Raw genomic sequence first — 114,769 nt, forward strand, 5'->3', positions numbered from 1 at the left:
ATATATATATATATATATATATATATATATATATATTTATATATATTGAAAAGCATGATTATAAAGTGTATGCCATGTACTTTAATGTAAATATCAACTGGATATTAATAGATCTTTATTTTGTAAAACGTGAACTTTGGCAAAATGTAGGCATTCCATAGAAGCTCCTTCCCTTTCCTTATCCCTGTACCCTCTATTCTTAGCTATGTTTGGGGGACAAAGGACTAAATATGCTTCTGCAAAGTGCTGCTGTTTGCTGTGCACAGGAACCTATAACATTCATTCATTCATTCATTCATTTGTTTATCAAATAGTCATTGGGTGCTCATCATAGCTAGTGTTAAGAGGGTTAGAGACAGGATGCCATAACTAATGAAAAAAGCTGGAAAAGTTGGGTTGGGAGTAAGTGGCTGCATATCTTGAGGCTAGGAGAAAGATGAAAAAGAGGACCGCAGGGAAGGTCTTTAGCTGGGTCATATAGAATATTGTCATTGAAAGCAGAAGCAGCAGAAATCCAAGGTATGCCATTTATGTTCATAACTCCTTTCCTTCTGCCTTGGAATAAAAATATCATAGCAAATTATTCTGTAAATGTGACCATTATGTTTTACTTCTGCTGATATTGAAGTTCCTTCTTATTCCCCGAGGAAACCGGTGAAGGTGGAAGGGAGGCAGTGGTCTGGGTAGGTTGGAGATGCCCGCCTGGAATTTAACATTTTCTGTAGGCAGTCTCTTCAACTGTGATTGAAATGGGGCTCTTTGAAATGCTAGTGAGCTAATAATTTTCTTATGAATTAAAAATTGGCATATGCCTTTCCTTTCTTCTTTATAAAGCAGCCATTTAAACATCTTCCAGTGGTGGAAGTATTTCTAGCTTAAATACCTCAGAACTTTGAAAATTAAGAGGTTTAGTGTTTAGGGCAAAGAGCTCCTGTCCTGTTTCACATGATCAGGGTGGAACCTTTACCATCCTGACATTTCCTGACACAGGGACCGGTGCCATGTTTTACAGCCACAAGGGAGTGAGGTCATCACTAGCAATAGAGGCATTGACGTCTTTCTCTAAGTTATTCACAACCTTCAGGCCCACACGTGCTCATTCCTATCTGACAACTCTTTCCACATTCAATTGCTCTTGTTAATTTCATCGATTTAAAAAGAGCAGTTCTGCTTTCTGCTTGTCTTTAAGGTAGGCACAAAGATTTATGTGTTTCCTTCACTTCCACTCCCTGAAGTTGATGACATTTTCAATAAGTAATCTTATTTTTTGTTCCTCTATATTGCATTATAAATGTGTTTGAATGTACAGGCATAGGTACCTGGCTGTACTCATGGTATAATATACCTGTGTGTATAAAACACATCTATGCATATAGATACACACACAAAATTCAATGTGCATATACATATGTGTCTTCAATATCATAGTCAGAGGAATATTGCTGATGCATACTCAAATTTACATGTACATATGTGAATGTTTTATGTATATGTTTTTACACAAAAGCCATATTTGATGGATTTTTTGATCAGGACTAATTTCAGTCCATGTCTTAGCACTTAAAATCTGGGTAACTTGGTCAAGTAACTTAACTTCCCTAATCTGCAGACTCTTCAGCAATAATAAAACCTTATCTTATATCATTCCCAGGAAATATTTGTGAAAATTAAATGAGATCAAGACCACAGTGCTTACCTTGCTGTGAGCTTGGAATACAGAAAAAGATAAACGCTACCTTCTACTGGTTGATATGATTTTGGATGGGTATGCATAGCCATTCTCTAATTAACAGCAATTGGTTCCCCTTTTATCTATAATTTCTAGTTAAATAATGGTTAACCTAAGCTTATTTTTATATTTAATTCTTGTTAAAAACCTTCCCAGACCAATGGACTCCACAGGTCATCTAACCCCAACCCTAAGCCTTAATAGGGAGGAATGGGCCACTTCTATAGGCTCAGTAGTTTCAAAGAAATATGGAGTTTCAACATTTTTTATTGTATCAACCAATTTATCTCCACCCATGTTTTGGATCCCATTCTTTTCCAAACAAGTCCCTGACCTTTGCAAAAACGTTAACCTTTCATGGGCCTCAGATATTCTTACAAATAAATTAGATTTAACCTTTGATTGTTAATACTTTCAGAGTTTTGTTAATCCCCCCCCCCCCAGAGTGATAGTGTTTAGCAATGGTCCTTCAATTCCATTTTCATTGTAATTGCTATTATTCCTACATGTTTCAGATATCTGGTACATGGTACCAGCTATGCATTTGCTTCAACCAGTACAGCCGTCCTAGTTCACTACTGCCGAGAATTTTAACAATTGCTTTGTCATCTTGTGCCCACTGTCAGCCAGGCTGCAAATAATTCAGCACCAAAATATCATTCCAGTGTCTGCTTTCTTGGGCCCCTCCTAGCACCAGCGGGTCCAAGTTGGGTTCTCAAAGAAGTAGATTCTGAGACAGAGATTAAAGTGTAGGAGGTTTATCAGAATGTGCTCTTGGTATCCAGGGAAGTGAAGGGGTAGGGAAGAAGCAGGACTGGATAGAAGGAGAAGATGAGTTGTGATCCAGTGGAGGCCTAAGCCAACCCAACAGGGAGATTGACACTATAGTGACTTTTCAGAGTTGTGCCAAGTTGTCCTCTCATTGATCGCTCATTGAATACAGTCCAAGTTGGGAGAGGTGGCTGTCTTCAGGCTGGAAGTTCACCACTTTCTGTGGGCGGCACTTCCAGCACCTGGAAAAGTAAAGCCTTCATTCCTGAAGGGGGATCTTGGCTGTGCAATATAGAGTCCACAACCACAGAATTACATCTGTAAATTATAACTGTGGCAAAATGAAGACAGCTTTCAAGCCTGAACATTTTCCATCTTATTTACTGTTATTCTGACGTCTTCCAATTTAAGAGAACTCTTTGTGGTTATAAATTTTCCTGGGTTGGTTTCTTTCATATCCATAAGCATCAACTGTAATTTTTTTTGAATGGCTCTCTTTCCAGTATAAGAAGTTGTATGAAAGCATGATTTATCCTTTTAAAAACAATCATTCTGCCAGCACATACCAAGGGCTCCCTAATGTTTATGAAATGGCTGTTGTCTGGGTGACACCATAATGTTTATTTGTCAGGCTTTCTATAGATCGGTTTACTTCCTACAAAAATGTATTATATTAAATGATAAAGACAATATTGTAGATATCCCAATATTATTATTTTCTCCCTATTATTTCATTTGCATACAAATACCTAAAGTTTTAAAATTCATCATAACAATTCAGGGGGAAAACTCACAGTAAACGGATCTTTTTAGGTAGCTTAAGTAGCCTTTCCGAGGGACTCCACGGAAGGTGAGATTAAATTACTTTTAGATTATGCTTATCCAAAACTATTTTTTGTGTTCTATTCGAGTTAGTTTCCGGGTGGTTGAGACTCTGCACTCTTCAGCACCTCTCATAGGTTCTTACTTAGAATCTGAGTATCATGTTCCTGGCCCATTTGTGATCTGTGATCTCCACGTCAATCCAATTTTTCTAAAATAAGATTTCACATTACCCTTAATACCTGTATATTTCAAAACTTTTACATTAGATTGCCTTTGGTTCTTAATAACATTTCCAGAGAGAGAGGGGGAAAAAAAGTATTGCACTTCTCTTTCATTTCAACATCTGTGATTGTCTTTCTATAAGCTCATTTTCTTAGCAATGGGAAAACTTTTCTACTCAATTGGATAGTAGCCAGTCGTTTAGGAACTATCAAAACACAGCAGAAAAAGTACTCTTTTTCTATCTTCCAGTTCTTTAAAAAATTAATGTGCCCTTAGAAATTACTCTAGAGATGTTTATAGAAAATTGTTAGTTTGCGTGGAAAGATGCCAGGTGCACATTACCACTAGAAAACTGGTGGCAGGTTTGCATTCTGCAGTTTCATTGCACTATGGGAAAACCATTGTCTCCATCTAAAGAAGGTACTGCCCAAAGCCCCAAATCTGCAGCAGGGATTGATTGTGTGAAAGCTGTAAAAGACAATTCAGCACTATTTTCTGGGGAATAGAACATTTTTGTAAGATTCATTGGAAGTCCTAGTCATGAATAAATAATGCAAAACTCCTTATGTGCCAAGCTCTGCCATTACACAGCCTCCTCTGGTAAAGCATATGATCTACCATAGGCTTATCTTGATTCTTTTGAAACAGAATTTTGTTCCTGGAAATATTAGTGTTTATAGCATAACTAGAGGCCCAATGCACAAAATTTGTGCACAGGTAGGGTCCCTAGGCTTGGCCAGCTATCAGGGCCAATCGGGGCCTTCCATCTGCCGGCCGGGGCCTTCCTTCCCCAGCTACCAGCTGCTGGCCGGGGCCTTCCTTCATTTAGCACCGCCCCCTGATGGTCAGCACACGTCATAGCAATCAATCAAACTCCTAACCTCCCGGTCAAACTCCTGTAGGGACACTTTGCATATTATATATACAGATTCTATATGTATAGAATCTATATATGACATAGTTCTGTGATATAAATCCAAAGTGAAAAATGATTGGAAAGTTGTTTTATAATATTAATAAACATGTATTTTAAACCACACCTAAAGGTAAAATGTGATTACTACTGCTTAAGGGGCTAAATTGTGTCCACCTAAAATTGATATATTCAAGTCCTAACCTTTTAGTGTCTCAGAACATGACTATATTTGGAGATAGTTAATAAAGGGTTAATTAAGGTAAAATGAGGTCATTAAAGTGGGCCCTAATCTAATCTGACTGGTGTCATTATAAGAGGAAGAAACCTAGACACAGGCCATGTGAAAGGAAGACCATGTACAGAGAGAAGATGGCCATCTACCAGCCGAGTAGAAATGCCTCAGAAGAAGAAACTAACTTGTCAACTTGATCACAGAGTTCTAGGCTCCAGAATTGTGAAAAAATAAATTGATGTTTCTTTAAGCCATTCAGTCTGTGGTACTTTGTTATGGCAGCCTTAGCTAACTGTCTGCAACAATAAGAAAATTTACTTAGTTTTTGATTTGTGTATTTAGCTATACTTTAGTTCCTAAAAAATGCTATTTATTTTGCTGGAAAATTTGTCATAATTAGGGTGAAGCAATACCCATTACTAAATAAAACAGTATTGAATTTCTTAAGCATATTTGAGTTTTCTTAAACTCCTATATGTCATCCCAGGAAAGTGATGCATCTAGCCTGACAGGGCATATTGTATGGTTTGTATATTTGTCTATTGCATATAGTAAGTAATAAAATGTGCAATGTGCATAATTTATTTAAATAAAGTCTGAAACCTTTTCAGTTCAGTTAATTTCTGAGTACAGACTCTACATTATTCTAGAGGAACACTGATATTTTTCATTAAATGCTTATAGACATGTTCCATGATAACTTAACATAGGCAATTATTTAAAGAACTATGATAATCCTTCTGTTTTTAAAATGAGAAGGAAAATGAGAAAGAAAATTTTATGTTTTCTAATAATACTGTGGCTTTGGTTCAGTATTTTATTTTTTCCAGGATTATGTGTGTGTGTGTGTGTGTGTGTGTACATGTGCATGTGTGTATTAAATACATGCCACCAGACAAATACTTCCTAAATCACGGAAAATGTATATACTTAGAATGACAACATATATGGAAAAAAGTAACAGAAGAGGTTTTGTTTGCAGCTCAGGTAATTTAATTTTATTTCAGCAGAAATTATAAAGACAGTATAAGTATTATAATAAATATCAGCAGTATAGAATCACACCAATGATGTTATCTGGCATGTTCAAAAACAGAGCGATATGCTTAAGTGCCATTTGACAGGAAAACGTAGCCATAGTGTTTCACCTCTTCATTCTATTCAGAATAAAAGTAGATTCAAACCGATTATGGAATACAGTATATAATGTCATACAATGAATATCCCATTGTGGTAGATACGAGATTTCTGAACATTACATTTACAAGTTCAACAAAAGGTTATCCAAATCCCAAAAGTCTTATTTCAGGACAAGGCTATGTCTCAGTGCCTGAGTGTGGACCGAAAGTGGCCAGAGTTGTTCTACTCAGTGTCGCTGTAGCACCTATTCCTTTTAATTTGCTCTTCCACGCTGAGCTGTTCAGACTGGATCTCCACTTTGGGAAACATAGGCTGAGCTGCACATCCCCTTCTCAGAGCATGGAAACTTGGGTTTCCACTGATGTGGCTTGCGCCCATTGTGTCGTCATGCTGCCAATGTTTGATGTCCTTCTCAAATTCTCTTAGGTACAAACATGGCATATTTTTTATTTGATCTACAGAATCTATTAAATCAGGCTCAAAAATGTTCTCATTCTTCTTGGAAAAAGCAGCAATTTTCACAGTGTTAGAAAAGAAGAAGTGTAGGCTTTTGTTATTTGAGCGGTTTCCTTTGATGTTTAAAATGTTTGTGTCAGAAGAGGCTATTGAACTTTCTGCCTCTACTATTAACCCACCACTGAGGCCCGATTTGGGGCCAGACTGCACAGTGGCTTTGGCTGCCTGTTTATTGAGAGCCAGAGCTAGTACATTCCTCGAGTAAGTCTTTTTGGATTCAAATATACCAAGTAACTCTGAGATTCTAGATGCATTTTCTAAATTTTCAACTTGGTCTTCACTTGCAGTGCAGTTTGCTTCACCTGACCGTGGTAATAGATTAGGAAATGCTAAAGTAGCTGTCTTCTGCCTGCAATTATTCAGAGACGAGACTGCTACATAATTGTTATTATTATTCTTATTCAAATTCTCTTTGTGATTTTGTGGCACCACCTCACCACCAGTGTTAGTAACCTGGAAAAATTCTGCACCCTCAGGTTCATTAGTTTTTTCATTTTTCTCCCTCTCAGCACTCTGCACAACCACATTACTGTTGGCATTAAGATCCATCTCACTTTTCCTCTGGTTCTTTGTCTCTTCAGCCTCATTCAGCTTATCTTGCACATTCTTATTTCCATCCTTCTCATCTTTTCTTGCTTTGTACATTTCCTTGTCTTTGATTCCTAGAACAGCCTCTTTCTGACACATATGGATGGACTGCAGATAGGACTGCAGGAAAGAAATGTTATCCTGCTCTTGCCCTTTATTTTCCAGAGCTTTCATGTGCTCCATCAGTGATTCGCTTTTCCATTCAGTGGGTGTAGGGGTTGTCATTTCAGGAGGCCATTTAGCTTTACTCATTTTGAGTTCCTCCTCAAGGGGGAAGGTTTTCTTAGGCATCTCTCTAGAAGGGGGCCAAATAATTTTTAATTTTCCCCTTTCCCTGAATTTTCTCAAATCATCCCTTTGCCTTTCATTGTTATCCGCATCTAAATGTTTAAGATCTCCAAGTATGGGGGGGTGTGCTCCACTGTTTTTATAAATATTTGATTCTTCGCTAGGAATAAAGTCCATTGAGCTGCTTTGATTTTTGCAATTCCATCGATCTTTATGCTGTTTGTGTCCAAAACCTTCATCATAATTTCCCTTAGCTTTGAAAAGTTGTTTAAAGTGAGGTTTACAATATATTTGTCCATGAAGTGATGCATAATTTCCCAAACTGCCAAAAAGAACAAAAGAAAAAATTTAGTATTCCATATATACCCGGCAAATTCATAGGGAATTTGGAAATTATTTATTTCAAGAATGAGTCAGAGAGTCAGTCCAATTACCTTACTGGCAATAGAAATGTGCTTATTAATTGAGCATTCCTGTTAGATAATAGTTACCACTAATACTCTACATGATGCATGTCTAGTAGTATTTAGAATGTCATGCTGTATGTTAGGTATTGGCATAATAGGTATTATAGTGCAATGCATATGTAGTTATAGCTGGTGTAAAACGATAGGACTAATCTTTGCGAACTCAGTGATTTATGTGAGGAGTTGCAATTTTCAATAAATCCTAAACCGCACACACAAACTTCAACTATTTGAATTTCCTTGGTAATTGGATTTTGAATGAATTAGAAAGCTTGCCTATGCATTCATTTATCTGGCCTTTTGGGGGAGATCAACAGAGTACCTGTTAAAATTAAAATCAAATTTAATCCGAAGCATCAGCATAATTTTTTAATATTTCTGAATCTCCATATAAAAATAGGTAAATCAACTAGATAGTAAAACTCAAAACCCCTGGATAAAATTTGTAACAAAACTAAGTGACAAGATATCTTCACCAGCCCCCAAATGCAAGGAATCAAGGACGAAGCAACAGCAACTATGAGACTAGCATGATAATTGCATCTGTATAGGTAATAGCAGAGGGAACAAGGAAGGTGTCAGATGGACCAGAAAATATAAGACCACAAAAGAGCCAGGCAGTATTTCCTGGAAAGTATCACATGCCAATCAGAGCACAGCAGCTGAAACCAGGAGGGGTTTTGCTCTCTCCAATAGCCAGTGAGTACAGGGTCTGTGCTAGAAAAGACAGAAGAGGCGGCAGAAGTCAAACACTAAGAAATAACACATAGAATATCCTTTTAAAACAAGACTCCACAATGAAGGAAAAAAAGATATGGAATCAAAATTGAGTTGGATAATGATGACGGAATTTAAAAAAGAAGTTCCTGACTAACATGGAGGAGAGGAACCAAGGCAGGAAATCCCAGAAGTCAAGCCATCACAGAATATGAATACCAGAAGAGCCAGCTTTGTGAAGCTGGGAAAACCATCCAGGATTTGCCTCCTTATAAGATTTAGGAAAACTAATTCCACATAAAAATGAGCAACAGAAAAGCATCAAAGCCAAATATTACACAGAGTTGTTATAAGAAATAAAAGAGTAGGAGCATTATAATATCCCCGCTAAAAAACATGTTCTCAAAGTGTGAAAATTGTAACTATTTCAAAATGAGCTTGAAGACATTGAGAAAATGATAAAAGACCTGAAAGAATATAAGAATTGTAATTAGAAAAAGTCTTAAGTGAGGTGTCAGGAATAAGAAGAAATAAAAGAGAAAAATGTCAGCAATAAAAAGTAAACTAAAAGAACCATTAGAGCCCTCGCTGGTTTGATTCAGTGGCTAGCATCAGCCCGCGGATTGAAGGGTCCCAGGTTCGATTCCAGCCAAGGGCATGTGCCTGGGTTGCAGGCTTTATCCCCAGTGGGGGATGTGCAGGAGGCAGCCAGTCAATGATTTCCATCATTGATGTTTCTATCTCTCTTTCCCTCTCCCTTCCTCTCTGAAATCAATAAAGATATATTTTTTTAAAAACAGAACCATAAGAGCAAATAAACACAATAGAAAGTGTTTTAAGTGAAATAAGAGAAAAAAAGATAAAAAATTTACAATCAGAAATGAAAAAAACAGTTAAGGATTTGAAAGACAAATATAAAGATAGGCACAAAATATCCATGTGCAGATAATAGGAGTTCCAAAAGAAGAAAATAAAGCAACCAAACAGGCTAAATACTAAAAAGCTATAATTTAAGGAAACTTCCCTGATATAAAAATGTATGAAACTACAAACTGAACATGCACACTAGATAATAGACACTATTGACCCAGAGTGACCAAAGTTAAGAACTTTTCTAATAAAAATACCAGCCTTTTAAATAAAAATGAAAAACCTTTTGTATATCTAAAAAGAAAAAAAAAGAGCATTGACTTACAAAGGAGATAAGTTAGAGGATTATTAGATGCTAGAGGCCTGGTGCAAGAAATTTGTGCACGGGTAGGGTCCCTAGGTCTGGCTGGTGATCAGGGCAGATCTGTGGGGTGACCAGCAGGGCGACCCCTGCTGGCACCTGCCTTGGCCGACCTGGGGTCACCCCTTGCTGGCCCCGACCCTGCTGCCACTTCAGGTTGCCTTCCTCTGCCGCCACTAGTCGCTTTCCTCTGCGGGGCGACTGGCAGGAAGAATGGGGAGCCCCCACTGGCACATGGCTTAGCTGGCCTGGGGCCTGTGGGCTGGGGGCAGCTCTTGTGTTGAGCATCTGCCCCCTGGTGATCAGTGCGTGTCATAGTGACCGGTTGGTCCACTGGTCATTCTGTCATTCAGTTGACTTGCATATTAGGCTTTTATTATATAGGATTTACAACATATTATACCAGAAGAAAATAGAATAATGCATTTAAAATACTCAATGAAACGAAGTGTAAACCAAGTATTTTACTTTCAGCAAAACTGACTTTCCCTTGTATAGATCACAGATAAATTGTTATTAGGATATAAAAACTTGTAAATAAGCCACAGGAATGTAATGTACAGCATAGGGAATACAGTCAATAATATTGAAGTAACTTTATATGGTTACTAGACTTCTTGCGGTGACCACTTTTTAAGGTCCATAAATGTCAATTCACTATGTTGTACACCAGAAACAAATATAATATTGTATGTCCACTATACTTTAATTTAAAAAAGCCTTACATTCGAGAAATAAAAAATAACTCAAGGAATATTGTTTCCACGAGCTGTTTCTGAGGAATCTACAAAAAATAAGCTTGAACAACCAGAATGACTACAGAAACATCAACATAAGGACTGATAGGTAGTAAGATGTATTATATTGTTACCAATAAACTAAGAAGAAATGAAGGAAATAATATGATATGGAATGGATGTATAATATGACACTGAAGATATAATACATCAATTTTTTTTTAAAATGAGGTGTTACTGGAGAGCAAATGCAATTTTTAATGTTTCAATAATCATATTAGTGGTGCTGATAGTTTTGCTATTCCAAACTATTGTCCACATGAATATGGGATATTCTAATTCTGTTATCTCCTTGTCTTTGAGAAACAGAAGTAATGAAGTGGAAGAGGTATAGATTCATAAAGAAGCTAAGCAAAAGCAGTATAGTTTTGAATTCAATTTAGAAACATCACTAAAAAATCATGATACACTAGAGGTCTAGTGCACAGACTCGTGCACATTAAAAGGAAATTAATTAGAAGATGGCTAGTGGGGAAGACTGGGCGAGATGGGCCAGATATGCCCTAGAACCAACCTCCTGCAGTCCCTCCCCAGCCGGCCGCACCTGTGCTCTAAGTGCATCTGAGGAGTGAGTGGGATCCCTCCAGTAGGTGGTGTCCCTCAGCCTGGCCTATGGGGTTTGGGTTGAAACCTGAAGTCCGACATCCCCCCAGGGGTCCCAGAGTGCAAGAGGGCACTCTGCAAAGCTGCTGTTGCTCGGCAGCTCCTGTGTTGAGCGTCTGCCTTCTGGTGGTCAGTGAGCGTCATAGCTACCAGCCCGTTGGCCAGTCTGCTGGTCACTTAGGCTTTTATATAGATATAGATATAGATGTTTTATTTATAGTACTAGCTCATCAATTTTCAATCTTTTTCATCTCATGATACACATAAACTAATTACTAAAATTCTGCAGAACACCAAAAAATATATTTTTGCTGATCTGACAAAAAATTGGTATAATTTTGATTGGTTTACAAAAACAATAGTAATATCAATTACTACCTTTTTTGCTTCAAATGACTTTTTAAAAAATCAGGTGCCTATCTATAATAATAAAAGTATAATGTACTAATTGGACTGGACTAAGCTGCAGCTGCCATGGCTGTGAGGGAGGGATCCAGGCAGCTGCCCACGACTGCAAAGGCCTACTCTTGCATGAATTTCATGCATTGGGCCTCTAGTATTTGTATATAAGGATTTCTGTCAAATGCAACCTTATTATGCTATGTGACCAAAAAGAGGAAACTCTGTTGTATGACCTATATATTAATGGTTTAAGACAAGGCATTCACACCAGACAGTTATTATTGTGTTGGCTGTTGTCATTTTTCATTTGACAATCTAAGGGAAAAGAGATCAGGGTCCCTGACTAGTCAGGTTTTATATGTTTTAAAATTTTTTGCAGCACACTGGTTGGAAACCATTGTATTAGCTCTAAACACTAAAAAAGTTTAGAAATAGTGGCCAACCCAGTAGAAAGAGCATTGAAATTATTGTCTTGATATGCCATTTCTCACTGAAAGAAACCAGGGCTTGGAGAAATGACTGATTCCAGGCCTGGGGCAGTAGATGAGCATGGAACTAGTCCTATCAGATAACAGGGAAACTAGCAAAGACTACTAAGGTTTTGTCAAAAAGACTGAGAATAGAACTTGAAGGGACATCCACTCTCCAGGGATAGGATAATTTGAGCATCGTAATAATAATAATTGCATCTGATTGAACCTGATCAAATATATGTAAATGTGAGTTTATAAAGATATTAAAAACATTTTAAAATTGGTTACTTCTAGAGGAGGATAAGGGACCATTTCATTATATTGTTGACTAAATAATTGATACATTGGCAAAACTAGTAAGTAAAAGAAAAATTTATACATTTTTTTCTGCCTTTCCTCCACGAACTCTACCACCAAGTAACCAAATAATAGATGAGGGGAAGCATCTCCTATACAAATATTCTAATTAGTAATGAAAAAGAAGGAACAAAAATAGAATATCAACATTTTGCAAACATCAATTTAATGAATATAGCTTCAAATATCTGCTATGATCACAAAACAAGAGACAAACAGACATATGTGATTACTGTACTCTTGCCAACACTTCCTATATTCTTGTGAAAGGCATCAAACCTTACTTTACAAAAACCAAAATCTAGATTCAGGTGACAATTTGTCAGAAATACAGAGGAGAAAGGAGCATGTGGAAAACTACAGGTCAAATGTCCTGGATTCTTGACAGATTAATTATAAGGCATGAAGGGAATAGATGGAAAACCTATAGCTTAAAAAAAAATTAAAAGCCATATAATCAAAGTTTTTAAACATGGAATAAACTAAAGTATAGTATCTAGGAAAGGACATCTGGGTAAAAAACTATAAAAATGCAAGGATACTGAAAAGGATACCATTTACTCACAGGAGAGAAAGAGTGAATTATGTTTGGGTGGGGAACATGGAAGGACCTTTTGCAATGTCTTTTAATGTTGTATTTCTTGACCTTAGTAGTGGCTAAAAAATGTTCACTATATAATAATTTTTTAAAGTTTTTTTTAATCTTTATTTTTTTATGGAGGGGGAGAAAGGGGGAGAGAGAGAGGGAGAGGGAGAGAGAGAGAGAGAGAGAGAGAGAGAGAGAGAGAGAGAGAGAGAGAGAGAATGTTCCACTTATTTATGCATTCATTGGTTGATTTTTGTATGTGCCCAACTGGGGATCAAACCCACAACCTTGGCATATCAGGACAACACTTTAACTGACTGAGCAACTGGCCAGGGCCACATTATAATAATTATTGAGCCATATACTTGCTTTGATTGGCTTTCTGCATTTGTGGTTCTTTGTACAATGATTTTTATAAATATCAGTTATTGAATAAATTTTTGAACTCTTATTATATGTCAGCCTTTACTAGATGTTGGAAAGACAAACATTAACACATTCCCTACATTGGGGACAATTATATTAGACTGTGTTAAGGATGGAGCAAGCACAGAGGAAGGATACCTGCTTCATATATGGGGGTCAAAGCAGGCTTTGTCAAAGACATGCAGTCTCAGTTGAAATATAAAGAATTACTGGGTATTAGCCTGGTGGAGAGCTGGAGGGGAGGCATTTGAAAACCCCTACAAGGAGTGGAAATGATATTTGGAACCAGATAGATATGAGAGAGTAAAGTAATCATTTTGTGGAACTAAAAAAAATTCAGTCTCACGAAAAGTAACATGCAATGGTAGGAAGAGGTGCTGGGAGATCAGCAGGGGCATTGTGGGGAGCTGATATAGGGTTAAGCCTCGGACTGACCTGTGGGCAAAGTCACAAACAATTCCCAGTTTAGAGGGCACAGTCCTCTTAGCATAATTAGGCTTGACCTTATGAGGCTCTCTAGATCTTATCTGGGAAGCTAATGGGCTGAGGGAAGTGCAGGAAGTGTAACTATGGTCAAAACAAGTGAAACTCACAAGAACTGTGTAACTATAGAAACCACTACCTTGTTTACCTCTCGCTATAAAATAAAGGCTCAGCTTGCCTTGGGATCTTTCTCTGTGGAGTGGAAATGATATTTGGAACCAGATAGATATGAGAGAGTAAAATAATCATTTTGTGGAACTAAAAAACTTTCTTCGCCGACTCCGTCCACACCTTTGGGAACCCCTGCAGGGGCATGATCCTTAAGTGCCTTTTAATTCACATTAAGATGTTAAATTTTTGATAGAGGAGCCATTTTATGTTTTAAATAGGGAACTTCATAAAAATGACCTCAGGTTTACATTTTAGAACGATCATTTGCATTATGCCATGGAGCATGGCATTGTGTAGGTTGTTGTTGGTGGTGATGGTAGTGAGATATTATGGAGGCAGGGTGACAGACTTGCTAGAAAGGCTGTTACATTAGTACAGGTGAGAGATGATACTTGCTTGAAAGATACCTGGTCCGGGGAGATGGAGCAAAGTGTATAGAGCTCAAGAAGGACAGAAATTATAGGACTTGGTCATTGCTTGGGTGTAGGGAATGAAGGAGAGAAAGTAGTCAAATGTAACTTCATTTTTCAGCATTGAGTTAATATTAATGCTATTTATTGAGAGAGTAGCATACAGACCATGAAGTCAAGGAAACAATTTTGGTAGAGAGAAGATAATGGGGCATATTAAATTTGCTATACTTATGAGAAATCTAATTGGAGCAATATACTAGTTATTTAGATATAAATGTCTGATACACAGAAGAGAGTGCTAAGCTAGTGGCACAGATTTCAGAGTTATTGCCACATGGATGATGATTTAAGTTATAAATGTGGATGTGATAAACAAGAAAGAATATAAATAGTGAAAAAGAATAAATGCCCAGAACAGAATTCTAAGAAACTCTAACATCTGGAGAATGGACAGAAAAACAATCACCCACATAGGATTCGGAGAAGGAACACTCAAAGGTAAGAGGAAAACCATTATACTCTGGTGTCATGGAAACAAAGGGGAAAAATGTTCCACAGAGGAGTATTTGGCATTGTTGATTAAAGTCAGCAAAGATATAGTCTGAAAGATGCACATTGTATTGAGCAAACAATTACATTTCAGTATTTCAGACTATAGCCACACCAAATGCCACATTCATTGCAATGCACTTACTTCAAGAGTTTTGGAAAATGAGTGCATTTATAACTGTGTTGGTAAGGTCTTCTGTTTCACCAGAGAATATACAGAGTATTTATCTGACTTTACATTGATATTATTCTAAATTATTTTCTTTCTACTTCCATGGAATAGCCCAGGCATAGGTAAACTCCAGCTCCCACCACCTGTTTCAGTATATGAAGTTCTATTGGAATACAGCGAGGCCCACTAGTTTATAGACACACCTGTTTGTTTAGTCATCTGTGGCTGCTTTCCAACTCCATTGGAAGTCGACTAACAACATAAACAGCATGACCTGCACAGTTGAAAATATCTGCTATCTGGCCCTTTACAGGAAAAATTTGCTGATTCCTGATGTAGCGTCCAGACTTTAGACTGAAGTAGTAACTTAAAAGTCCCGATTTGCACAGTAACTCTTAATTTTCCTTCTCTATAGTATCTCCACATCCACACAAAAGAACACTTCTTTATTTGGCTGGGAAAGCAAAATTTCAAAAAGGAAGATGGTCACAGCCAACCTGAGCAAAGCATAAAGGAACATGACACATCCCTTTTGCGGCTGTGTGATAACTAATGGCAGCAAGATCTGGAACAAATTTACATTTTCCTAGGGACGTGATGTTATAAGTACACCGCAGGCTGCTGGATATCTGTACCACAGACCACACAACATTTACCTCAGTTTACTGTTGCAGTGGTGGCAGCGGAAGCAGGACTTATGAAAACTCTGCTTGTCTGCTGTGAGGCACTCCATTGGATAAACTGTCTTTTGACAAAGTATACATGTTTCCTTGTCTGGGAGTAGCAGTTTCTGAAAATAAAAATTTACAAAAGCTTATTTAGTGCTATTGTCAATCACATCGTAAGAACAAAACAAACAGCAGCAGCATACCAACTGGCCATGCGGTTAAAGTAGAAAGCTCTAAGACTATTGTCCTGATATTGCCTCTCTGGACATAAGCCCATCTAACATTGGGTCTGAGACTCGGTTACAACCTTACTCTAGTGTCTCTACTATTTTATACATTGTACAAGTTGACTTTTATTATTTAAGGATGTATACATGAGCAAAACATGTTCACTAACTGTAATACATTAAAAAGAATATATAGTCAACTCAGCCATGGGAAGTCCCGAGAGCACTTATCCTTCTAGATAACTAAACTTTCCACATATATAAAGGTTTACCTCTCACTTGGTTCAAAGCTTTATTTTTTAAAGAGTTCTGCAGAGATTTTTCAAAAATATGTACTTATCCTTTTTTTTTAAGCTGAGGGCATTGTTTTTGTTTAAATATTTTCTTGATGGCTTAGTGTTGACTCTATCGCAGCAATTCTTAACTTTAATCCAATGAGATTCCTGATTACATTGAAATGTTTAAGGCCATTTGTACTCAAGCTAAATGGCTTTATATTTTAGGCCTTTTTGGATTTGCATGGTTGCCTTTTATAGTCTCCCTACCTCTTCCCTTGCTTGGAAGTATCTATAGTCCCATGCTGCTGCTCTCATGTGATTGCTAGCGCCTATGAATAATAGTAGTTATATTACTAACCAGTGTTTGCCTAGTGGTTCAAAACTGACACAGAACTCTCACCTTGGCATTGCTTTGATCCTCACAATGATCCAGTGAGAATAACTAAGCTTTCATATTAGTCATATGTAAAAGCACATATGCTTAAGTTTTTTTAATGCAAATAAATACACAGGGTGTCCCCCAAAATTACACCCTTTGGATAATTATAAAGGAAGTGCTTATTAAAATACACTTCATTTTCATTGAACAGCTGTCAGCTGTTAACATGTGTGTACATTTTTGGGGGATACCCTATATATACTTAATGGCTTTGAGGCTCAATTTGGGCTACTGAAAGTTCTCATTTGCTTATTCGGTTGCAGTAGGGGGACACAATTCTATATTTAATATCATTTTTTGTGTGTGTGCATTTTCTATGTTTTTACCTTCCTAATAAACAGAGAATTTGAAATTGATTGCTTAATTATGCCAGAAGCAAGCACATTACACAATCATATTAACCTGATACACTAGACACATATGTTGCAAATAAGATAGAGGCATAATTATTAGTTTCAGCAATTTTTATTTTTAAGCTTGCTATTTCTTTCAATCTGTCTAAAAGAATGGGCTACACTAACGATGCACATTAATTATGTCAAATCCTTTTCTTGTGAAGCCTCATTAATTGTAAAATATAGGGAAATATGAATAAATGAGCTGTTCTCTGATGTTAAAAAATGTACTAAGTTCTGCCCTGTCCAGGTGGCTCACTTGATTGGAGAATCACCACATACACCAAAAGGTTGTAGTTTGATTCCTATCAGGGCACATACCAGGGTTGTGGGTTCTGATCACCAGTCGGGATGTGTGCGGAGGCAACCTATTGGTATTTCTCACATTGATTTCTCTCTCTCTTCCTTTTTTTCTAAAATCAATTTTTTTAAAAAATGTACTAAGTTCTTATGTTTTAAATCTTCTTCCTTCCAAATATAATCAAATTTTAAAAATGTATTGTCCAGGCCCATTTGCGAGTGAGGCCAACTGAGCTATCATTTGGGGTTTACAAAAGGTGGAAAAAATACGGTATAGGTTAAAAAACACATACCCAGTGGTATTAGAGAAAGTTAACTCCTTTCAACTCAATAACAGTGATTAAATATATAAAAGTTCTAATTCCATACCTACACTTTTTTTTAAAAATACCAATCAATAAAATCCTTAAAGCGCATATGATGAGTATAAAGTGTTTCTTGGATTATTACCAGGCTGTATTGAATTCAAACGCAAACACCACTTAAAGTCTGGCAGTTAAAAATACATCAATAGTAGGTCAAGGGATATTACCTACTATTGTCTTAAATAAGTGGATAAAATAATAACTTTTAATAAGGAATATTAACAATGTCACATGGGTGAACAATTATTAATGAGTATATAGTTATATATAATCATTTATACTATCACAATTACAATGATTATATCTGCTGCTTTATCCAAACCCTTATTTACCTTGACAAATATAAGTCTCAATAATCTATATAGGTAATAGTATTTGTTATTTTCACACAGTGCAGACGATTCATAGTAGACGCTTTTGTAAGGAGAAAGTAGTAAAGCAAGCATTGTAAAGAGAAGGACAATTGCGACAAGGGAGAGCTGTTAGTCTTAGGTTATATAGTTTGGTTACTTCCACGCATTCTTTTAGCTGCAAATCACTTTAGCTCTGGGGCACGTGCCTTTAAACGGGTTAATCTTACTTCACGTTCTGCAAGCTCATTTACCACTTAGGAAGGCAGAGTCCTCTTGGAAGGCGGTTCTCATCTCAGCATCCGAGGTCGCATATCCCACGCTTTCAAAGACTCTTTCACTCTCCTGCCACGTCTGTTGGAAATTCCGCCTTAAATCGGTAGGCGAATCAGAAATGTCCAAAATATGGCCAGCGATGACATCTTCATAGGTGGGCGGGGCGTGCTTGAAGCCAAAGCCCGACTTGCCAGCTTCGGAGGTGAGCGATGGAGACACTGTCCTCTTGGACCCCACAACTCGACTCTCGAAGGCTTCCACCCCGGAGAAGAGCTCCCCTGGAGGCCCCGCTTCAGCGTGGGCCCTGGGCTGCCCCCCGGGAATGGAAAAGCCTGTGAAACTCGAGTTTTCTAAAGATGTCAATCCAAATTCTTCCTTCCGAAAGGTACGGCTTTCTTGCTTTTCATTACGGTTTGCTTCTCCATTGACATAAACTCTGGTATTTGACTTTGCCTCGAAGACTGGGCCATCCTCCAATCCCCGGAACCATCTGCTGATGTCACTGTCGGGGTCATGCACAAACGGCCCAGCGCTTTGCACCGTCCGGTTGGCCGCCTCGTACCGCTGCGTGTGCTCCGACAGGCGAGGCCGGTCCACCCTGCGGATGATTTCCACCGAGTCAAAACTCTCCGTGTCGGGCACCACGCCTTGGGCGGCATTCACTCCCTCTTGGAGAAGGTAAGTCGCCCTTTCCTCTACTTTCCGCACTTCCTCTTGCGCTTCTCGGAAGGAGCCCCTCTCCACGGGATTCACACTGATCGGTATGGTTATCGTGGGAGAGTCCCTCCCACGAGTTTCTATCTTAATCTGCCGGCGAAGGGTTGCAGGCGAGGGGATGACCTCGGACCTCTTCTCTACAATCGGAACCGGGGTTCCTGGGGAGCAGGCGAGGGGCCCCCTGGCTAACTTGGCAGTGGTGTCTTTGAGTTTGACAAGTTGTTCGGAGCGACTCCTGGGTGGAGAAGGGGAGGTAGTCGCACTGTGAATGCTAGATGTGTGTGACACAGGCGTTCTTGGTGATGGTTCAGCAAAACTCTCCTTTTCAGGGGCCTGAGAAAGCTCATCCTTAGTAGAGGTTTCTGTTCGCCGGGCGGTGGACTCGATTGTGATAAAAGTTGGAGATGGTGCGCGTGTTTTTAAGGAGGGAGGGGGAATCTTGCTATCCTCCAATTTAATTTTCTGATGGGTCTTCATATGATTATGAGTAGTTGCTGCAGAATGGGTTTCTATTTGGTGGTGCTGTGTTTTTTCGACAATGGCATTTTCTTCCTGCTCAGTGTTTTTATTAGAGTTGACATTAACATGAGGCACTTTGGATAATGTTTCATTAAGCTCAGTGGGTTTATTTCTCTGCTTTCCTGCTTTAGAGGATGTCATGGCTGTTTGAATTACATTTTCGCAAGACACAAGCATGTCCTCTGCTTGAGTTTTAATATGCGTTATTTCTTCTTTGATTTTCTCTATGTTATCCTCCACAGTAATGCGAGCTCCGTACTCTCTTTTTTCTTCACTTAATAGCCATACTGGAATAATATTTAACAGTGTCTGAAATGTTTTAAGGCCATTTGTATCTGGTTCTGCTTCAAACTGTTTTATCCTAGACAAAATCTGTTGTAGTTCTTCACGTTTTCTCAAAAATTCCAATATATTTATAGCACATTTTCCATTATCCTTCTGGGATTCTTTCCCAGAGGAAAATAAAGATTTGTTTTGTGTAATCTCTCGCTTTGAATCTTTCGTATTAGAAAAGACTTGTTTCTGTTGTATGCCCTTGACTCCAAGCCATTTTTCTTCCTGAAGATTACTGTAGGGCTGGGGCAATTTTTTATGTTCAACTTGACTTTCAGAGCTCTGTATTTGTGTTTGCTGAAAATTCTCAGTCTGTGAATCAATATGTGCCTCTGTAACCTTTTGCTTGACTACCTTCTGTGCTGACTTATTTAAATGTTCTTGTTTGCTTTCAACTATTAGTCTCTCTTCTTTTGGACTAATGGCTGGTGGGCCCTGAATGGTTCCTTCACTTTCTAGAAGTGTTCCCCTCTCAGATTCTCTAAAATCTCTTTGCTTCTCATGAACTATGGTGCGCTTACTTTCACGGCTTTTCCCTGAGAGTTCTGCAGGCAATTGTATTGTTACTCTTTTTTCCTTCTTAGGCAAATGATGATATTTTTCAGCCACGGATTGCTTATTACTGTATTCAGTGCTTGCTTCTGTTTCCTCGGTTTCCTGATGCTGTTGTTTGGTAATGGTTTGCACATCAACTTCAGAATGCTTTTTATGGCTTTCGTAGCTGTGGTCTGTCTCATGTAATTTCTGATCTAGAGTTGGGAGCTTGATGGTTCTAACTTTGAAACTTGGGGAAGCTGGTTTGCTTTGGGGCAAGTGCAACTGCCCCAGATACTTCTGCTGTGTTTGCTGTGTACTACGTTCTTGGCGACTCTGTTGAATGTCACAAGCTGACTTAGATAGTCTCATGTCCCCGGAGCTCTGTAAAACCTCCTTTCTCATGGCACCTTTGTCTTCGGAGGCTGCTAGAACATGTTGGGGCCTATCGGCGGCAGCTGGTCCTGCTGGTGTGGGAAGCCTGTTATCAGTACACACTCCTCGTACTTGAGAGTCGGGGTGGGGTTGGGCCACGGTGACCCCCGAATCCATTCCGGGGAGGGGAACTGCCTCATGCGGTTTTTGTAACAGCACTTGCTTTTCCAACTCTGATATGTTTTGGCTTGGGCATTCTGGTTTGACTATGTTGTAGCAAAAACTCTCCTGTTTCTGTTTTTCAAGCTCTTCTCTTTGTTGTCTATATTTTTCTTCAGCAATCATTAAAGGTGTCTTAAATTTTCTCATATAAGGTTTTGGACTTTGTTGTCCTGAACCCGCAGGAAATGAATGAGATTTGACGAGAGGTGTTTTTCCTTGTTTTTCCTTGGGTGGTAAAGTTTCTGAAATTGTCTGTGAGAGAGACCTTGTAGAGTCCATAGATAATTGTTTTCTTTCAGAAAGACTTTTCCTAGATATGTTCTGCTTCGTCTCTGTTTGTTCATTGCTAGTCACTGTTATTACTCTTTTCTGATCCTTTGAGGGAGTGATTTTACATTCCATATCTGTCAGGGAATTCTTCAGTTCAGTTCTTGGGGAACCATGAAACCTTTTGTCTTCTAAGTGCTTGGGGAGTTTGGGTTTTGGTAATGTGGGAGGTGGCAGACGTTTTCCTGATTTTCCTGTTGTGATTTTAGCTTGAGAATGAGTTTGCTGAGCGCTTGAGGCTTCTTCTTGGGAATATTGTACGAATGCGCCGCTGTGCTCTCCTTGAACAGAGGAGGAAAGGAGATGTGCTGGGTTTAGAGATGGAGCTGGAAGAGGGGGAGGTGGTAGAAACATTGACTGATATTCTCTTTCAGCTTTCTCATCTTCTGGTGGTGGAGGAAGAGGGAGGCCTGGGAAATGTTCAAATTCAGCCTTTAACTTCTCTGTGGACAGTGAGGGAGGAAACCCATTTTTTTCAGGCAACATCATTAAAGGCGGTGGAGGAGGAAGAGGAAATTCTATTTCAGATGATGCATTGGAAGGTGGAGGAGGAGGTGGAGAAGGAGGTGGAAGAGGGCACTCACTTTCTTTTACATTATTTTCAGGGTTCAAGTTGATTTGATTAAAGGACATTTCCATTGCCTTTTTTAAGTCTGTGGAAGTATTTGTCTTCATTAGAAAGTCCTGGCTGTTCAGATAAACATCAGTCTTCTGCTCTTTGTCAGTTGCCTTAAATTTATTGTGGCTTTTTGGGAAGACTTTGACTTCTGTTATATTTGATATGTCTTGATCTACAGGCAAAGTCTGCCACATTGGCTGAGGGTTCCCATTCTTTTTCTTTATATCTTTATTACAATATTTCATCTCTTGACTTAACAAGGTTTGCTTCTGAAAGTCCCCTGAAACTTCACCAGTTTCTCCAACCATCTTGTTGACTGGACCCGGGGTTGGACTACGAGTAGAGCTTTGTGTATTTATAGATATTTTACTGTTTTCTATATGTTTAGAGCTCTTTACAGGGAAAGACTCAGTCTTCTGGTGCTCATTCCTCAGTTTGCAAGTTTGAGTCTGTTGCTTTCCAACTGCTTCAGCAATAGATTGGGTAGAGTTAAAGACAGCATCCTTCTTCTGCTTGTTCACTGTCTCTGATTCCTTAGTTTTTAGATTTTCCTTAACTGACACAGTTGAAGTCAATTGTCTGCTTATATGTTCATCTCTAAGATGCTGCTCTGTTGTCGTATCAGTCCATCTACCCATTTTGTCGCCTGATTCCAACACATTTTGAATAGCCTTGTGGTGTGAATTAGATAGTTTTCTAAGGCTTTTCTCAAGAGCATCATTGTTTTGTTCACGATCTACGACAATCTTTACAGTGCCTTTAGGGGCTTTTGGAAGATCAACCTCAGTTCTTTCTTCTATTAAATTCCCGTGACAAGATTTACCTGTAGTTTGGCTGAGAGTGTCTGTACCCCCTCGCCACCTGGCTACTGGCTCCAATGGTCCTGGTCTCGGCTGAAGCAGACATTTTCTGTCTGTCTGGACAGCCATCTGATGCATCTCTGTGTTCTGCTCTTGTGAGGATTCTACCATCGCAGCTTGCACACCTTCTTTGATTGCACCTTTTTTATTTACCTCTTTGAAAGCTCTTTGTGCTTCTTTCAGATTTCTTAATGAGCTTTCAAGGTCATCTCGGAGAAGCTCCTTTTTCAGGATTTCTGTCCTTGTGTTTGCAGTCTTTTCAAGGCATTCCATAGCTTTCTCAAAATCATCAGGGATGGCATTGGCCTGTTTAGATTCCTTATATGGTTGGCTTAATTCCTTAAGTGACTTGAGTGTGGCCAGCATGTCGCCTTTTATAATCTCTTCGGTTTTAGCCACTGTTTTCTGATTTATGGCCTGGCTGAGGGAACTTAGGGTTGATTTCAAATCACCTTTTACAATTTCTTCTTTGGGTACTTTACAAGCTGTACTTGGAGGCTCTGTCATGAAAACTTTCACTGTATTATGCACATCTCCTGGAATGATATCAGTTTCATTAACAGTACGTTCAACCTGAGACTGCCTTTTATTTAGTAACAGTTTAGTGCCCTCTACATCACCACCAATTATTTCTTCCTCTGTCTCTTGTGTCCCAGCTGTTACTGTTTCATCTGACCCTAGCTGGAGTTGTTTGAGATAATCCAAAGCACCAGTTTCTATGCATGTTGTGAAAAACTGAACATTTCCCCTCTCAGAGGCATCGATTTTCGCCCTTTCAGATGTTTTATAGTTTGATATGGAAGATAGCAAATTATGAATGGTACGTTTTACATCACCCCCTATTACCTCTTCACGCTCAATTGTATCACCAGCATTTTCATGAAGAAGACAATAGATGGTCATATTAATATCTCCTCTTTCATCCTCCTGAATTAAAATGCCTTTCTTTACAGATCTTTCCTCAGAGAATAGGTTTTTTATTGCTTGTTGCACATCACCACTCACTATCTCTTCTTTTTCAGCATGACATTCTGTTGACCTGTTTAATAACTGAGTTTTGGTCAAATTAACATTTCCCTTCTCTTCCTCACTAACCACAATCTCTCTTTGCGTATAGTCTCTTTTGGAAAGTAGGCCCAGCATTATTTTTCTAAGATCAACCCTGATAACTTCTTCTTTCTGTATCTCAGGAGATGTTTGATTCATCAGCTTATATTTCGCCATTCGAACATCCCCTACTTCATCAGCTTCAATGATGATTCCAGGAGCCTCTATAACTTTTTGAGAATAGAGTTCTTCTAAGGTTTCTTTAATGCTTTTGCCAATAATTTCCACCTTTTGTACTCCATTTTCGTTAAATTCATGAAGGGGTGTAGTTTCAAACAGCCATGTAGTTGTCTTGACATCAGAAGGAGGGATTTCTTCCTTGGTGATTTTTGTGACACTTTCATCTGTTTCCTTAATAGAATCCAAAGTCTGGTTCTCAAAAAGCCACACTGCCTGCTTAACATCACCTCTCTGCACGTCTTGCTGAGTGACTGTTTTGATATTTTCATATTCTGACCCTTCTCCTCTCAGCTCATCTATAGTGTGGGTTTCAAATAGCCAAGTAGATGTTTTAACATTGCCCTTTTGTATTTCATTGACACTTACTGTTCTTATATAAGCATTCTTATTAAAATTTTCAGACTCAAAAAATTGTTTACTTGTCTTTACATCCCCACCTTGAATATGGTCTACAGTGGGCACAATATCATGTGGTTCTTCTGAAATCTGATCTAGTGGCTGCGTTTCAAATCTATATCTGACAGAACTAACCTCTCCTTTCTGAATATCTTCTTGTGTGACAGATTTAATAAGATACACAGTCTCTGATTCATTAATTGAGTCTAATGGTTTTGTTTCAAAAAGCCACCTTGTCCCTCGTACATCTCCGTGGATTACCTCTTCCTTTTTAACTGTTGTCACTTCATGATAATGCCCTTCCCGGTCTTGAATTGCATAGAGTGGCTGGGTTTCAAAGAGCATTCTGTAGCTTTTTACATCACCTTTTATTACTTCTTCAGTAATTGATTCTTTGGTGCTGATAGAGTCAGATTCTTCTTTAATCTCATCTAAAGAAAAAGTCTCAAAGATAAAGCACCCCTTTCTTACATCCCCACCTTGTATGTCTGTCACTGTCTTAACTAATTCATCATCTTCTTGGCCTTCTTTGATCCTATCAATGGGTTGGTTTTCAAAAAGCCACCTACAATTTAAAACATTGCCTTTCTGAATATCTTCAGTCTTTAGCATTTTGATCTTTTTCAAAACTTCCTCTGAACTGGAACTTATAGAATCTAAGGACTGATTTTCAAATTTATGCCGCATGCTGGAGACATCCCCAGCTTGGATGTCCATTTGCACAGCCTTGATTTCCTTTCCTTCTTCTCCTTGTATGCTGTCCAAATTTTCTGTCTCAAAAAGAAAACGTGCTGTATGAACATCCCCACCTTGGATCTCCTCCTGTTTTATAGTTTGCAATTTGACTGTTGCTTCAGAGTCATCTTTTATGGTATCAAGCGGCTGGGTTTCAAAGAGCCAAGTGCAGGCCTTGACATCTCCCTTAAGAATTTCTTCACTGCCAGTCATTAATGAAACTTTTTCATAAAGAGACTCCATTGGCTGGGTTTCAAAAAGCCATTTACAGGTTTTGACATCCCCTTTAACAATATCTGTAGCTTGCTCAGTTTTACTTTCTAATTCTTCCATATTACTAAAATATTTAATTGAATCAAGAGGTTGGGTTTCAAACAGCCATTTAGCAGATTTCACATTTCCATTTTGTATTTCTTGAGCAGATATTCCTCTAATTATCTGAAATTTGTGAATGCTTTCATCAAATTGGTCAATGGGCCGTGTTTCAAAAAGCCACCTGCAGCTTCTTACATCACCTCTTAGGATTTCTTCTTGCTGGACTGTCTTTACCTGATGATATTTGCCAAGGTGATCTTGAATGGCGTAAAGTGGTGTTGTTTCAAAGAGTGATTTATTTAACTCTACAGCACCTCTTGTGACTCCCTCCACCTCTATTTTATGGGATGCATCAAATTTAATTAAATTGTTTGATTCAAAGATATGTGTGTAGTTTCTTACATCTCCTCTTTCAACTTCTTCAAGTTTCACTGTTTGTATGTATTCTTTTTTATCTTCTCTAATTTCTTCCAGAGGTTGGGTTTCAAAAATCCATTTTTGGTGTCTAACATCCCCCTTTTCTTCTTCAGAGGCAGTGATTTTTTGAAGTTTCCCTACATCAGGGCTATCTTTTAAAGCCTCTATTGGAAGTGTTTCAAATAGGTGCTTAGTAGTTTGTACATCACCCCCTATTTTCTCTTCAGATCTTAGAGGACCTGCATCAGGAACTTCATTTAAAATGTCTAATGGCTGTGTTTCAAACATCCAACACTTTCTGGAGACATCTGCACCTATTATTGTTTCCTTTTCAGCGATGACCTCTTCTGACTCTTCTTTGATTTTCTCCAAAGGTTGAGTCTCAAATAACCACTTTGCCCTACTCACCCCACCTTTGACGTTTTCCTCCATGGATATTCCTCTGACGACTTTAATTTCAGTGATATCCTTGTTAATTGTGTCCAAGGGCTGTGTTTCAAACATCCAACGTGCTGTTCTCACATCACCCTTTTCAACATCTTCTCTGTGAACAGTTTTAATTTCTAGCATTTGACCTAAACCATCTCTAATAACATATAATGGTTGAGTTTCAAAACATTTTATACTTCTCTTAACATTGCCCTTAATTTCTTTGAGCTCAGACCTGAGTTGCAGGAGGTGAACCTCATCCATTGAATGAAGCTGCCCAAGTTGATCCAGATGCTGAGTTTCAAACATGTATCTCACAGTCTTGACATCTCCCCCAGTTATGTCTGTTACGGCAGTCATCACTGATTCCTCTGGACTTTGATGCATTTTATTCATTGAGTCTAACGGCTTTGTTTCAAACATCCACCGGGCTGTGCGGACGTCTCCTCTGGCTAGCTCGGGAATTTTTTCAGCATCTTCTTCAATGCTAGAAGAATGATCCCCCAGTGTATCTATGGGTTGGGTTTCAAACATCCATGTGGTATATTTCACATCACCACCAGCAATGATTTCTTGATCAGCAATGCCCTTGGAGACGTTATCTTCATCTGGAGAGCCAGTGTTGATAGAGTCTAACGGCTGATTCTCAAAGACCCATCTTATGGACTGCACCTCTCCTTTCAGAATTTCATCCCACTCCACCTGTTCTCTTTCTGAGTTAAGAGTGTTTTGAGAACTGTCATTTGTATTTTCAAAAACATACCGGGCTTGTTGTACATCCGCTGAAACTGAGCTCCCTGTGTTCACTTGACTAGAAACAATTTCAGAAACTTCACTGATATAATCTTTTTCTAAGTTTTTTCTTAACTCAGGATGGATGTGTTTATATAAACGGTTTAATTCGTACAAATTTCTTTGCTTGGAATATAATTCTTTGGGGACTGGTGGTATTTTAGGAGGACTGGGCAATTCAGGGGACTGGGAAAATGCTGTCACCTCTAATGGTGTTTGAAGTATATCAGGTGGGGGAGGAGGAAATTCTTCTGTCTTTCCCGAAGGACTGGCATGAACTTGTGCCAGAGTTGAGGAAGTGGCACTGTGGTCACTATATCTTGTGGTTAATGTTTCCTTCCTCTGGCTGGTTGAAGTGCAAAAAGTGGAAGAGGTACCCACAGTTGATGATGGCTTTAAAATCTCTTCATATTCACTTTCAATCTTTAAGGGAGAGAAAATCAAATCTTATAAATATGGGAAGAATGGGGGAGACTGCCTAGGCACTGCTCTTCACCTATCCATCTGCTTTGAAACTTCCATTGGGAACAACAGGGGACACACTCCATTTAGAAACCTACTTAGGAGCAATATTCAGTATTCATTACTGCCTTTCCTATAATCTATTTGCACATTTGAATTATATTTCCCATTTGATACATCAATGACTCAGTTTAACATATACATACAATCTTGGTTATTTTTCCTCCTTTACTTAATGTGCTATGCAGAGTAATCTAGAAGAAAACAATAAAAGTCTTAAAGTACTTTTTTGTTGGTTGTTTTCTTTTTTTAGGCATCTGGCATTTAAACGTGACTTTATTATTTTATCTAATATTAGTTATTAAAGTTTAGAGCATACACGATTTCTTCCCCTATTTTCTCTAGTGAGAAAAGTTCTAACTCTACTGCTTTCCTCAAGTAGTAGAATAATATCCTTCTATGGGACAGAATAAGCAATGTTCAGAATATTTTTGTTGTTGAAAAACCATCTCAAACATTCAATAATTTGAAAATGCTATGCATTTATATCTAGTTTCATACTTAATATGTAGAAAAATTGTCTTACCTTAATTTGCTTGGCTGGGGTTGCTTCTTTGTCAGAACAAAGGACCTTTTCCTGGGCAGACTTTTCAAATTGCTCTTTTAAAAACTTAGTTGAAACCTTTGGAATTTCTTCATCCTCAGGTGTATCTATGACTACAAGTAGGAAAGAGCACCAAAGATATTATGTAACTATAAACATGATATTTGAGAAGAAATTATGGTTCTATGGGAAACTTCTCACAATATAAGTTAAGTAAAAAGATTCAAGGTACATAGGTCACAAAATAGACAAAAAAATAGTGGTGGTTATCTCTGAATGGGAAGTCACAAACTTCCCATTGTGATGAAACTGTTATTTATTTTAATTATATATATATATTTTTTTTTCTAAATTTTCTGCAAGCATGTTTTACTTTTATGTTCAAGAAAAAAATGTAAAAGTTATAAACCAAGAAAAGAGCAGGAGAAGAACACAAAAGGAAGACCGACTTCCTTAAGAAAAACCAAAATACAGATATAGTCAAGTAACATTTCAGTAACAGTTGGCTTAAATCTTCCCTTTTAGCTCTTCAGGACAACAAAACTTCTCATTCCTCTTATATAGGCAAGACAAACAGTACACATTTTATGCAAACTTGCACAGATTTGTCTTTAGTTTAATCTCATATCTGTAGGTTGGAGAAGTGGCCTTAAACATGCTTAAATCTGTTATTAAAAGTAATATAATCTAGATAACATAGCTGTTCTCAAGGAACTTGATGAACATCAAGTTTTATTGTAGTTCCTTGAGGCAAAAAGCAATTCAGAGTGGTTAGCTTATCACCTGGCTTTTAGGAGGAATACATCATAGGTTGATGAGCAATGAACTATTTTAGAAGCTTATTGCATCTATCACCACAGGTAGAACGTAATTATACACAGAAATACTACCCTGTTCCCTTTGGGATGATGAGTCACAGTTGTCAACTTTGCATAGTGAGAGGATTGTGCTTTGGAAGTCCTCCATTCAAACACAGACATATGAATAGAAGAAAGGAATAAATGGGTCAAATAATACCAGACTCTGACCTGTTTCTTGAACATATTGATGTAACTGGGAAGCTTGGTTTATTTCCTCAGTGTGCTTTTCAAGATGAGAGACCTGTGTTTAAAGCAAATTTTAAATAAATAATTATTTTAAAGAAGTCAATGATTTCAGTACTGCACATGTATTTATTATTTCACAGTGATTTTCATCCAAGACTTTAGTGCACATTGAGAGATGTTAAATGCTTTTACCTCATATTTTACTGCATGGTCTCATGCTATAACAGAACATATATGGATTGGCATGTAAAGTGGACTCATATATTTAGGGTGCTTGTTTCATTTTTTCAAAGATTGTCAACTCCAAAATGGGAAAGGAAACACTGATGTGAATTGATATTAAATACGTAAAGGACAAGTAAAGCAATTGCTTACAGCAAGGTAAAAATTTCCACACAGTTCTGAAAACTGTTTGGAAAGTGATGTCTTTCTAAGTAGTTACCGTTTCTGTTCCAAGAACATCCATTTTGTGTGCTTTGGAAGCTTCCTGTTCATTTCTTCCCATTTCCTGGCTGCTTCTTGAAGTGTCAAGCTGACTGCTGCGGATTACCTCCTGAAAATGAATGAATGAATGAATGAATGAATGGGTGAATGGATGCATAAACATACCTTAAGAAAAGTCTGAAAATTTTAACTTTTTTTATTAATGCAATTTCAGTGATAGAGGCATCTGAAAAAAATTAGTTTGCTTGACTGCTGTAGCAAATTACCACAAACATAGTGGCTTAAAATTACACAAACTTAGTATCTTACAGTTCTGCAGGTCAGAAGCCCTAAATGGGTCTCACTGGGTACTGGCAGATGTCAGAAGGTATGCATTCCTTTCTGTAGCTCTGGGGGAGAATCCTTTTGCAATTCAAGAGGGTACCCATTTTCCTTGGTTTATGGCCCTCCTCTCTATAAAGCTGAGAGTTTCTTACACTGCCATCTCTCTGATTCTCTCCTCTGAACTGCCCCCGCCCCCTTTCCACTTTAAGGACCTTGTAATAATTTGAATAATCCAGGATTATCTCCCTGTCAAAAAGTCAACTGATAGCAGCCCTAATTACACCTGAAATCTTAACTATTCTTTGTCATGTAATTTAACATTTCCACAAGTTCTGGGGATTAGGACATAGATCTTTGAGAGCCGCCCATAGTAGGAAAAAAAAATACTAATGAAGCATCTTGTACCCAATATGAGAAATATACACCTCAAAAAGAAAATGCAAATTCTTGTTGAAAAATAAATATATTTTGTTGTTTATAAGACAAATTTTCATGTTACAGAATGACATCTGGACTTCAAGTTGGCCATCTAGTTAGATGACACATCCGGAGTTCAATTGAAGAATGTAACCATTAAATATAAGCAGGATAAACAGACCACATTGTGCTAGTGTGTGTCTCTCCCTTTACACATAGGCATACTTTTGATTTTGGTTAGCACAGATGACCCTGGCTGAACTGGAAGCTTAAAGGTCCTGTTAATTTTGTTGATCCAGTCCTGCTGTTCCTACAGAATGTGGTCTGACACAAGTATACGACTGCTGATTGACTGATATGATGAAGCAGTTGACATACTGCTAAAAATCTTAGGACAGAAGACTCTCCAGGAACACATGTATATTAAGTCATTTGAAGTTGGGAGTTCACTTTTATCTTGACATCTACATGACTAACAAATACTGATTTTGAAAAATTTGACTCAATAGGGAATAATCAAGTGAGCAAAGGTGGATTACTACTACTCAAATAGGAACACTAACGTTTTGTTTATGTTTTACATGGAGTTGAATAGTTTTAAGCTATCAGATTAGAATCCTTTAAGCCAAGAATAAGTTTAAAATCAGATCATGAGATCTTGACTTATGGGTTGTTTTTTGTTTGTTTGTTTGTTTTTGTTTTTGCTAGTGGATTTGTAGTGGATGGCTCTCCCTCCCTCCCCAGAGTATTTGGTATAAGGGTTAAAGTTATGATTAACCAGCCAGCAGTCAGGCATTTACAGAAAGTGAAAGAGCCAAGGACAGTGGGAATCTGATCAACACCAAGATCATTGCTATTGAATCCTGCCTAGGGGACAAGCTCTGGCCCAGAGGCATGTTTATTTGGTCCACTCAAAGTTTTCAAAAAGTTTTGAATTAGTTAACACTGACAAAAATCAAGATTTCTGCCTGCTTTTGGAAATGTTATAGATCTGGCAATACTGGGTTCACATTCCAAACTGGTAGCCAACCTTTTTAGTTGGGGCATGTACTTCTCAGTTAGTCAGCATTCCCATCATTCACTCATATTTAGCACCAAGTTGACATTTTTAAAAGACTTGCCTGAAACCCACAGAAATTTTAGATTCTGATACTTGTTGCCAATAATCAGGCTGAAAGAATAAAGTCAGTATTGTAATCTGAGTGTTTAGAAAGACAAATGCAAAATGTTAGGAGTAAATAAATGTATCTTTGATACATTTTAAAAATTATCATTTTCCATGGCAAACATTTTATACTTAATACTTATACCTCTACAGATTCGTGCACTGGTGGGGTCCCTTGGCGTGTACCTGCGGGGATTGGGCCGAAATAGGCAGTTGAATGCTGTCTGCCACTCCTGCTCATCTCAGCCCCTTTTTTGTGCCTGCCATAGGCTCACGCTGCTGCAGCGATGCTCGCCAGCCATGAGCCCTGTGTCTGGGTACCCTTTGGGTCAGCTGAGTGGAGCTCCTGGCTGTGGGAGCCCACTGACCACCAGGAGGCAACTCCTGCATTGAGCATCTGCCCCCTGGTGGTCAGTGTGCATCACAGTGACCAGTCGTTCAGTTGTTCTGTTGTTTAGGCTTTTATATATATAGGTATATTTACTTGAGTAAAAACACTCCATCCTATCATCTTTAAATATATTTTCTTGTAAGAGATGACACATATACAGTACAAGTTTAAGAGTTATAAGTCTCTACTTTAGCACTTATATGCTATTGCTAAACAGAACTGTAATAGCTACATAAATTTGATATATTTGTTTCAATGCATCAATTTTACTGCCCTCTGGTTAATGTAACTTAAATAAAGTCTCTCTTAAAAATACTGCAAGATTTTGTTTCCATCATTTTGCAACTATTTTGTTTGGATTTTAAATCTGACTTTCATTCTTCCCAATTGCAGGTATCTCTAGAGCAGGGGTCCTCAAACTACAGCCCGCGGGCCACATGCAAATACAAATATTGTATTTGTTCCCATTTTGTTTTTTTACTTCAAAATAAGATATGTGCAGTGTGCATAGGAATTTGTTCATAGTTTTTTTTTAAACTATAGTCCGGCCCTCCAACGGTCTGAGGGACAGTAAACTGGCCCCCTTTTTAAAAAGTTTGAGGACCTCTGCTCTAGAGTATAGAATTAGGTAAAAGGATGAAACGTTTTAATGCTCAGGAAGAAATAAAATTAATCAAATAAAATATAATAAAGAATTCTGACCAGAATACCATATAAATTCACACAAAATAATTCATGAAATTGCTTCCTTAAATTAAATTCAAATGTAGACAAGGCTGCAAGAGACAAATTGCCATTTTTGTCACAGGTAAACTAACCAGGAGTTAGAAATGGGGGGTTAGTACTAACTCCCTCCTCCACGATGTATGTCCAACTCCTGGGTAAGTCACTAAATAACAGTTAAACTTGGTTTATTTACCCCATTCATCCATTAAATTAAAGAAAAACAGGTGTAATATGTACTCTAATTTTGGAACCTAAAGGAGAAAATGTGGCACAATTGCAAAACAATAGCATGATGTTCGCATAGCTCATACCCATCTGATATCAGCTCATGTATTAGCCAAGCACATTACAAAAATCTATACACTTCTTCTAAGGAGATTTCGACATACAGGAGAGAATTCACATTCTGCCTACCCATCTTGTCATTGTTATTATCATTGTAGAAAAAGACTTTGTACATTTCTACCTCCCAAAATTGCAAACTCATTCTAGTATAATGAACAAGGAAAGAGAAGGACAGACTTTTTTTTAAAAAATGGTGACTCACTATTATTTTGACTCCTAGAAGTAAAGCCAATAGAAAAAAAAATATGTGATGAAAGACTGGCAGAATAGTTAATGCTAACTGTCTCAATAGAGTGGAAAAACATTTTATATTCAATGCCAGTAATTAAGCAATTTTACCCATCACTAATCTCATTTTTAATAAAACTAGAGAGTTACGACATATTAATGTTATTCTCTTCTTTGTCAGACAGTAACAATAACAAAATGTGCTATTTATGTTAGCAAAAATGTCAATGGATTCAAAGTTTGAAGGAATAATCAGTTCTTTTATAAGTGATGAGCATAAAAATTTGTGATTGATATATTGTGTTTGTCTAGATTTTGATATATTCAAATTCCACCTTTTTTTCCCCTGAGTTTTCTCTATTTTTAAAAAATTTACTTTAAAAATTCACAGCATAACATTTTACATCCCTGGGGTTTGAGCTTAAGTTAAGGTTTTTCCACAATCACTTATACACTTTTAAAGTCTTGGCTCAAATATTATTTTTGCTTTGAAACCTTTCTTGACTTTTCTAGACAGACTTACCTATTTCAGCTTCTTTTAAAAAAAATTAATTTCAGAGAGGAAGGTGAGAGGGAGAGATAGAAACATCAATGATGACAGAAAATCATTGATTGGCTGCCTTCTGCACGCCCCCTACCCGGGATCAAGCCTGTAACCCAAGCTTGTGCTGTGACTAGGAATTGAACTGTGACCTCCTGGATCATAGGCTGACACTCAGCCACTGAGCCACACCAGCTGGGCCTCCTTTTCTTTTTGTATTTCTGTACTTTCAGTATACATCTCTATCACATTGCACGGTCATTATTTTCTAATAGGAAAATCTCCTTTAACTTTACTCATGGATCCTTAAATCCCAATGTTTAGCTTCCTGGTAGATAGTAGGATTAAATGCATGGGCAAATAGTCACATTTTTTTCCTAGGAGTAGGAAAATTTTATGATTTTATCAAAATCTAGTTTAAAAATTGAGATTCTAACATGTTTCCACACAATCCTAGGATTTTATTTTTTGGTATTTCAAGTGACAATCTTTGAACATTACATAATTGGTAGATGGTGTTACTGAAACTAATGGGTATAACAATAACATGACAATCACCTTACAAAGTGTAGTTAGAAAAAGGCCTCTTGATAAAATTGCAAGTAATCAGAGCATCTATGGAAAAATATGGGGAGTGCTGTGATGCTGTATAGAGGAGCTGGCATCACCAGAGGGAGGAGAAGCCTGGGAGCAAGAAACCAAAGTATACACAGGCAACAATCACATACACAAAGGTAAAGAACCTTTCAAAACAGGACAGCACATTTTCAAAACAATATTCGAGTGAATTGGGCAGAATTACTATTACGTAAAAAATTAAGTTGAGATATTTATGGTGACAATGAAAAACAATATTTAATCCTTATTTTCAATGTACACAAATAGGGACACTTAGATTGTTTCCATATCTTGGCTATTGTAAATAATGTTGCAATGAACATGTGGATGAATGATAGATATGTATTAATTGCCTTTTATTATTCATATTTTTTCTCTCTCCTCCTCCTCCTCCTCCTCCTCCTCCTCCTCCTCCTCCTCCTCCTCCTCCTCCTCCTCCTCCTCCTCATTCTTCTTCTTGAAGAAGACCCTTTAACATTTCTGTTAATAGTGGTTTGGTGATAATGAACTCCTTAAGCTTTATCTTGTCTGGGAAGTTCTTAATCTGTCCAATTCTAGATAGCTTTGCTGGGTAAAGTAATGTTGGTTGTAGGTTCTTGCTTTTCATTACTTTGAATATTTCATGCCAATCCCTTCTGGCCTGCAAAGTTATATATCTATCTATTACTTATCAGTCATTTGTTTATCTATCTCTATATCTGCACAAAATAGAAAAATATATACACATATATTTAAGAGAATAAAAAGGCTCAGTTAGCTGGAAATTTTCTTGAGACAATATTTATTATACCTATACAGTGGGGCCTTGACCTACAAGTTTAATTCTTTCCAAGACCGAGCTTGTTAAGGAGCTCATTAAGGAGCTCGTTAACTCAAATTACTCTATCAACTCAATGCAAAAAATTGGCCGAGAGACAGCTGGTATCTCAAAAACATCGTTAGTCGGGACACTCGTAAGTCAAGGCCCCACTGTAGATGCATGAATTATGTAGGTTATTATATCAATCTATGAGAAAAGTATCATTATTCAATTAATTTCAACTTTTTCTTCACTCAAAACAATTATTCTTTGGTCATATTTAACCATAAAAAGCAAAACCTATCATTTGAAAAATACTTAATTTAAAAGTAGAAATATTTGACTTTGAAAAAGAGGTTTCTGAATAAACAGCGCCAGCTTTAACCCCTAGAATTCTGAATGTCCTCTTCTTTCCAAAAAGTGTTATTTATAGAGCCACATTCTAGTGTCAAAAATGCTGAAGATTCATAACAAGAGTATGTAGAAGTTCACTCTCAAAGGGCCATCAAACATATTAGTTATATGAGTAATATTTATTTTACAAACTAAAAAACAGGATGTATAAAAACATTCAATTTGCAGTAAAGGATGCCTTCCAGAAGTTTTATGTTGATGTATGTTACACAATATTTCAATCCAATATAGACATAAAGCATCTTAAAACCAAAGAAGCACTAGGATATAAATAAACATAAAAGTACAATGAAAGAGGATAACACTTAAGAGTATCAAGAAGCAGTGAAACTGCATAGAAAAAGCTTGCAAAATGACTAAAAATACTCTCAAGAAAAAGCAGAGGTAACATGTATCTTAATAGAGAAACATAATTATTATACCCTTCACTATTAACTCTCCATCACCAACATTCAATTGATTTTCAAGCCTTGCAAATTTCTATCTTTAATTATCTCTTGAGTCTATGACCTCTTTACTCTAGACCTTCTGAACCATTTAAGTCCTCATAGATTTAATCTACTATTTCAGTAGTCTCCTAACATTTATTCTTCTGTCCAACCTTGACCCCCTTAATATCAATCCTATACAGCCATAAAAGTCTTTCTTACGTACATATCTATTCATATTATTCCCCTGTGTAATTTTCTTTAATGGTTCTTGATTGCCATAGAAAAAAGTAACAGTTCTTTAACATAGCATATAATATTCTCTATTAACTGGCCTTTGCCTACATCTCAAGCTTCATGCCTCAGTTACGCCTTGCCATATTCACAAATATATTATTCATAAATATAAAGGAACATATGTTGTTTCTTTAGCCTATAATGCAAATTCATGAAAATTATTTTCATTCTAAGCTGAAGAATTCTCTGCCCCCAGATGTCCTTTTTGACAATCCTTTATCTAAATTAAGTATATCACAACCTCTTGTGTTCCAACAAACTTCATTTATATTTTTCTCATCGAATCTCCTATATTGTAGTTGTGATTATTTGTTGTATGGCTGTCTCTGATAGAGTGAGCTCCTTGAGGGCAAATTAATATCATACTCATCATTACATATTTTGTCCTTGACATATGGTGGATGCTTAATGATTATCAGCTGAATAAAAAAACGAAGACACACACTCTGGAGTTAGTCTTCCTGGTTAGGATCACATTTGCTCATTTTCTTAGAATGTTACTCAGACCTTCCCTGAGCCCATTTCTTGTACAAAAAAAAAAAGTAATAATAATAGTACCTAGTTCAGAAGGTTATTGTGAGGAGGAAGTAAGTTAATATATGTGAAAATTTGTTTCAAGTGCTATTTTAATGTTTGCTTTCTTTACTTAACAAATATTCATTGCACACCTATTTTCCCAGTTACTCTGTATACATACTAAACAAGGCCAAAAAAAAAAAAGTGAATGAAAGTACATTGTCTGTGGCTATGTCAGTGAATTTAACCATGAATTTTTCATTATAGAATTAAACCCAGAAACTAAAAAAGAAGCAGGTTCCAATACATAAACATTTCCCCCCACTAGGGAATTAATGGATTTGGGGTATGTGTGTGTGTGTGTGTGTGTGTGTGTGTGTGTGTGTGTTATTCAGAGAGAAATAAGCAAAGGGGTGCCTGTGCATTTTATAACTCTTCCCAATCCTCTGGTTCCTGGGACATGGAAATGCTTTACATGGCTGAAGAGTGGCTTTATGATCACCTAATCCAGTTTTTCTATGGTTCATCTTTCATGAACTGATACCACACTTCACAGTGATTTAATCTACTGTTAGCTTTCAATTTCAAGCATCAGAGTCTGACTGATTTAAACAGGAAAGATAATTTTGTAAAAATATGTTGGTCTGCTTGGGTGGGGAGTATAAATCATGGACACAGACAACAGTATGATGGTTACCAGGGGGAAGTGAGGTGCAGGGAGGAGGAAGAGGGTCACAGGGGTCAAGTATATGGTGATGAAAAGACGCTAGACTTTGGGTGGTGAGCACATGATGAAATACACAGATGATGTATTATAAAATTGTACACCTGAAACTTATATAACCAATGTTTCCAATAAATTTAATTAAAAAATAAAATAGAGTAGGGACAAGAAAGAAGGAGAGCCATTATTCTTAAGTAACTCAATATTGCAAAGAACCGCACAGTTACAAAATGTCTTTAAAGAATCCAAAAATTAATACGCATGTGCAGAAGTTTTTACTATATATTAATTCTTAAAATATCACTGGATCTTTCATCATAATATCCTTTCACTATTATATCAGATAACTACACATTTTGCTTTCTTTTTTTAAGAGTTGGTGGTTCAGAGACACATCATTTCTAGAAATATAATATTGGTCATCAAGTGCAAAGATTCAACAAATAGAAAAATCAATCGCAGAATTTAAAGTGGTCTCAAAATTGCAAAGAGGTTCTTACAAAAAGGATGAAGAATTATTTGCTTTAAGTAGTTGCTTAAATATTTTACATAAAAATATACATCAGCAAGTAATAAAAATTGAGCCATTTAACTCCTATAGATTTATAGAAATAAATCAGATGAAATTTAAGGACATACTCTTTGACCTGTACTGGATTTTGTCCCAACTAAGCTTACCAATACTAGTGCATTGTAAAGGACAGAACACCTACACACTTGCTGGGAACACATGACTAGAGCCCCAGTTTGTTCTATCAGGATGGGTCAGAGCAGATGAGATTCAAAAAGGCTTCAAAGGAATGACAGGTTTTTAACACTTATTTCAAGCAGTGTGGTCTATGAAATACTAAAAGATAAATTTGATCACATATCTCAAAATTATAAAAATAGATATTATAATGAGCATAGGTGCCAAATACAGCACTCATGATCATTTTATTTAAGTAATTTAACCTGCATTTTGTGCAAAATACTATTGTCTGTTTCACCACTGTTTTTAGAGGAGGAAATCAACATATCTGAGTTTGATTTTGATACAGAAAAATTAATTTTATATAATTCTCTCATCCATACATTTTCACACTCCATACTTCCCACAAATTATTGATTTTTCCCCTCTATTTTCTGTACTCAGACTTGATGTTATACTTTCTCATTATTATAATATCTATGTTGTTATGAAAGGCCTAGAAAAAATAAAGACAGAAAGGAAAGGAGTTGAGGACAAAAGGAAAAGTTTTTTGATCCTCCAAAAGAAAAAAGCAACCAATAACACGGACAACGAAAATGCGATTTGGGGAAACTTTGCTGATATTTTTGGAATAGTGGTACAACTGTCTATGTTAGGCTCACAAACTGAACCCCAGCCTAAAGTGGACTTCATCAAAGTCTCTGAAAGCTCCCCCAAATATTTCTGAACACTGTGCAAATGATGATTTATAGTATTCAAATTATTATAATTTGTCCTCTGTACAAAAGAAATGAATTTAAAATGCCACAGTAGGATCATGTCTTTAGAAGGCTCTGGTATTTGCCCAAGGATGGGTTGAGTTGACTGAGGGGCATGGTCATCTCTGGGATAACAAATCTTGGCTCAGGTTTGAATTGTCATGTTCATTACTGCACATTAGAACCACCTGGAGAGCTATAAAATCCCCTGGTCTCTGATTACATGCCAGAACTAGTGAATCAGAATTACCTGGGCTTTCTGGGGAGTTCTGTGCATCACCAGAGTTAAGGCCCACCTCCCGAGGGCGTAGGTAACCAGAGCTCCCACTGATTCTATGTCCCAGCCTAACAGGGAGAGTGCTTTGATTCTGATTCCTTATCCAGTCAGGGGAGAGGTAGGAGGTGGTGTGTCAGGGACTCTGAAAGATGTCCTGGTTCAGATCCAGAGTGATATAGAAACCAGCAGACAGAGGCCTCATTGAAACCTACTACCACTACATTCCTGTACCCCAACCCAGGGGACCCTGGGGCAGTGGCACATAGTAGGGGCTTTTTAAAGATTGTGGATGCCTTTCTAGACAGACCAGACTCATGCAAGCCTTAATGGACACAGGGGAACAATTAGTGTTTCGTTGGGGCTTGTAGAGAAACCTCTCTTCCTTTCATCTTGAGAAGTACAAGTTGTCATGGAGTTTAGTTTGTGTTTTGCCTTTGTTTTTCTCATATTGGTACAAGCAGTACTACATGCAGTTAATTTATTTGACAACTTGAGCAACAAATTGTTCCCAAAATATAATTCTTTACTATTCGATTTCTGTACAAAGGAGGTACAGGATTCCACCCTGACCTACAGAACCACAGGAAGGTGGACATGGGTAAGAAGAGAGGAGACACAGATAGAAACAGCTGTAGGAGGTCACCAGCTGCAAAGTGGCCAGGAAGCAGTGGCTAGGACACAGGTGTGAAAAGCAGTAATAGAATGGGCAATGGTAAGCATAAAGTGATAGGTTTGAGTGCAAGAGCGGAGGCAAAATGAATCAATTTGTTAAATAGGCATCTAGAAACCCACAGCTGGATTAGAGTTTGTATTTCTAATTCTTATTGAATTTTAAAAAAAACACACCTGAGTTGCTAGTGTAAAGCATAGCTGGTCTGCTGTATGGCACTGTTAGGAACTGGGATGTTTTGGTTAATAGATATTACCAATCAACTGAATTCTGCTTGTGCAGCTATGGCCTCAGGTGGATCATAGACTTTAATTGGTAGAGGCCATTGTTTTATTATTTGATTTATTTAGAAAAGAGTTGGTCTTCTGATTCTGAGCCAGCATGCAAAAGTTGATTTTATGTTCTTTTCATCACCAAAAACCACTTAGAAACAGGCACTGAGAGAGTGGTAGAAGGTAAATTGCTTAACGGGTCTGGACTTGGAAGGGAAAAGAGGTAAAAGATTTGTTGTTAGAGTTTTTATTTTTTAAAATATATTTTTACTAGAGGCCCAGTGCACGAATTTGTGCATGGGTGGGGTCCCTCAGCCTGGCTGGTGATCAGGACCCATTGGGGGCCATCTCGCCCTGTCCGGGGGAGGGACCACTGGAGGTTGGCCAGCAGTGGGAGGTTGGCTGTGGGAGCACACTGACCACCAGGGGACAGCTCCTGTGTTGAGTGTCTGCCCCCTGGTGGTCAGTGCATGTCATAGCAACTGGTTGACCAGTCGCAACAGTTGCTTAGGCTTTTATATATATGGATTGATTTCATAGAGGAAGGGAGAGGGAGAGAGAGAGAGAGAAATATCAATGATGAGAGAGAATCATTGATCAGCTGGTTCCTGCATGCTCCACACAGAGGATTAAGCCCACAACCCAGGCATGTGCCCTGACCAGGAATCAAATCACGTACTCCTAGTTCATAGGTTGACTCTCAACTACTGAGCCACACTGATCAGGCAGAGTTTTAATTTTAAACAAAGTAAAACTATTATGTCTAATCTACCTATTAGCCTTACTTTGAGCCTCTCGAGGACAAGGCTTATGTCCTTTTGGTTTTGTGTTTCCTTGAGATCAAGGAAACATGCACAGGGAGCCTGCTCTGCTCACTCAGCCTGTATAAGGTTCATGTGTCTGCCAGTCCGTCTGGAAAAAGCTCAGGATGACACCCTGGCCCGTGCCCTAGGGAAAGAACAATTCCCCAGCAACCAGGGACCTTATTTCTTGGTATTTGTACATATTGACATTGCATGTTGACATATACTTGCTATATTTTATTAAGACAGTTGTAGGAATATATTTATCTTCATGGTTTCAACTGCACAAACCAGAAAATGCCATGAGGTAAATTTTATCCCTCACAATTACTTTTCCTTCCCTGCCATTCATCAGCTAAAACATGCTGAGAAACCACAACCTTTGTAGAAACGGGGAAAAAAATCAATACTCCCTCAACTCTTCCTCTTTTCCTCATTTATTCAAGCAGTGTAGTAGCCTTTTTTCTCCTGCCTGATTCAATCCATATATTAATTATATTATTTTCCTCTCAGTACATCTTGTCACAATACTGTGACTAAAGCAGTCTTCAAAGGAAAAACAATGTTATTCATTTGCTCCCACTTAAAAAACAAACTTCGATTCCTAATGGCATCCCAGGGCTGCAGCAAACCCGTGCATATTTTATGGCTATTCCTCTCTTCGGAGAGGTCCCCCTCATCTGGTCATTTCCTAGAGCGGAGGTTAAGCATTTTTTCCTCAAAAGAAGACCCGTTATGACAACTTTTAAACTATGTACTAAAGTTACTGATTCCTCCAGAGCAACACATGCCCAAAGCATATACAGGAGTGTTCATTTTAAACTAATCTTTAATTACCCAATGAGCTCTTGGGAAATGATTGTTTCCCAAGGCCAAAGAACTGAAAAGAAAGCTAAGGTGTGAGGCACAGAACAATATTATCCTTCCTTGCCTTTTTACATAAACATAACATGTTTATGAGTCATATTCTACCTTGAAAATAATTACCACTTGATAATGCTCTCCTGGCCATCATGCAATACTACCGATGAACATAGCTGGTGTTTATTGAACAAGTCATATATGCCAGGCATTACAGTAAGAGTTTTCCAGGGGCCATCTCGTTTTATTCTTAAAACATGCCTGTTATTTCTTCATCGTTTTACAGAAGGGACTAGGTGGCTAACTCAAGGATTTTAACTTGAGATGTCTGACTCTGGAGCCAGCAGGCCTCACCATTACTCCAAACTGCCTCATTTTGAGTTAGATTACTTTAAATGGTAATAATTATTTAAAATTGGTGCACACAATTAAAAGACAACACAAGGCATGCTTGTGGTCACAACCTTACGTGTTGATAGAGATCTAGGTTCAGGTTGAGGCTGTTCATAGCAATCTATGACCTTGAAAAATTATGCATTTGGCAGAAAGTTAAAGGCTGGTCTAAAGCACTTTTATGAGAAATGATTTGCAATGTGGACACTTAGCTGGTAAAAATATGTTTGCTAGAAAATAACCATGGGTCACCTTTTAAGAATCCAAAACACATAGATGTCAGATTATATCTGTCACAAGCTGTCAAAAATGATTTCTAGCAACCTAAAATTCTCTAGGGATTGTTCCAAATACAAATAATCTTACAGAGTGCTAATGTTGACATTAGGATTTTTGCGACACAGATGTATGTGGAAAGAAACGTACTGTCTTGCAGCTCCCCCCGGACCACATCAGACTTGGCAACAGGAAGTGAAGGTCAGGAATACTTCAGACTCTTGACATGGATTTGGTGCAACCATTTTCACATGAAAGCAATTACCTAAGCTCTGCATTGCACTGATTACTTCCAAAGATTTGGGGGCTCCATCTGTTCTTCTCTACTTAAGACACTTTAAAATAATAAAAAAGCAACTCCAGAAAAGAAGAGCCTTCTAGGACTTCACAATTCACAAGCAAAGAGCTGCTCAGTACTGCATAAATATGGGGAAAGAAAATGAAGACGAAATTCGCAGGAAAAGATGAGCATCAGACCGTATGTGTGAGACTGTGGCACAAGGGATGAACATCTCAGTCTGCTCAGGGGTCCATGGTTTATTCTGGGGGGAATGGGAATGTTTGAAAATTAGATTGTGGGGACACTGCAACTCTGTAAATATTCTAGTCATTGAATTGTAGGGTGAAATTGATGGTATGTAAAGCCTATCTCAATAAAGCTGTTAAAAAAAAAGAAAAAGAGGAGGAATGTCTTTTTAAAAAAAGAAACCCTAGAATGGGCAAGTGAAAATGAACTCAGAAAAAGACAATGGCTTTTCATGCCAATGACATCTATTCTAATCTGCTCCAGCATATTTTAAGACACCCTTTTAAGAAAGAGGGGATGGATTATTCAGAATGCTCTTCCAAATTTAGCCTGTTTTAATACATGGATTAAAAACATCCCTCTTAAGTGGTCCTTTCCATTCTAGCATTAAGGGTAACAAATATTTTCGCTGGCATGGAATGCTAAGAACTCCATCCTAAGGCAAGGCCAGAAACAATGCTGCTGAGATATTTCTAGCCTAAATATCAACTGGAGACAAACTGAGTGATTTATAACCCCTTAGCATGGTTGGGTTTCATTCATAGATATTGGAATCAGGAATGACTGTTTTGAAAAGCAGAATCTAAATGGGTGATGTTAAAAATGGTGGATATTATCCCAAGTTTGAAATGTCTGGCATAAATGAATGTTCCTCTATCTTGTACCACATTATTTTTTCTATTTCAGAACCCCTTTTCAATAGTTATAAAAGAGTCTAATCAATCAGCAAACAGAAGGGATCTTTCACCTCAAAAATAGTTTAATTTTCAAAACTTGTTTAGTGCCTGGAGGGCGTGTCTTAGTGGTTGAGCATAAACCTATGGAACCAAAAGGTCACGGTTCCATTAATGGTCAAGGGCACATGTCCAAGTTGCAGACTTGATCCCCAGTAGGGGGTGTGCAGGAAGCAGGCAATCAATGATTCTTTCTCATCACTGATGTTTCTATCTCTCTCTCTCTCTCCCTTCCTCTCTGAAATCAATGAAAATATATTTAAAAAAACAACAACAAAAAACTTGTTTAGCCCCATTGCTAATTTCCCACACAAACTGTTACCAAATCATCAGCTAATTATCCTGAAACATCTGACTTCAATACATTAGGAAGAAAAGCAGATTGGACTTAATTATTATACTTTATGAAATTATTACTAATGGTGACATTAAATATTGTCAGAAACCCAAAAGAAATGTTCTTTCTCTTAACTCTAATGAAACTTGATTTCCAAATTAATATTACTTTTATGTTGACAAAATAAAAATATATAAATTTTTGACCAAGGGCAGACTTAGTAGAGAGATAAATCTCAAGGGCATTTAACAAGAAAAAAGTCTGGAAATACCCTTAGAACCAACAACAGCTTAGGTAAGACAGAAATAACTGTCTGTCCTGACCAGCAAGCATCTTGTCCTCAATCTCTGCTGATAAAGTAATTTTTAGAATGCATTTGATAGCTTTAAAAGTTTAAGTTAATATCTAAGACAGAATTTTTCTACATTTTCCACTCTATTACTAAATTGAACATGTATTTCAAATTTCCAATAAGCATTATAAATTAAAGTTATTCATTTTCTAAAGTGCAGGTAACTTTTTTCTTTCTTTTTCCTACAGACTTTAGCATACAGTTCAATAAATTGTCTTTAATAGTTTGTTTTTACATATGTCCTCTTTATATTTTATTTATATTGCATTGCATTATGAATAGGTTTAGTCATTCCTCATGGAATTATTGGGTATTATTAGCATGTCTAAATGTAGATAATGAAATTGAGAGGTCACTACAGGCCCAGAGTCATGCAGATTTGACTTCTAGTGCTTGGTTGGTTTTTCCCTACTCCCACACACAGTATTTCAGATTCACAGAATAGTATCTACGTCTTTTCACAATAAACTACATTTGCAAGGAGCTTATTTTGAAAGTATATATAGTTTGTTGGTTGTCTTTGTTTTTACCTACTGTTCACTTATTCCTTATTGATAACTGTATATGCTGAAAATTTAGGTAAAAGGTACAGAGGCCTAAGTCAACCAGCATCTCTGGCTATAGCAATTAGTGCTAACAGGGCTTGTGTGTTTCATTTAGAGCCAGTTAGATGAGTAAGGCCTTTTCCTGGGACTTCTGAAAAAGGTTTCTGCAAAAATTTTTTTTACAACTATCTGGGGGCAACCTGGGTGAGAATGGGGGCAGTTCAGAGGAAGCGAGGCTGAGAGGTAGAAAAAAAGAAATACAATGAAGATAATACTTAACTTTTTTAAACAAACACTTGTGCGGTGCTTAAAATGGGCCGGGCACAATTTTAAGCACTTTACAAATATAACTAATCATCCTCTTAACAAACCTATTTCGGAAGTACTATTATAACCTTGACTTTGACTTTATAATTGAGGAAATTGAGACACAGAGAAATTAGGAACACCCCTAATGTCACACATCTAATAGTGATGGAGCAGGAATTTGGACCCAAGTGATCTGACTTCAGTTTCTGTGCTTAGCCACCATGCTAGGCACATGTTTTGAGCCCTTATATCAGCCGTGGGCAAACTACGGCCCGCGGGCCGGATCCGGCCCGTTTGAAATGAATAAAACTAAAAAAAAAAAAGACCGTACCCTTTTATGTAATGATGTTTACTTTGAATTTATATTAGTTCACACAAACACTCCATCCATGCTTTTGTTCCGGCCCTCCGGTCCAGTTTAAGAACCCATTGTGGCCCTCGAGTCAAAAAGTTTGCCCACCCCTGCCTTATATCAATGAAGATTCTTACATACTTAAAAATGGGTTCTAAAAAAAGGAAGGAAAGAAAGAAATCCTTGATTTGTTGCATTTGGCATTTTTCCTGATATAAACATTCTCACTATGGCTAATTTCAAGCTGTTAACATGACATCATCTGGCTAACAAGATTCCTAAAAATTAAATAATCAAAGAGTTGGCATAAGCCAGCTGCTCTGGTATACCACTGGAGTTTACAACAACCTCCCTTCCATAAGACTGCCTTCTGGTGAATCTATCAGTTGCTTTGGGTTTCAGCCACTCTGGGTTGGGTTTTCTGTCTTATAATATTAGAGTCCTCACTGAGTCCAAGTTTCATGGATAATGAAATACTTTCACAGAAATAGTCCTTTTGTTATTATATTAGAACTCTATAATAACCTCATGAATAAACAAATCACTCAACAGGTTTCACATCTTACTTATCAGAAACGGAGGCTTAAGTGGGTTATGAATTTGGTTTATGTGGTATCGGCCACAGAATTGCCAGACCCGGTGCAAAATGAAAGTATGGGGTCCCTTGTTAAGGAACCATTCAGAACTTCAAGAAGATGGAAGTAGAGCATTAAGCTAAATGCAGGGCTCTTCTAGGAATGGGGCTCTGTGCAAATGCCCAGCCATACACCCATGAAGGTACCCTGTGCCTGCCACTTAGCTGCTGACAGAGGTGGCCTGTGAACTCAGATCCACAAATCCCATAGCCCTTACACTCTACTGTAGTGCTTCCTGCAAAACAGAGGCTCTGCAAATGCATTGCCTACATTTCTATGTAGGAGTTGTTACTTAAATTATTAATGATATAGCTGTATTTTGTCTTGTTGACCAATTTCAAGTAAACACACACAATTGACTCACATGTTGCAACAGCTATATATTAGATTACAACTATATCCTTTCTTAATTTCTTATTTACATTATGTTTCCTTTGGTAAAATTAAAAGAAATCTAACATAAATGTATTAAGCTGTCTAGATTGCATGTTTTTTAGTTTTTAGACAATGCCAGAAAAAGAAAACAAATACTCCTTCATATATCAGATTTTTAATTATTCTATCTGATATACTCTCCCCCACCAAATATACCAATTGCCTTATTTTTAAAACTTAGGCAATTCTAAATATTGTAGAGATTAAAAAAACAAAAAACAAAAAACCCTTTTATCTCCTACTACAAAATTTCAGAAATACCCCGGTTACTTTCTTCCTCATGGAAAACACGGGCCTAAGTGCAGCTGTTTACAATGCAATTCCTTATTTTCAAAGTACCAAGTTTTATTACTTAGATTCTTACATTCAAATACCATTATACCCCATGATTATATTCAGTGATATATGATAATGAAAGAATGAAATGGGGAAATTCTTTTATATAAGGTATCATTATATAGTTTTACATAACATCTGGGTTCCACTGGCCAATTTTTGATGATTTTTAAAGAAAACAGAAAACTCACCGCAATAAAACAGCTAAATAATGCTTCAGATTTAATTTGTGCCAACAACAAGCAGATAGTTTACTAGGAATTATAACCTAGAAGAAGAGGCTCAATATAAAAACTGTACTCAATGTTTCTATTTACCTGCTGACTAACCTAAGCTATTTAATTTTCATTTATGTTTGAAACATTATATGCTGAGAGGAAAAATATTCCAGCATAGTTCCCAAGAAATGTGGCAAAATTCTCCAAGACAGTAAACTGGTACATTGATATGCTTTAAAAATGGTTTTCTAAAACATTTATGTTTTATCATTTTTGTTAATGAGGAATGAAAAGAAATGTACCACTAAAGGTGTGGGGTTAGTAGGGGCAGTGAAATGAGAGCATTTCAACCTTACTTGATTTATCCATGAACTATAGCAGTATTACCTGCTCCGATCTGGTCTGATGCTGGTACTGATGCTGAGAAAAGGTATTATAGGAAGAAGCAATTTTGTCCTTCTCAAATTGTTTCTTCACTCTGGCCAAACCACCAGGCACTGTGCACATGTCTGCTTCCTCCATCATCTAGGACCATTAAAAAAAATAAAGGAAAATTCAGCTTTATATTTTTCTCAGGGTAGGATTCTCAAGCTATTTAAAAAAATAGTTGACAATTATGGGTGGGTGATATATTAAAAAGGACATTAATATATGTAATTATTTCAGTATCCTCTTATAGAAGCCCTTAGTAAAAATAATCTCTCCATGTTATTTTCTCATTTATCTGCTTTTTGATATGTTAGAAGAATATTAAAAATATTAAGTTAATTCTCCTTTCAGATCTTGATGCCTGGAGATTAGAACTATTAGAATGTATTTCTCTAATAATACATAGACAAGTAGAAATTAAAATACTAGATTCAATTTTAACCCAATAATATTGTCATTAAAATCCAACATGTTATAGGCAACACATTAAGAATATTAAAAACATTTGACTCACTCCAAAATGGATTTAAATCATTAAGGATGAACAAAATAACCTCGGAGTATATCTGAGGCAAAAATATTAATGTCAGCAATAACAACTACTGAATACACAGTACACTGTGAGTTGCTGTGTACTTACAAATATCTTGTCATTTGGTGCTTCTCCATTTTCTTTGAAATACGGATACTTATTACCTTGATTTTTAAGTCAGGAAATTGAGGTTTGGAAAAGTAAGGCAGCTTGTAAATTCTCACAGCTCGGGTGTGAGTGTTGGAGCTGGAGTTGGAACTCACCTGGGGTCTGTCTTAATCACAGCTGTCTGTCTGAATCCTTGTTAGCCTTAAAGGACAGGCAGGAAAACAGCAGCTAACACCACCCCAGGACTCAGCTCCTAGTGTTGGTGTGTGAGGACAGGTGGGGGTGGGGTGGGGTGGGGGCTAAGATGATAAGGATTCTAGCTTGTCACTGGCATTGTACAGATGAGAGAATCCATTTCAACAGGCAATATTTGGAACAACTTGAAAAACACTGAGGAGTCTTGTCAGATTCTATGCCCCAGTGGGAAGTGCTATATAACTCAAGCACTCTCCCCAGCCCAGCAGGCACTCAAGCCCAGATGGGAAAGACAACTCTCAAGCAAACAGACCTCCTGCCAACCCCCCTCCTCCAGGTCTCCTTAGAACTGGAGCAGACTCAGCAACACTTCAAACCACAGCAGGTCTCCTGAGGTCTGGCTCAGCCCTGACATAACCTTGGAAGCTTTGAGACATGGAAGTAACTGGATGCCCTGGATGCCGCTGAGCTGAGGTTTGCATGCCATGGACTGTGGACTCCTGTGGACCTGGGATCATTACCCCAATACATATTCTCTCTCTCAAACAGATACCAAAAACACAACTACTGTCTTGGGGTTTCCCATATTCCAAAATATAGGAGACTAAATGGATAGTCAAGATTATCTGAATTCTAGCAAATATTCAAGTGGTCGCTTTATGAAGTTCACAACCTTTCCCCAGGTACACGGACTCTTAAATAGTTAAGAATATGCACTCTATGGGAAAAAAGGGATGATTGTACACTTATATGTACTAGACAGATATTCTATCAGATTCTGCAACAAATGTCAAATGTAAGTGCTGGTCAGTTACTGCCATTTGATACATGGTAAAGTCTGAGAAAGTATGGTGTCCCTTTTGAAATTTGAGATAATGAAGGGGAAGGGTGAATTAAGGCTACTGTCTTTTTTGTCTTTTTTTAACCCCTACCATTTAATTTACATAAGTGGCCTTTCTCAATTGAGCATCTATAGAAGATACAGGGTGGGGCAAAAGTAGGTTTACAGTTGTGAGTACAGGAAACACAGTTTATGGTTATATTGTTATGTATTAATTATTGTATTATTTATTTGTACTATAACTGTAAATCTACTTTTGCCATACCCTGTATATAAATATTAAATTATAGAAATTAAAGTAATTATTATTAAGAAAAACCTTACTCTTGCCGACAAATATAAACAATATCCAAATCATATGTAAATTAATCTGGTAAACCCCAGCAATTATCCTAATAAATGGATACTTTCCTAGTATGGACATTTTCTCAAAAATATCAATTCCTATACCGAACAGGTTGCCTGTCTTCTACCAAATAGATTAAAAAACAGATATAAAAAACAGATATGCCCATTCCTTTCCTCTAGCACTGTGCTTTGGAATAGAGCAAATTGTACATGCAAAATGCAGACAGTTGATTATTTTTACTAATACCATCGCGATCCCTAACATCCCTGGTCCTGCTGCACTACAGCTGCTGTTACCCACCCAAGTGGGACAAGTCCTTTAAGCTGTAGTTTAGCGGTGGTGATAAGCTTTCCTTGTTCAGCTCAGATTGTAAGTGAAGGTTTACATATGTAGATGGAGAACTTACTCAAGGGGCAGTCAGTAGCCTAAGCTGGCTCAGACTGAGATCCCCTCCCATGATTTTGCCTTGTTTAGCACCATGTACTAAACATCCCAACTAATCCATGTTCTTGTAAATGAGCACATAACTTAGATTGTTTTGAACCTTTTTATGTTTATCCTTCTTCTAGGTTTCTTATTCTTGGAGTAGGAAATAAGATTCAGCATCTAATGGATATGCCAATAGTAAAGTTATCTTAATATGTTAATTTAAATACCTAACACGGAACCTACCTAACACTGTTAGTTTAATAATAATTTAAATACCCTACACCTAAATCTAGGTACATATATTACATAATCACCAATTTCCTTTACCAGAACTGTCTTTGGGTTCTAGAGCAAATTAGAAATACCATAATTTGTGGAGTGATTCTAATCCCAGTTCTGACACTTAAAACCTTGGACCAGAGTTCCTGAACCTCAGTTTTATTTCCCATAAACTGGGAATAATAATACGTTTCTCAAAGTCTTAAAAAGGATAAAGGAAATAAAATTACAGATCACAGAATCTGGCACTTTAATTTATTTCTTGAAAAATGTTACTTCCCCCTTCTCTTCTGGAAGCTGCTGCAGCCTGATGCCTTTTCAAGAGCATGACTTTCATTTAGGTTCAACCAAATGCCATCTGGCTGAGGCTAGGACAATGAGCAACCCATCATTGTCAGCTATCGCAACGTGATTGAAATATAATGGGTACAGTTTGGGACTGAATCGGTGACTTTCAGATTTTGCACATTTAATATTTGGATTATTTGTGTAGACAGAAATATAGTCACAAGCAGTTCCCATTATTTAAAAAAAACTGAACACACATTTGATGCAGCATGAACAATAAGGCAGATTTTTTTGTTGTTGTATGCTTTTTTCCCCCCGTTTCTTTAGATATTTACCAGGATTTCTCTGAGATACCAGTAATGTGTTCTTTATTTCCTCTCAAAATATTTACTTAGGGCCAAACCAAATAATAGGACAGTTGTTGGGCCAAAACTGCTTTCATGTATGAGAGGAGGCATTTGAATGCAGTTGAAAGAGCACTGAAGTCAAGAAACTAGAGGTTTAGCATGCCTTTGCCACAAATTACATGATCTCCATAAATCACTTTCCCTCAGTTTTGTTTTCTTTTTTTGTAAATTGGCAGGAAAAGGAAGGATTATTTAATTTCTTATATGTAAATTATCTCCAGAATAGAATTACATTAAATTTTTTGTATTAAATTGTGATCATTTAGTTTCCTTATGTGTCCAATTTAAATATTCTTTTTTGCACATCATAAATACATATTATGCCCTACAGAAGTTTTTTATGGTTTTATGGTATATGATAAAAGATGGTTTACTAAATAGCCAGTCTTTAATTAGGTATTTTCAAAATCAGCTTGTTTCCCCAAGAATCATTTCTCCAATTTAGAATGCTAATTTGTAGTGAAGTTCCTTAATGATCCAGCAGGGGGTGCTATCTAAGAAGACTTTTGGGAAGTGCTAGAGTGATACTATTTGTTTTGGAAGTGATCTAGGGACTTATGTCATTTCTTTACATTCATTCAAAATCTATTCTGCATCTAAAATGGATTTTTAATGACTATGTAAAAACTTAAATGTCATCTAGAATTGCAACATTGTTAATGAGTTTGGCAGTCAGCCTTGTCTCTAAATAATTTGCAAAACAGAATGTTAAGAATAGCTATTTTAGAATACTACCCTTTTGGGCTATTCTCACTCTCTTTCTCTTTTGGTTAAATGAATAATTTTACTAATTTGGTGATTATAATTATAAAATAATGTTTTTATACTCCATTAAGCTATAAAGCTGCTACTCATAAAATGACTCATCAAATCCTGTGGATCAAAGGCCACAGAATAAGGAACACAAATTCTTTTGAATATAATTTTATATTCAAAGTTATATTTGCCTCTAAAAATTGGTGGTCTTACTGAATCCTGCTGTTTCCTATAATCATAATTGGTTTAGCAGAGTGCCTACATTGCTAATTCCCTCATTTCTATGTTGATTAACCTATACCTAATGGATTTAGTACATACAGAGAAATGAGAAATGCAAAAGAAATTATACTGCCAGTGATTTTAAATGAACTATACATGAGACCAAAGAGGGAGGCATGCAGGCCTACATTATTAAAATTTGAAATTAATTCCCAACTTTCCTGAGGAGAATAGCTATAGGTTAAATGATAATGATGGCAATAAGAACACATTTATACAGTGCCTTATGGCTTATACATAAGTTATCTCTTTGACTCCTCCCTAAGGCCCTCTGTGGTAGATGGTTATTCCCATTTTTCAGTTACGGAAACTGAAGCTCTGAGAGGAGTTAAGAGAGTAGCCCAAATCACACAGTTAACAAGTAGCAGAGCTGACGCTTCAATTTGGATCCTCTGAATTTGATTCGCACGATTTCTGTGCTTTTTCTACTTTATCCCTTTGTCCAATAGTATTCTTATATTGCAATAGAAGGAGGGTGTGTGAAGAGCAGACAACAAGCACATTGCCTAATACAAAACCAGCAGGAGCAGCTTACATTGGCGGAGAAGCTGTGGCGGTCACCCTTGGAAACAGCTGCTTGGTACCTCGCCATCCGTTCCTTCAATGGCACCACCTCCTGGAGGTCTGACACACCTTCAGTCCAGGCAGCGCTGTCTTCTGCAAATTCACGCGCAGGTTTATCAGGGCCAACAGTCACTGAAAGGAAATGCAGAATGTTCAGATACGTGTCAGGGTTTGCAAAGAAAATAGCATCACCTTCTGAACAGCGAAGGCATTTAAAATATCTGGTCATAAAACAGACTGCGACATTTCACAGTATTTTCGATGTTTCACTGTCACCTCTTTTCTTCAAGTGTCAAGCAAAGCTACAAGATGCCTGTATAGAAGCATATGCTTATACAAACATGAAAAGAAAATGCTGTTCCCGCTCCTCCTCCTGCAACTATTCTGATGAGAAATATTTATTAAGACATACATAATGTTAATTATAAACATTTCTGAAGTACTATGTGTTGGATTTATGCTAAATGTTTTAAGAGCATTATATCATTTACTTCTCTAACAACCTCATAAAGTGGGTGCTATTATTTTCTAAAATTCATAGGTAAGAACACAGAGACTCAAAATAAAAAAAAATACATGGCTATGATCACACAACTAACAAGTGGCAGATTTGACAGTTGACCGTACTCTTTAGCAAGTCTAAAAATTGTTCTTTCCTTCTCTCACCACCCCTCAACCCTCAGGAAGATAGATTTAGCTAAAACATGTGAATGCTTTGAGAATTATGGACTGTTTTTTCTTTTATTCATAGAGATGGCATATAAGAAACAACTAATAGTACTATTGGAAAAAGCTTGTTAGCCACCCATTTCAGAGAGACGATTTGCCCACTGAAGCCATCCGCCAGACAGAAATAGAGGGTAGTAGAAATCATGTACTTGGAAAAAGAGCAGGAGACTCATAGTTATTGGAAACAGACAGGTCTTAGAGGTCACACAGTCTCACCTGGTCTAACCAGCTCCTTTTACGCATAAGGAAATATGTCTCAGTGTCTAAAAGAAACACAAGGGCCCTGCATATGATTCTCCATGGTTATTTAGTTGTGTGTGCCAGAGCTGGTCTCAAAACTAGTTGTTCGTATATAATCTGGTGTTTTTTGTTATCACTGTGCTTGACAGTTTACTATTTATACTTAAAGAATATTGTAATTCTAAAATTATTTCAATCAGATCTTTGTGTGTGACCAATCAGTGTATAAAATGTATATGTATATTTATGTCTTTTCATCACTCATTCATGCCCTGCCTTTCACCTTAAGAATGACAGTTTCTGGGTCTTGTGGAGCAGAGCTCTTTGGTGTCCTTTGTTATTTGGATTGGTTTTATTTAATCACTAGAGGCCTGGTGCACAAAATTTGTGCACTGGGAGGAGGGGGTGTCCCTAAGCCCAGCCTGCACCCTCTCCAATCTGGGACATCCCTCTCACAATCCGGGACTGCTGGCTCCCAACCGCTCGCCTGACTGCTAGCTTGATCACCCCCTAACCACTCCCCTGCCAGCCTGATCGACACCTACTGCTCCCCTGCCGGCCCGATTGCCCCTAACTGTCCTCCCCTGCAGGCCTGGTCACCCCAAACTACCCTCCCCTGCCGGCCTGGTTGCCCCTAATTGCCCTCCCCTGCCAACCTGGTTGCCCCTAACTGCCCTCCCCTGCTGGCCCAGCCCCCCACAACTGCCCTCCCCTGCAGGCCTGGTCTTCCCTACCTGCCCTCCCCTGCTGGTTTGGTCACCCCTAACTGCCATTCCCTGCTGGCCTGGTCACCCCCAACTGCCCTCCCCTGCTGGCCTGGTCACCCCCAACTGCCCTCCCCTGCTGGCCTGGCCACCCCTAACTGCCCTCCCCTGCAGGCCATCTTGTGTCAACCATCTTTTGACCACATGGGGGCAGCCATCTGTGCAAGGGTGTGAGGGTCAATTTGCATATTACCTCTTTATTATATAGCATTGTGATGAAAGAACACAAGGTAACAGATAGCCAAGCTGTTTTCTCTACCTCCTCCTACAGTTTCCACATTAAACCATCTTATTTAATTGTTTGAATTTCTGTTAGTTTCTTTGAGCAGTTGAGAATGAATGTGACCCAGAAAAAATAAAAATCACTTCTGTTTTGACTTCTTGATTATTTGATTTTCCATAGGGACTTCTTATTAAAATACATATTTTCTGTATTTTAATTAAAATTGTAAATATATTTTAGTTACCATGCTTTCTAAAAGAAACAAAATATATAAAGGAATAAGGAGTTATATGAACCTTGTGATTGTACAAACTGATATGTTCACAAGTGTCAGTCATTTTTGAAGTTCACCTATCATCCAAAACCTCATTTCCATACAAAAATACACTCTTTGAATTGATTCTGATAAAAGAGACTCCTACAAACCACTGAAAGTTTTTCACATGCTGAAGAAATATATCTTCATTTCCCCCTGCATATTATCTGTCTGCACATATGAGTTTAGTTTGTACTCAACTGTACTCTTTTTACTTTGTTGTGAGTAATCACTCTATAGATTTTATTGAACAGGACTCCCTAAAGTTTTCCATGTTAAAATATAAATTTTATTTTGTATATTATTCATAAAAAGATGTCATTCTTTTATTAACCTTAATAAAAGAAGTTTGTAATTGCTAAAATGTACAGTTAGTATTTACTTTTAAAATACCAAATTCTTACCTTTTTTTATTTTACTGAGAAATGTCCAAGGTTAATTGTCAGAAATTCAGTAGCCTAAGTATTAAGAGATTTGGATTCCATGGCCTTGTGGCCTTTTCTTCTGATCACAGTAAAGACACCCATTTCTCTCTCTCTCTCTCTCTCTCTCTCTCTCTCTCTCTCTCTCTCTCCTTGTCTCTCTCTCCTTCTCTTTTTTCTATCTCTGACTTTCTTTTTCCACATTAGTAACTTTGCCTACTCAGAGTAGAAAACTTTTCTTGAGCTAACAATTTGTGTCCATATTGTTCCCTAACCTCTTAAGTGGATGTCTTATTGATTTCTTCATCTGAAAACCAGGGTGATGCTTCCTGCCCAGTGTACTGTAATGCAGTGCACCTATATGCTCCTACTTGATGCTGCTGACACATGATGTCATTTTTAAGATTGTTAAGACAGCCCCATTCTGAGGGATGTGTGGGGAAGAGATAGGAACATTGTTACCTGACCTCATAATGCACTATTTCAGAAGGCTTGAATGCAACTGAGATTGGAGAACAGTGTGAAATGAGTTCAGGCTATCTTCAGAGAAAGGAGATGTAGAAGAACAAATAAAGATGCTACTGTGATAAAATGTCTGGAAAAATAGGGAACGATGAACCTGTAATTATGCAAATCAGACAGTGGAGGAACATGCTATAAGGCTAAAGTGAAAAAGGGAAGGGGAAAATGAAATTTAAGATGACCATTTCTGTTAGAAAGCATTATAAATAGTAGTTTTACAAAATGATTGTACTATAAATTATTCGTCTCTGAAATTTAGAGGTAATTTATTTTGCAGATGAATAAATGAAAATCCAAAGAAGTTTGGGGAATTCTCCCAAGTCTCCAGAGCTAATGGCAAAGCTGGGCCTAGAATCCATTGCACCCTAAATAGTAAATGTTTTCTTTTACTTGACAATAAGAAAATTCCTAATCCATAGAAACTATTAATTCTTTGTATAATGGAATAAACCCTATTATGGACATAAAAAAGGGGGATCTACAGTAAGTAACCTCAATAGGGTGATCTGATCATGGATTCTTAACTGAGAAGGTTATGGTAAAACTTTTCATGTTCAAGGAAAAAGAAAAATTCTAAATTATGCTGACACATGAAAAAGTTCTGTGATAAAATTCAGACATCCATAGATCTTCTTTTTAAAATATGTTTTTATTGATTTTTTAGAGAGAGAGAAAGGGAGAGGGAAACATTGATTTGAGAGAGAAACATTGATTGGCTGCCTCCTGCACCCCTATTGCACCCCTACCAGGAATGGAACTCACAACCTGGGTATGTACCCTGAATTGAACTGGTAACCTTTGGGTGCACGGGATGATACTCAACCAACTGAGCCACACTGGCCAGGGCCATGTATCTTCTTTATAACACTGAAAACTAAAATTTATTAGAAAATTGGTTACTGGAATTTTAGTTTTGTGAACTAGACAAATAAAACTTTCATGAAAATAAACAGTAGTCAAACACAGTCTATGTAGCAAAAGGTAGCCAAAAAATAAAACAAAAGGCCTCAAAGTAAAATACCTAAAAGAGAAGGTAGAAATAAAATCAAATATAATCGTCACGAAAATAAACACAGGTCAAACTTCACACTGAAAGTCAAAGACAAATAAATCCAACTAAATGCTACCAGCAAGAAATAAACCTAAATAAACCAAACAATTTAAAGAGAAAATATTGGGCAAAAATATGTGAGTAAAAGTCATTATGACTATATTCCTTTCATGCAAAGTAGTATTAAAGACAAAGAGGGCTATTCAGTAGATAGAAAATACCATCCCACTATGAAGCTGTAACACTGTACACCACTGCATGTTGACTAGCCCAGTACAGAAACACATAAAGACCATTAGTAACCAAAAAAAAGGAGAACTTTAATAGGAATATAGTTGTTGTGGCTGACGCTAACATATCTCCCTCCATCTTTGTCCTAGAAAATTTCAAAAGTAAATGATTTGAATTGTATAATCAATAGGATTAATTTATTTTTTGTCATTAAATAAATATTGATTATCTAGAATAAGCATAAAGCCTGGCCACTATGCTCCAGAGATTTCAGTCTAGTTGGAAAGACAGAGAGGCAGTTATTACCCAAGAATTAATGGGTTTACACCACGTGAATTGGGAGCCTACAGAGAGGACATAACCACCTGGGTGTGTGAATGAGCAGGTGGCAGGGAAGGCTCCCTGAGAAGGGGAACATCTGCACTGAAACATGAAGGAGTTGGACGTGTGAATATGTGAAAGAAAGAAAGATGCAGAAAGGAGATGAGGCAGCAGCAATACCAACAAATCATTTTGGGAAAATGGGGCAATGTTTTTGAGGAAAACATTGAACTCTCACCATATTGCATATTACAGTGGAGTATTGGAGGGACTCAATGTATTTTTAAATGATAAAATAATCTTTAGAGAAATGTAAGTAATTCATCAAATGATTTCAGTTGGACTTTCTAAACACAAAAATAATTTAAAGTAAAAAATATCTTAATATTTATAAGACAAAAGGAAAACTGAGGAAGGACAATTATGATAAATAGGCTAAAGTGTTAATTTTCAATAAAGAACTGACAATAGGTCAGAAAAAAACTGCTAATGTTGAAAATGGATAAATGACTCAAAAGAATGATTCACATTAAAAAAAGATAGCAACTATGTATCAAGTGTTTTCTGTTGATCAGAGATCAACCATTGAATGCTCTCAACCATCCTATAAGGTGGAGACAGCTTTTATTTTTTATCTCCATTTTACCAATAAGGAAACAGAGGCACAGAAAGGTTATAAAACTTACTCAAGGTCAGGTGGCTGGTGAGCTTCAGAGCTCGACAGGGAAGCCAGGCTGTCTGGCTTCAAGTTCTGTGACTTTACAACAATTCTATGCTACTTCTCAAGTGTCCAAAAAGCCAACAAACCCAAACAATCACCTTTCCCCATAAATAAATGAAGGAAAATTCAAGCAACATAGGGATGGTCTTTTCTGTTGTGAATTGATTTATATTGCATATACAATAAAACATATAAAGTAGTCCCAGATAGCTCTCTAGTGTGATTATGTCTCAAGAAATTCTAAGGTTGAATAGTAATTTGAACTCCTGAGCAGAAAAACAAGAATTTTATGATTGTTTTCCTTTTGAAAATTTCTAAAATTAATTCAAGCAGCCTTTATTTAATCAGAACTAAGAGCAAAGCAGAGTGAGCCGGTGTGTCAAATGGAAGCACACAAAGCTGAGGTGAATATAGACACTTCAAGAATATTGGCTTCAAGAATGTAAGCTCACTTTCCGTGACACATCGATAGCCTCACTATGATATTCTGGATGCATTATGAAAAAGCCAATTGCTTCGTACTCGGGAAATTGATTTAGAACTAAATTGGGAGAGTGATGAACTAAATTCCATCAAATCTAAATCTATGAGCTAAAACCCAGCTCAGATTTGTGCACAGGATATCATTCCAAAGGACATATCTTAGGCTCAGAGCCATAAGCATGAATACATATCCTATAATTCTTTAATATTTGCATCCCTTAGCTAATAATAAAATTCATCCCTTTTAAGCATTAAAAATGCTGCTGCCAATTCAAATTTGTAATCAATTTGAGTTTTATATATTTTATCCTCATTTGAATACTATAAAACCAAGAAATGGATGGAGAATAAAATGAAAGAGCAAGTTGTATAGTGCAATCTTGTGCATTGATTTACAGTTCTTTTAAAAAAGCAAACATGGAGAGGAAGGGCAAAGAGTAAAATGAATGGAAGTATGTATGCCATGACAGCATAAAAACTATATTGTGGCATCCATCCAGCATATGAACACAGCGAATCATATTCCACTTACTAAGCTAGCTTTGCTATGGTCCTATTGTCCCCATATGCATTGTGTTATTGAGTGTATACTTGTCACCTTCCTAAAAATCCATCTCTTCATCTGATCACCATACTTTATACATTAATCAAAACAGACCTCTGAGGGTAATAAAAAAGATCAGTCTTGCTTCCTTAGTGACCCTTCCTTAACCAGGATTCTCCTAGTTAACTGGATACTAGAGGTGATCCTGCACATCTGGTTGTCTTTAAGAGGAAGAAGTCAAGATTCAGCATGTGGTAGACAAAATATTGGTTTTCCGATGTTTACATTCTTATCCCCAGTATCTGTAAACGTGTCAGTGTACATGGCAAATGTGATTAAGTTAAGGATATTGAGATGTGGAGGTGTCTTGGGTTATCCAGGTGGGTTCAATGTAGTCCCAAGGGTCCTCATAAGTGAATGAGAGAGGCAGGAGAGCCAGAGTCAGAAAGGAGGGGGGGGGGAGAGAGAGAGAGAGAGAGAGAGAGAGAGAGAGAGAGATATGCAGGTTCTACCTTGCTGGCTTTCAAGGAAAAGTCCTTCTAGAATAGTGGTTCTCAACCTTCTGACCCTTTAAATACAGTTCCTCATGTTGTGACCCAACCATACAATTATTTTTGTTGCTACTTCATAACTGTAATGTTGCTACTGTTATGAATCATAATGTAAATATCTGATATGCAGGATGGTCTTAGGCAACCCCTGTGAAAGGGTCGTTCGACCGCCAAAGGGGTCGTGACCCACAGGTGGAGAACTGCTGTCTAGAAGCTGAAAAAGACAAGACAACAGACCCCAGATCTCCCAACCCCCCAACTCCTGGAAGGATCTTAGCCCAGCCAACACCTTGATTTTGGCCCAATGAAACTAATTTTGGACTTTGGACCTCCAGGACTATAATAGATTTGTGCTGTTGTAGCTACTACTGTTTGTGGTAATTTATTACAGCAGCAATAGGAAACTAACACAGGCATCCACTGTACACATACCTACACCTGACTTGGGTCAGAAATCTCTATACAGTAAATTCTTTTTAAGACATATTTTAGTTCCAGCTCCCTCAAATCTCACAGATTTATACATACAAACTACTCAGTGATGGAAACATCTTTGAAGTTATTCTTCATGTCCCAAAAAGAAATGTCCACCTACCTATAAATAAGACACAATTTAAATGTCCATGGTTCTAATCAATCCGAGTAACAGAAATGCCATTTCTAATTGTAATAAGTCTTGTTATGTAAATGAACATAATTTAGTCAGAAATTATGTAATCATTAGCATGTTAACATGGCTAGTTTGGGCATTTGAAAATTTAATCATATTACTATTAAATATTTTTAAATTAATTGTTCAGTTTAAAGAATTGGCCAGTTAAAGAAATCAATAATTGAAAAAAAAATGACTTCAATTTCTTTGAAATGGTCAAATAAATTAGAACCATTAAATGCCTGTAGATGATGCATATTTTTACAGCATAAGTCTCTTGTTGGATATTTCCATAGTACAATCAGACTTAGAGTGCATTATAATAATGATAATTGTCTGCTAATGAATGTCAATTATGTGTTAATCATTTTACATGTATTATCCCACTAATTCTTATAACAACTTACTGATAGGTAGTGGTATTTCCATTTTACTGAAGAGGAAAGTAACATTTCAAAGAAAAAACTCATATAGTAAGTGGCTAAGCCTGGAATTGAGTTTAGGAATTTCTGAATACAAGACTCTTCAACTCTTCATAGTCACTTTATGTAAATATATTTTCATTAAAATATAACATTTTATTACAAAGTAAGTTTTTAAAGGTACCTTTTTTGCTTCATGGACATCTATACACAGATTCTTTCTAGATATTATTTATTTCAAATATCTAGGGACAAATCAAAGGGAAACTAATAAGCTGAATTTTTATGGCTCTAAGTGGCTCCTTTTTTGTCCTTAGAAACTTAAGTTTTGAATTAGAAATCAAAGCAAAATTTGTAGTTATATTTTTTTGGTCACTGTGGAGATCAAACTTGAAACAGAGTTAGGCCTTAATACAAATGACAGGCATGGGGATGAATTTCACTATACAGGACAGAAAATGCAAAACTGGGACCAGTGCTCTCATTTTCTATTGATCTCTTCTGCCCTAGGGCATGGGAGGTGGTGTCATGCTTCCATCAAAGTGTTCTATTGTTTAAATTTGCATTCCAGGTATACAGTGAAGGTTTTTGATAATCTTTATTCTAAAGCAGTGGTTCTCAACCTGTGGGTCGCGACCCCTTTGGCGGTCGACCCTTTCACAGGGGTCGCCTAAATACATCCTGCATATCAGATATTTACATTACGATTCATAACAGTAGCAACATTACAGTTATGAAGTAGCAACGAAAATAATTTTATGGTTGGGTCACAACATGAGGAACTGTATTTAAAGTGCTAGAAGTTTGAGAACCACTTTAGTAATACATTCAATAAACATCTACTGTCCATCCATCTACTATTGGCCAAGCAGAGTGCTCAGGCGTGAGGCACTCTGGGAGTGCTCTGCCTTCCCAAATTCTCTCAACTTCCACCAACATGCAAGCTCCTCCAATACTGGCCAGAAAGAAACTAATTTTGTAAACCTGCTTTACACTAGGTTCTGTCTTGGGCACTTTATCCTGGAGGAGGCAGACCCGCAGGGAGATTAACCATCACATCTGGACACAGAAGCTTCTATAAGCCTCCTTCTTATCCTATAAAATGAGAATGATAAGAGAACCTATGATTGCCTGTGAGGACTGAAGGAGATCTCACAAAAATAAAGAGTTTTACATAGTACCTTGCACAAAGGAAATAATAAATGCTCAGTTAGGTTATTATATACTGTAGGTATTATCATCCAGGTAATCTGAGATGATAAAAGTCTGAGAAGTAGAAAAGTTACAAGAATTTTCCAAAACTCAAAGTTACTAAGTAGCAAGGATAGGACATGACTCAGGTCTGTCTGGATCTAAAGCCTTTTGTAAGGACGTTCCATCCCTCTTTATAAGTCAAGTATATACCATGTTCTCTGAAACAAGGAGAACACAATAAATCATAAAAGAATGGATAATTACACACTGAGAATGGGGCAAAGAAAATGGCATAGTCCTACTCATACAGCCACCGGGATGGAGAAAATATATAAAAGAGAAGAAATTACTAACTCAATGTATATGACATTCAAAGAGTTGGTTTGTCTGTGTTTTGGACACTGTAGCAACATGGAAATGCTTTCAAAATATAAAATTCATTAAAAAATCACCCTAATGTATCATGCATTAGGGGCAGATCTGCTCTTCTGTCCCCCAAGCAGTTCCTGACATTTTCTCCTACTCTATATATTTTAGGTTAAATCATGAAACCATCACTCAAAGTTATTCACATTTTCCATTTCCCTGTGGGGTCTCTGAGCAGTGAGTTTGGCACAGTGAGTCCTGGCCTGGACCAGCCAGGTGGTGATGAGGAGGCCACTCCCCAGGTCTGCTGGCCTTGTAGCTGCCTACGGGAGGCAAAGAGAAGGGTCTTGGACTCAAAATTTTTGATCCATTCCACTGTTGCTGTACAAAACCACACTGTGAGGATGTGGTGCATATACATAATGGAATACTGCTCAGTCATAAGAAAAGATGAAATACTGCCATTTGCAACAACATGGATGGATATTGAGAATATCACGCTGAGTAAAATAGGTCAGACTGAAAAGGACAAAATTTATATGATTGCACTCATATATGGGATATAAAACTGAGAGCCACAAATGAACAAAAGAATAAACAAACAAAAAAACTCATTGATACAGACAACAGGATGGTAGTTACCAGAGGGGAATAAGGTGGGGGGAAGTAGAAGAAGGTAAAGGAAGTCAAATATATGATGATGGAAAGAAAGTAAACTTGGGGTGATGAGCACACAATGCAATATACAGATGATGTATTATAATACTGTACATGTGAATCTTATACAACCTCATTAACCCAATGTCACTTCAATAAATGTAATAAAACATTTAAAAAGTATGTTATGAGGAATACCATTAAATTAAGAGGTGTTTTTATATTTGATTAGTTTGAATATAGGTATACATTCAATTTAATTTGGTTATTTTGTTGAAATTGTCATTCCTTTCTTCCTAAAGTCTCTGTTCTAGAAAACCCCCAAATTTCATATCATTTTACATGATTCCTCCTCTCCCTGAGTTGCTACCTCTTCGATATAACTTCTTTTTCTCACCTATTATTTCCTACCATATTCCTTTTTTACTCCTACTGCTTCATTTCTGTGTTTCCTTTTTTCCCAACCTTCCCTGTGATTGCCACCTCTCCAAATCCTCCTTCGCATGTGGCCCAGTGATTTGTGGGAAGTGCATTTGTGAGGTAATATTATCCTCTTTCTGTTTTTCTAGGCTGGAACTGGAGAAACGGCAAGCAAATGTGCTCATTCCTTCAGCCAGAGAAAGTCCTCAAATGCAGTCTGTGATTGGCAGCAAATGGTCATGCCTCTGAAAGGCCTGGCAGGAACAGATGGGTTAAAACATCCATGAGCACCTCTAAAACCATCAGGGCCTCGGAAACACAGAAAGTGATTTCATTCTCGGGTCAGAGCAATTTGTTGAGAGATGGAGATGACTCATGCATAATAGCTCAGAATCTGTCTTTCCCTAAAATGATGCATTTCTGTCTCTCACCGGCTTTGTGAAACTCCATAGGAAGCTGGTTCAGGTTTACTGAACTGTTTTGTTTGGTTCCAAGTATGCCTTTGGCAATTAACAGATCAAAAATAAACAACAGTAATGTAATAATTTGCTTTAATAATGTGCGGCTTTGTGAAACATCTCCCTGGCATGCCCACCTTTACGTAGGCAGGGGTAAGGGAGTTAATGACCTACTGACTGTTACTTTAAATAAGTTTGTACTAGTTGCATTCTGGTTTTCAGGTCTGTTTTTTGGAATTCCTCAATTCTTCACCGTCTTTCCAGCGTTCACCTCTCTACCAAGGTTAGCCTCTGAAATGTATTCTGACAGATATTAAAGGAAAAGCCAAGTCATCAAATTCTGTGGCAGCTTTTCTTCTACTAATCATTCTTTTCCTTTGAATAATAAAATGTACTTCATTGAATCTGTCTTTTGTCTTAGAGAAATTCAGTCTCTGAATTTATACTTTTCAATGACCTTAAGTAAGTCTTTGTTTAAAATGCTTTTCTGCCTAAGTCCTCAAGCAGCGGCATACTGAGATGTTTTTCTTTTGAACTTAGTGGCTGATAAACTTGATCAAAGAAGGGAAACCACATTAATCCTACATATTTTCTTTACTGAACATTATTTGGAAAAGCTAAGCAATCAAGGAGTAAAGTGAAAATGCTTAAATAATGCAACATGTTGCCTGGTGAATACTGACTCCTCTGGGAGTCAAGTCACTTTCAGAACATGATGCACTTAGAAACATTCTACCTTAAGAACTGAATGCTTTCAAAACTTTGTGGTCTTTAATCATTTAATCTTGGGTAGAAATATAAAACTGCTAAGTTAAGCAAAAATGTTAAGAATTCACGTAAGATATACGGTGTTTTTGGGTGTTTTTTTTTGTAACCAAAGCTATAGGTTCTTCTAAAGTGCTCTAAAATGAAAGGTAATTGGCATCTTATTAAAATGTTTATTTTCACAACTGCTTTCTGATTTCTGTCCCTATAATTGTAGAGGACATGGTAATGCTGTATACATTTTGGAGTCTTTTAAATTTAGAACAGAATGTTTATAAATTAAAGCTATCATAATTTTAAAGGATCAAAACTCCAAATCAGGTCAGGTCCTGGCTTATTCTCCCTACCGCCATTAACATGCCCTAAATACCCTTTGCATCCAAAAGCAGCCTGTAATTTCAAAAGAAAGAGATGATGTCAGATTCCTAATGATACCAGGAACAGTCCAAAGAGTGGAAGTAATTTAATCGTCCCCTCTGCTTAAGAAACACATGGACTACATGGTTAGTCAGTTTCATCATCCCTTAATTTATTTATAGTTATTTATCTTTTAAAAATTTGGCATTGGCACTTGTTTCTTTTACTTCAGACTCAAAACCTAATCCTGTAAGTGCAGCCTAAGTGGAGACACTCAGTTCATGCTGCTTATCTCGCTCCTGTTTTTAAAGGGCGAAGTGGAAAAATCATCCTTGAAATGTTATTCAGATGGAAACTTGCTCTTTTCCTGGCACATTAAGATAGTAAATATGTGAACAACAAAGAATTTAATGAAAACTTGCAAACTACAGTTGTCCTAGACCAATTTTATTTAAACACAAGTATAGTAGAAGGTGAGAGGAGGGAAGTGGGGTGGTGAAACATAAAAAAACAATTACAAAATATATATACACAGGATGGGGCAAAAGTAGGTTATAGTTGTGAGTACACAAAACAGAGTTTATTCTTGTATTATTATTTATGAATCATTGTATTATTTTCCATACAAACAAATGTAAACCTACTTTTACCCCACCCTGTATATATATATACACACACATTGGGCTTCTTTGTAAATTCCATTTGAAGCTATGCTTTCACAGCTTTAAAATAGAATCACTTTGTTGGGCTGGTGTTGCTCAGTGGTTGAGCATCAACCTATGAACCAGGAGGTCATGGTTTGATTCCTGGTCAGGGCACATGCCCGGGTTGTGGGCTTGATCCCTGGTAGGGAGCATGCAGGAGGCAGCCTATTGATGATTCTCTCTTATCATTGATGTTTCTATCTCTCATTCTCCCTTCCTCTCTGAAATAAAATATATATATATAGTTAAAAAATAGAATCACTTCCTTAGACTATTCCTTGTAGGTACTAAAAACCTTGGATAGATGGAGAAATCACTTCAACTAAGTGTGACCTCCCACTGTATTAGGACAACTCACCCGAAAGAGAACTTGGACCCCAAAGTGAAGCATCTCCTCGTTTGTCTTTAAAGATTATCATTAAAATTTTGGACACTTAACTACAACTAGAATCTATCAACCACTAGCAAGGACTCAACCGCAGTTTTCATTTCTTAAGTCTTCCTGCATAATCATACTCTACCATGATTTCAGTCAAGTAATCTCTTAGCTTCATCAGTTTGCAAAATGGCAACACAGAGATTGTGAATATGGGAGGACAGCCACCACACAGTGTTCAGAAATGCTGTGTACAGGCCCTTACGTGGGGAGTGGGAACATACATTTACCTAAAGCATTTCTATGAATGATATGCATGCACTTTCTCTAACAACGAGAGGCAGAGCCTTTCTAACATCTTTGCAGAACTGGCTATTAAATTTTCATTATTACCTGGAACTGAAATTCCTAGATTGCCTGCCAAGGAGCACACTGACAGTTGAGATTAAAATGGCCAACTTCATAAGAATTTAAGATTTCACATCACGACTTATACACAGTACATGCCCATTAAGCATTTATTGAATGGATTTGTCTTGAAATAAAATTGCAAAACCCCAATGCCTATCTTTTTATGGTTCCTGCTGACATATATTGTTACCTTCTCTCTCCTACTTCTTTTTAAAGAGTAGAAAATAAGTTCCAAATTCTGCAACAGAAGTTACTTAAACAGTACAGAGAAGTTATGTGGGATTTGGTATCAGATCTTCTAGAAGGGAGCAAAAAATAAATTTCTTGCCTGTGAACCTGTGAGTCTCCCACAACGAATCCAGCTCATCACCAAAAATGCTCAGCAGGACATCACATGAGCAGGCGAAAATTAGAACTGAACAAAAATGTTTGCTTGCAAAGTGAAACCAGTCAACTTTGGGCTTTCCACCAAACTTAACTTCTGCCAGAAATTCTCCTGTTTCTACATATCTGCTATAAGCAATTAGAAAAGTGTTGTAGCTAAAAAAATAAAAAAATCCAAGTACATTCATGTCTCCATCACAGTTCAGTCCAAAAGAATAGCCTCTTTAGCTTAGTGGGCCAAGTCTAGGCATAACATCTAAACACCAACACACACACACACACACACACACACACACACACACACACACTCACAGGCACACACACTCTTCCATGGAGGACCATTTGTTTATAAGTAGTATCCTACTTGATTTGCAAGATCTAGGAGGAAGACCTCAGTAGGTTTTTAGGGTGTCCCAGTGCACTCTTGTGTTGGAAGCCTACCACAGAAAACAGGTGCGGCAAAAAGCCCCAGGTCCTATTCTCCAGCAGTACAGGGCCTGAGGAAAATGTCATAAACTTCACCAAGCCTGACACTAGCTATTACAGAAATATCTTAACAGGAGAAATTGAAAGTGCTGATGCTTTAAAGCACTTTCTGCATTGTTCTTTATAAAATCTCAAATTTGAGTGTGGAGTTGCTATGTGGCTTAGAACAGACACAAACACCACTCATCTGTCACGACCAGTCTCTTGAAACACACATGCACACACATGCAATGTCTAACACCCAACCATGTAAAGTCTCAAGGGCTCCATCCCTAGTCTTCTGTTTTTGTATTACCACACACAATCCATCAGCTCTTAGCTTCATCCATATTACATCCAAAATATATCTCAAGTAACTATTTAATCCCTAGTCTTAGATTGTCAAGCCTTTTACAATTCAACATGGCTTTTAATTCTTTAACATTATCCACAAACTTGTTTCCACTCTCAAAATTTTAAGTCATATATTAGAATAGAAAACACCTGAGCTTGTCAGGAATAATGGTAAATGGGATAAGGAGTTAATTAAAAGTGAATAAAAAGATTGTTGAGTATTAGCATATCTATCTATCATCTATCTATCATCTATCTATATCTATCTATCATCTATCTATCTATCTATCTATCTATCTATCTATCTATCTATCTATCTATCTATCTCTATCGCTATCTCTATGTAAATGGAGAGAGAGAGAGAGAGAGAGAGAGAGAGAGAGAGAGAGATGAATTTGTTGGTTGCTTCTTGTATGTGCCTTGACTAGGGATCCAAACCCACAACCTTGGCATATTGGGATGATGCCCTAACCAACTGAGCTGGCCGGCCAGGGCCTGAATTGGCTTTTGGTGAGGTGGATTTAGCTCAAGCATGTGGGAACAAATGAAACAGGGGGTCAATGGAAGTTTTATTGCAGCTGTTGCAGCTGACAATGAACCCAGACTGAGTGGCATTAGGTGTAGCCTGGTTCCTTTAAGCTTTTAGACCTATTCCTGAATCCTGGAGTCAGGAGCCCTTAAAACCAGGTCTCCAAAACTCCTAAATTGTTCTTGGCCTTAGTTTTGAAATACATGCCTAGTCCATCATAGGCTTCATCCTGTCTTGTCCCAAGTCCGCCTTACTTCTGATCTTTGTTTTATTTTCCTGCTCATAGCTGAGCTTCATAGCTCAAACTTGATGCACTGAACCATTTCACAGGCCCATGATCTTTTGCTTTCTCTTCAACTATTGGATTCTTTACTTTTGCTGATGTAGATTCCCTTGATAAACAGTCTGGTACCCAAAGCCCCATCTTTCAGTGCCTCACTTCTGAGTGAGAGCTCTCCTTCCATCTTTGCTCAGACATTGTGAATGGATCCAAGATACAGAGAGAGGAGGCAGATAAAGCAAAGGGGCTGATGTGCAGGATGTGTTGAGAATGGGGAGATTATGCTGAAGGTCAAGACCAGTTTTAGTTGAAAAGAAAGAAAACTATGCTCTGAGAGAACATTTTGAGAGTCCAAGAACTAAGTAAAAGTAATGACAAAGTCCAATATGTGGCTATGAGCAGCTCTATCAGTAAGGAGACAGTCATTAGGGTTGAGAGGGTTGAAGAATTCAGTTTCTTCAAGTAATATGATGTTGATATCACTAGGATAACACGAAGGTTATTAGTTTCAAGTGTTGAAATGATTATAATAGAAAGAGGGTACTTAATAGCTTTCTAACTCTAGAGAGGACAGAAATTTAATTTGAACTTGAGGTATCCTTTAACAACACAGAACAACCTATTAAATCAGGTCGACAATTTTCTCTCTTAACCATTTTTTTTAGTGCTGTTATTTTGAATGTTCAACATTTAGAATAATTTGGAGCTTTATATTATCTGGGATAGCTTTGTACTTTATATTATCTTCTTGCTCTCTGGAAAAGAGATCATGGTTATTATATTATTCTAGCCTCAAATGTTAAATAATAATAATGATGACAATAACAGCAAATGTTTATAAAGCACTTACTATATACCTGGCACCATTGTTTTCATCATTTTACAAATATGAATGTATTCAAACTCAAAACAACTCTATAGAATGGATACTATAAGTATATTCATTTTCAGGTGAGGAAATAAGCACAGTGATGTTGAGTAATTTGCCCAAGGTCAAATAGTATGTAAATGTTGTAGACAGAATTCAAACCCAGTCTGGTTCCAAAATGTATGTTCAACTAATTAGATTTACCTTCCAACACCAAAGTGTCACATGGGGTTCATTTGGAACTGATTCTGGCCCTAGGAGATGATGTTTTTGTGATTCTGGTCAACTGAGGCCACTTCATACATCTTAAGGATAGTTATAGTTCTGGGGTTAAGACATATATTCCAGAGTCTTTAATAGAAATGAGACTTAAAAAACGGGGGGGAGGGGAGGGAGAAAGGGAGAAAGAACAGCTCATCATTTGTGAAATCTTTCTAATTTTAAGAATTATTCAGATTAATCAAAATATAAAGAAATATAAAAATGGCATCAATAATGTAATTGTATATATCAACTCCTGGAACTCCTTTTATATATCTATCCATAGGAGAATAATTCTGTAGAAAATGTTGATCATTATTATTATTAGTAGTAATAGTAGTGTATATAGATGTAGTCTGACATTTTATCAATACAAATGTTCACAAAATTCTGTTAGGCTTTCTATACAACGTTACACAAGGGTAAAAAGAGCTGTATTTATAGATAATATTGTGGTTATTGGTTGTTGTTTGAGGACTACTAACCTTTCTTTGAATATCCAAGTGACTGAGAATATGAAGTAGAGAATAATATGGAGACACAGGTAAACCACAATTTACAGGAAAGAATATGTACATATACATATATACAGACACTATGCATATATATGTATACACATAAGCACAATGGAACATAATGGAAAGAAATGGTTCTACAACATAATGACATGGTCAAGAAGCTGAGGCCAGTTGGTTTGAATGAAGTAAATGAAAAGAGGAAAACTGAAGTCTGAGATCATTTATTGCTTCTGTTTAAAGGGTGGGGTATTAAAAACTATAAATATTGTTTTGAGTTGACAATTACAGTAGCTGGACTAGATTTTTTCAGGAAAAAAAGATTGTAACTTAAACACAAACACATGCCTTCTTTTCAACTTTCATTTCTCTGCTATTTGACAGTGTAAAAGTTGGGGCTGTTGTCCAGCTCCAGATGACAGATGGATGACGAATCCTGAAATTATTCCCATTCCAGAATGAGTCAGTAACCGAAGCAAGACATGCACTAATAGTTACATTCCTAAAAATAAATGCTTTTGAGTCTTTGGGGACTCAGGGGCACGCATACTTTCTGCTGAAGAAGTTAGACTGTAATGAGTTTCTGTTCCCACTCTGATTACCTGGGATGGCACTGCGGACAGAAGCGCGCCGCTGATTGCATCAGCTGCTCTGCCTTTGGCACCCCAGCTCTAGCCTGTGTTCCAACTGCAAACTGCCACAGGGCTTCACCCTCCTACTTCGCCAACACCCGCTTTCCACCTCACCCAGTACTCAGGAGGATGGCTCGGGCTCCACAGACATAGAGACGGTGAATTTTAACTAATGCTCCTAGCTGGGACTGATAGCCCTTTAATAACATCAAATAAACACACTCTATTCTTGTCCCTTCCCCAGAATATTCTGACTTGACAATATGACCCTTGTGTCCACAGTCAAAAATTCTAACTTACTGCCGAAACCGGTTTGGCTCAGTGGATAGAGCGTCGGCCTGCGGACTGAAAGGTCCCAGGTTCGATTCCGGTCAAGGGCATGTACCTGGGTTGCGGGCACATCCCCAGTGGGAGATGTGCAGGAGGCAGCTGATCGATGTTTCTCTCTCATCGATGTTTCTAACTCTCTATCTCTCTCCCTTCCTCTCTGTAAAAAATCAATGTCCACAGTCAAAAATTCTAACTTACAAAACAGACCAGTTAAAAAAGGTAATCTATACCTTTACAAAAAGATGTTTCACTGTTTCCCTGAAGCACTTACTAAAAAATACCTTTTAATTATTTGACAAAAAAGATTACTGGTTAGATAAAATAAAGCTGAGTTCTTATAAGGACAGTGGTCATTAAAAAAACAAAATAATCAACAAAAACAGAGATATTGATAAGTATCTCCCAAGTTATAATGCATTTCAATGGGGAAATGTGACTTTATTTATAAATATTTAATATATGTTGTTTTAAAAAAAGACAGCTACTTTCTAATATGAGGTCTATCTATATTTTATTTTAATGATATTAAGTTCCTATGAATTACAAAACAAAAGAATAATTGTTATTTGAACATTATTTTTCTTCAGTCTGCGTTTATTAAACTTTAAATCAACAACATTGAGAACATGTCTTATAGCCATTTAAAATGCTGGGTTTTGCTTTTAAAATTAATGGTGATGTGCACACCCCCCCAGCTTTCTTGTGTTAGTAACTACCGAGTTAACATATTTAAAAATACACATGCTGATATATTCATACTTTTGCTATTAAATCTTTGACTAACAGAGTAACTTCCCCAAATAAATTCTTTTAGTATTGTATTTATTTGAACTCGTGTATGCCTGGAGCAATTTGGCAATTATTTACTTTTGAACAGTCAAACATATCTAAAGCATTCAGTTCACCAGGCAACAAGGTATATCATGCATACAGTTAGAAAAAAAATGTGAAAGACAAAAACCTACTTGAAAGTTTGCCCAAAAGAAAAATGAAAAATGTGTCCAACACATAGTGGGATTTGGGAGAAGAGCTCATCTAACAGAGAAGATGAGCAACTTAAATACTTAGTAAAATTAACAAATAAACCAACCAACATTTTAAAAAGTTTTAACTGAATATGTGGATCAGGTCTCCTTTTCCACAATTTACCCTGATTTTAAGAAAAACATGAAATGGAAAATAAAAAGCAACAAAAGCTACCAATGAAAAACAAGCAGGTTTTATCAAGGCGTACTTCAAAATGTACCCCGTAATGGGGGTAAAGTGAGGTTGAGTTGATGTTATGGTACAAAGATTTGCAGAATAACATATACCACTCAAATACAAGTCAGCAGAGTTGGTTTCTAATTCTTTTTGCTTAAATATTATGAGCTACTATTTAATGTTTCCATGACTCAGTTTTCTTATCTAGAAATTAAATTGTTGAACCAAATCATCACTGAGTTTCTTTGGGTTATCTATGCAATACATTCCTTTTTGCCTTGGTGACAGTTTGAGAAGCCCAGCTACTCTTCCAGGAGTTTGGATTTCCAATTGTGCCGCTCACTGACAGACATTATTTAGGCTCATAAAGTCCCAAGATGTCATCAAATATAGCCTCATTGTCACTTGTGTCAAAACTGATACAAATGATGCGTTAAATTCACTGATTTTCAACTTTTTTTAAGAAAACAAAACTTTTGCTCTGTCCATTGCCTTTTGTCATTGTTCTCTGTGCTTTTACTGAACATATTGTATCAATGAAAAAATACTCAGGTAAGTTAAATTTGTAAGAGATGGATTCCAATGATTAGGAAAATGAATAGTATGAAATTTTTACTACGGAGTTTATAGGTAGCATTTAAAAGAAGGAAAAGAGACATTATGGACATATGTGGTATAAGAATAAATAAATATTTGGTATTTACCCCTGTTCCTGGCACAGAGCCCCTAAAACCCTTGGAATCTCCTAAGTGTTAGTGTCCTGAGATGCTAATGAATGACTCCTGGCCTCTTGTGGGAGCAGGTTGAGGAACAGAGATGGCTCCAGGATGAGCCCCTGTGGCCAGAAAAACCAATCAAATGATTAGAGGGTTAAAACATTCAACCCCATTTCCTACCTCTGAGAAGAGGACATGGCTAGCAACCGAATCCAGTCACCAAAGACCAATGATTTAGTCAACCTTCCTAGGTAATGAAATCTTGATTAAAAATCCAAAATGGTTTGGTGAACTTCCAGGTTGGTGAATGTATTGCTCAGAGAGGGTATGGAAGCTCTGGGCTTCCCCCGTCTCACCCCAAATTTGGCTGCTCCTGAGTTATACTCTAAATTGGAGGCTGAAGTGAGGGCATCTGTGGGGTCTGCTCTAACCATGGGACCTAGTGTGAGAATTGAATTGTTGTACACCTAGTTAGTGTCAGAGAATTGGAGAATTAGAAGTGATGTCAGGAAAAAGAACAGACATACCACATAGTTGTATAAAGACCAAGAACCTATATGGAATAAATCAGAGTTCTAAAAGACTCTTTTCTGAATCAGAAAAGTCTTAAGTTACCCACCATTCTGCAAGGGATAAACCTGTCATTTGAATGAGCAAGTGTTTGTTTCAGAGGCAGGAAAAACAAATTACAATTTAATTAAATTTCAAAGTGTAATTTGAATGCTTTCAAAAAAGAAGGGGGGAAGCAAATAAAAAGGACAATGTAATGTCAATTAAATTCTGTCCAATCAAAAATTTTGGAATTACACTGCCAGACATTTATTGTCTGCCCTGCTCTATAAATCGCTGAATTTAGACATGACCCCCAGCTATCAAACAGGTCTTACAAAATGGTCTCTTAATGCTCAGATGTGTATGTGTGTGTGTGTGTGTGTATGTGTGTGACACAGAGAGAGAGAGACACACACACACAGACAAATGACAGACAGACAGACAAAGAGAGAAGAGAGGAAATATCAGTTTCCAGTACCAAGGTTACCAGGGGAGTCCAACCCTAAATTGCCTCATCATAAGTAATATTTTACCAAACAAGTAAAAGGATTATTAATGTGCTGAAGCCTTTCCATTGTGGTAAATATAAGTGAGAGGAAGAATGCTGGAACTATTGAATAGCAGACAGCTCTCGATGGTAAACACCAGTAAATGATCCATGAACTCTCCGGGCCTTTTACCCCCCTCTCTTCCTCTGTAATCACGGGAGACTTAAGCCCATGCTGGTATGTTCACATGGCCACTTTCTGAAGTAAAACTCTCCATGAGCATTAAGAAATGTCTGCTTTTATTTTCCAGGTGGTTGAGGGAAGCTGTATCTTAAAGATGCCCAACACTGGGTGAAAGCAGAAACATTTACTCCAAACTCCAAACTACACTTTCCCCAAGCAGCTGGCACTTTGGCATCTTGCAGACATCTGCAGTGCTGCCTGACTTTAAAAAATGCCTTTAGTTGTTCATTTACATGTTCACAGTAAGAAGGTAAAATATCTGTATGTTAGCAGACGTGTAGAGAAATATTTAAGGGTAGGAGGCGAGGCTTTCTCATTTCTCACCCAATATTTCTTTCCAGTCAATGGTCATATTTTTAAAACTCAAAACAGGTGCTCCTTCATGTGAAAATTCATGGCTCTCAATGTAGCAGAGGTAAATATTTTACTCGTCCTTTGGCACCCTGCACATAAAATTTTAAAATAATTCAAACAACCTACAGTTCATCAGTGACCAAAAAGAGCTCTGGTAAAAATAAAATATCTTTTTGTTCAGCACCAGCTGGCTAAATTTAAACCCTGGATTATGTAATCTTAAAGTGTCCTTGCTTTTAGTTGGTGTGTTAAGAGATTCTGTTATAGTGTCTCTCCCAAATCACTTCAGTCTCTACCATCTAAACACTTACAGCACAAGACCAAATTAAGGTGTTCACAGGCAATCGAAGACAGAAAAAATCCATTTGAAATAGTATGTAGGTCATGATACCTTTAAAGTAAAATCTCAGCCTCCTCTCTTTAAGTTTGTAGTTACTATAATTAGGGCTGGCAGATCCAACTGGCAGTGCTTTTCTTAATTCCGCAAAACATGTAAGAACCTGATTCTTTAATCCTTACTCCAGGAGACTCCCAGAGGAGATGAGACTGTGGCTGTAGCAATAAGTACAAAACTGAACCACAGCTGGTGAAGGAATAATTTTCATACATTGCTCTGAGCCAGATGCAACAGTTGAAAATATTTAAAACTCTTCCGTTCCCTCACCAAATTCTAAGAAATACAGTTTATATTTTTAAATATATTCATTGCATATATTATCAATTTATGCTCAGAAAAGAGAAACTCTTCTTTTCAGTTTTCCCCTTTAGCTGAAAGTTGAAGTATAATTTTCACTCATGACTATTTATCAAGTTTGGCTTATTGTTCCTCAATACTAAATATGAAATATGCTAATTTTGCAAAGAGATGAACATATGAAGACCTACATTCAATAATACAGAGTAATGCTAAATATTGCAATAGAAACAAAACCCAAACTGAATATTTCCTTTTATAGCAAGTACAACTGGACCCATGATTTTCATTGATCTTAAGCAATCAGCAAGAACATTTTACAACCCTGGAAGGAGACACATATCTGACTATATTACACATACCTTTGGTAATATTTAGACTTCACCAAGTTCGTGGAAATTATATATACAGTTCTTCACAGACTAGTTTCCTCCCTTGTTTCCTGTAAAGCAAATTTCCCAGTCCCCTGAAAGCAATCGGTGAGTGGAGGCCTGCTCCACTGAAGGGTCTGACACGCAAGTAGATGGGGAGTAGATGGGACGCTGAATTTATTTTCGCCCTGTGTCTAAAGGATGCAAGTTGGCACCTATTTTTAGGAACTGAGCTGAGTATAGGTGGGGCCTGAGTCAACCACTCTTTTCAGAAGTGAGTCTTGGAGGGAACTCTGCCTCATAGTGTCCTCGGTGTGCAGTAAGCATGGCTCTAACACATGTGCCGTCAATCAAACTCTCTTCACATCCTCAGCCATCAAGCCAGCTCTCAACTTCCGAACAAAGCCCCCAAAATAACTAGCACTGATGAGGAAAGGGAAGGATTACAGCACTCGAATTGCTTGCATTTGTTTTAAGAATTCCAATCTCCTAAGAGTCAAAATATGAAAATAAAATATGTAGAAAAAGTTCCAATTGAAGTTGGTGGAATTTGGGTTCTCCAAAACATAGTTTTCATTTACAGCATGTTCTTAGGCATGGAAAACATTAGTTTGCTTTTTGAGGCTTCCCATAGAAAGCAAAAACACTATTGTAGTGTTTACTGAGTCAAAAAATTGCTCTTTGGTTTAAAAAGTGAGGGAAGAAAGGGTGAGAAGGAACTCTAGAGAGAAAAGAGGGCACACTTGGCCTGTGATGTAATTAACATTGTTTAAAACAGGTGGCATGAGGAAGAGCAGGCAGGGGAAGGAGTCACCTCACATGCTCCTGAGAGTCATATTAAATGTCCTTTGCTGCGATGCTGCCACTTTACTTACTCAGCACACCCTGCCCACCTGACTTGGAAGGAAAAGAAGGGATTTACCTGGAATTGCCATTTAGCTCCATCATACCGACATCTAACTCATGCTAAAGAAATATAAAACAGGCAGCTTCCCCATCTTTCCTCTCTTCTATTATTTTCCTAGTTTGGTGTTGTGTGCCTCCAAATGGTCTCACAACAAATCCAAATAAAGAGGAAATTGCCCTCTGATTTAAGGAAAGCACTGGCTTATATACTATTTATTTCATAGAAAATGCTTACAAATGAGCTATTTACCATATTATTTATCAATAAGAATACATTGCATTCTTTTCCATGTATGATATTGATTTCTATCTAGGAGTGATATTCCATTTGATAAAGAAAAAGTTTCTCAAATGGTGTTCCTTATGCTCACTACACAAGATTTTTAGGACCAGGAGATAGTAGAGTTAATTATTTTAGAGTTGTGCTATCCAGTGGCAGCTACTAGACACAAATGACTATGTAAATTTTAATTGATTAAAATTAAATAAAATTAAAAATCCAGTTAATCAGTTGCACTAATCAGTCTCCACGTGTGGCTCGTAGCTATGTATTAGACAGTGCAGACATAGAACACATCCATTGTTGCAGAAAATTGTACAAGAAAATGATGATTTATAGCACAGGATTTCAGCACAGCTTTAACACTAAGTAAAATCTGTGACCTAGAAAATTTCACAGGTTGTCTATCACTTTACTCTTCTGTGACTAAACAGGACTAAGGTTATCTATTTTAAGTGGTTGTTGTGAAGATTTACATTATATATATATATATATATATATATATATATATATATATATATCATACTAATTATAGTCTAAATGTAAAAAAAAATATTTGTTTAAACATGATTACTTTACCTCAATATATACTTAAGAAAATGGCACTAGATCTAAAATAGTAATAGTTCAATTTAAGTTATGAGGAGATTGACTCTACAAAGTAAATGCAGTCATTTTACTCTTGTATTTGCATATAGATGTTAATGATGTTCATAGTGGTTAAATATTGTTAATTACTCAAAGATCTGACTTCTACCTTATTCATTTTTCTCTCCTTTAATCAAAACTACCTGATTCTCATTTCATTGTAGTGATAGATTTCTTCACATGTTTTTTTTTAAATATAGTTTTATTAATTTCGGAGAGGAAGGGAGAAGGAGAGAGACATAGAAACATCAATGATGAGAGATAATCATTGATTGGCTGCCTCCTGCAAGTCCCACACTGGGGATCAAGCCCATAACCCGGGCATGTACCCTGACTAGGAATTGAACTGTGACCTCCTGGTTCATAGGTCAATGCTCAACCATTGAGCCATGCTGTCTGGGCTCACATGCTTTTTTTTTTTAAGTTTAGCTCAAGAGAACCTTATTTCAATTTTTAAATTATTTCCATTGCAGGAAAAAAATAGATTTGATTTAAATAAGTATACATAAATTGTTTTTTCATATTTTTCACATTATCAATTTTCTCATGTTTATAATAGTCTCAAGACTCAATGATTATACATAGTTAAAAGAAAAATAATTGAAAGAAAAAGAAAACTTGGTAGAACATTATAAAATAGTTGATAAGAGCAACAAGTGTTAGATCTATTGTGACATGCATAAATTGACTAATATAAGATCAAATAAAATATTTCAGTTGTAGAATAATTAGTCATTACACAAAGTAATTTATCTAAATCATGAAGACAATAAAAACATTGGCACCTAGATTCTTACCATTCATTATTTCAGTTGTTTCAGACACTGATTTTTATTCTTCATTTAATAGCAATATAATACATTACTATGAAATTACTATGAAAGCAATGGATGGATCAATGAACAGGTAGATGGATATTAGATAGTTAGATAGACAGATAGATCCACAAGATAAAAAATCAGAAAGTTTCAATGAAAAATTTTGCTCCCTATCCAACCCATAAACATACTTTAAATCAGGGGTCCTCAAATTTTTTAAACTGGGGGCCAGTTCACTGTCCCTCAGACTGTTGGAGGGCCTGACTATAGTTTAAAAAAAAACTATGAACAAATTCCTATGCACACTGCACATATCTTATTTTGAAGTAAAAAACAAAACGGGAACAAATACAATATTTGTATTTGCATGTGGCCCGCGGAACGTAGTTTGAGGACCCCTGCTTTAAATTATTTTCACAGCGCCAAGATACCTCTACATGTTAAAACCTATGCCATACTCAATGAAACTTACATAAGATTGTTGCTTCTAAAGGTGAGATGGGGTAATCAGCATCAGACCAAAGCTCCCACTCAGAACATTTAGAAAAGTTGGATTGATTGCAGAAATAATATATGTAAGGCATCAGAGATCAGCCAAATAATAAGGACCAAAGGGAGTGTAACTTAAGAAAGGCATGACGCTTTCAAATGTGAGCTGAGGCCTTAAGGCTGTCCCTGCAGGTTTCCTGTCAATTCTGGATGCAGCAGGGCGGAGAATATGCTGCTGGGGGACAGAAAGACAGCGACATGGGACAGGAGTGACAGAGCTGGAGAGTGGCAGGACCTCAAATTTCCTCCTTTTAATATTTGCTAAGTTCCCAAATTTCACAGGAGTGCAGGCGACAATCATGAGCCCAAACAGGGAAAAGCCCCAATTTTTCATGATACATAACAGACAAGGATCCACGAGGAAGACAGGTAACAGTTAATAGTCCTCAAAGGAAAGGAGAATTGACTGGAACATAATTTGCAACAACTTCCTTGTGCTGGAAGGGCTTGAGAGTAGAGAGCTGGCTGGAGGCTGAATACGGCTCCTGCAATGGCCTCTGGAAGACGGGAGACAGAGGAACCAGCAGAGATTCTGGCACTTAATCCAGCCCAGGGTGATAACATCGGTGACTTTAAGGGTACTCAAACACAGCCTGTCTCCCCTCAAGCTATTTGCTAAATTCTGAAGCTTCACAGGGTATAAGGCTAAATATCCAATCTGAAGGCCTCTGTAAAGTAGAGCAGAAATTCTTATAGTCTCAGTGCTGAGGAGAAAAGGTTTGAGAGATTCTGAGTAAAAACCGAAATAAAGGTGGTCGGCCACTTTGCTTCCTCCACTGTCTGCCTCACAGAGAAAAGCCGGAACCTCTCTGATGAAAGTAATATCATCTGGAGCTTTTCCACCTTTGTTTTCAAAAACACAATGTTTGACTTCCAATGAAAAATTACTAAGCATGCAAAGAGACAGAACATTTTCACTGACAACCAAGAGGAAAAAACAGAAAAGCAGCAGATGTTGTAAATATTTTAAATACAATCAATAAATTTAAAGTAATTAAAACTGATATATTTATGAAAGTATAGGAAGTAACTAAGTATATAAAATATGGGTATGTTCACAAGGAAATTAAAATTGCAAAGTAAGAACTAAATGGACATTCCAAAATTGAAAAATACAATATCAGAAATTAAGAACTCAATGGAAGGTGTAACAATAGATTGGAGACAGCAAAAGACAGGTGGATAAGAAGTAGAAAGCTTTGGTTTAGATATTTTAAATTAAATATAAAAAAGTCCTCACTGGATTTTCTGCAGCAATATGACACTCTTAAATCTAATAGCTACTAGTATAGAACAATGGTAGGCAAACTGAGGCCCCTTGAGTGCGCTTTCCCACAAAACACCACGTGCGGGCGCGCATGTACAGTGTGATTGAAACTTCGTGGCCACACTGAAGGGGCCAAAGAGCCGCATGTGGCTCGCGAGCCGCGGTTTGCTGACCACGGGTATAGAACATTAAAACTTGTGTTTTTTGCAGATGCAACTGACAAGCCATGCCTACATTCTCCTACATTTGTTCAGTTTATGCTTAAGTGGATGGCATGGTTCCACCCTATTACCCCAGCTTGCTTCTGCTATCTAGTAGAGTTGTTTTCTTCACATACTGAAATCCATGACTTATCTAGGTCTATCATAATACAGAACATTGAACAAAGCAGAGCCGTTAACATATTAAATCATACTCTAGATAAAGACCTCTGTCTTAGGTGAAACTAATATTTGAATTTAGATCCACTGATGAATCAACATTTCTAAGTGTTCTTGATAACCTGAAATAAAATGTAGAGGGAATTTCAAAATTCTATATTTCTGTTCTAGGTCATCAGTTATCTTTAATTTATTCCCTTTTCTGCTTTTGCTGGTGCTACCATTTGTTGGCTGAAGTCTACTCTTGACATGAAAGATAGACATAGCTAAGCCCTGGCCAGTGTAGCTAGGTGGTTACATTGTTGACCCATGCACCAAAAGGTTGCAAGTTTGATTCCTGATCCAGGGTACATACCTAGATTGCAGGTTCCATACCTGGCTCCGGTTGGGGTATGTATGAGAGGCAACCAATCGATGTGTCTCAGATTGATTTCTCTCTCTCTCTATTCTCCCCTCCCTCTCTCCCTTCCAGTCTTTCTGAAAATCAATGAAAAAATCACTTAGGTGAGGAGTAAGAACAACAACAACAACAAAAGATAGATATATCTGGGAATTCATTTGGTTCATTTTCTTTTTTTCTTGTTTGGTAATATCAAAAGTTTCCAAGAAGAGCAGTAAATCTTTCTTCTTTCTTCACCGTTTCCTTAACAATATCTATAATTTATAAAGGAAGTGCACCAGGGATTTAACTATGTGATTTACTTTTTTTTTCTTATTCTCACAGCAACCCAAAGATTGTATTGTTATCACCATTTCAGAGAAGGAAACTGAAGATGAGTGAAGTTAAGTGAATACTCCAAAGGCAAAAATTAATAATCAGGTAAGTGGGGACTGGACTCCATTCTGTTCAGTCAATTGTGTTGACTAAATTTTTTTCTTACTTTCGGATTTTGGGATATGTTGTTTATCCTGTCCTCAATCTAAAGTTTCCATTCAATCACTATTTAGTATGCAAGATGAAATGCCTTCAGAAGAATCACCTCTTTCACCTAATAATGAATGCTGTGGTTAAGGCATAGTGTAGGCCTGCAGTAGGTAGGCTCTGGCAAGGCCCTCCTTGTTCATGGTAGCAAAGTGAACTATCAGTGGACACCTCAAATACAAGAAGAATGGATGAATGAGGACTTTAAAGCTGGAAAAACTATATTTTAGTTATCTGATGTGTAATCCCTAGACAAATGGATCTTATCTACAATTTTTAGAAAAGATAAACAAAAATTCTAGGATTTTTAGATTTAAAAGAACTTGAATATATGCGTATTCAAATACTAAGTTATTATCCAGCAGACATAAAATACCAACCCAACAACTAGGGTTTAGTAATCTGCTGAGAACAATGTTGGTGGCATGAACTATTTAGCTGTCATGTGAGCAGGATTAGGGTATTAATAACTGAATTGCAGCTGAACTTAAATATAATTTTCACCTATTCAAGTTTAATTCCATTAAAATTACATGATGATGTTAGGAAGGTATGAATAAGGTATTTAGGCATATATGACTCACATTTAAATCATCTCTCACAGTCTTATGTAGACTGACCATGTAATTTATCATGTTAACCAGGGTGCTTTGGGAGTGAAAGGAACGCTATTTATAACTATGCCAACACAATAGAGCAATCTGGGATAGTCCACAGCAGAGAGGGATGTGTAATCACCTGATAATAAGCCAAACGAAAACCCTCCCGACTTTCCAGTGGAGTCCACACTCAGGGAGTTCTAGTGACCTGGCTCCCAATATAAGGAACAAAGAGAAAAAAGTTCTTCACTAGGTACTTCAGTGTGTGAATCATCCTGATCCTCTCAGGTCCCTTATAAAAATGACCTGGAATAAATAACTCTAGGGAAGCTATGATATTAGATCCAGAAGAAAAGAGGTAAGTTAAAATTAGCTACCTGGTTAAAAAAATGAAAGAGGACTCAGTGTTCCTGATAGGTTTCTTGGTAACTTTTAATTCAAATAGTAAAAAAGAAAAAAAAAGAAAAGCAACACAAAATAGCTAACAATGGTAATATTGAGAGCATGTGTGTGTATGTGTGTGCATTTGTGTGAGAGAGAAAAAGATGAAGAACACATAGACAAAAGTGAGGAAGAGAAAAGGAAAAAGAGAAAAGGAAGAGAAAGGGGAGAAAATATGCTGAGGTTTGTACAGAATTTCCAATAGTAGTCATCATTGAGAATAACAAACATGAGTAATAGTTTGGGGTGACATTGTAGTGAGTATCCTCTGAATCAGAGAAACACATCCTTTCCTCAAATAACAAGGGAAATACTTTGATTCACTCCACATTATCAGGTTGCTATGACCAAAACCCCAGAGGTGTTCCCCCAATACCATGTGAAATACCTTTTGGACCAACCCAAGCCACAGTCCTGGCTAATGTCCATCCCTACCCTTCTTAGTACATATATATCCATGCACCACATCTCTCAGAACAGAAGGGAGGAGATGTAATGGGTTGTTAGATTCCTGAGGAAACACTTTAGAGGATGAATAGTGGAACTTTGTATAATTTTCCATGCCTTGCATCATACAAAGGAATGTTTACATATAGTGTCTGACAACCTAAGTTAATATTATAAGGAATTGGGTAGAAGTCTCAATCTCTATTCAGCAAATTCGGATAGGACCAAAAAATAAAGATTTCAGAGAGAAAAAAAATTATGAGAGAAATTATAAGAGCCAAGTATTCAGTGATGGCAGAATAAGAAAAATTGACCCACCTATCTAACGGAAATGCCAACCCTGAATCAACCTCAACACAATTATAATAAAATAAGTCAACATGTCACAAAGAGGCACTGCTGGAAGATGGTAAGGAGCACTGACTTGATGAGGCAAATTGATAACATAGCTTTTAAAATTAGTTTACTTCTGAAATAGCTGGAAAAGTTACCAGTTATATTCCTGATATATCCAAAAGGAGTCAGGAGGAGAAACTTCTACAGAACTGTAATAAGTGTTATTAAGGCGAGAATAGGATCAAATGAAAGAATGGAAACAGTGAAAGCTAAACTAAATTGGAAGAAAATGCAAAAACCCATAAAAAATTAAAATAGCATTTGAGATAGTAAAGAGCACATAGGAAAAAAAATAGATAAAATTTTTCAATGAAGTGGGAAAAATTTTGAGCAAATTTTCCTGTAGTGCCTGAGCAAAATCAAAAATATAAAAATGATGACCTAGATAATGATAAATATGAAGGACAGAGATATGATCAAAGAAATACACTGTTTCAGAAGGAGAAAGAAAAATAGCAAGGACATAAATAATTAAATTTGAAAGAAAAGAAAATGTTTTTGAGGTAAAGAAAGATCTGAGCCTAGAAAACCCAAGGCTCATCAAGACACCTGGATAGGCCTTTATAAATTTTTGAACTTTAAAGATAAAATATAACGAATGAAGGAAAAGATAAGCTGGCCTTGAACTTCTTCACTAAGCCATCATGCACTCTGATTGAGTGGAATATTGTGTATAAGGTGTTTTGCTTTTGTTTGTTTTTTTGATAGACATAACTTTGAATGAAGAATTCTCTTTATAGACAAGCTTCTGTTATTTATATATGCAGGATATAGAGACATATTCTCAATATGCAAACATTTTCTCAGATAAAGAAAATGATCAATATATACTCACTGAGGAAGCAACTGAAATATATTTGCAAACCCACAAAAGACGGTTCAATATTCATAATAAAAGGATCAGAAATGTTTTGTATAAAAATATTCATTATTTTAATTAAAACTAAACAAATGTTGTAATTGTAGTTACAAAATTGAATGTAAATGCAAAAAAATCTTTGAAAAAATGTATATAGAAAGTAATACACTTCAGCACCCATCTTATCTTACCTCATTTTTATAATGTAATGGTTTCGAGCTCTAGTCACAAATTAAAATAAACTCTGTAGCATTAAATGTCAACAAATGGAAATTTTTTGGGCTATCAACAAATCAACAAAAGACAAGTGCTGGCGAGGATGTGGAGAAAAGGGAACCCTCGTGCACTGCTGGTGGGAATGCAGACTGGTGCAGCCACTGTGGAAAACAGTATGGAGTTTCCTCAAAATATTAAAAATGAAACTCCCATTTGGTCCAGTGATCCCACTCCTAGGAATATATCCCAAAAAGTCAGAAACACCAATCAGAAAGAATATAGGCATCCCTATGTACATAGCAGCACAATTTACAATTGCTAAGATTTGGAAACAGCCTAAGTGCCCATAAGCAGATGAGTAGATTAAAGATCTGTGGTTCATTTACACAATGGAATACTATACTGCTGTAAAAAAGAAAGAACTCTTACTGTTTGAAACAGCATGGATGGATCCGGAGAGCACTATATTAAGTGAAATAAGCCAGTCAGAGAAAGATAAATATCACATGATCTCACTCATTGGTGGAATAAAATAAACAGCATAAACTGATGAACAAAATAGATCCAGAGACACAGAATCATCGAACAGACTGTCAAACCTCAGAAGGAAGGCAAGGGAGGGTGGGCAGGGTGGGGTGGGTTTAGAGATCAAAGAAATTGTATGCATATAAGCATAACCAATGGACACTGACAATGGGGGGGCGGGGTGAAGGCCAGGGCTGGGGCTGGCTGGGAGAGGACAATGGGGGGAAAAGAGGACATATGTAATACTTTCAACAATAAAGAATTAAAAAAAAAAGAATGGAGAGTTTTTTGAAGTGGGATATTTTTGGAGTTTGATGAATTTATTCAATCACTCATTCATGTATTCATCATCGAGTGAAGAAGTCATCAAATATTTATGGAGAATCTGTATGTCAAGTGCTGTGCTAGACATAATGTTTTAGGATAAACAAAACACTGATATATATAAAGTTGGGTAAGTTTATGAAGGAGTAGGAATTAATTTTGTGAAGAAGAAAAGTAAACAGCATAATTTGAGTGGTAAAGGTAAGCAACCTAATGTTGTGACCAAATTTAAACTTCATTAGAAGAATACAAAAATGAAATACAAAAAGAAAAAAAAAGGAGGTGAAAAAGTTGAGAAACCAATATGGTACACTAGCTCCAACAAAAAAATTATAATTGAAAAAGCTACATAAATTCAAAGGCTATGATTCTGCCATTAAAATCAACATTTCCCTAAGTGCAATAATAATAATTATTTTAACTCAAACAACAGTGCTTAGAAAATGTAAAAAAGTAGAAGTTTCCCCAAATTTAGAAACTCAAGTAAATAATTAGGAAAAATTATTTCAAAGGCTCAATTTATACTTCACTTCAATATATATCCCAAACTAGTAAAATACTTAAGTCTAAATGAAATAACTATGAAAATAGAGATATGTATTTTTCAAAGTTTTATATAGCCAATATTTCACACAGCACAAGAGTATGTATAAATAAAACCTTTCTGCCAGCCCAGACAGCCAGTCCTTTTTCATACAGGCAACAGATTGCTGTTAAGTTTTTCACATATCCTGAAATGTTCTCTCTATCTAAAAGCACATATATGGGTTTGTATATGCATAAAACTCATGTATACATATATGTATATATGAAATTATACTTTTCATTTTTATACAAATGGAAGATTTATATACCCGGTGGTCCTACAAATTTGCTTTTTTTTAAAAAAAACAAAAAACACACTGAACAATGTTAAAAATCTACTTGCCTCTCCAAAAGAGATATAGTCATTTATCATAACTATTAATTAACTGAAAGAACATACTTGACAAAATAAAATACCCAGTCATGATTAAAAATTGTCAACAGACTAAGAATAAAAGATAAATGTTTAAACTTCATATGCTGTATGTACAGAAAATCCTAAAGCTAACACTATACTTAATGATAATAAACATTTCGTATTTTTCAAGAATGAGACAAAGATGTCTACTTTTCCGATACTAGAGTGCCTTGACAATGTAATAGGGCAAGGAAAGGAAATATGAGGCATAATGATTAGAAAGGAAAAAGTACAACTAACATTATTCACAGATAACATGACTACATATTTGAAAACCTCCAATATTGCTATAACTCATAAAACTATATCAAATACCAATCCACATCTAGTAGAATGTAGAATACCACTGCACATCTAGTAGAACATCATTTTTTTAAAATGTATATATTTCCATATGTTTATGCGCATGTATATGCATAGAGAAAAAATCTAAAAGGAAATACACCTGTTTCTCTCTGAGTAGAAATATCAGTGATTTTTATGTTATTTAAATTTTCGCTATTTCCTAATAGAAAAATCACATATTAGATTTATAACAAGAACAAAAAAATAAACCTCCCTTAAATTTTTTTTTCAAATAAGAACCATGCTGTCATTTGCCATTGGACAATATACATTTACAAATAGATAAACTTTTGAGGGCCAGCTATATTTTATGTCTTGTTTTTCTATTGCCTATATACATAAATAAGAAACCACTAGATTGCTTAGCAGCGGTTCTCAACCCTCTTTGGCGGTCGAACGACCCTTTCACAGGGGTCACCTAAGACCATCCTGCATATCAGATATTTACATTACGATTCATAACAGTAGCAAAATTACAGTTATGAAGTAGCAACGAAGATAATTTTATGGTTGGGGGTCACAAAATGAGGAACTGTTTTAAAGGTCCAGAAGGTTGAGAACCTCTGGCTTATAGGATTATCTCTCTATATAAAAGCCTAAGCGACCATTTGACTGTTCAATTGACAGCTATGACGTGCACTGACCACCAGGGGGGCAGACGCTCAACACACAGGCATGGAAACATGGAACAGACTGATGAATCTCAGAGGGATGGATGGCAGGTGGGAAGAGATTAACCAAAGATCTTATATGCATACTAGAGGCCCATGCACCGGTGGGGTCCGTTGGCCTGGCCTGCAGGGATGGGCCAAAACTGGCTCTCCAACATCCCCCAAGGTGTCCTGGATTGTGAGAGGGTGCAGGCCAGGCCAAGGGACCCCCACCGGTGTACGAATCCATGCACATGGGTTCTAGTTTATTAATAATCTCCTTCCCCCCAAACCTGCATGTCATTCTCCTGTTTTCTAGGATTGCATACATTAAATACTCTGTGCAACCTGACATTTGTTATTTTGTATATGACTGATTTTCTTCCCAGGATGCTGTAGATTTTTATTCTTTACCCTAGGTATTTAAGATTTTTAATGAGAGAAGTAACTTAGTAAAATATGATAATAACAGCAGTGTAGTCTAAAAAAGGAGCATTATGTATGTGCCAGTTACATTCCAAGCACATTGCAAACATCATCCAATATGATCTTCATAAAAAATATGAGGTAAGTCCTGGTTTTTGTTTGTTTTTAATGAAGAAACATAGAAACAAGGAGGTTAAATATTTCCCCCAACATAATTTATTTAAAGTCTAATAGTCAGGAAATGGATCCAAACAGTCTGGTCCAAAATTCAATGCTTTTGATTACCAGGTTGTAAATTTTACTCTTTATAATCATGAACAAAACACTTAATCTCAAAATTCTTTATCTTTTAGAAGTAATTACATAATATATATTTTTAAATGACTTAATTCATGATGTAAGAATAAAATGTGTACCCCCCCCCCAACTGTGTGGTTGTGACAAGTAAATGATATGATATAATTTATCTAAATGTTCTTGATAACACAATGTGCTATGGATGATTCTATTCCTTCAAGTTCCAAATTTGCTCTCTGTGGCCCCGCTAGCAATGCTGGAATGCTCCTCCCCTGCCAGCTGGCAAAATAGTAAGCTTCCTCAGTAGAGGGCCCTGGAGGGATCCTGAAGAGAAACAGTCCTTGGTTTCTTGCATCCTATCTCCTGGCAGGCTCCTTAGTGCTTTGTGGCCAGCGGCATATGGCACCTTCCCGTGGTACTTCCCTAGCACCTCAGAAGGTGATTTCCCAGTGCATCCCCAGTGAACTTCTCTGCCAACCACTGGGCACCAGCAATGCCCTCTCCAGATAGGTCTAGATCTTAGTCTTTCAGGGCAGGAGACCATTTCCAGATCATTTAAAAATTCAAATATATTTGACACACAACATTGGGGAAGTTTCAGGTGTATAACATGCTGATTTGATGCATATGTATGCAATATGATTGCCATTGTAATCATTGCTAGCACCATTGCTAGCACCTCTCTCAAGTACTGTAATGATGATCATTTATTTTTGTGGTGGGAATAATTAAGATCGGTTCTCTTAGCAAACAATACAATATTGTTGTGTATAGTCGCTATACTATGCATTAGATCTCCAGGACTTATTTATGTTCCAGTTGCAAGTTTGTACCCTTAAGCGCCTTTCTTACTACTCCATCCCCAGCCCCTGGTAACCACCATTTTAATCTTGGTTTTACAAGTCCTTTTTATTTAGATTCCACATATGAGTGATATTATACAGTATTTGTCCTTCCCTGTCTGACATCTCACTTAGCATATGTCCCCAAGGCCCATTCATGTTGTCGCAAATGGCAGGATTTCCTTCTTTCTCATGCCTGAATAATATTCCATTGTATCTGTACACCACAGCTTCCTTATCCTCCATCCATTGATAGACACTTAGGTTGTTTCCTTATTATCTTGGCTATGGTGACTTATTCTGCAATATGCATGGGAGGGCATATGTCTCTTCAGTATCCCGTTTTCATTCCCAGAAGTGGAATTGCTGGGTCATATGTTAGTTCTATTGTAAATTTGTTGCGGAACCTCTATATTGCTTTCCATAGTGGTTTTACCAATTTACATTCCCACCAACAGTGTACAAGAGTTGCCTTTTCTCTACCTCTGCACCACCACAGTTGTTTCTTGTTTTCTTGATGATAGCCATTCTAATAGGTGTAACTGACTTGTTTTCTTCTTGCATGCTCTGTGTTACTCCAGAGGTAAAGACTGTTTCCTACATCTGTATTTGTTAGAGTTTTCTTTACTCCTTGGTACCCAATCCCATCACTCCTATCTCCTGTATAGTTAATAAGTCTTTATTTTAATCTTTCCCTGTTCAAATTACTGTATGGTTCTTATCTCCTGATTGGAATATAACTGACAAAACTATTAAGTGCAATGAAATATAAATGGCCGTTTTTGTGGCTGAATAGCCTATACATGTATTTATAGTTATCTCCCAACACCTCAGTCTTAAAATTACCAAGTTTCAATAATCTCATTCAGATCTGGAAATAATAACACCTACCTCAAAAACTGAGGAGTAGATAATGCAATGTTTGTGAAAAAGCTTCGCATATTGTGAACACACAATAGAAATGTAAGTTATTATTACTAGATGGTACACTGGGAGTGTGGACCCATTTCTGTCCTGCCATTGTTGGATACCGAGGGCCTCTCACAGGACCTGGTACACAGTGGGTGCTCATTAAATGTTGGTTAGACAGATGCGTGAACACACTGATATTGCTCCACTTCATGCTTGTCATGTCCATTTGAATTAAATTTCAAAATGTCATGTAAGTAAACCCAGTGCTTTCAATTTTGCAAAAGGTAAATATCATATGATAAAATATACTTAGTATCCTTCAACTGCATCCCAAAATATTCTAGAATCTTGCTGCAAGCAACACTAGAGTTATAAACAAGGACAGAAATATGGAGACAACTATGTAGTTTAAAACAAAAACTCTGGCACACTGTTAATTAGCTATTTCCAGGATCATTTGTAAGAATATTTACTTTGTAACCTAATAAGACATAGAATTGATTACAATTTTCCAGTTGTTATCTTTATGTGCCTTGTAGGTTCTGGTGGCAAGTTGTTTCTTACAGCATAACTATAACACGGTTTTAAATCATTTATTAAGTGGAGAAATAACTTCACATTTGATGCCCTTTATTTTCAGGGAGAAGAGAAAGAGTTTTAATATATTTTTTCACTCTAAATAGCCTCTTCTACAATATTTTCATCAAAAGTCCTTGACAGATATCAAAAAATGTTACCATGGCCAGATGAAGCAGTACAATTCTTTTTTCTTACATCAGAGTGTGGGCTTGTATACTCATATACTGCTTGTTCCTCCTAGGGCAACATTTTTCATGATGTTCCCCAGTAGCCTTGTCAAGGAATTTCATTGTTTTCTTTCTAAGAGCATGGAATTAATAGCACTACACAAGTTATGTTGATTGTAGGGGAAAGAAAGGCAAGGATTCTGAATTCCCAATACTTTTGCTTTTTTAAAAGCAGTGAAGTATCACTTAATTTTAATTCCCTCCCTCCCTCCCTCCCTCCCTCCCTCCGTCCCTTGTGCTTCTAAAAAAAATGAAGACAAAGGGTAGCCTCCAGCTATTATTCATGTATGTTTATACAGTGCGGGCTTCTTCCCTTTGGTTCATATAAATGAAGAATGACATCTCTAAAAAATGGATACAGACTTTGAGATATAGGGACATCCCAGTGAACATGCTAGGATCAAAAGCTATACCAAGCTAGACACCCAAAACATATATTTGTTTTATGAAATACAAAATAACAACAACAAAAAGATATATAAATAAGTATGTGAATGAGTGAGTGAGTGAGAGTTCAGAGGATATGAGAAACAGGTCAGCAGTACATGACTAGGGACACTGGGCTCTCTCATGAGTCCCCCACTTTTTCCAAGAATGTCATGTGAATGTCTCAAATTGCTTTGTGTCTATCCTTATCAAGAATGCTTGTTTTCATGCCTTTATTGCACTTGATAAATTTTGTTGTAAGTAAAAAAGCATAGTAAAATTTTAAAGCAACACTTGATTTATTTATATTGGGAATTGGGGATATGTGCAAGAAAGGTTTTTGCTGGCATATTTAGACTGTGAATTGAAAAAAAAAGTTCTAAAAAATGCAATGGTGCTTGGAAGAGGGAGACTAAGGAACGTCAGTTTCACTATCTTTGAAGTTTTAGCAGAGAAGTGCCTGTTTCTCATCCATTTTTATTGACTGACCAAAAAGCTATTCATATTTTACTTCAATTGTCATTGTAGGTTGACAGGTAAGTTTCTCTTACTCTACAAGCCTCAGTCATTTAAAAGAAATTCTGTTCACATAAAAATATGGATATGGCAGACTCTATTTGATACAATGTTTTTGCAGCATTTACCATTTAAGTTTGTGCCTCAAAAGCATAACCCATAACTGATCACCTTATCAAAAACTAGTAAGTCATGTATTCACCCAAACAATATTCATTGAATGTCTACCAGGCACTGAGAATGCAAGTGCCACCTGCCTTGCACTTAATGAACTTAGTTATTTATCAATTCAAAGAACTTGGAAGCATCTTAGAAAGATGCTTTAAAATTGTTCATTCTAATTATATCCTATAAAGAAGTTTTATAGAATGCACTACCCCTACCTGGCAAACTAAATCTGTGTTTTAAATTTATATTACACCTAGTGCCATTTAGAGTGCTATGAGGTGTACTAAGTTATTTTCACATAACATTTCAGGCAATCTCTGCCTTAGAGAATGTTATTATTAGCTTTACTATTTTAAAGAGTAGGAATACAGTGGTTAAGTAACCTGCTCAAGGTCGCACAATTTGTACATGCCAAATGCAGCATTTAACCTGGGCTTGCGCTTGCCTACCACTAAAGTTCATGTTTAACTATTTTATCACATGAGTCTTTATATGAAAGAGCATATTCTCATATGCTCACAAATTGTTCAATGATTCTAGTACTTTTTGTTGATTTCAGAAAGGAAGAGAGAGGAAGAGGGAGATGGAAACATCAATGATGAGAGAGAATCATTGATCAGCTGCCTCCTGCACGTCCCATGCTGGGGATCGGCCCACAACTACGGTGTGTGTCGTGACCTGGAATGGAACCGCAACCTCCTGGTTCATAGGTTGAAGCTCAACCACTGAGCCGTGCCAGCTGGGCAATTCATTTATTTATTCAATAAGCATTTTGAACATATGCTCCACACAGGGCACATATTGGCATGTAATTATGAATAAGAGATAAATCATAACAGTGTAGAACATGCCAGAACATCATATAGATCTCGGCAGAGGTTGCCTTGCAGTTGGAGGAGGGGTTGCACTTGAGGGAGCATCAGTAGAAGACAACCTGGAATCACTTTATTTGTTATTCTAATGCCAGTGGCTCAGAATATCAACTTCCCTGTAAGCCATCTAAGCATTTTCCATTGTGTAGAATCTTGTACTTCTCAAAGTGATTACATGGGGAGAGGGGGAGGGTATTAAAGTGGTGAGTAATTCTCTATGGCCCATTTTCTCTTACTGAAATAGCTATTCACATCATTAGGGCTGAGGTTTCCATTATACTGTTGTTCTAGTCCTGATTAACTATGATTCAACTTGTCTTTGCTCTTCAGTTCCAATTTACATTGGGCCTAGAACATGTATCAAACCTACTGCTGTGAGGAAGTAAAAGATTATATATGTAAAATTGAAACCTTAAAAAAGATGTGACAATATCCAGCTGGTCTCAAAAGTAAGCTGGAGTTGAATATCTGGAACATTCCTCTCACAGAAAGAATAGTCAGCCACAAGGAATTTACTGCAGGAGTCACTAAAAACTAATTTAGAAATATGACAACAAGCAACAAAGTTGATTCACTCTACAATCATTTGCCAGCCTACTAACACATGAAGAAATTATCTTGTCAAAAAGAACAAAATATCTTGACAAGATATTCACAAAATATCTTGTCAGACTTAAGAGCTAATTATTTTGAAATCTAGTTAGAAATTGAATTTTTAAAATTTTGTTTAAATGGTTCCTTCATCCTGAATAATGCCATAGCAACCTCATGCACCCAGTTTTCGTCTATTTCTCTCGCAATTTGTAATGGCCTATTTTGTTATGGGTTCACATACTTAATGTCTGCTTTCCCCACCAGAACGAAAGCCTCATTTGAGCAGGAACCACATTTTTATTCACCATGGTATATCTGGTGCCTGGTACCCATAGGCATTTAATTAATTTGTTGCTTGAATAAATGAATAGTGATTTCTATAATTCTATTAGCACTTATCTTAGTATTTTTATATGTCTATCAGTCTTCTGCACTAAACTGAGTTCCTTGAAAGCAAGATTAGTCTTAACTCATATTTGTGTCTTCTGAGTCTAGTGTATAAGAGATGATCAATCATTGCTTGTTAAATGAATTAATTCAACCCAGATGTTACAACATTGCTTCATTCACACAAAAAACTCCAACACATAATTTCCTTGAATGACTATGTGAAGAGAGAGGGAGGATCCCAGGATCCACTTGAGAATAGTTTTGTTTCTCTGTCTAAAGAGATTTTTGGCTAATCTCAACTTTTACTGTACCTTTTATTTGTGTTCTTGTGCTTATATTGTTAGCTACTTCCATATTTACTGGCCCATCCTCAGAACTCAACATTTTGATCCCATTCCAGCCCAATTCCAACCTCTCTCCGAACACAGGATAGATCTTGGTACAGATGAGCTGCTAGTACATAGTGGAATTTCCCTCAGTAAACAAAAGTCCAAGGTAACATAGTTTATCAGACTAGACTAAAGTGCACACACACACACACACACACACACACACAGTTTATTAAAATGCACTGATACTCAGAGATTCTAAATACATGAGATTAGGCTACATTTTGCTTTAAACTGTAGCCTGCACTGAGAAATCTGCATTTTAACAACCATGCAGGGAAGTGTTTTCAGACATGCAGGTCCAGATGGTAAAACTTGAGAGTTCAGAGAGGATGTCTTATGCATCCTTGTGTTGTCAGTGCCGACGCCTAACACCTAATTGGTGTTAACATCTTCTCTTAAAATATAGATGTCTATGCTTCCTTGAAAACTGTTTTCGCATGAACTGTCTTTTTTTTTTAACCTTTTTCTGCCCCCAAATTTATTTCCTATTATTTCTTATCTGGTGCTATGTACTAGCCTCAATAGGAATTCAGCCTATTGACTTACTTATATTTAATGACAGCCTTTTTTTATGCCATTAACAATGTCCAGTATCACTTAAACAGGGGTCCTCAAACTATGGCCACATGCAAATACAAATATTGTATTTGTTCCCGTTTTATTTTTTTTACTTCAAAATAAGATATGTGCAGTGTGCATAGGAATTTGTTCAGAGTTTTTTTTTTTTAAACTATAGTCCGGCCCTCCAACGGTCTGAGGGACAGTGAACTGGCCCCCTGCTTAAAAAGTTTGAGGACCCCTGACTTAAGATATCTAAATTGTTTATTAAGAGCCAGTTGAAATGCAAACAATTTTGGCACAGCCCTAGAACCACTGAAACCCAGTCCAGATTGCTCTGTAATAAGTGAATAAAAATTGAATTCACTCCTTTGCAAACCTATAAAAGAATCTAGACCTTGTTCATCAGACAATGAACTTTCATAAAATGAACTATGTTTGAAAACAGAATTTATTTCAAGTTACATGATTTTATATTAACCTCTCCTAAAATACTTTATTTATTAACATTTAAAACTTAAAAATCTCCCCACCACCACCACCACTACCACCAAAAAAAAAAAAGAAAAAGAAATCTTTAAAAATCTACCATCAAATTGAAAAGAAATTGAAACAACAGTGGTGTCTAAAAATGTGGAATCAAATCAATAAAAAAGTCAGTTTCACTGCCCAAATGACCACACATTTTAATATTATTTTTTCTTTGTATTGCTATTATAAAATTTAAACTTAACTTTTTACAGCTTTTTACAATTTTTAAGCACAGGTATGCCACTTATAGTACAATGGAAATTTTAATATTTTTATTTAATCAAAAAGTTGGCACATGCTTAGGAATTTTTCTATTTTTTAAGTTACTCTATTTAATTTTTTAAATTATTCTATTTTTAAATTACTTTCTTTTTAAAATTAAATTTAAAATGTTCTATTTTAAATTAATAATACCCACATGCTTTCTTGCTGTAAAACATTAAAGTAGTACAACAACCTGCCAATACATGTTAGAAAATTTTCTATGTCAATACTATTTGAACTATATTATTCTATGTAATATTTCATGGTATAGGTGAACCATAATTTATTTAACCATTCCTCGATTGATAGACATATAAATAGTATTTAATTTTTCTCTCATAAAATCAATACTGCAATAAATATCCTTCATCATTGAACACCGTACTCGCAGTATTACACTTATATAAATAGATAAACCTTGATGTAGAATATTTGGTATGACATTTTGAATTTTAATTAACACTGTTAAATTGTCTCTCAGAGACCATACCATTTCTATACTACCATCAACAATGTATAAAAGAGTCTATTTCTTTATATATCCTGAAAATGCAAACTGTCATACAAATTTTTTTAATTCTGATAGAATAATGCTTAATCACAATTAATTTTTATTTTCCTAATTCATAGTAGTGGTCTTCACATTTTCATATTATTATTATTATTATTATCCAATTATAGTTTTTCTTTGTTTCATTTACTTTGTCCAATTTTAAATTTTATTGTCTCTTCTTTGGTAGATACTTTCCATGTATCCTGGATATGAATTTCTTTTTGGTTACTTATGCTGTAATATTTTCTTTCTATTTTTCTAGGCTTTTAATTAGTTAATATATTGTTCATAGAATAGAAGTTTATATTTTATTGTTATAATAATTGATCTCATATTTTCTCTTTCTGTTTTTAGTGTTTCTTGTTAATTCCTTTTTGCTTCAAAATCATAAATATATCTCTAGAATTATTATAATATTTGATAGGTTTTGAGTCTTATGTTTAGCTCTTTAAACCAACCAGAAGAAATTTGGTGTATAATGAAAGACAGGATATTTTTGTTAGTGGCAAGCAATTATTCAAGTTCTAGTATATCTATTTCCAACTGACTTGATATTTTACAAACTAAATTCTATAATACACAGATTTATCTTTCCAGAATCTCTAATTTATACCTGATGCCTATGTAAATGTAGTTCTGCTTTGTTATATTGACTTATACATAGCCTTGTTTCTTGTCCACATTGTGATTTTTTATGATGAGCTCATGTTTATTGGAAATTTATCTTTGGGACTTTTTTGAGGCCCTGATTGAAAGTGCATTCCTCTACATGTTAACTATTGTTGATGAACATTTGTACTGTTTCCTGTGTTTAGCTATTATAAATAAATGCTACTATGAAGGTTTTTCTATATGTCTTTGGCTCACATATATACATATTTGTGTTGAGTACATATCTAGGATGGAATTATTGGGAACTAGGATATATGTATGTTCAGCATTCACAGATAATGGCAATCATCTTTCAAGAGTGGTTATGCTGATTTGCACTCTGAGCAATGCATGAGAGTTTTAGTTGCTCCATATCCTCCTCAGCACTTGGTATGATCAGTTTTATTCATTTTAGACATTCTGTTTGTATACTGGTATCTCATTATGATTTTAAATTTTATTTCCCTGCTGACTGAGATTAAATAACTTCTAACATGTTAAAAAAGTGCATTCCTCTAGAGAGGATTTATATTTTGCTTTTACTAGCTATTTATCAACTTAAATCCATTATAAATTAATATGAAAAATTCTTAATAGTGTTTGGTTTATAATATAACGAAAAGTAATGGGCCAAGTACTCTGACGCCATCTTCCCATAAGGCAATATGTCTTTGTTAGGGATGGAGAGTGAAGAAACTTAAGCAATGAGTCAATGTATTGTGGCAGGATGATATAAAATAGGTTTGGAGATGGTGTATTAAATCCTTCCCTGATGTTTATGAAAAGCAATGGTCTCACCAAGTCACTAGAGAACGATTACGTCTCCAGTAATAAATCTGGAACTACCTACGATGTTAAGTGCTGAAATATTAGAGCAAATAAACTGTTAAACAGAATGAGTTTCCTATTATGTTTGGCAAGAACTGATATGTTTTGTTTTGTTTTTGTAAATACATGATCTTTAAAAATGGAACAAGTGGCCTTTTGTCTTAGGCAATATAAAGTTATGTGGTATTCTTCAAGAATCCCTGAGACCCTTTGGCTAGAACTTTGTGTACCTTCTAACTGAGGTCTCATATACTATTTCATCAGTTTGGAAGTTGCAAATAAAGAATCCTAACTGGGACATGCAGAATTTATTCATAGAACATTATTTTAGCCCCGTCCCCGTATTTATAGCTGTGGAAAAAAAGAGCCAAATATAGAAACATGTAGCTCTTTGTAAATGTAACTCTACAAAGAAAAAGTCCATGTGCTGTTACTACTTGGGTTTTCACATTTATTATTAATACGTTATTATTTGTATAATTCACCATGGACACTATATATTTTAAAGGGTATGCGCAGCTATAGTAACCAAAAATAAAAAATTATGTTTAAAAGTTAAACATTTATGTAAGATATTTCTAATATTAAATGTCCATAACAAATTGTTATGGATAAAGTACCCATTTTAAATAAGATTATTTGGCTCAAAATCTGAATATACAATTTAAAACTTCATACACCTTAAAAACTTGATTTTTAAAACTGATAATTAACTAATACACACCATGTTTTTCATTTCTCTCCCCATATCTGGGACTATCTAGAGCTTTGTATTGTCCCTAGAATGTTAGCTTTTATCCTGGTGAAAAATAGCCAAAACTCCACTCTCTTAATTTTGTAAGCATTGTTCAAATATGCCAATGAACATGTTAATTAACACTGAAAGCACAAAAATCAAGTCTTCCTTTTTTATTCAAACCATCTTTTATAACCTGGTAGCTGAGTCTAATTAACCTGAATTTTTCACCACCCCCCACCTACCCCAACTCAGAATCTATCACCCACTATGGCTCCAGCTTATGGGAATACAAGGACATTTATTGAAATGAACCACTAAGCATCAAACATATGGAAGTATCCCTATTCCCCCCCACCCCCAAATTCCTTACTTTTAATGCCCCTTCATGATTTTGCAGAATCTACCTGGAGTGGTCACCCTTTCTCCTATTCCCCTTCTCAGACACCCCTTCTTTCTGTTCTAGCTGAACTTCAGATCATGCTTCAAAATCACTGGGGGGAAAAATTAAAATAAAAAGAGAAGAAACTCAGCACTTCTATGAAGCATCTCTGGGCCCAGGTGCTTCCTATGTGTCTTTCTACTGTAGCACTTCCATCTTCCAATACTGATGTGTTTATTACCTGCCTCCTTTCTTACACTGTGAGCTACTCAGGAGCAGGGTCTGTATCTTTATCCTGCTCCCCAATATCAAGCACAGAGGCAGGTGCATAGTACGTGTGCAGTAAACATTTACTGAGTTTACAGGGTTGCTACTGCTTCCCCATTGTGTTAGTCTTTGACACCAAAAATGTTCTTTAATAATTGGATTCTAACTGCTTCTCAAAAGCTCCATAGAACTGCTTTATTTTTTTTTCATTTTTCTTCCTGCCCTTCTTCCTCCATTCCTGTTTTTGTTTCTTTCCCTTCTTTTCTCTTCCTCCCTCTCTCTTCCTCTCTGTCTCTCCTTTTCACCTCCCCTTTCATTCAAAATCACTGCTTCAAAGTAATAAGTTTTCTTAGTCATGCACTAATCCGTAGTGACTGCATTTTTAATCCTTAAACCCAGCTAGGATTACTTCACACAACACCTGTTAACAAACTTGCCCAGTGGGGACCTACCACATTTGTGAACCTCTAACGCTGCCTTTATTTTGGAACACTGACGGGCATGTGAACTGTGCCAACCTGGATAAACACATGGAATCATGAACTCAATTTAAGATGTGGGGTTCTTGTGTTTCATCTTTGTACTGACATTCTAATTTCAAACCTATTAGGTAACAATTCTTATGTCCCTTTTCCTGGAATAACCAAATCCTGGTTTGGTTCCCATGTATGGGCTCCAAGTCTTCAACCAGCCCTGTGATTCTGCCTATACACCTTTCCTCCTGTCTGGGCCTATCTTATGAAGACCATAATAGAGTGATAAATAACCCAAATGTATAGGACACATATTGAGAAACAAAGGGAGATGGAGTTCTATACACTTGGCATTGCTGACAGTGGTAAGATATAAAGGTTTTGATAATGTATTTCTTTCCTCCGCTGCTAGAATTGCTGAGAAACTAGCAATATAATTGCTTCAACCATGTGGCCTGGAATCACCCAGGAAGGATTCTGCCTTAAATCTCCCTGGATATATTTGTATTGAAAACATTAAAGATATGACTTTGTATGCTTTGAAGAATAAAGATAAAGAGAAAATATTTTATTCAAATCTTTGCTTAAATGTCATCTTTCTGTTGTGGCTGACCATGACCATCCTAATTAAAATTGCAAACCTCCACCAGGCCTCATCCCCTCTATCCAAGTCTATAGTTTTGATATCACCTATTACCTTCTAAAATGTAATTTACTTCTTCACTATTTTTATTGTTCATGGTGTGTTTCTCCCTTTTAGAATTCAATCTGCATGAGGACAGGGGTTTTCTTTTTTCTCTTTCATCTTTTATTCATCGATGTCCCCAAGCATGGAGAATTGTACCGGCACATATAGGCACTCCATAAATAGTTGCTGCCCAGCCCATGTGGCTTGGTGGTTGAGCGTCACCCATGAACGAGGAGGTCACAGTTCAATTCCCAATCAGGGCACATACCTGTGTTGCGGGCTCAATCCCCAGTGTGGGGCCTGCAGGAGGCAGCTGATCAAATGATTCTCTCTCATCGTTGATGTTTCTATCTCTCTCTCCCTCTCCAATCCTCTCTGAAATTAATATATATGTATATATTAATATATATATAAATAAATATATTTCTTTATCGATTTCAGAGAGGAAGGGAGAGGGAGAGAGAGATAGAAACATCAATGATGAGAGAAAATCATTGATCGGCTGCCTCCTGCAAACCCCTACTGGGGATTGAGCCCACAACCCAGCCATGTGCCCTTGGCTGGAATCAGACCTGGAAACCCTTCAGTCCACAGGCCGACACTCTGTCCACTGAGCCAAACCGGCTAGGGCAAAAATATATTAAAAAACTAAAAATAAATAAATATTTGCTGAATGAATGAATGGACTAATGAAAACAGCACATCAAAAATATTCTCTAGGAATAGATATACATTTCTGATTCTATAGTCAGAATGTGTAAAAACAATATTTAGTTCTTTCCAATTGAGAGGAGGTAAAATGAATGAATTATTTTCAAGAGGGATATTTATATTTGTTTTTCTCTTTCTTTGATGGCATCATGTTTTAAAATTAAGTATGACCATGGACAAGATCAAAATGAGTTCCTGGGATTTTGAATATTAATCAGTGGACATTTTCCAGGATTCCCAGGGGCTGATTTTTAGCGACCATGTGAAAGATCTCATGAGTAGACCTTTCATTACAATTTCCTCAGAATAGCAAACTCCCAGCTGCCCCTTCCACTAGAGCCCATGATTTAACTCTGCAATTCGGTTTGACTCGCTGACTATAAAAGTGACTGAAGGAACATGCGGGAGTCATTGAAATAGTGCAGGTAAAACCCACTTTAAGAAACAGATAAGACAATTTTGATATAACAAAAGGATTCTTCACGTTGTAGATTGTCACCACAGAAACATTTAAAATACTTTTTAAAAAATATAAAATTATTTAAAATATATTTACTAATGAAATGTCTCCCATGGGAATTAAAATAACACGGCTGATCCACAGGAGATTGTTCAAGGCATGAGAGAAGGTGCAGTGGGTAAGAAAGCAAGTCTGGAAGCAGAAGCCAGTGTTGGAGTCGTAGGTCCATCGTGGTGTGTCATGTCCAGAGATTAGGTCTGAAAGCCCGTCCTCTGAGTCTCATTAGAGAGAACAAATCAGTCAGAGCAGAAACAATCAAGCCGGTGGCTAGAGCTGCTGTGACTAAATACCTGATTTATTTATGTTTCCAAATGAAGCATTTAAAAAAAATTAAATGAACGGTTCTATTAATTTTAAAATATCCTATTACTGTATTTCACTAAAATATGTTGACCTTCCTTAAATATTTATAGAATGGTGTGCTCCTAACCTGAAAGGATTCATATTCCTAAGACAATTAAGCTCTAGAAGAGATGATATGGAAAACTCAGAGCCTCATAGTAGATTTTGTATGCCTGTGATAAAATCATTGTTTTTCAGCATGTGGAAAAGGGACATGAATAAAACTATTTTTTCTTAATTTTATCACTAGGAAATACTAGAGAAGAGACCATCACTAGCTCTTGAAGGCAATCCTTTTTTTAAATGTGTGAATCATTGCTACATAGTTGTTTAATTATTTTGCTGAAATGAATTCTCTGTTCACTTATTTATATGCATTTTAATAAAGGCAAATTTTCAGAGAAAAGATAACATAAAATGAGTAAGTAGCTTCTAGATCCCTTCCTATGAGAAGGGTGAACGAGGAGCCCCTTGGAGAAATGACATTTGCTAAAACTGTGTTGTCCAAAACAGTGACTATTTAAAGTTAAATTAATTAAAATTCAATAGAAGTATCAATTAAGTTGCTGTGTAAACACTAGCAACTTTTTGAGGGCTTAATAGCCACTAGTGGTTACCACCTTGAGCAGCACACATATGGAACACTTCTATATCACAGAAAGCATTGCTCTAAAATGTCTGATTTTAAGTGAAAAATCAGATATGTAAATAGCAACCACTCACACACAAATACATATACTGCACATACATCAATTACTTCAGCAACATTAATAATTGAATGGATCTCACCACTTAAACAGAAGTGGAAAATGAAAAAGAAAAGAACCCTCAGGTTGCTTTGTAAAACCTGCCAGAGAAGATGAATAGCCATTATAAGAATAAATTTAGCTTTAATGGAGCAGAGTAAAAAGAGAAATACAGCAGGTAATTCCTAAGGTTTATTACAAAAGTCTTAAAAGAGCAACTTTGAATGTATAGTTTACTTGTTAGTATTTTATACTTTGATAATTTAGAATATTAATATTAAAATTATGGTTTGGAGAATAAAAGTGAAAAGCAGGTTATTGTCATATTTAAAAAATCCCAAGTAGTTTAAACTTGAAGAACATTACCCAAATCACCTATGCTATTTGAAGCATCATTTGATCCAGAATTTTTCAGCAGAAAAGAATAGATTTTTACTCTACATACAGGTGAAGCAAACTATGCAAATCAGTATCTAAGACTCTGAATATTCCCTTTACAATTTACTGGTCTTAAAATATCTGAAGGAAATTCCATAGATCAGATTTTTATATACCTACAATACAGTTAGTCAAAACCATTTATATGGATTTATTTTTCTTTCATAACTATCACGTCACCCAAATTTATCTAATTGTGGATTTGACATGCTTGGCATTTAATTTCCAGTGAGCCACATCTTCCTGGAATCACTGAAAGAGCGGTTACAGTATATCCCAAAGAAATCGTGAATAGAATACACCAGCATGTACCGGAAGCACCATGATTTACTTGACACCAATACATCGATGAGGAAAATTGAACAGATCTAATCAGGGTGGGTGGTGAGAGCAATTAAACACAACCTAGGAGTAGGTCAGCAAGCATAGGAAGGAGAGTGGGGGGAATGCTAGGCCTTTCTTGTGCTGCTACCCTGACCGTGTAGTTGAGGATAAAGGGGCGGGAACTAACCCCACAACCACCTCTGTTCTTGAGTTTTGAGATGGAATCATCAATTTACATTGATTTGACTAAATTCTAAAAATGCAGAAAATTAGGTAGCTATATTTTAATGATCTATTCTAAGTTTATTTTTTAAAAGATCTATTGTAAATTTATTTTTAAAAAATTTCTACTGTTTATGAAAGAATACATAGTACCTTCAAGTATGAAACTGTTGAGGGTAGTTAAAATGTTTAACTAGTAAGTGAAGCTATCAATTCTAGAAGCATAGATTCAGGCAGAAAACCCCTGGTGTCCTGATTGCAAAGTGAAAGCAAGAGGTTTTAATAAGGAAGAGCATAGGAATAATTACATGAAAAGAAGAAAAAAAACCCTATTGGCGCTGACAAGCTGACTCTTGGCTATATGTGATCTGCTACTGATTCTAGCTTCAGACAGGAGCTCCATAATCATCAGTCCTTGGGTCCAGGATGTCTGCTTTCCTGCGGTCTTTACGAACAATTGTGTGTAAAACAATTGTGCTTTGGCCCAGCCCAAAGGTTCAGGGAACAAGACAAGCATTGCAGTTCTTCTGGAATATCAGCTCCAGCCTCATTTTAAAATGGTTCCATTTCTGTCATTTATCACACTGCTATGTTCATCCTTAATGCAATATGCCCATCCTGTGTTTTTAAAATACCTGGAAATTTTCAAAATACCTGGAAATTTAACTCTGAGGTCATTCTTACATTTAAGTCAGATCTTGATACTAAACAATGGGTACCTTCCAGAATACCTTTTCTAAGCTTGTAACACAAAGGGCTGTTGAAAACCTTTGAGTGGAAACCAAAGAAAACACAGGAGAGAAGAAAGGTGACATGAGTGGAGTTGTCATTTCATGTAATTTTGATCAGTTTGCCAACCTCATATTTGCTTTCCTATGTGAAGATCTCCATGAGCCAGTGTCATCAGAACATAAATCATTCCCTACAACTTCCCTTTTTAGACTGCTGGTAATCTAATTCTTTTGCATTTAGTCAAGTGCACATAAAGTTTAATCACAGTCCAGAAATATGTGGAGTAAATTCCTCAAGACTAATACTAATCATATTAGGATATCAACTGAGCATACAAAAATGAATTAAAAATGAAAGATAGAGACTGAGATGGCAGTTTACATGTCGTTAGAAATCCATGCCCAGTTCATCATTAGCAAACTCTCCTTTATTCTTCCCACACCCACCGCCCACTCCAAATTACATACAGAAACCAACTGGAAGCATATGGAAATGATGCTGAGGTTCAGTCTGAACACTAGTTTCTCACACTTTAATGTGCACCCGAGTCAGCTGAGGATCTTGTTAAAATGCAGATCCCGGTTCATTAGGAAGAGTGTAGGGCCCAAGGTGCTGCATTTCTAATGCGCCTCCAGGTGATGCTCATGCTCTGACTTACAGATGAAACTTGAAATAGCAAAGTTTTAAAGCAGAGTACCATTTGCTTTCCCAAATTGTCAACTGTCTGTCATTTTCCATAGACTATGACTATGTCACATTGCTCTGCTGACTGGCAACTTGACAGTTAGATTTATATATATTCTAAAAGTTGTACTAATTATGATCATTAACAGACATCACAAACACTAAAATATGCATTACTTGTCTAAAATGGAAAAATCCAGAATGTGACTAATCAGAAGTGATAAATGATATCTGTGTTTTCCAATAAATTATTTATATTTTGCACTTTTTTCATAGTTGACAATTATATTAATAGTGTAATTTCTAACATATGAGGTACTAACTTTTTAATGACATTGTAAAACATTAATCAAGTTTATGAGGTTTTTACCTTCAATTATGACACTATCGTTATTTTTTATTCCAAATTCATTAAGCACATTTAGTTTAATTGTCTGAAAAGAGCTGCGGAAGGTATTTTTAATTTTTTTATATTTTGCCTGACAGTTACTTATATTTTACCCTTTTTACCCCACAGAAAGAGAGACAAATATGTTTCCTTTCTGCTTGCAGATGATGGTCAAATACATTGTTCCAAAAGTCTAATATTGAAAATGCTTGTTGTTCTGGTTTATAATCACTTATATTTTATTAAGTTTTAAAAGTTTAAGTCAAATATAATAGAGATAAAAGTATTTAAATATACCTCTATTTTTCTTGAATTGTGTTCATTGAGCTATCCTGTCATCTTTCTTCTTACTAATTTTTAAATAAAACCCTCATATATTTTATTTGTTAACCATTCATGTTATACAATGTATGATCCCAAGAAATCAAATCAAAATATTATGCTAACCTTCATAGATGTGGCTGTGACCACTTTCAGATGACATCTTGTCAAAAGATGTTTCCTCACTTTTCTTGTCGGAATCTTTCACAGAATCATCGGGCTGGCTCCCAGGGTGACTCTTAAATGTTGGTGAATACAAACTTCTCTCTATTTCCACTTCCTGTTAGAAGACATGAAAGGGATGCACGTTAAAAGCTATCAGTGCGAAACAGATGTGGCTGTCAGGGGGCTTAGAAAGCAGCAGTGAGAGAGGGAAGGGGTTTCTAGGAGTGATGCTTTCCAATATGCTTTGGGGAAATTCTGATAACTTAGCCAAGAACTGAAAACACACGTCTGACGCCTAGTTTACTTTCTTGCCACTAGTTCCACTTCTAAATTAGTTTTTCTTTCATGTGGCTTACTATTTCTCTTGTAAAAGGGGGAAAGTGGAAATAAGGTCACAATACAATCTAATATGTTAATACATGCAACTTCCTGAGGCCTGAGAAATATCCATCAGGGATTCCAAAAATTAGCAATATATCAACATTATATGCTTAAGAGAGAGGAAATTAGTTTTTTTAATGTCATGTTCACCATATAATGATAATCTTAGTAATTATAGAGCTCCCAAATTACAAAGTATTCAGCCACCATATAGTAAGTACATTTTGGCAATTCATAAAGATTGTGAAATTACTTCTTTGAGAACCTAATTCAAAAATTGGAGAGATAAAGTTTCCCAAAGGAAAAAAAAGTATAAAGGATATTCCAAATACAGGGAATCTTATGTTCCTTATTTTACAGAATGAATAATATATTCTAATACTACAAACCAAGCCAATCAGACTATTTTAAATAAAAAAATTATAAAAATTAAGTAAATAAGCTGACAGGTTGAGAAGCAATTTCATTTAAAAGTAAAGTAATATGTTGGAATATTTTCAATAGCTACTCATAAGTTTTGGAGTTTTATACATGAGGTTGTGTTTTCTAAACAGCAGCCACTCAAACAATGACGTGATGAATTACTCTTCACTTTTCTTACATTTGAAATACACTGACATGAGTGAGTCAACGTTGAGAGATAGCTAAAAATTCTAAAACATTTCTTAGAGTAGATACATTTTCTATATCTATGATATGGTTGCAAAAAGCAAGGCTCTTAGAAAAATAATCTCTTGGCATGTTTTTTAATGTTCATGTTCATTTATAATTTTATGTAATTATACAGATTAATTTTAAAATATTAGTATGTGTTTAATAACCTGGTTTTAAAATATTCCCCAAATATATAATGTATCCTATATTCCTTACTGTGACTTTTAACTGGAACTGAAAACATTTATAGGAGAAAAACACAGGAAAATGTTTGTACTTTTTTCAGTGCATTGCCTTTAACATTTGTGTTTCCAACTATTATCAAATACCCAAGGGTTCATAGCAGTAGTGATGTATTTTGCTGGTGAGACAGTGTCAGCCGTGCTGTGGCATGTGGGTGTGAGCTTCCCAGCTGGTGAAGGAGCGTGGCATCCTTACCTCAGTGTATTCTGGTGTCCTCGTCCGCTATCATGTAAAGTGATGGCTATGAAACGGATGCAGTATGTTCGTTTTGTTTCAGCAATTTTTTTTTAGAGAGAGAGTGGAAGAGAGAAGGAAAGACAGAGAGAAACATTGATGTGATAGAAACACATTGATTGGTTGCCTCTTGCATGTGCCCTGACCAGGGCCCGGGCCAGGAAGGAGCCTGCAACCAAGGTATGTGTGCTTGACCGGAATTGAACCCAGTACTCTTTGGTCTGCAGGCCAACACTCTATCCACTGAGCCAAGCCGGCTAGGGCTCAGCAATTTAATCCAACTCCTAGCACTGGCAAAAATAAAATAAGATAAAGAGAAAATAAAGATGCATAAACAGTAGTGATTCCCTTCAGAAAATTTTTGTTTTGACAACAGTTGGAATGCTGAACATGATCCATGGAATCGACTGATGATGTGAAAGGACTCTCTGTTTCATATAGAAACATGGAAATGTGATTTGGTGAAATTGTTTAAGCAAATATTCCAGGCAGTGATGATATTAACTTACATTATATTGGTATTCTCAATTTTGAATTCATAAATATCAACCAATGGACTCATATGCATGCATATAAGCTTAACCAATGGACTCAGACACTAGGGGGGTGAGAGTACAAGCTGGGGGTTGGGGGAGGCAATGGGCGGATAAGGACACATATGTACTAACTTAATCAATAAAGGAAAAAAAAAGTTCAACTCAACTAAACAAAAAAAAGAGCATCATATACCGAGGCCGTTGGGGACCCACAGACAGTCCACACACAAATGTAGTTGGAAGACCTGTTTCCAAGTCTCAATCATCAGGCCCAAGTCATTCTTAGGCAAGTTCCTTAGTGCGCTGGCACGGTGTAAGGAGGCGCCCATGTAGAGACCAAAAAGAACTTCTCAGATGAGTTTGAATTGAGTTGCCTCTAATCAAACCCGAAAACTGCTTTAATCACTTAATCTGTTCTATGCACTGTGCTTCTACAAGAGATTTACTTTGAGTAAAAAAATCTACTGGCTTAAATAAATGCCCAAAACACCAGTTTAGAGGGAAACGGTGCAGCACTTAATGATGAAAAACGAACTGAAGCCTCCTTCTCCCCCCTTTGCTACTTATCAGTTCAGGTTACTTGACCTGTCTGGGACCAAGTTTTCTTATTTGTTATGTGAAGAGATTTAGTCACCAAACATCTAACATTCAATAACCAAGCATTTGTAGTGAAATTTTAATTGAAATAAAGAAATATTATTCATCTTTTGTACCTTCCAATCTAGTAAGGGAAACAAAGAGTAATGAAGCACATAAATCAATGTATATATGCAACTATGTACAGATCACAAGGAGAGATACATAATCTCCGAGTGTTTGAAATGGGGAAATTAATCTAGTGAGGAAGGTCACACAAAGCTCGCCTGCGGAAAGGAACTGCAGCTGATATTTGAAGGATAAAATGGGGCTTAGCCAAGTGAAGAACTTTCCAGGTGGAGAGAACATGTGCAAATGCCCAGGACTGACAGGAAACACATTGGATAGAAATGCCATTGGAGCAGGGCGCCTGAGACAGAGCATGGTGCTGGACGACTGGCCAAGGTACATACACAGGCTGGGTCACAAAGGACCTTGAGGGCCATATTTACTACTCTGGTCTTAGTTGTATGGGAGTTACTAAAGAATTTTAACTGTGTGCATGCATGTGTGTGTGTGTGTGTGTGTGTGTGTGTGTGTGTGTACATGTGCACACAGCACAGAATCATTCTGCAGTGTGACAAGCTCAGCCTACCTATAAAGTAGGTTTTCTCAACCTTGGCACCTGTTGACATTTTGAACCAGATAATTCTTTGTTGCGGGGGGGGGGGGGCACATTCTGTGCACAATAGTATGTTTAGCAGTGTTCCCTGTTTCTCCCCAAGAGATGCCAGTAGCACTGCTCCCCAGTCGTGTGGGGAACAAAGTCACCCCTGGTTGAGAGCTACTGCTCTAGAGTAGGTTAGACTGAAAGAAAGTAAAAATATATGTGGGAACATCAGTTAGGAGCCTGTGGTAGTACTCCAGGCAAGTGATAGCCATCTTGGGCAAAGGGTGGTGATGAAAATAGAAGTGAACTAAGTTGAAAGCGAATTAGGATGTAAAACTGACAAGACTAGGTAATTGATTGAATCTGAGGTTTGTATGTGTGTGAGAAAGAGAATTTCATTTTCTTTCTGGTGTACACAACTAAATGGATTATGTCACCATTAAAAAATGTCAGAGCAACCGAGGAAATCTAGTTGGGAGAGAAGATAGATTATCAGCTGGGTACCAAGATGCCCAAAGGCAGTGGGATATGTAGCCCTATAGCTTAGAGGAGAGGTTCTAAATATAAACAATTTGTGACTCACCTGCCTTTTAGTGGCAATTGAAACAATGGATGTCGATGAACTTACTTCAAGTATGAGGAGGAATAAGAAGAAAACTAAGCCTTAAAAAATGTTGACATTTAATATCATGGCATAGGAACAACAGCAGACAAGAAAAAGGAAGAAAATAAGAAGAAAATAATATCTGTAATGATATTGCACTCTTATTAAAAGCATAAATTAGGTAAGGACTTAAATCTATCTTTTGAGTTTAGCAACATAAATATAAAATGTTGAGTAAAACTGTTGTGGTGGAAGTAAACAGGTGGAAAGGCAGATTAAAATGGGTAAAGGATTTACTGGGAGTTGGTAAGTACAGGTAACTTCTTGAATAGTTTAGCATTAAAGTAGAGGGAGAAATAGGGCAGTAACTTGAGAGACATGTTTTGTTTTAAAGGCGGGACTTGCATATGTTGAAAAGCCATTTGGAAGGATTTAGTTGGCTATACAGAAGAGGGAAGGAAATACCAATGGTGTAAAATCCATGAGAGGGGCAAGAAGATAGAGTGAAAAGCACAGAAGGAAATATAACCCAAAGATTGGTAAACATAAAGCATTCCTGTTGTCACAGAGGGGAAGGGAAGTAAAATTAATGTAGATATATATGATTTATGTGCTTGGTAGCTTGAAGATAAGAACATTCCAGTTTGATATCATCAGTTGTTTTTTTCTGTTAGGATGTGAAGTGTGATGAAAGTGGGAGGAACATTTGAAGACTTAGAAGAAAGTTTAATCTCATTGCTGTGGGGAAGTAAGTGAGATGAGCAGACAGAGATGACCATGGTGAATGCTGCATTGGGATCCCATTTACAGGGCTACTGATAGACCCTGTCGAGTGACTATGACTGAAAATTCTCCACAATTCTACTCCAGGCAGTGAGAAAGCGGATAGCTGACTTTAGCCAGGGAAAGGCTTTCTGAGGACAAAAAATAAGATAAAATGTGAGTTGCAGACTAAGGTATGGGAGGGGACAGGTACAAGGAAATTTAGCTTGCCATAAAGATAACTAAGAATCCAAAATAGATTAAAAGGGAATAAAGTAAAGGAAGGGTGAATTAGAAGATAGAAAAAGAATCAACAGATGGAAATCCTGATGAGTTAAAGAATCCTGTAACTGAATACTTGGCAAAGAAAATTGGAAAGAAAGCAGACCAAGATGTTTGCTTGAGTGATTTGGGAAGTAGAACAGTTACAGTTGCTAAGATCCAGTTGTGACCATGAAAATGAAACTAAGTGAAGTAGAGGAGAAAATGTTAAATAGGAGGAAAGCTAGGCACTCAGGGGCTATCACGATGTCTCAGCACAATGGAGGGCTTGGAAGACAGATTAAAATCGTAAACTAATTGTCAACATCCCAGGTAAACAAACAATTAAATTTAATAAATAACAGTGACAAAGGGGGACAAGGTGGATTTACCTGATTGAATGAGCCTCCAATGAGCAGAGTTTTAACCAGAAAGTGGGAGAGAAGTGGTCAGAAAGAACGGTGGCCTCAAAGTACAAGAGCAGAATTCAGGGATGGTGGTTTTCAGGGAAGAATCATGCTCTATTAAGACAAAAAGGCATGGGAAGCACTTGAGAAGAGGTTGAGGGTACAGAGAAGGCTGCTGGTAATGGAGAGGTAGTTCCAGAAGCACTGGTGAAAACTCTGACTTAAAAAATATCTAAATAAATAAAATTTTTCAACCATGTCTACAATTTGTCACCTTAAAACCATGAAAGCAAAGGAAGGGGGGGATTTAAGATTAAAAGAGAAAAATTTCCTTGTTATTTATGTACATTTTTATTTAAAAATGTATAATTATAAACTTAGAAGATAAACTATATATATATATATATATATATATATATATATATATATATATATATATTTAAAAATATAAGAATGAAAAATGTCAACCTTTAATCATGTTCTAGCACCTACTTCACAAGAGACCATGGAACTTAGGACCACCTAAAATGGTCAGAAATCTCTTACCAGGCATTTCAAAATAAAGTGACTTGCCTGATTACCTCGTATATTTTCCTTTCAGTGTGGAGCCATGAGTGAAGAAGTCATGAGGGGGAGGGTGTAGAAGATGAACACAAAATAATAAAATAAAAATGTTTGGACTTGTCTATATTTAAAATGCTGAACTAGTTCATGTACATTCCCAGACTCAGTGAATTCTTGGGAATTGTTGATTCTTTAAAGTTTTATAATCCACTAGAGGCCCAGCACGTGAAATTCATGAGCAGGTACAGTCCCTAGGCCTGGCCTGCGATCAGGAGCATCTTCCCTGGCTGCCCTCAGCCGGCCGCGCCCCCCCGCTCCCCGCCCCCCGCCGCCATCCACCCCTGGTTCCCATTCACCATCAGGCCATCGGAGCCTGCCGGCTGGGTAAAGGGACCCAGAGGTGGTCAGTGTGCCACATAGTGACTGGTCCAGCGGTCGTTCTGGTCATTCCGCCTTTAGGGTCAATTTGCCTATTACCCTTTTATTATATAGGATTTGTCTAAATCCCTTTCCTAAAAGGCTTTACCTCCTCCCCCTGTGTATTAAAGTATCTCTTCCCTCATAACTGACTTCAGTGAAAACTCCTTTATAAAACTTCTTTAATCATTCTGATTGACACTCATCTTTCATTCATTCAAAACATTTTTTGAAGACTTAATATGTGTCAAGCACTGTTCTAGTCACTGAATATAAAGAAGGAAGACTGGGTCCTCCAAAATCTCATAGTCTAGTGGCAGAGAAAGAGACATCAATTGAGCTTTATAACACAAAGTGTGTGTAGTAATAAGCAAATGTAGGCATCCTAGACATAGAGAAGGAGAATTCCTGTAAGGGGTGGTCAGAGGAGGCTGGAGTTGAACTCATCCTGTAGATAACAGGAATCCTTAAACATGAATTAAATGGGGATGATAATATTGGAGTTGTACTTTAGATAGAATACATACATTACCTATATGAAAATATATAATAATGAGATAAAATGGCAACATCTTATATAGTAAGCATATTAAGAACTTAATGTAAATTTCCAACTGAGGGACAGAACAAGCCTACCGTAGATAATCAGAAGGGTACTAGAAAGAGGAGAGCAAATATAAAAATATTTAGGCATTAATTTACTAATTTGAAGGATAAAGGTATTGGAGGAGAAAACAAAGTCTAGCATAACTCATAGATATTCTAATTTGGATGGATCTATGGAATTAGCAAAACAGGATGAGTTCTTCACCAAACCAATCAGTGCCTCAAAGAGGTAAAGACCAATTTTGTGCTCTCTTCTGGACCCACCACAGAAAGCAAGGTAATCTAGAAGAGATTCTGGGGGCTCAAGCATATGCCACACCCTCAGTTTTGAGACAATATTCCTTTTTATGGGATCTTATGTTTCATCCATGAAAGTGAAACTGAACTTTTCCATGGAAATATTTATAAAGAACAACATGGTTGTCTTGCTTTAAAAAATGATGCCTAGGTTTAATTTTTGAGGGTCTGGTAATGAATTAAGTTTTTGACATGTTGAATAGTAATTTTTCATGTGGATATATGAAGATATTCAGGAGGTAGCTAGATTTCTAGACTCAAAGGAGAAGTCTGTGCTTGAGTGAAAGATTTAGGACTCATTATCAAGAAGGTAATAGTTATAACAGTGAGAGTCTATTAATTTTACCCAATTAGAGTATGTAGAATAAGTCAGATTGGGAGAAAAGAACCTCAGTGACATTTAAGAGACAGGCAAAGGAGAAGTATCTGCTGAAGGCAGTAGAATTGAGGAACAGTCAGAGTAGGGTTACTCCCAGTCCATCTGGTGTCTTCCTGTGAATTAGAAAAAAAGGCCGCCCCTTCATAACACTGTACTCCATCTATCAAAAAGTTGCCACAATATACTGATTTTGTTAGACCAGAAAATGTTACTGCCATCTGCTGGAAAATTGTCTTAATAAATATAACACCCAACTTAATTTTTACGTGCACTGCTTTCCCTTAGATATGTGACCTTGAACAGCTTACAACCTGCACAACTATATGTGGCTGCCTGAATCAGCCAAGGAAGAGTGAAATCTGAGAACATCAAAGATGTAGGACATTTTAAATGCAGAAGGGAGTTTACAGAAAAATAGCAATGAAAAATCCCCTGGTTTCGGCAATTATGAGGTAACCTTGGATAAAAATTGTCTCTGAAGAAGAGAATTGGTTTAGGAAGGACTAATAATGGGAAGAAAGAGACAATGTATTACATACCTATCTTAATTTGAATTGTAATAATAATAGTAACAACAACAACAACAACTAGAAAATACTGAATACACATAACATATTAGGCACTGTTTTAAGCCTTTTACATGTATTACACTCAAGTAATTATGATTTCAACTCTATGAGAAGGTGCTATTATCTCTATTTTAGAGATGATGAACCTGAGGGCTCATAGGAGATGGCCAAAGGCACAGATAGAGAAAGGGAGAGTGACACCCGGATGAGTAGGGATCTAGAAGATCACTGCTTTTAACATTTATGGTCTTTCCCATTTCTGAAGGGAACTCATGATGAATTATGTGAGGACAGGCTGAGGGTAACTTTCCCAGAAGACCCAATTTGGATTCAAAAGGCCAGAGTTCAATGTCAAGCTCTTCCATTTAACAATGAAGTTACCTTGGCTAATTCTTCACATCCCTGACCCACAGTTTTCTCATCAGAAAAATGAAGACAACTACTGTCTACCATAATTATTTTTATAGCACTTTTAAAATGACGGCCACAAAGTGCCAACAGTATCTCTCATCCACATGCTCATGTGCAATGTCACTTTCCACTCCTTTGTCAAGAAGTAGTGTCGCCCTGACCGGTTTGGCTCAGTGGATGGAGCGTTGACCTGCGGACTCAAGGGTCCCGGGTTCGATTCGGGTCAAGGGCATGTGCCTTGGTTGCGGGCACATCAGTGGGGGATGTGCAGGAGGCAGCTGGTCAATGTTTCTCTCTCATTGATGTTTCTAGCTCTCTGTCGCTCTCCCTCTCTGTAAAAAA

General features: G+C 36.8%; 1 protein-coding gene across 1 annotated transcript; it reads right to left on the minus strand.

The window, feature by feature from the left end:
- Positions 1-7,411: 7,411 nt before the first annotated feature.
- XIRP2 (xin actin binding repeat containing 2) lies at positions 7,412-53,083 on the minus strand. Its single transcript, XM_023745308.1, has 8 exons — positions 52,949-53,083; positions 47,906-48,043; positions 29,804-29,914; positions 29,344-29,416; positions 28,298-28,428; positions 18,351-27,672; positions 15,731-15,864; positions 7,412-7,549 (listed from the first exon to the last, which is right to left on the minus strand). The coding sequence occupies exons 1-7, from the start codon at positions 53,003-53,005 to the stop codon at positions 15,770-15,772; spliced, it is 9,927 nt and encodes a 3,308-aa protein (XP_023601076.1). The 5' UTR covers positions 53,006-53,083; the 3' UTR covers positions 7,412-7,549; positions 15,731-15,769.
- Between the last annotated feature and the right edge of the window lie 61,686 nt (positions 53,084-114,769).

Source organism: Myotis lucifugus, unplaced genomic scaffold (assembly GCF_000147115.1).
Source record: "Myotis lucifugus unplaced genomic scaffold, Myoluc2.0 scaffold_5, whole genome shotgun sequence".
NCBI classification, from domain to species: Eukaryota; Metazoa; Chordata; class Mammalia; order Chiroptera; family Vespertilionidae; genus Myotis; species Myotis lucifugus.

Bases quoted from the DNA above. Each gene is read 5' to 3' on its own strand.
- XIRP2 (XM_023745308.1), bottom strand. From the start codon at position 53,005: ATGGCGAGGTACCAAGCAGCTGTTTCCAAGGGTGACCGCCACAGCTTC. The intron at 48,044-52,948 runs GTAAGCTGCTCC...TAATGGTCCTAG, and splicing joins GCCACAGCTTCTCCGCCAAT to ATGATGGAGGAAGCAGACAT. The intron at 15,865-18,350 runs GTAAATGAGCTT...TTTTATTTTCAG, and splicing joins GGACTCTGCCTTCCTAAGTG to AAACTGCTACTCCCAGACAA.